This window comes from Bidens hawaiensis, unplaced genomic scaffold (assembly GCF_021521415.1).
Source record: "Bidens hawaiensis isolate Kalapana, Puna unplaced genomic scaffold, B.hawaiensis_p1.1 tig00022178_1, whole genome shotgun sequence".
Classification (NCBI taxonomy): Eukaryota; Viridiplantae; Streptophyta; class Magnoliopsida; order Asterales; family Asteraceae; genus Bidens; species Bidens hawaiensis.
The window spans coordinates 15,587-159,765 of NW_027493443.1; the positions used below are offsets into that span (position 1 = coordinate 15,587).

The 144,179-nt window shown below is 34.8% G+C and overlaps 10 protein-coding genes, 1 long non-coding RNA gene and 3 pseudogenes across 15 annotated transcripts; 7 read left to right on the forward strand and 7 right to left on the reverse strand.

The window, feature by feature from the left end:
- Positions 1-17,302: 17,302 nt before the first annotated feature.
- Positions 17,303-18,702, reverse strand: LOC143564917 (protein PHYTOCHROME KINASE SUBSTRATE 1-like). Its single transcript, XM_077052056.1, has one exon. The coding sequence runs from the start codon at positions 18,523-18,525 to the stop codon at positions 17,434-17,436; it is 1,092 nt and encodes a 363-aa protein (XP_076908171.1). The 5' UTR covers positions 18,526-18,702; the 3' UTR covers positions 17,303-17,433.
- A 7,358-nt stretch (positions 18,703-26,060) lies between these two features.
- On the forward strand, positions 26,061-27,034 carry LOC143564918 (protein PHYTOCHROME KINASE SUBSTRATE 1-like). The gene has a single exon (XM_077052057.1). It carries the CDS (start codon positions 26,112-26,114, stop codon positions 26,892-26,894), a length of 783 nt encoding a protein of 260 aa, XP_076908172.1. The 5' UTR covers positions 26,061-26,111; the 3' UTR covers positions 26,895-27,034.
- Positions 27,035-29,022: 1,988 nt separating this feature from the next.
- Positions 29,023-33,506, reverse strand: LOC143564932 (origin of replication complex subunit 6-like). Its single transcript, XM_077052071.1, has 10 exons — positions 33,387-33,506; positions 33,040-33,086; positions 31,436-31,540; positions 31,243-31,323; positions 31,031-31,142; positions 30,140-30,202; positions 29,965-30,052; positions 29,808-29,878; positions 29,604-29,700; positions 29,023-29,155 (listed from the first exon to the last, which is right to left on the reverse strand). Exons 1-10 carry the CDS (start codon positions 33,504-33,506, stop codon positions 29,082-29,084), a joined length of 858 nt encoding a protein of 285 aa, XP_076908186.1. The 3' UTR covers positions 29,023-29,081.
- Positions 33,507-35,781: 2,275 nt separating this feature from the next.
- On the reverse strand, positions 35,782-36,795 carry LOC143564919 (uncharacterized). Its single transcript, XR_013140962.1, has 3 exons — positions 36,534-36,795; positions 36,351-36,404; positions 35,782-35,863 (listed from the first exon to the last, which is right to left on the reverse strand). It is a non-coding gene; the product is annotated as an uncharacterized LOC143564919 (long non-coding RNA).
- Positions 36,796-41,372: 4,577 nt separating this feature from the next.
- On the forward strand, positions 41,373-45,624 carry LOC143564920 (naringenin,2-oxoglutarate 3-dioxygenase-like). Its single transcript, XM_077052058.1, has 3 exons — positions 41,373-41,770; positions 44,453-44,881; positions 45,195-45,624. The coding sequence occupies exons 1-3, from the start codon at positions 41,417-41,419 to the stop codon at positions 45,504-45,506; spliced, it is 1,095 nt and encodes a 364-aa protein (XP_076908173.1). The 5' UTR covers positions 41,373-41,416; the 3' UTR covers positions 45,507-45,624.
- A 1,735-nt stretch (positions 45,625-47,359) lies between these two features.
- On the forward strand, positions 47,360-52,454 carry LOC143564921 (uncharacterized; annotated as a pseudogene). The gene is made up of 9 exons (XR_013140963.1): positions 47,360-47,497; positions 47,636-47,746; positions 49,604-49,686; positions 49,761-49,844; positions 49,942-50,017; positions 50,766-50,838; positions 50,921-50,993; positions 51,079-51,172; positions 52,250-52,454. The product of XR_013140963.1 is annotated as an uncharacterized LOC143564921 (transcript).
- A 10,107-nt stretch (positions 52,455-62,561) lies between these two features.
- Positions 62,562-64,955, forward strand: LOC143564922 (uncharacterized). The gene is made up of 7 exons (XM_077052059.1): positions 62,562-62,638; positions 62,730-62,765; positions 63,310-63,447; positions 63,536-63,622; positions 63,695-63,742; positions 64,565-64,641; positions 64,754-64,955. The coding sequence occupies exons 1-7, from the start codon at positions 62,570-62,572 to the stop codon at positions 64,902-64,904; spliced, it is 606 nt and encodes a 201-aa protein (XP_076908174.1). The 5' UTR covers positions 62,562-62,569; the 3' UTR covers positions 64,905-64,955.
- A 3,557-nt stretch (positions 64,956-68,512) lies between these two features.
- LOC143564923 (small ribosomal subunit protein eS27y) lies at positions 68,513-70,429 on the reverse strand. Its single transcript, XM_077052060.1, has 4 exons — positions 70,338-70,429; positions 70,107-70,208; positions 69,152-69,180; positions 68,513-68,869 (listed from the first exon to the last, which is right to left on the reverse strand). The coding sequence occupies exons 1-4, from the start codon at positions 70,338-70,340 to the stop codon at positions 68,743-68,745; spliced, it is 261 nt and encodes an 86-aa protein (XP_076908175.1). The 5' UTR covers positions 70,341-70,429; the 3' UTR covers positions 68,513-68,742.
- A 3,109-nt stretch (positions 70,430-73,538) lies between these two features.
- LOC143564925 (uncharacterized protein At4g14100-like) lies at positions 73,539-76,218 on the forward strand. Its single transcript, XM_077052061.1, has 2 exons — positions 73,539-74,028; positions 75,926-76,218. The coding sequence occupies exons 1-2, from the start codon at positions 73,683-73,685 to the stop codon at positions 76,105-76,107; spliced, it is 528 nt and encodes a 175-aa protein (XP_076908176.1). The 5' UTR covers positions 73,539-73,682; the 3' UTR covers positions 76,108-76,218.
- Positions 76,219-78,735: 2,517 nt separating this feature from the next.
- Positions 78,736-83,700, forward strand: LOC143564940 (protein NEOXANTHIN-DEFICIENT 1-like; annotated as a pseudogene). Its single transcript, XR_013140966.1, has 9 exons — positions 78,736-79,002; positions 79,877-79,960; positions 80,593-80,656; positions 80,743-80,789; positions 81,146-81,200; positions 81,752-81,872; positions 81,951-82,020; positions 82,100-82,156; positions 82,979-83,700. The product of XR_013140966.1 is annotated as a protein NEOXANTHIN-DEFICIENT 1-like (transcript).
- A 6,153-nt stretch (positions 83,701-89,853) lies between these two features.
- LOC143564941 (protein NEOXANTHIN-DEFICIENT 1-like) lies at positions 89,854-92,103 on the forward strand (annotated as a pseudogene). The gene is made up of 9 exons (XR_013140967.1): positions 89,854-90,052; positions 90,360-90,443; positions 90,601-90,664; positions 90,747-90,799; positions 90,914-90,968; positions 91,061-91,178; positions 91,255-91,324; positions 91,562-91,618; positions 91,808-92,103. The product of XR_013140967.1 is annotated as a protein NEOXANTHIN-DEFICIENT 1-like (transcript).
- Positions 92,104-92,127: 24 nt separating this feature from the next.
- Positions 92,128-98,124, reverse strand: LOC143564939 (coiled-coil domain-containing protein SCD2-like). The gene is made up of 17 exons (XM_077052075.1): positions 97,734-98,124; positions 95,786-95,952; positions 95,625-95,697; positions 95,504-95,545; positions 95,357-95,419; positions 95,106-95,155; positions 94,991-95,018; positions 94,739-94,813; positions 94,259-94,369; positions 94,123-94,183; positions 93,923-94,039; positions 93,563-93,684; positions 93,389-93,458; positions 93,224-93,265; positions 93,092-93,132; positions 92,447-92,573; positions 92,128-92,351 (listed from the first exon to the last, which is right to left on the reverse strand). Exons 1-17 carry the CDS (start codon positions 98,070-98,072, stop codon positions 92,275-92,277), a joined length of 1,605 nt encoding a protein of 534 aa, XP_076908190.1. The 5' UTR covers positions 98,073-98,124; the 3' UTR covers positions 92,128-92,274.
- Positions 98,125-103,391: 5,267 nt separating this feature from the next.
- On the reverse strand, positions 103,392-109,897 carry LOC143564942 (uncharacterized). Of its 2 annotated transcripts, none has more exons than XM_077052077.1 (14): positions 109,667-109,897; positions 107,028-107,127; positions 106,418-106,537; positions 106,239-106,336; positions 106,077-106,160; positions 105,843-105,976; positions 105,692-105,764; positions 105,555-105,600; positions 105,366-105,475; positions 105,154-105,261; positions 104,987-105,046; positions 104,850-104,911; positions 104,171-104,486; positions 103,392-103,676 (listed from the first exon to the last, which is right to left on the reverse strand). In XM_077052077.1, the coding sequence occupies exons 1-14, from the start codon at positions 109,745-109,747 to the stop codon at positions 103,476-103,478; spliced, it is 1,593 nt and encodes a 530-aa protein (XP_076908192.1). In that variant the 5' UTR covers positions 109,748-109,897; the 3' UTR covers positions 103,392-103,475. The 2 variants fall into 2 exon arrangements, with proteins under 2 accessions (XP_076908192.1, XP_076908191.1); XM_077052076.1 differs by having other exon boundaries at positions 106,418-106,540.
- Positions 109,898-111,454: 1,557 nt separating this feature from the next.
- Positions 111,455-117,165, reverse strand: LOC143564926 (small RNA degrading nuclease 3-like). The gene is made up of 12 exons (XM_077052062.1): positions 117,057-117,165; positions 116,790-116,972; positions 115,962-116,039; positions 115,287-115,355; positions 114,528-114,668; positions 114,324-114,440; positions 114,179-114,248; positions 113,698-113,798; positions 112,999-113,101; positions 112,785-112,892; positions 112,597-112,698; positions 111,455-111,760 (listed from the first exon to the last, which is right to left on the reverse strand). The coding sequence occupies exons 1-10, from the start codon at positions 117,084-117,086 to the stop codon at positions 112,885-112,887; spliced, it is 900 nt and encodes a 299-aa protein (XP_076908177.1). The 5' UTR covers positions 117,087-117,165; the 3' UTR covers positions 111,455-111,760; positions 112,597-112,698; positions 112,785-112,884.
- Between the last annotated feature and the right edge of the window lie 27,014 nt (positions 117,166-144,179).

Here is a 144,179-nt window from a genome sequence, read left to right on the forward strand (position 1 = left end):
ACTTCTAACACACTCTACCTCTACTCATCTACAACACACTTCATATCATTACATCATTTACATAATAAACAAGTCACATCATAGCATTCATACACACTAAAAACCTCTTGGAAATCAATATCCTTGGCGATACGTGTAATATCCGAAGATCGTTCACGCACCGACAAGCATTATATAATAACTACCTCGTATGACTTCTATATCATACACTTACCACTTAAGGTAAGTGTATTCACACCTCACATCGAGTATGCGCACAGCCCCGAAAACATAACAAGGAAATGGGGCTAGAAACTCACCTGAAAGCGATTACTTCTTCTGTTAATGGTTATTCCTTCTTGAGCTGTGTGCGTCTAACTATTTAATAATTGAGATGTTAAACACTACTCTAGCCATTATCATTGCTACTTAATTACTCTTACACGTCTAAGCCGGTTGTACTTCATTGAATCATTACCGGTTAGTTAATCGTTACTTGCTAACCTTTATAGGTATCTTTCATCAATTATCAAAGTCCAAGGGCTAGTTTTCAATTATCTCAATCTTTCTAAGTCCAGGGACTAGTCCGTCATTTCGCTAACCTTCTAGTTCGTTACTTGATCCTTAACGAAATGGGATTCATTCGTTACTCCAGTCTCATGACGAATTGCTAGTTCGTTACTTCATAACGAATCGACCTTCATAACGAACTGAATCCTATAACGAGTTGAACCTTTCTAACGAGCTGGACCCTTAACGAACTCAACCCAAAACGAACTGGGGGTTAATTCGTCAGTTCTCCCTTAAGGAACTACTTAACGAATTGGGTTTAATTCGTTATCAATTTCCTTAATGAATCAGAGCTAGTTCGTCAAACCTCCGTTAACGAATTACCTTTAATTCGTTAATTCCACATAGCGAATTAGGGTTAGGTCAGAGTATCAAAACATTCTCTGACATCCTCGTACCCACAAATCCGGCGCCGCCATCACCGGAATAACGGGATCTCGCCGGAAAAGCGAGATCTCGCTTATTTCACCACCATTTTCACCGTTTTTCGTCCCGTTCGATCCAGATCTAAGCTAGGGTGATCCCTAAGCTCATCTTAGGTTCGGTTTATACCCGAACCCACCCGGATCTCGTGACTTTGACGGTTTAGGTGTCGGCTCGTCGTTTCTTGACTAATCTAACGGATTTGAGTAAAAACGACATAATATTATCATTACCTCGGGTCGGAAATCGGTTCTCCTTCTTCTTCTTCTTGGTTTCGGCTTAGATAGAGAAAGTAGGATGAGAGAGAGCTAAGTGTGTGTTTTGGTGGTGTATGGAATATGAGAAAATGAAGGATTAAATGGTGATTTAAGGTTTATATAATTATGGATCATGGGCTTAGGCCCATGGTCCTTCCATCTTTCCTTTATAACCTAAGTCCATAACCCATATCCATTACCCAACACTAGCCCAGGGCCGGCCCAGGGGTGTGGCCGGGTAGTCGACGGCCATAGGCCCGACACCCCGAAACCTAACTTATTCCTTGTATAAGGAACACTTCTTATATCCACACACTTTATTGAATCGCCTTCGCTTTCTGTGTTATCCTTCTTACTCCCGTCTTGCAGTCGTCGAGTGGTGTTCATGTGTTGTAGCTATTAAGGTAGCTTGTCCATGAGGCCCTCGATGTACCAAGTCTCGTCTCGTCCTTCCAAGGGCTTCCTCTGATGCTTTGGTGACAATTTAGCAACTCTCTTAGCGTATCTGACTAGAAGCTCCAAGCGTGATCCTTCTTCATTGCTTTCTACAGTTGGAGTCATGCTGTTTTCGTATATCGCTCTGCCACAAATTCTTCTCGTTCCCGCCTCTTTTGTAACAGTCATCTATCTTATCTCTAACGTAATACAAATGTACTCACTCTTGAAATTATTTAGCACATGATTCGTAAAGTAAGTAATTAATGACATTGATCAAGTGTAATTAACTATTTGCATTACTCCTCAGGTTCTACATACTTATCTTTATGATTTCACTTGCGCTGGTTTCTACTCTTAAACAGTTAAGCAATCAAAATCAATTAATCCTATCCCTACCCTGCATCTATTATTCAATTAGCAAATAAGCTAACATTAACATACATTATTTACTATACGCTTTACCTTTACTGAGCTTGCTTGATTGACACATGGCTATCTTGAACTGGCATCTTTTTTCTTTTCTTACTTAAATCCCAATCTCTTTTTGAGTCTAAACATGTAGGATGCTTAAATCTCTCGAACTTTGCTCTGATACCAACTTGTAAGGCCCCGTTCCCGGTAGCCCTACTTTAGCGTCGGATTTACTCATAAACACAGTTCTTACAACCAGAGTTACTTAAAACTTTCGCGGAACATAAAACTTTGACCGTTTATTACAAAACATTAAATCTTTTCTTTGATACCATAACACAAAACATTATATTTAAAACATCTTTACTTCTATCTTCATATGCCATCTGTTCAATCCATGCCATGTGTCGTCCTCATGCTAACTCTATAATCAGCTCACCTGCGTGCATACTAAAAATCAGCTACGCTGAATGAGTTCTAGTTAATCAAGTAACTTATCATACAACCACTACATGCAATATATATGTATCCGAAGACACGTAGTCCACTATCCGAACTGCTCACCTTACCACTTAACCTCTTAGTTATCCCTACCACTTAACCACTTTAATAACGAATTAACGTTATGCCACTTTGCCACTTTAATAACGTATATAATTATGGACCCAATTTGTACCCAGTAATACCCGAAAACCCGAACCCGGTTTCATACCCGAACCCGGTTTTTCAAATACCCATCTATACCTGATAGTATCTGTAAAATACCCAGAAAAATAATCCTAAAAGGTGCAGCCACTTAAAAAATCCAATATATATTCGGAAAAAAACAAAAAAAAAGCATAAAACCCCAAAAATATGGTTTTTTTAATACCCGAAAATAGGGTATTCGAATACCTGGTTTTAGAATACCCAGTTCTATACCCGACCCGAACCCAATACATAGGGTGTGATTTTTAGAGACAATACCCGGAACCCGAACCCGAACCCAGACAGCGTTAATTTTGCCAATATCCGGTCATACCCGAACCCATGTATTTGAAAAACCTGATTTGTGTGCCTCTAGTCACATGGGTATTCGGGTTACAATTGGTCTTATTCAATTTGGGCTCAATTTAGTTTTAGTAAAAATAAAGTCAGTTGGGCTTAGCATTTTCAAATGAAACAAGCCCCTATTTTTAGTTTTTGGCATTTTGGGTGTGATTTAATTTTGTAGGACTTAAAACATTTATTAACATAAAATAAAAAAATAAGAAAGAAAAGTTTGGTTAAGTCATAATTTTTTTTCATAAAATCATAGGAGTCGTCGATAATTAAAAAAAAACGCTAATGTGGGTTTTCGGTAATATATGCAAATACATGAGTTACTAGTATCACTAGGGGTAGGGGCATAAATCGAATAAACAAATGCATATAACACTAGCAATGCTATTAAATATTAATTATTTTCTATGTTAATATGTGATATTACAATAGCTTTAAATGTGAGCTTGAGCGCAATCAATAATAAAAACAAGGAGCTCAACTATTTATATTTAGGGCATTTATAGTGGCTTTACTAAAAATATAATGAAATATATTCAGTCACGTCACAACCATGTACATGAAAAATGTTCAATAAAAAATGTGTAATTACTTTACTAGACCACACTAAATTAAATAAAAAAAATATGTGTATGACGGTGATTGATGGAAAGTGGGATTCAAGATAGGACAACACCGTGCGTTGGTTACCGCTTAGAGGGGCAACACCCGTTTTCTTGGGATGTGTAGTGGTATTGGGGCGTTTTTGTGATGACACGTACAGGGCAAAAACCTCATTAGTTGTTGGGACAAAATTATCCGTTTCTAGTTTTTATTGTATTTTGGAGAATTCGTGCAAGAACAAAAAATAGGTTGTGAAAATCAGGGCCGGCACGGAGGGTGTGCGAGTCGCACCCTCGGCCGGGGCACGTTATTTTCAGGGGCTAAAATTTTTTTATGCGTATATATATTTATCAGTAAATGATCCTAAGTCAAAAGACGCTGTAAATTGATCGATTTGGCCTCTAATTTTAGTTGTAGAAAACTCGCCAGAAAACTCATGTGCGCCGGAATATTAAAGGCCCTGCCGGAATCGACGAGCACGTGAAGTTAAAACTTGTTGCAATTCAAGTTAGGAGAAATGGCAAAATTGGTCCCTGATTTATTTTGATATCAATATACTGTCATTGTTAATCTAGATATACAATAATTTTGTTTTATGTTTTTTTTTTACATGCAATAAATACTAGTCTATCTACACATACAATAAATATTAAGTAAACAAAAAAGGTGTTAACCTTCAAGTTCTACAATTTATTTTACCAACCCTTATACTTGATTTCTAAAGAAACAATATAATAGATTTGTAACAAGTATTTACTTATGAATCCATGCTAAAATAGATAACATTTGAAATCAATTGACGCGTAATTATTGTGTCTTTATAAATTAAGAGATGTTGATTCATATATATATTTTTTACTAACACTACTAGTTTGAAAGCATTAAAACGTGATAAAGTGTCATATTCCACCATTTGAGATGGCGAACTTAGTTCGTGGAAGCGCGTCGCGTACTCGCGCGCTTCGCCACTGTACTGCTTCAAGTTCCAAAATTCCTTCTCAAGGCGCTTTACTTCGTTGGGAGGGCAGAATTCTCTAGTCAAAAGTTCCTTGAATTCCTCCCAGAGCATGCTAGAAGCAGCCTCTGCGCCACGCGCGTGAGCTACTCCGTTCCACCAAGTAAGCGCCCTTGATTCCAGGACACTTGAGGCGTATAAGGTTCGTCGGTCTGGAGGGCATTGGGTATGGAGGAAGGTGTTCTCAATTTTCTCGAGCCATTGGAGCATTACGGTGGCTCCTTCAAGCCCTGTGAATTTCGGAGGGTTACCCGCATTAAAGGATTTAATATTGTATCCGGAGGGGTTGGTATTATTTCGGTTTAAGGCTTGGGCTATTGCGGCGGCCATTTCCTGGGAACGTTGCTGCCTACGTCTGCGCGAGACTTCTCTCCTCTGATGACGGCGAGATAGCGGAGGCATTCTATAAAAGTTTTAGTTTTTGTTAATATCTTGGTATGGGAAATCGTTTTAGCGCAAAGTATATCATTGTAAAGCTTGTTTCGCGGAGTTAAATGCTATCAAATTTTGAAGTAAAATATGAATTTAAATGCAAACTTAATACAGGTAATGAATTCGAATTGAAAATCGACAATTCATGTATCACCATGACTTTTCAAATCTTCAATTTAAAATATACGAGTAAACGAGCATTGAAGGTTGACAATTCATGTATCACCATGACTTTTCAAATCTTCAATTTAAAATATCGAGTAAATGAATATTGGAGATTGACAATTCATGTATCACCATGACTTTTCAAATCTTCCATTTAAAACATAAAGTTAATGGTAATTGAAAATCAACTATTCATGTACCACCACGACTTCTCGGATTTTCAATCCCCACAACAAACGAATATGCAAGTAAAGAAACGAATTGAAATTTTAACAATAAAAATCGAAAGATCGCGGGTAAAACACGAAATCATGCGCTGTGTATGCGCAAGCATATTTTATAAATATCGAGTAAATAACAATTAGCGCGCAAACATGAGATATTTTTCATGCGCGAGAAGGGACTCTTAGGTATTCTAGGTCGTTACGTCTAACCACCTATCCTAAAGTCACGGAGCTCTGATACCAATCTGTAACACCCCGACCGATGGCGGATTATACATCGGGGCGCCACGTATTTGTTTCATTACTCGCGACACTATTTGGGTGTCCATATTTAATAAATACATTATCATTGCGCACGCGCAGAACATGAAATCGTAAGGTAACATAAATCATATCATAACTTAAAATATTCAAATAACATAATTTGTCTTGTTACATTTTAATCTAGGTCCAAACAAAAAGAAAACATCCTACGTGTCCTTGAGATTTCCAAAAGCAGCTACAGCAAACCTGAACATGTGTTAAAATAAAACGTCAACACTTGCGTGTCGGTGAGAAATCAAGTTTAATAGATATAAATAGATAATAATAAACACTGCGCGCAACATGTGCTTAACTGGGGTTTAACATAGGGTGTAATCAGATTGTGATCAAGCCTTAGATCATAGCTCATAGTTCAATCCGTGCTCCCAATTGAGCACAAAAACAAGAAATCATACGTGCATGTGTAACAAAACAAGAAAACCGTAAACGATAGGTCTCCCGTGTTCATCTAATGGATCCATGAAAACTTCGGAATAGGCCGTCAAAGCGGTTAATGAGTCACACATACAAATAAACAGCCAAGTAAACGTCCATAACACATGGGGTTTTGCGCACATAAAGTTCATAAACAAGTTTAAGACTCAAGTTGTACGAACACATGAACATCCCAAAACGTTAAAAATAAAAGGGGATTAAGTACGAGATTACTCACTTGTTAGAGGTGTGTTGAAAGATAACGTAAGATCCAACTTTTAAACAAGCACAAGTTAACCTATAAATAAGAGGTTATTGGTTTAACGATTGGTTTTTATGTCTTGAATATAGGTAAGTTACTTAAACAAAAATTATATATATTATATATTTACCGAGATTTCTGGGCAGAACAGAAGAGAAGACGGGGGCAAAGAGAGGAGCTGAGGATCTTCGGCAGAGAGCAAAGGGAGAAAGGTTGGGGAGAGTTAAGTGTAGTGTGTGTAGTGTTAAGAAAGTAGCTTTATTTATAGGAAAACCCTAGGGAACACAATCCCTTAAAAGGGGAAAAGATCTTATCAAATCAAGCAAAAGATATCAAAAAGCACAAGAAAACAAAAGCAAAAGATATGGAAAGATATGCCGGCAGCTGCAGGGGATGGGGAAAAGCTGACAGGTTACAGGTCAAAGCATGGGAGGTGTCAGATAAAGCACTGTTCAAGGCATGCAAAAGAAGATTTCAAAAGATTATGTCAGTCACTTTTTCTGTCAACCAATAGGATTGGTGCGCATGCTGCGCCGAAAGTGGCTTTTCGGACAGATGTCAGAACTGACCTAAAGTGCTCGTACAAAAGATAAGATATTACAAAAGCATACAGGCTGACCTAAACTGAAGAAAAGACTTAAGGTCTAGCGCGAGAAGACTCGAGCGCGCGCGAGGGCGAAGGCAGACAGAACAAACCTTAGCGCGCCGCGGGAAGAACTTAAATCCTTAGCGCGTCGCGGGAAGAACTACAATCCTTAGCGCGTCGCGGGAAGAACTACCGTTCTTAGCGCGCTGCGAGAAGAACTACACTTCTTAGCGCGCTGCGAGAAGAACTACAATTCTTAGCGCGCTGCGAGAAGAATTCGTCTCGCGTATCGCAGGAACAGCCGGTCTTCACGCAGGCTTCCTTGCAAAGAGTCAGGCGCGTGGAGCTGCGCAGACATCCTTAAGCGGGAAGAACCAAAGGACAAGCAAAGAGTTAAGAGAAAAGGGGGGGTTCAAGGCTCAAGGGTTAAGCAGAGGGGCGGGATGGCGACAAGAGAGAAAAAGAGGCGGGACGGCGACAAGAGAGACAAAAGGGCGGGACGGCGACAAGAGAGAGAAAGGGGCGGAAAGGAATTATTATTACTATCATTATTATTATTAGTAATATAAATATATATATATATATATAATAAATTTATTTTATGTTAAATTTACAAAGATTAATAATCAAATTTTAAATCATAAAAAGAATCGGATTCGAAAACGGGTACCTGGGTCGGGTCGGATTGGGCAGTTGTCACAGTCTCCCCTACTTTAAGAAATTTCGTCCCGAAATTTATCTCAAGTAGGTTGCGCAGAGAAAAGGTGCGGGTACTTGATCTTCATTTGATCTTCCCTTTCCCAAGTGAACTCGGCTCCGCGCTTGGACTGCCAACGAACTTTAACAACAGGGATGCGACTGCGCTTGGTTTTCTTCACCTCGCGATCCATAATCTCAACAGGCTTCTCAACGAAATGCATAGACTCATCAACTTGAACTTCATCAAGTGGTATGTGGAGGTTCTCGTCAGCTAAACATTTCTTGAGATTGGATACATGGAACGTTGGATGCACATTGCTGAGCGCGGGCGGCAGGTCCAGTTTGTAAGCAACTTTTCCCACTCTCGCGAGAATCTTGAATGGACCAACATAACGAGGTGCAAGCTTACCTTTCTTCCCAAAGCGGACAACACCCTTCCAGGGCGACACTTTGAGGAGAACAAGATCACCAACTAGAAATTCGAGAGGCTTCCGCCTGCGATCTGCGTAACTCTTTTGTCGGCTTCTGGCAGTCAGCAGATGATCACGGATCTTGGCGATTTTATCGGTTGTCTCTTGAACTAGTTCTGGTCCTGTGATTTGAACTTCACCCACTTCGTTCCAACAAATCGGTGAACGGCACTTTCGACCGTAAAGTGCTTCAAATGGGGCCATACCGATGCTGGAATGATAGCTGTTATTATAAGAGAACTCGACCAGAGGTAGGTGTGAATCCCAATTACCTCCAAAATCAAGAACACAAGATCGAAGCATATCCTCAAGGGTTTGGATGGTTCGCTCAGACTGCCCGTCAGTCTGAGGATGATATGCAGTACTCATGTCCAAACGAGTTCCTAACGCAGATTGGAGAGATTTCCAAAAGCGAGATATAAAACGGCCATCGCGATCGGATATGATGCTCAAGGGAGTACCATGACGGCAGACAATTTCTTTGACGTAAAGATGCGCAAGTTGTTCAACACGGTAGGTTTCACGAATGGGCAGAAAGTGGGCAGACTTGGTCAATCGATCCGCTATTACCCAAATGCTATCATGTTTGCTTGCGGTCAAGGGTAACTTGGTGATAAAGTCCATTGCTATACCTTCCCATTTCCACGTAGGAATTTCAGGTTGTTCGAGCAAACCAGATGGGCGTTGATGTTCAGCTTTTACCTTAGAACAAGTTAGGCATTTAGATACGAACACAGCAATATCCTTTTTCATACCATGCCACCAAAAAGAAAGGCGCAAATCTTTGTACATTTTGTCAGCACCAGGATGAACGGAATAACGAGTTTTGTGCGCTTCACTCAGTATGACAGAGCGAAGATTCTCATCATTGGGGATCCAGATGCGATTGAGATAACAAAGAATTCCATTCAGGTTAGGGACTAGATGAGCTTCCGCGCCACACGCTAACTCGGCGCGTAGGTTTCCTTCGCTGATCGATGCGCGCTGCGCGTTGCGAATGCGCGATTCAAGATCGCTTTGGATCGGCGCGAAGTGAAGCTGCGTGTGCGGCAAAATACAGTTAAGTTGGCTGGGTTTTCGGCTGAGCGCATCAGCTACCACATTAGCCTTTCCAGGGTGATATCGGATCTCACAATCGTAATCGCTGATGAGTTCGTTCCATCGGCGTTGTCTCATGTTAAGTTCCTTTTGATCAAAAATGTGCTGAAGGCTTTTATGGTCGGTGTAAATGATGCACTTGGTCCCATAGAGGTAGTGTTTCCAGATTTTTAAGGCAAATACAACTGCACCAAGTTCGAGGTCGTGAGTCGTATAATTCTTTTCATGAATTTTGAGTTGCCTAGACGCGTAAGCGATAACCTTGCCTCGTTGCATAAGTACACAACCGAGACCTTGGTTGGAGGCATCACAATAAACGACAAAGTCGTCAGTACCCTCAGGTAACGCTAGAACAGGAGCTTCACACAACAATTGCTTGAGCGTTTGAAAGGCTTCTTCTTGCTTCGAGCCCCAAATATACGGTTTGCCTTTGCACGTTAATGCTGTTAAGGGCAAGGCGATTTTTGAGAAGTTCGAAATGAATTGCCGGTAGTAACCAGCTAAGCCCAAAAAGGAACGGATTTCGGTAGGAGTGGACGGTGCAATCCAGTTCTTGATTGCTTCAATTTTGGATGGATCGACATGAATACCCATCTTGTTTACAACATGACCAAGAAACTGTACTTCATCCGACCAAAACTCACACTTGGAGAGTTTGGCATAGAGTTGTTCGGTTCGAAGCTTTTGCAACACCAACAGAAGATGTTGTTCATGCTCGGCCTTGGTTTTGGAATACACCAGAACGTCATCGATAAACACGATCACGAATCGGTCCAAGAAAGGCCTACACACCCGGTTCATTAGATCCATGAAAACAGCGGGTGCGTTGGTTAAACCGAAGGGCATGACCAGGAATTCAAAATGACTGTAGCGGGTTCGAAAAGCAGTCATGGGAATATCCTCTTTGCGGATACGCAACTGGTGATAGCCCGAACGGAGATCGATTTTGGAGAAACAAGAGGCACCTTGGAGTTGGTCAAAGAGGTCGTCAATACGCGGTAAGGGATACCGGTTCTTAATGGTGAGCTTGTTCAGCTCGCGGTAATCGATACACATGCGAAACGAACCGTCTTTCTTTTTAACGAACAACACCGGAGCACCCCATGGCGAAGAGCTAGGGCGAATGAATCCTTTATCGGTCAACTCTTGAAGTTGACTTGCTAATTCTTGCATTTCAGCGGGTGCAAGACGATAAGGAGATTTGGCTACGGGGGATGCACCAGGGACAAGATCAACACGAAACTCGACTTCCCGAGCGGGAGGTAAACCAGAAAGATCATCGGGAAAGACTTCAGGAAAGTCGCGCACGATTGGGATTTCAGAAAGTTTCTTCTTTCCTTCATCGGGTTTGACCACATTAGCTAAGAACGCGACACAATTCTTCCGCAAAAGTCTCCGGGCTTCAGAGCACGACATAAGTTTAAGACCGTTAGATGGTTTCTCGCCATAGATATGAAGATTTTCACCATTTTCCCGAGGAATGCGAATCAACTTCTTGGCGCAGATTACTTCGGCGCGATTTTGCGAGAGCCAGTCCATTCCAATAATCACATCAAAACTTCCAAGAGGCATGGGAATGAGGTCGATTAGAAAATCATGTTCATTAAGGTTAAGCGTGCAATCTTTGATCACGGAGTTTATTAAAATAGTTTCACCATTAGCCAATTCAACTGAAAAGTTTTCGTTTAAGTTTACTCGCGGTCGCGCAAGTTTTTGTTCAAATGCGCGAGAAATAAAACTTCTATCGGCGCCAGTATCAAAAAGTATAGATGCATATTGTCCGTTAAGTAAAAATGTACCATTAACCACGTCATTATTCGCTTGCGCTTGGTGCGCGGTTATATTAAAAGCTCGGCCGCGCGTCACTTGGTTTGAGATTTGGTTAACCGGATTAGCTTGCGTAATTTGTACTTGCAGTCTCGGGCACGCGTTCCGGAAATGACTGGGGTCACCGCAGTTAAAGCACGACCAGGGTCGTGGATTAGGGTATGCTGGTTGTGGGTTTAGCGGGTAAGTTGGTGGTGTTTGCGCGATTGGGTTGGAGGGAAGGACTCTACAGTTCTCAGCAGTGTGACCAGTACGGCCACATCGGTTACATTGTCGGTACGGGACTTGAGTTGGATGGTGAAGTCTACAAGTTGGGCAAAAGGGTTGGTTTCCTGTGTAAGGTTTCTTAGTTGACGGGGCAGGGAGTGCGGGATTGGTTAAGGCATAGTTATGGACTACAGGGGGTGTTGGGTAGGTTGACAGTGGGTTAGGAGCGTATACTGGAGGTTGGTAGGCGGGTTGCTGGACAACGAGCGGGTTGGTAAGCGCGTAGGTTTGATGATTGGGTCTGCGCTTACGCTTGAGGTTGTTACGGTTTGAGGGTTCTGGCTTGGTTTCTGTTGGTTCTGGGACAGTCTTGGTGAGTTTGGTCTTCTCGGCTCCCCGCAGGAACAAGGTTCCTGCCCTGACATGGTTGTCGCTGAGCACAGCGGCCAACTCGATGGCGTCAGAGAGGGTTACTGGGTTCCTGGCCCATACAGAATCTTGAATTTCCATGGGGAGACCCCCAAGAAATTTCTCGATGGCTCGGCGGGAAGGGGTAACTAGGTGTGGGACAAGCAAACTTAGTTCGTGGAAGCACGTCGCGTACTCGCGCGCTTCGCCACTGTACTGCTTCAAGTTCCAAAATTCCTTCTCAAGGCGCTTTACTTCGTTGGGAGGGCAGAATTCTCTAGTCAAAAGTTCCTTGAATTCCTCCCAGAGCATGCTAGAAGCAGCCTCTGCGCCACGCGCGTGAGCTACTCCGTTCCACCAAGTAAGCGCCCTTGATTCCAGGACACTTGAGGCGTATAAGGTTCGTCGGTCTGGAGGGCATTGGGTATGGAGGAAGGTGTTCTCAATTTTCTCGAGCCATTGGAGCATTACGGTGGCTCCTTCAAGCCCTGTGAATTTCGGAGGGTTACCCGCATTAAAGGATTTAATATTGTATCCGGAGGGGTTGGTATTATTTCGGTTTAAGGCTTGGGCTATTGCGGCGGCCATTTCCTGGGAACGTTGCTGCCTACGTCTGCGCGAGACTTCTCTCCTCTGATGACGGCGAGATAGCGGAGGCATTCTATAAAAGTTTTAGTTTTTGTTAATATCTTGGTATGGGAAATCGTTTTAGCGCAAAGTATATCATTGTAAAGCTTGTTTCGCGGAGTTAAATGCTATCAAATTTTGAAGTAAAATATGAATTTAAATGCAAACTTAATACAGGTAATGAATTCGAATTGAAAATCGACAATTCATGTATCACCATGACTTTTCAAATCTTCAATTTAAAATATACGAGTAAACGAGCATTGAAGGTTGACAATTCATGTATCACCATGACTTTTCAAATCTTCAATTTAAAATATCGAGTAAATGAATATTGGAGATTGACAATTCATGTATCACCATGACTTTTCAAATCTTCCATTTAAAACATAAAGTTAATGGTAATTGAAAATCAACTATTCATGTACCACCACGACTTCTCGGATTTTCAATCCCCACAACAAACGAATATGCAAGTAAAGAAACGAATTGAAATTTTAACAATAAAAATCGAAAGATCGCGGGTAAAACACGAAATCATGCGCTGTGTATGCGCAAGCATATTTTATAAATATCGAGTAAATAACAATTAGCGCGCAAACATGAGATATTTTTCATGCGCGAGAAGGGACTCTTAGGTATTCTAGGTCGTTACGTCTAACCACCTATCCTAAAGTCACGGAGCTCTGATACCAATCTGTAACACCCCGACCGATGGCGGATTATACATCGGGGCGCCACGTATTTGTTTCATTACTCGCGACACTATTTGGGTGTCCATATTTAATAAATACATTATCATTGCGCACGCGCAGAACATGAAATCGTAAGGTAACATAAATCATATCATAACTTAAAATATTCAAATAACATAATTTGTCTTGTTACATTTTAATCTAGGTCCAAACAAAAAGAAAACATCCTACGTGTCCTTGAGATTTCCAAAAGCAGCTACAGCAAACCTGAACATGTGTTAAAATAAAACGTCAACACTTGCGTGTCGGTGAGAAATCAAGTTTAATAGATATAAATAGATAATAATAAACACTGCGCGCAACATGTGCTTAACTGGGGTTTAACATAGGGTGTAATCAGATTGTGATCAAGCCTTAGATCATAGCTCATAGTTCAATCCGTGCTCCCAATTGAGCACAAAAACAAGAAATCATACGTGCATGTGTAACAAAACAAGAAAACCGTAAACGATAGGTCTCCCGTGTTCATCTAATGGATCCATGAAAACTTCGGAATAGGCCGTCAAAGCGGTTAATGAGTCACACATACAAATAAACAGCCAAGTAAACGTCCATAACACATGGGGTTTTGCGCACATAAAGTTCATAAACAAGTTTAAGACTCAAGTTGTACGAACACATGAACATCCCAAAACGTTAAAAATAAAAGGGGATTAAGTACGAGATTACTCACTTGTTAGAGGTGTGTTGAAAGATAACGTAAGATCCAACTTTTAAACAAGCACAAGTTAACCTATAAATAAGAGGTTATTGGTTTAACGATTGGTTTTTATGTCTTGAATATAGGTAAGTTACTTAAACAAAAATTATATATATTATATATTTACCGAGATTTCTGGGCAGAACAGAAGAGAAGACGGGGGCAAAGAGAGGAGCTGAGGATCTTCGGCAGAGAGCAAAGGGAGAAAGGTTGGGGAGAGTTAAGTGTAGTGTGTGTAGTGTTAAGAAAGTAGCTTTATTTATAGGAAAACCCTAGGGAACACAATCCCTTAAAAGGGGAAAAGATCTTATCAAATCAAGCAAAAGATATCAAAAAGCACAAGAAAACAAAAGCAAAAGATATGGAAAGATATGCCGGCAGCTGCAGGGGATGGGGAAAAGCTGACAGGTTACAGGTCAAAGCATGGGAGGTGTCAGATAAAGCACTGTTCAAGGCATGCAAAAGAAGATTTCAAAAGATTATGTCAGTCACTTTTTCTGTCAACCAATAGGATTGGTGCGCATGCTGCGCCGAAAGTGGCTTTTCGGACAGATGTCAGAACTGACCTAAAGTGCTCGTACAAAAGATAAGATATTACAAAAGCATACAGGCTGACCTAAACTGAAGAAAAGACTTAAGGTCTAGCGCGAGAAGACTCGAGCGCGCGCGAGGGCGAAGGCAGACAGAACAAACCTTAGCGCGCCGCGGGAAGAACTTAAATCCTTAGCGCGTCGCGGGAAGAACTACAATCCTTAGCGCGTCGCGGGAAGAACTACCGTTCTTAGCGCGCTGCGAGAAGAATTCGTCTCGCGTATCGCAGGAACAGCCGGTCTTCACGCAGGCTTCCTTGCAAAGAGTCAGGCGCGTGGAGCTGCGCAGACATCCTTAAACGGGAAGAACCAAAGGACAAGCAAAGAGTTAAGAGAAAAGGGGGGGGGGGTTCAAGGCTCAAGGGTTAAGCAGAGGGGCGGGATGGCGACAAGAGAGAAAAAGAGGCGGGACGGCGACAAGAGAGACAAAAGGGCGGGACGGCGACAAGAGAGAGAAAGGGGCGGAAAGGAATTATTATTACTATCATTATTATTATTAGTAATATAAATATATATATATATATATATATATATATATATATATATATATAATAAATTTATTTTATGTTAAATTTACAAAGATTAATAATCAAATTTTAAATCATAAAAAGAATCGGATTCGAAAACGGGTACCTGGGTCGGGTCGGATTGGGCAGTTGTCACAAAAGGCTCCAATTTACCTTGTATTGTCAAGTACAAATTTAGCAACTGACACAAACTTGGATCTAAATACAAATTTAGCAAGTGACATGTTTTTGTCTTTACATTAGTGACACTTTTATCATTTGTATCCAACAGTATAGTATGTCTAAGGGGGTGTTTGTTTTTTCTTCAAACATCTTCAAGGGAGCTTATGTCTGCAGGCGCGCAGACGTCACCCTTGAAGACTGTTTGTTTTTTTTTTTAAACAGATCTGAACACATCTTATTTCCTCTTCAAAAATAAGACATGATCTCATTCTTATAACATCTTCACAAAACCCTACTCCCTCATATACGCACACAACATCAGACGGCGCTCCTCCTCCTCCTCCGATCATTTTTCCGGTGACCTCCCTCTTCTCCTCCGACCAGGTACCTCCCTCTTCTCCTCCGACCAGCCCCTCCCATGGTGTTGATTGAAAAACAAAACCCTAAACTGAGAGATAATCAGGGCTATGTATATGTATAGTGTGGTTTTGTGGCGCACAATTGAAAAACCCTAAACACACACGCAACACCATCAAAATCAAACAAGGGGGGGTCGGGTTTAGGTTCAAATACGAAACTAGCATCTGTTGATTCATATTTGTTTGTTGGATTTTTATTTATTCGATTGCTTTTGTTCAGGCAAGTTTGTTATGTTGTTTTTTGAGCTATTTTGTGCTGTTTATTAGATAAGTTTGACAGTTACATATTTTCAGTTTATGCAGACAGTATCAGTTTATAAAAACAAACAGTCTTATATTTTCAGCTTGCAGATCTTCAGACCACATCTTCAGTTGCAGACATGAAAACAGATGAAATCAGCTTGCAGACAGTTTATGTCTGCAAAAACAAACAGCACCTAATTGTCTCCAAGACTGCAATCATGCCCAACCTTTTACCATAGCCATCATGCATCTTCAAGTTTTCAATGATGCATTAGAAGTCGTACATCGCTCTAAATTGAGTCATTCGAGCTCTGGAAAAACGCCGACGAAGAGAATTCATAACATTTGGCCAAAAAGAATTGGGAAGTCGTTGAAAAACCACATTATTGGTGTCATTTAATGGTAGGGTCACTAGTTTGTGACATGATCCTATCGTAGATTAAACAGATGGCGTATTTAATAAAGTCGATATAGGTGATTTGAAGTCTCATTAATGTTGGATTGGGAGTTTTCAAACGTATTTAATATCAATGAACTAATAATTTGTCGAACGAATAATTGTTTTGTCATGAATTGTATTAGTGTTCATGTGTCGATGAATATTCGTTAAGGTTTTTAAAAACAAACCTTTCTCGTCAATGAAGCTAATAGATATTCGAGCCCGGCATGGCGCCCATGCACGTGTGTGCGGGTGGGTTGGGGATTTACCCGGTTTTCGAGTCACACATGTAGCGTCAAATAATTGAGAACGTTTGAAATATTGTCACAAATTGACTCTAAATAGCCCTGTTAAGAAAAATAGATGATACTAAAACGGCCTATGAATAAAAAAATAGGACATAAATATCTACCTAAGAGCACGTATCGGTTCAATTTTGGTGGCTAAAACATAACTTTCGGTTTTTAAATTTTTCAGTGTTTAGTTGGCTTTGTTTTGGTTTTGGTTTTTTTTATCGCTTTTGCCATTTGGGTTTGAAAACTTTGAGCCGAAATAAAAGGTGAGCCAAAAATAATAAATTCAGATTTAAATTTCTTAGTTAGTTAATAATTTATTTAAATGTTATATATTTGAGCTAAATTATCTAGGTTAAACTATATATCAATGTATCATAAATCACTTAGACTACAGAATGAAAATCGAAAGTGTAAAAGTTCGGTTTAGTGTTTACGGTTTTAATTACACGCAAAACCAAAACTGAACCCAAAGTTTTGTTTTTAGTAACACATACAACCAAAGCAAACCGGTTATATCGATTAGATTACTTTTGTTTTTCCGGTTTTAGATCAGTTTTCAATTTCATGCACACCCCTACCTTAAAGTGGTTCATGTGGCGCACACTTGACAGTGACATACTTAATGTGTAATGTATCTATATTTTCTTGGTGTAGTTTAAGACGATAAAGTAAATAGGTGTATGAGTCGTCATTGAAAACCCTAAATATTTGAATTAAATTCGCAAAGAAAACGAATGATACACAATATTATGTAAAATAACTATATACAAACGATACCGATTATTTTTTTTAACAGCTAATAATCTACTCCTAAATCCAAACCTAATACTCATCTCCGGCCACTCTCACCGCTTTATGACTCGTACAACCAGACAGAATACCCGAACGTTTCTTCAGCTCGTCTTTATTATCCTTAACCCGACTGTTCCTCCCGAAATTTCTCCGACCACCGCCACCCACTCGTAACTCCTCGTAATCCGAAACCACCGAGAAATCCGCGGCACTCGCCGTCACAACGCTCCATTCGATGCTAACCTCACTAGGCGCGTAACAATTTGACTCCGCCTTCCCATGACCAAAAACCGAACCGTTCCCAACCGGCGAAAAGCTCTCAATCTCAAACAAATCCGAACTCGAGTCACTATCCGCATCCGCATCGCTGTTGTACATTCTGCTTGACGAGATGTACATTCCATCTACTTCAACTTTACCCACCAAATTCCCAAATTTTGAATTCGAATTCGAATTCGAACTCAAACTCGAATTCCTGTCATTCGAATTCAATACTGGGAAGCTAAAGTAATCATTTCTCGTCTTCGTCTCCGTTAATTTACTCGATAACTGCTCGGTCTTCATTCGGGTATTCTCACTAACATTTGATCGAACACTTGGTGTGCGTATATTACTTCGACCCCCTTTCGAGTAAACGAGCATTTTCTCATCGATTCGAGTCGATTTCTTGTTCATACAATCACACCCAAATCTACCCAGAAACGTTCTAGCTACACTCCCGTTGCTCCCGAGCAACAAGCTGCGACTATCGCAGCTGGCATTTGATCGAACACTTGGCGCGTGCATGGTTTGCATGGTTTTTTGATCAAATTCATCAACTTTCACATCTTGTCGCAAATTCTTTGTTTTATTAATAATATCAATAGTATTTATACTATTAATACTATTAATGAACCTTAGATCATTCTTGTTACACTCATCTTCAATTTCGCCTTTAAAATACTTTTCGGCCCCGAAAACGCCAATTTCCTCGTCGTTTTCTTCGTTTTTCGTCGTAAAATTACGAACCATGTTTTCGTCGGCTTTGTTCAAGTACGACGAGAACGAGACGTCGCGAATGTTGTTTCGGGTTTGGATGGTAAGATTGGCTTCAAAAGATGAAGGATTACTATTAGCATACATTTTGATAGAGTAAACACAACAACAATAACAATAACAATATTATTATTAGTAATGAAACTTATAGATAAAGATGAATAGATTGATGAACAAAGTAGTTATTATGATGATATATGCAAGTTGGACAAATGACAAGCATTGGTGTTGCATGAAGGAGTTATTATGAGAAAAAGATTAGTATGGTCCACATGCATATGTTGTTTCTTGGTCAACTTATATTTGATGGTTGTTTTTGTTTTGAAGAAACTATCATCAAAAACTTCCCTTTCTAATGCTATTGTACCTATCATTCTATTCATGAGTTAACTAGCTTCTCACTACGGCGTGTTACGCTAGGGCAGCTGGCAAAACTCCAGCGTTGAAAGACCGACGTTGGCAAAACCCAAGCGTTACGACGATAAGTCGACACGAATTCAGTCAGTTTCGGTTGTGCTCGTTACGATATAGACACCAATGGTAAAATTTGAGCGGTTAAAACCTAAAAGACTAATTCGTCAAATTAAAATATAAAAACATTTAACATATAATAAAACAAAATATTTAAAACGATGTTTATTTGGTTAGCAAACCCGTAGCGGTGGTAAAACCCAAGCGTTGTGGTCTCGAGCATTATGGCGGTAACTTGACATGAATTCGGTCGGTTTTGATTACGTATGTTGCGGTACCGGAACTAAAAAACGGAAAAATAAATATAAAAATTGAGGTGGACCAAAGACCAATTGGGGGGTTCAGGTTTGTTATGGTACTGAAATTATAAAAAATAACGCTTGGTCGGTTTCCATTACGTCTATTATGGTAACTGAACTAAAAAAACAAAACTCATTAACTAATATGGTGCCGCCAAATAACCCCATGGGCCACTTGCAGCACCAAAGTTCTTATTTATATAGGCAATGGTTATTCACACACCTTTTTTTTAATATTCATTCACCCTTTTAACACACATTTATCTTCTATATACACTGTATAAAGGGTGTATGAATAACACATCCCTTTATATAATAGTAATAGTAATGATGACTTAAGACCATGTGTAGCGCCATCACCTTCTCCTTCATTTTTCGGAAAACACGTGGAACCACTTTCTTCTCTAATATGGCGCTTTGCACAAAACACCATAGACATTTTTGAATCCCAAAACGCTCAGGGGACGGTGTTTAAGGCTCTATAGGACGTTTCACCCTCCAAAGCTCCCATTGCATCTGGTCTAGCTGTCAAAAGGTGTGTATGTCAGCTTATGCCGGATTTTTGTACTTGTTACGACTCAGATTGTAACTCGGAAAAAGTTTGGAATCTGACCACGTGACTACATGGCCCAATCTTCATGGTGGGTTGTGGCATGGGTGGGTTTGTGTTAGGTCAGTTTGGGGGGGGGGGGGGGGTTGATTTGCCTTTAAATAGACCAAAGTTCTCACTAACAGAAGTACCCAAGGTCATTAGTTTCTTAGAGTTTGACTTCTTGAATTATCGATGACATAATAGTTAAAACTTAAAAGTGGATGTTAATAAAAACTAATTTTATATCTTGCAATTACGATCATTTTCTTTTAGAACTTTGAAAGAGAATTTATATTAGATAGAAAATATTAACCATACACGTCTTTAGGTTAAAACCATCAACCAACTTATATAATCAGGTATCACATTAGATTTCTACAAATTACTAAAGAATCAATCTTTCGGTTACGCTAAAATAACACTCCTACAAATCCTTGCAAATCCCACATGCTAGTTTTTACATATTTTTTATATAATTTAAACTTTTTTTTATACCAAATCAAATTATTTATTAAAATTTATATAGCTTAGATTAAAATGTTGTTTCGGATTGGGTAATTTGGTATTCAGTTTTCGGTTTCGCCAAGTTCGAATATGGTTCAAATTGAATAACCCATATAATTATATAAATCTGATAACAAATATTGGTTATTTGAATTTAGTTATTTAGCCCAAGCCCTAAATAGTAATAAGTTTCCTATTATTTAATTTATATTTAACTTAAATATTTACAAAACATGTGAAAAACAATAAAATATTAAATTTCAAGTGTTTTTAGAAAAACTTTTAACTGCTTAAAAAGAATTTAGTAACCTTATTTTATTATTCCACAATTATTAAATGTAACTAACGTTTATGTAATATGGGCCGTGTATTGAAGTATATTGACAAATATATTGTCCGAGACAAAATAGTGGGCGGTGACTCATTGAGCCCACTTAAACATGACCCACTAAATATCATTTTGTTTGAAAATAAAACATATATTTTATTCACGAACTTTTTATATTGATGCAAATCAAATATTTTTATTTCTTATATTGTTAGATATTTAATTGATAAGATCGATTTATTTTGTTAATCAACATTAGTTTTAAACGGGTACATTTATTTTTCATTCATTAAAACGTAGTGGTCACAACGAAACATAAGGCAAACGAACAACAAACTACGACGCTGGCCCTTTTTGGATAGCAAAATTAAGTCATGTAAAAATTACATCATATATATTGGGTTTATAGTATCACTATTTATGACCCGTTAGACACGACTAAGTAAAATCACAAATTTATCAAGATTCATCATGCACAAGGAAGCCAACAATATGTCTAGTAAAATCACAAATTTACAATCATATTTACACTTTCAGATAAGTACCATTTTTGTTCGATAATAGTATACAAACAGTAAGTTACACCAGTGTATCGTTTGTTATGAGCTAACAAGAAGGCATTATTTAAGTATAAGTGAGTGTAAAAAGTAGACATACGAATCTGATTTGTGTATTATTTATTATCACTCTTGATGAGAAAGTGTTTGCACGGTTAAAGTCGATATTCGAATCAGATTCACATATGGTTTATCATATGTAGAGGAAAATGTATCTTTGTAGCTTTAGGAAGATGTGAGCATAAAAAGTAGATACTTAAATATGTTTGGTGTATATTATATACTACTTTCTAGTATTAATAACTAATGAACTCTTATGTATTATTTATGTATAACATTCATCTACTGTACCTTCAACATGTAACAAAATATAATGTGCCAAGTTATGTTATGTAAGCACAATTTTATAAGATATAACTATAGACAAATGTTTAGTGACAAAATGTCCAATGATTGCTGACCACATGTTGTAACCAACCATAAACTTTTGGACAAACTTTTAACACAAAATTTGATGTTTAAATATCACATAAATTTTTAAGGCAAAATAAGTTAGATTGTTTTTGACATAGGATTGGGGGGACAAGGGCCATGTCATAGATTACAATATATCAGTCTTAAAGAATTATTTACATTTTAAGGTCCATAGGAAACAGAAATTTTAGTGGTCATGAAATGTTCGGTCCACCTAAGTCGACCCACTAATATTTATGACTACATATATAGTTTTTAGAAATAATAAAAGTCAAATTAACTTTTATTTGTTTTACTACAATTGTTACTAGGTTGTTCACGAGCCGAGCCGAACCGAGCGAAGGTTTGCTCGTTGCTTGGCTCGTTTACAACCGAACCGAACGGCTGAAATTTAAACCAAGCGAAAAATAAAACGAGCCAAAATCGAACAGAGCATTTTTCGATCGAAAATCAAGCGATTTCGAGCACTTTTAATTTTTTTTTTCACTTTAAAAATTTTAATAAGAAACAAATTTGAAGACTGTAAATAATATATTTTTTAAAAAAAATTAGTACTTTTAGACAAACGTATAATAGGTTGTAAATTAATAGGAGAAAAAACTTTGAAGTGGGATATAATGAACATTTAAACAAACTTTTAGTATTCTGAAAACTTGAATCAAACAAATAAACGATAAAATTGACGGAATAGGAAAAAATTAAAAAGAGTTTAAATAATTGTATACTTATATTTTATGTATGTTGTCTATATATTTATAAATTTGTTCATATATAATTATATATGAAATAAATTAAAAATATTCGAGCCGAACCGAACCGAGTAGACCTTTGCTCGTTGCTTGGCTCGTTTACAAACCGAACCGAGCAGAGCGGCTCGTTTACAATCGAGCAAAAAAACGAGCGAGCAGTTTGGACGGCCCTAATTGTTACTGTTGAGTTTGGATCCAACATTTTTATGCTACATGTTGTGTTATACTCATTTTAATCGTACTATACATATAATATAGTGTGTGATACTATGTTATATAAGAGAATGACATATGAGCTCATTAATTTTATATGTATGAGTAAAAATGTGAGGTTAGCACAAAGTCATATATATCTTTTTAGTTACTACTTGCTTAAGATCAATCCTTTTGTACTTATTAGAAGGTGAAAAATAAATGAAATGTCACATCATCCATGACAAACGAACATGGTAGTGCCCACGACAAATTTAAAAGGAGTGAATGTAGTATCGTAAATTGTTAATATAACGCTAAAAGAGAAGTTTGTTGTACGTAAAAGTAAGAAATAACGCGTTGCTACAAAGACAGGATAGGGTGTGGTTACGGAAAAATAATTTCATATAAGTTAAACGCAATTTAGTTTTTTTTCGATTATAGTTAAGAATTGTGTTTTAGTAATTGTATTAGTAAGCTAGCTAGGTTTAATTAAACTTTATGATTTCTTTTCTAGAAAATAAAGAGTTAATGTAGATGTAATTTAGGAAAGTTGCTCATGTGATTTCAACATACCAATAAATATCTAAATTACAATGAACTCAATTGTGCTTGAAAAAAATTAAAAAGAATGTAAAAAATAATTTATATCTTCTTACTTGTCATGGACAACTATTTAGACACTTGAAAATTGTCTAATTTATACTTTGTTTCAATCATTTAAATGATTTACAATTTTACACGTCTAAGTTAGAGGAAATATCGCTATACAAAACATAGCATAAGTTATAAGTTACTTGTAATGATCTTAAAAGGTGTGGACGTATCGAGCTATCATTATTCTAGAAATAAATAACGACACATATAGAAACAATAAGGAACTCGACAAATGTGAATTTGTTATTTGAAAATGAATTGATGATCATATCATTAAATATAAAGACATGTGTTGGACAAATTTGATGTAACACATCGTTATGAAAAGTATCCTAGCTATCGACATTTTAGGGATGGTATTGTTGGTAATTACTAGACAAGTAGGGATTATTGATGACTATACATACATGTACATGTGAGCTTATAGATGAGTGTTAGACCATGTGTAGTGGATGGAGTTTCATGAGGACATTTTGTGTCATGTGTCGTCATGAGGGCTTTTTGCCCATCTAATTATTACTTAGTTATTATCATTTAAATTAAATATAAATAAAATAAATGTATGATATTAGTTGGAATTTGTTGAAATAAATTTGATTGGTTGAATGAATTAATGGAGGCCGCTATCCACAAATTGTGGAGCCCCAATCAAAAAAAGCCCCTCAAAGAGCCCTTGGGGCAGTGTTTGAGGCGCATTAAGGCTCTTTCACCCCTTCGTAGCGCCCACAACATGGAAATATGATTAGTTATTAGGGATTGTATTGTTGGTGGTTAGTAGACAAAGTAAGATTATTGATCCAAAATACAAAACAAGCTAACCTTTGATCAAATTTTTATTACAAACTATTGATAATAAACAAAAACATATTCTAACACATGTTGATAATGTCCAAGTAACTTTTAACAAGCCAAAAACTTCATGCTTGGTAACATACAATTTTTGTGACAAAAGAAAGCAGGCAAAGCACATGGAGATGGGCTCTCACACTTTGTGTTTTAGCTCCCTAATTCCCTATTTCTACAACAGATGGCCCCCTCTTATCATCACTTTCAAATTTGCCAAATTAGTTTGTTCTAATTTCTCTATTTGTTCTAAGAAATGTATTGTTCCATTCAATAATACATTACAATAACATTTTGTACTTAAATATATTTTGAGACTTTGTTTTTAAGGAAAACTTTTGACATAAGAGTTAATATAGTAAAAGATGCTTATCTCCATATTTCATATAATTTATGGATTATAAATTCTCACTTCTCACCTATAATAGTTATGTGTAACACTAAATAGAGTTTTTCTTTTCTTTTTGTGGAATTGAAATGTAAAAGAAAGAGGGAAAGAGAGACTGGCATGTCTACAAGAGAGAAAAGAGAGAACAAAAGTGACACATGTAAGAGCATCTCCAATGAGTATGCATTCCTCGTCCATGAGGCCTACACGGTCATCTATGACAAGCATTTCCATTGTGGTATGTCGACCTTGGCTAAATGCGTGAACCACATTGGGCTATGTAGAAAGAGTGAGCAAATAGAGATATGGTCAAAAATATGGAGAGTAATAATGCGGTGATGATGAAGGTGGGAGGTTGCCAATGAGAACATTTAGAGAGAGGAGGTGTGTATTTTTGTTAATATGTATGTGAAGTTTTTGCAATGTTAGGTGGTTTGGCAAAGCCACCATGATTTGTAGATGGTTTTGTTAATCTGTTTTAGAAATAGGTAAGTCATAGGGGGTGCGATAAACTAACCTTCATGAAAGTCACAATAGGGGGCGACTTTATGAAAAACTTGCGAAAAGCTAAATCGCAATGGGGTGTGACTTTTCTCGTCTTTTTAGTCGTCACACATGTCATTTTCGTCGCCCGTCCTCCTTCTCTCTTAAACAACACAAAATACCTTTTATGGTCATAATCACTTTCTCAACCTAGCCCCATCCTCTTAAAAACACTCTACTTAATATCTACTTAATACCTTATGATCATAATCACTCTCTCATAAAAACTCTCTACTTATGTACTCAAAATATCTTTTTTTATGTTTTAAACCACATCCTATTAAAAACACTCTACTTAATATATGCTTGCAAACACTTCATGTCACTTGGTCTACTTTCTCAATGATCATAATATCATATCCACACTTTTCATTTACAAATCCATCAAAATATTTTAAACTTCTCATACATGCATAACCAGTACCGGCCCTACAGTATAATCAAGTGAAGCAAGGGTTTGAGGCCTCTAATTTGAGAAGGCATCCATATTTTTGAAAGCATGTAGAACCTAGTGTTTCCCATACGTAGGTGATGATAAAAAAGAGGTTGCAGGTTTTTTTATTGAAAGAGGAGATGGTTAATGGTTAAAGGAAACCACACAATTGAATTGAATGCCAGCCACTCATTGTTTTCTCTATTAATCTATGTGTTTTCAATTATTTTTATTAAAATCTCTTTACTCTTTTTTATTCTTTCTTTCTTTTTATTAATCTAATAGTCTATTGCACATATCCATTATTTACGCTGTTTATAATTATACTTTTTATTAATATTTAACCTTTTTTATGTATATCTTTTGATGTATAACATATGTCTATATGTAGATTGTATGTTTCAAAGGTTAAATGTTTTAATATTTACACGCGTAAATATTTATGCTATTAAACTTAGTATAATCTGTATTTGACAAAATAAAATAACATATTGATAACAAATAATTTGTGAAAGGGCCTCAAATTTTTTATTTGCTTTAAGCCTCTAAAAAGGTTGGGCCGGCCCTGTGCATAACCACTTCATTTCCTCATTTTCTCCACTTTCTCTCTTCTCTTTTTTTGGTTACTTATCATACAAGCAACATGATCGCCTCCAATGCCTCGTCATCCTACTCGAACAAGGACACTACAAAAGAACTGTCCATGCCTAAGCTCGCTAAAAAGAGCATAGAAGACGATGAACTCGGGGTTTTTGAAGCCGAGAAGTACTTCAAAGGAGTAATAGATGAAGATCACCTAAGAACAACCACTAAGAATGTTCATCATCATTCAAACCAACCACGCTCATCACCTAAATCGAAAACCATGTCAAGGGCATGTTCTGAATCGAGCTCGAATAGCATGAGAGGCTTATTGGTTAGCAATGTTGGCAATATTAAACCTAGCAAGAAACCCTATTTCAAAAACTTGTTAGCTAGCATTGGTTGCAATTGCAATAACAAAGATTCTGTAATAATTACAAAATTTAAGCACCCTTTAAAAGGTGAGAACAAGAAAGGGGAACATCTAGAACTTTCTAGAAAGGGGGTACAAGAAGCGAAAGGCGAAATTCTAGAACGTTCTAGAGACGAGGAACTAAACGACACGGGAAGTGATGCAAGTTCGGATTTATTTGAAATCGATAACTTCTTGACTAACGAAAATAACTTGTTTCTTGCTCGACAAGCAATCGATGATAAAGGGTATGCACCAACTGAGGCGAGTGTTGTTTGGAGTGTTGTTACTACCAGCGTGTCTAGTTTCCCGAATGTCAATGGTGGTAAGAAGGCAGCAGTTGTGACGCCCCCCCCCCCCCCGGGCGAGAATGGTGCCACCGGTTGGATTCAGTCACACCGGTGGCCAAAATTCAAGCCCACAATAAGTTGATTTGCAAAGGGCACAAATAGGTGTTGATTTTGCATGTTCCCATTTCTACAAATGTTTTAAATCACTTGTACATGCATTGAAAGTAGATTGTACGTGTGTTTGGGATTTAAAATTATATTATGCATTATTACCAATTAAATTGTATGTAACGTTTAAATATTTATAATAAAAAATTGAAAGACTTTGTAAGAAAAGAAGTCTTACAATATTTTCTTATACATGCCAAAGCGATAGAAAACAAAAACTATATTTTGCATGTTCTTCGAGTTTGTCAATTTTTGAGAAAATAGTAGCAAGAAATTGTTGTCTACAATAGAAAAAATCTCTTCTAATAAACTATACGTCGAGTGGCTTTATAATAAAGATAAAAATCACAACTTAAATAATCATGTCATTAATATGCTTTTTATTCTAGTTTAACCAGTAAACCAATAGTGTGACCGATTGTTCAAAAGTTTGCATGTATTGGTGACATAAGAACACCCATTCCTCTTCTTTTTTTTAACCCAATACAAGATTTAATCCTAATTTAATAAAACATATTTTTAATAACAATTTTGTTTGGTTATTTTATCAATTAATCAAACAAATAATTAAATTTGCTACACTTATAAATGTTTAAGCAATATGTAATTTTGTATTCAACAATCCATTGTATTAAAACTGATTACTTTAGTGTAGTTATTGATACCATATAGTTATGTCCAAAATATAATTCAAACACAAAACAAAGTGACACAAATGTCATTAGATTATTAGATATCTCCATTTGGAACAAGTGTGCTTTGCAGAGTGTGCATATTATGATAGAGAAGATACATGAGCACTAATAAGTAATAAGTAACATTTACCATCAAGCATCACAAGTCAAAATGTCATTGTTTTCTCTTATTTGTATTTTTGAATTATATTGTATAACTATGTTACATGGTACAATCCTATATGCTACATCACAAGTCGTGTCGTATTAACAGGTCTGTGTCATTAATTGACAGCCCTAAGTAAAATGAGTTGAAAATATCACAAAGTATACTTTTATGCATATAACATTATACCCTCATGTATATACATGTATGATGTTATTGAAACATCTAGATTAGTATTGTAATAAAGTTGTTTATGCAACTGTATCCAACTCAGTGAGTTATTAAAAGTTCAAAAAAAAGTTTGTTAAATTTTTTACCCGAAGTAATCTCGCTCGTACAAATTTGACCGAAATGCTAAATCTACCACGTTTTGGCATGCTAACCAACCTTACCCCACCCGTCCATCCTATCACTTCAACTCTAGACCGAAAAACTCAACGATCCAAGCACATGTGAGTGTCTAAGATCAACATGTCAAAACTTGAGCTATCCAATGCAAGAAAGAGAAAGAACAAAGATTTTTCTTTTCTTTTTTAAATGCAGTTAATATGTTGAAAACTTGAAATTGAATGTCTTGAATCACACCAGGAGCGTAGGGACTTCTATGTGTGTATGTATGGGGCACAATGACAAATTAATACACATGTTGTCACATTAAATTCAGCCACAAAAGCTAAGCCTTAAGAAGCATATCTTTAAGTTCATGTTAGATTTTTATAAATCATGTAATAGACATCAAGAAAATGATTTGAGGTATGTAAATGGTGTTTATGAATTTAATATTAAAGAATAATATGATAGTTACTTTATAGAGTAACCAGGCAGGGGCGGAGGGTCAAACGAACCCGTTTTTGTTTTTGTTTTATATGTTACGCATAGTACCAAAAATCAAAACAAACCCATAGACATTTTGAACCCAATAATAGATTACTAACGGAGAATATGAAACAAAGATGTTTTAAGGTAGAGTGGTAAGTTGCCTTTTTTGTTAGTCTAAAAAACCTACATTGGAGCGACAAATGGTACGCTAGTGCTGTCTATATTTACGGGCTTCGAGCATGTTATTTTCACCTAATGGTGGTAGACTTTTCATCGAATACAGTCCAAATACCTATGAATTCTATGAACCAAACTTACTGATAAAAGTCGATCATATGCCTAAAAGTCTTGCATTTCCAAAAACCCGAAAAGTCCTAATTTTGAAACTAAAAGTCTCAATTTTGAGGACAATAGAAACTTAGATACTGTACATTAAACTGTTATATTACATACCCACAAAACTTTGCTGCTAACATATTGATGCAACAACATGAACATAAGCTTACACTCCAACTTCAGTTCCAGGAACTCGCTTGAAAAAATTGAGTTGTGATTGCTTGGTCTTTTTAACAGCAACTACAGATAAAAAATGATAGATTTAGAACGTTTGATGGTTCAGTTGGATAACGAGTCAAAACATATGAACCTTACACGTTGAAAATGGGCCGGGCTTGTTTGACCCGCAAACACTTTAAAGGGTTAATTACATAAAATATGCAATGTACATTCACACTCTTATTAAGATTTTCAAAATATGTTGATGTTAAGAAAGAAATACATGTTGCTGTTTTTATAATTTTCGAAATATGTTGGCATTATAGTGTGAAGCATGTTGCCACTTTGGACAAGCATCTCTTTAATAGATCCTTATTTATTATAATAATAATCTAACTTTTTAAAAAAAGAGTTAAGTACACCAGTTTGACCCATATCAACTAACTTTTTTTGTTCTGTTTTACCCAACCTTTTATATATTAAACATAGATCAAATCAACTAAATTATTAATAAACAGGTTGAGATTACCTTTATCCTTGTTTTGCTTATTGGATTCTACTACAACAGATTTCCATTCTTCATATTTAGGGTCCTCTTGACGCTTACGTTTCTTGCAAGGTGAAAGCTGCAACACGTTACAAAAGGATATATATAGAAGTTAGTTCCAACATTTACGAAATTTGTTAATTTAAAACGGGCCCAAATGAGAAATAATGAGAAAAATGTTATTACATCTTTGCTTTCATCAGATGAATAACCACCATCCTCATCTTGTCGTTTCTCGGGTAAGACATCCAACAAATCTGCAAAAACATCATCTTGTTTATATTCCTTTTATAAAATTGTTAACTTGTGCACAACATGAAAATGGTAACACTATATTAATTACCTCGGTTCACTTTAACGGACTTTGGATCCTTCTTTTCCTTAGACACACCGAATACATCATGACAAAGGTCCTTCATGGAAGTAGATACCTGCATTGATTGATTCATAACAGTATCTCAATATATGTAAACTAATGTTTTAAGTGACATTAAAAATATTATTTTACTGATTCTTACACTTGAAAATTCATCTTCGGACGTGCCAGAAAGTTCAATCAACTTAGTCTTGTCCACCTTAAGCTATGCAAGTATACAAAACTACAAATCAGTGTCAAATAAACAAACTAAAACAGTTAAACAAGTAAACTTATATTATTATATATGTTAAAAAGGAGACTTAGTTCTCCTCACATAGTAACTATTCAATCCTGTAGCATATTAGTGCATGTGTGTTATTATTTTATTGTACAAGGCTACAACAATTAAAGCAAAGACTAATACATTTTATTGTTTTATTACTTAAGCTTTATTTTTATTATGTGTTATTCATATATGTTTTTTCCCATACTATCAAATGGTTTTTATTTCTTTTATTTTACTTTTCGTTTCAACTATTATAATATTTAAAAACTATATTTTTGAACATTTAATTTCAGCAAGTGTCGGTATTACATGTTTTATTTATCGGTTAAACGATTTTTTTAATGTTTGCTTCGGTATTTCTTAATTACTGAATTTTTTTCATGATTTAAAAATATCCCGTCATCACATGTGTTTTTATCTGCGTTTTGATGTACCACACATTTAAGGTATGTTTTTTTGCTTACTAATTTAAGTTTACGAGTTAATGTTGGTACCGTCGCTGCCAACTGAATTCGCATTGATTCGTAGTTGTAACGTACCATCTTTTTTTTGGTTCTACATATGATAATTTGTTGTATTTTATGATAGAAGGATTTTGTTCTGATTCCGTAAGCCAATACAGGTTGAATTCACGTCGACCTGCAACGCGTTTGTGGTTTAACGTGTTTACATATTTTTTATTGTTCTGTTGAACAGTCCCGTTGCAAAGCACGGGCCTAAATACTAGTTATTAAGTAATTACAAAGTTGTCATACACTCATATACCTTATGCTTTTTTGCACATAAGTAAAACCCTGTGGCTGTAAACACAGGTCTTGTGAAGTCAGCAGAAGCGCGACGGGAAGGAGGTAACGATGCAATAAACCGTTGTTTATATCTGTAATATTGAATCACTTTTAACAGTTTAAAATTCTCATATTACTTACATAATTACACCATCAAGTTAGATATTGAAAACTATAAAAAAGAAAACTTACAGTGATAAGCCTTTTTGAACAAGAGGAATGAGCCTAACACATCCAAACCGAATAGCTAATTCTCTAATGTCAAGTGTGTTCCTACAAATTATCATAAGATGAATTTAATGTATATTTCAATTTGATATGCAATTCATGATAAGAGATTTAGTTTTAATGTAACATAGAACATATAGAAAGAATATTAACATACTTGATACCAATTCCGTTTTGCATCACGTTGAAAGACCGAATGTATGCCTTTTCAGACATCCCGCTTAACCTAATTGCAGTCTGGCGATCAAATAGAACTTGCTTCCTGTAGTAATTAGGGGCAGATAATCACATTAATCGAATTGCAAATATGTAACTACACATACATGTTAAATTTTTTAAACAAGTACATAGAGGTGCAAACTGAGCCATTCGCAACCTACTTGAGGTCGAATCAATAAAATGCACAAAATGAGCCGTACTTTTTCGAAATCAGGCTGAGCCTCAAATAAAGCTCATTTAGTTATCAAGACCGAGCCTTGTGTGAGAAGCTCATTTAGGCTCGTCAACCCTTATGTATTTGTAACTTCTACCTCTTTTGGACTTCTATATGTTAATTTCAAACCACACAGCCAAACTTTGGCTTGTTTAAGGTACTACACAAGCTAAAACCAAGCTTGGGCCGTTTAAGGTTTTTCACAAAATATATAATAATCAAAAACTAGAGGTGTAAACAAGCTGAGCCGAGCCCGAGCTGTACGGCTTGAACTCGGCTCATTTCGAACTCTTTTTCTAAAGCTAGAGCTTGTCTCGCGAGTTAAGCTCAAACACGGCCCTTTTATTATCTATTAAATAATTTATATATGTTTAATTTTTATATATTTTGATAAAAACCTTATAGGAGCCTAAGCTCAGCTCAAGCTCGTGTAGTACCTTAAACGAACCAAAGCTCAGTTCAGCCTCACGTTGCCATGTGAAATTAGTACATAGAAGTTGAAAAGAGGTAAAACTTAATAATACAAAAGGCTCATTAAGACAAGACAAGCCTACACGAGCTTCCCATACAAGGCTCGAGCTCCAGCTCAATAACTAAGCAAGCTTTATTTGAGGCCTGGTCTCGAACAAACTCAGCTCGCTTCAAGCTAGCCCCCAGTAGCTCGCGAGCGGCTCTGCTCGTTTGCACCGGTGTATTATTTTTTTAACTGAAGAGTCGAGCTATTGCTCGTTTAAAGAACTACACGAGCTTGAGCCAAGCTTAGGCTCATTTACGGTTATTCTCAAAATATATAAATATAACTATAAGCTAATTAATAAACTATAAACAAACATAGCTCTCATAAGTCAAAACAAGTCAAGCTCGAGCTCTCATAAGTCAAAACAAGCTGAGCTCAAGCTCTCATAAGTCAAAACAAGCCGAGCTCGAGATCTCATAAGTCATAACAAGCTGAGCTCGAGCTCTCAAAACGGTAATAAAAAACAAAAAACTAATTAAATAAACTAATTAATAAACTATAAACAAACATAGCTCTCATAAGTCAAAACAAGCCAAGCTCGAGCTCTCATAAGCCAAAACGAGCCGAGCTGGAGCTCTCGTAAACCAAAAAAGCCGAGCTCGAGCTCTCATAAATCAAAAACGAGCCGAGCTCTCTCATAAGTCAAAACGAGCCAAGCTCGAGCTCAAATAAGTCAAAACAAGCCTAGCTCGAACTCACATAACTCAAATCGTGTGAAGCTCATGCTCGGCTCCATCAATTATCAATCACAGAACAGCTATAACTAACATTTAACAAACAAAAACCTAATTACATAATTATTAACACGTACATATTAGCAGCAATCTCCAAACAAATAACCGCTTTGCAAATCTCGCCCTGTAATCACCAAACCAAAAATCAATTTCAATAAACCAAAACTCTAAATAATAATACTAATAATAATAATACTAATAATAATAATAATAGTAGTAGTAGTAATAACAATAATAATAATGATGATGATGATAATAATAATAGTAATAACAATAATAATGATGATAATGATAATAATAACAATAACAATTATAATAATAATACTAATAATAATAATAATAATATTAGTAGTAGTAATAATAATAACAATAACAATGATGATGATAGTAATAATAATAATAATAACATCAGCAAATGACTTACAATTCCAGCACTGGACGAATCAAATTGAAGATCGGACATACGACGGAGCTCAGCAGCTTTACGGACGACTTGTTTGGGTTCGGATAAGTCTAACTTCCGTGCAATGTCCGTCAAATCCATTTGGAATAATAACAGACACAAAACGCACACAATCGGTGTTGTGTTTTGTGATTGATATTATTATTATTGTCATTGTTACCCTTCTTGCTGTTCAAACATATAATGTATATATGCGTGAAATTTTGGGTGGGCAAAAGTAAAATTACTCTAATTTTAATATTATTTTACTAATCTCGTGAAAATAACGTTAAAAGTGACGAGCAGTAGTCATGGCGGGAAGGTAGAATCTGGTGTGTGTTTCTAATTTTCATTTGGCGCCAGTTGTGGGTTATGTATTCTTTTGTGTGTGGGCTTGGGCTAGGCTGCCATCATGAATATGAATTATGAATGAGGTTCGAGTCTAGGCATTATCTTTAAAATTCATATTTTATTCATAGAATTTGGGTCGAGTATAAAACCATGTATTTTCGGGTATAAAAAAACCCTATTTTCGGTTTTTTTTGACTTTTTTCGAGTATAGACCGGGTATTTTGAGAGGCTGCAATTTTTTGGGGGTTATTTTTCAGGTAATTCCGGGTATAGATTGTATATTTGGAAAACCATGTTTCCGGTATTGGAAAAACTCAATTTCGGGTATGGAACCGATTCCAGTTTTTGGATATTAATTGGTACAAATCGAGTCTAATGTCGAGTACGGGTTTTGGTACTGAAATGATACCATATTGTACCCTACAGGTAGGGTCGGGTACGAGTTCGGATATTAAAATCTCGGGTATAAAAAAACCTGGTTATGAGTTTTTTCTAGGTCTGGGTTCGGGTTTTTTGTGCACCTCTACCCAGTTGCAATCGAATTCAAACTTGAGACTATCATATCTCCGCCCCAAAAATTTCAATAACATCCAATGTTGGTTGAGCTAAAGGTCATTGACGTGTTACTACTTACTTGTTTATTTTTGTTAAAAACATTTAATAAATGAAAATAATATATTTCTTCTAAGTAAATATGTGGTTAATTAAGTCCGGTTTTTATGGTTTATTTATTAAAGTCGAGTTTGCTAGATGTTCTGTAGTGTCTATCACTTGAGATGGAGTGGATTACTGGTGTGGTTTATTAAAGTCATTTTTTGGTCAAATACTAATTCGGTAGAATAAATAATAGAGTTGGAGTTTATGGGTAAAGTAAGAAAAACGGCTGGCTAACAGTTGTGTATAGCACGTGTTGGGCATTAAACAAAAACATACTATAACATACTATTTGTTGACTGGGCGTCACATAGCACGAATCGTCCCATTTTGTAGCTCATCCACTACACATAGCCTTATAAAAAATAAAAATAAGATGGCATTTTAGAGATTTAAATAACCGGGAGAAAAGATTGCTCGTGACATCGAGCGGGTCATGTTTAAGTTTAACTGGGCGAAAAGTCCCTCAAAGTGAAAGTAAGTGTCACAGGAGAAGTGGCGTGAAGAACCAAGAAGTTCAGAGTCGCTTTGGTTATTTTTTTACTCTTATTCAATGTCCGTTGCGTTTTTTATGTTTGGTTTGTATTTCTAGACATGCAACTTTGGTCCTTGTGGTTATTTACTTGTCAACATGTTGTGCACTTCTTAATTAAACTTTTCTTGCTATTGTTAAAAAAGAAAAATTCGAAGATAAATATATTTATTGATGAAATGAAATACGGAGTAGATATATATATATGAAATCTTCAAAAACGCCAAGCTATTTTCTTATTTTCTAAACTAGTTAATACTTTTATTTTAAAGTAACTATATACCTTTTCCCTTCTAAAGTAACTAGTTGTATTGTCGGTTTAGTAAGTTATCAATATAAATTAATCTTGTAAATTCTATTAAAGTTATGCATCAAAAATAGTTTAACACAACTAATACGAAGTTGAAGTGTAACCCATATATATCATTTTAGAATATCTAATAAGACTATAAGGCTATGTGTAGTGAACAACATTCATATATAGATCATCAAAGTATAGGCATCAAACATCATTTTGGATGAGGCGCCAAGGGCGTTAAGGTGTGGATCATAAGGGTAGTATCGAGTGTGAGTGTAGATTGTATGGATATTTATGTTGATTTAATGTTTTCACCAATTAAAATTCATATATAGTGTGTAACCCTATTTTGAAACGTCTTTTTATATTATTATTTTAATAATATATTTTAAACCGGTTCTAGATTGTTCAAACAACGGAAGCATTATAATGAAAAATTTGACAAAACAACTATATTAAAATTCACATTATATATAAAACCGATACGTTGAGTAAGTTACACCATCAAACTTATTTAACTAACCCATAATTTATACATCCAACCATGGGTTATAAACATAGTGTTCGATCTTTCAACATACTGAGGCTCGGCAAAACTTTTCTATTTGTGCACCGGTGATTTACCTGAAAAACATTATTTACGATAACATTAGCAAAGCTAAGTGAGTTCATTTATCGAAATACAATAATGTTTTTCTCTTCACAATTAGAACCATTAGTCCACCACCATATTCTCATCATGGCAATTTAGTATTTAAACCGTGAATTTACTCTTTGAACATAATTGTGATTATTCCCCACTACGTTACACTCGTAACAATAATTATCACACTATGGTGATTTTACTCCCACCACATTCCACCAATGGCAATCATTTATCACACTATCGTGATTTAACTCCCACCACGTTACACCCGTGGCAATAATTATCACACTATGGTGATTTAACTCCCACCACGTTACACTCGTGACAATAATTATACTCTCCAATATATTATATAAGATCACTTATCATTACTCATTCGAATAAATCATGTTTACACAAGTTCTATCATCCAAATAAACTTATAACCAAATTATATAAAATATATGGAGAGTCGTATGAACTCACCTGGACGTCTAGAGGATCTTGCCAACGAATCCTTTAATAGTTGCTCTCTACCTCCTATAATTAATCATATACATAAGGTTTCATAACTAATATAAATGGTTAATTAACTTAACCATATTAATATTGATATATTCCTGTATAATGAAAATCCTAATTATATTCTGGGTCAAGTATTTTTTTTACCTCTTGATGCCGGTGACTCGAATATATGATATTCTTGTTTACTACCCGAATATCTATAGACTATAGTCCACCACTATCCTACCACCGTCTTTACTATTGTAGATAACCGAACTCCACTGGATGTTAAACAGTCACAACCCACCAACTACCACCTTATAGCATGCCATAAACCACTTATAGTTCTCTCACCAAAGTTCACGCACCAACATGTTTTATTTCTGAAATTTTAAGAACCATGTGTATCTATATGAAATGGTGAGATATTAAAGTCTGACATATATTGTGATGATTGATGGTTAATGATCACATATAATTTAAAAGGGATAAGTCTTAAAAAGATAGGTATTACAGGTGAAGAGTAGTCATCACAGTGTTTGTGACGTGGCTTCCAAAATCTTCTATTATGTGTCAAGTAATATACTTAGTATTAGTATATTCTTTTCATATATATTATTATTAGTATTATGATTATGATTATTATTATTACTATTATTATTATTATCATTAATATTATTATTATTACTGTTAAACTTTGATTTCCTTTGTATTGCTTTATACATATTGACTTAGAGCTGAGGGTCTCTCTGGAAGCCACCGCTTTATCCCTTTGGATAGAGGTACGATATGCCTACATTCCACCCTCTCCAGACCCTACCTATAGCTTTGCTGTTGGTGGGACTTCACTCGGTATGATTGATTGATTGATGTGTCTAAGTAATATGCATGCATATATTAATAATAATATAAAACTAACAGTTTTACTTTTCTTTTTGTTTGAATACCGACATAGTATAATTACTATTATTTTCATTTATGAATTATTATCTTTATTTTATATTATTACTAGTATTATTAATATAAGGATACAAACTAATATTTTATTTATATCGCAAAAAAAATAAATAAATAAAATGGGATGTTACATAGTGGGGGACGGACTCATTCCACATGGGTCTAATATGGTTAAAATGTATTTAGAGTAAGAAGTTTAAAAACAAACTTGAGAAGTTTGATTCCTTATAGTTTTGCCACTAAAGTTTTAAACAATTATCTTTTGACCCACATAAATTTAGTTTAGTTGTTTAGAATATTGTTACATAAGTTTAATTGTCCTTTGATCTCTTAGAGTTTTGTCATATAAGTTACAAATGTTTACCTTTTGGCCAATAGAATTTTACTTTAGTTTCTTAAAGTCTTACCATCCAAGACCTATAGCAAGGACATAACACTAGTCATATTTGGTTTTCCCGATAAGCTGATATTGTTGGATTGGTGTGTTGTATCGATGGTTGCAAAGTGCAATATGAGGATAGTTGTTGATCACCAATCACTACGGAGGTCTGAACGAATTCGAACCATAAATTGAGCACAAAACTATACCATTTTCTCAGTCATGCTTGTACCTTTAGGCTTTAGCTATGTTGAGAACTTTGAACCACTCGGCCACTCCCATAACCACAAGACCGTTTTCTCACTTTCAAACTGTAGATTATTCTAATATAAAGGGCAATCGTCAAAACATGTTTAACTTTAGGCTCGGGAAATTCCTTATTAGAGAAACCATTAATATTTAAATTGAGAAAAAAGTATGTTAATCATATTAAAATGGAAACTTTCCAATTCTATAATTTATAAATTAGTCACATAAAATACAATGATATAACAAAGGGTCAAATATTCTACAAAGGGGAACAAAAGTGAAAAGATTGAAAAAAATTTGTAACCACACAAAAAAACTCCTAAAAAGTTTATAAAGAAATCATAACTCAAAATTTAAGAAAAAAACGAAAAAAAAAAGTAAAAACACAAAAATGTTTCCACAGTATTTCTCGTTCTCACTAAAAACAAGACACAATGGTGAATGAAAAAGATCATTGTGTCTTTTTGTTTATCATTGTATTTTATGTTTATTTCCGTTATTGAATTGTCCTTTTTCTTTGACATTGTGTCTTTTTTTATATTGTTACGTATTACTCAACATTGTATTATATTTTGTCCGGCATTATGTTATATTTTGCGATCTATTGTATCTTTTTTAGTTATAATTGTGTCTTTTGTTTATTTTCGTTATTGTGTGTTTTCGTCGATTTTTTTTTAATGGGAATGACGGGGGAAACATCTTAGTTTTAAAAAAAATTTCGTTTTTTATTTATATTTTAAGTTATGATTTTTTGATATTTTTTTGAATTTTGTTTTTAAAAGGATTTTTATATAATCATAAATCTTTCAAACGCTCCTCATTTTAATGTTCTTTTATATTTTAACTTTACCCATATAAGAAAATGACAATAATACGATTTTAATCTCCTTTTATTCATTTCTTAATGTTATATATCAAGACAAAAATACCAATTTGTAATCTTGTGTTCTAGAATAGTGCCCCTTAATACGTGGCGTCCTGAATCAAAACGTGGCGTCATAAATTTACAACTTTAATAATGTACACCGCAACTCTTTTTTCATCATATAAATATAAGGTTTTAAGTAGAGAAACGTATCTCACATTCTCACCTTAATTTTCTTTGCTTATTAAATAAAGAGTAAACTGCTGTTTTTGTTTTTGTGGTTTGTTCAAATATATGGTTTTAGTCTAATAGAATTAAATTTGCAATTTTTGTCTTTGTGGTTTCATTTCACTTGCAATTAAACCCGAATTTTCTAACCACGTTAAGTCTAGTCGTTAAACTCATCAACAATGCCGGCCATGACATATGGCAGGGTAGTCGACGGCCATAGGCCCGACTACCCGCAAGGCCCGTAATTTTTTCTTTTTTATATTATATATATTTTTATAAAAAAACTATATTTATACTTAATGTTTTAACAAAATTACATAACAACCAACTTGATCTAGTGGCAAATGGGTATAACTCCCAATCAAAAGGTTGTGGTTCTAGCCTCTTTTGAGACATCTTTTAGCCTATTTTTACACATTAGTTTTTAAACAACCCAAACCATAACCAAAGAAGCCAATTTAAAATTTAATTTGTTTAAACAAAAAAAAAACTCTTTTACTTTAGGCCCAAAATATTTTTCGCCTTCGGCCCAATTTTTTTTCCAGTTTACGGAGCCGCCTCTGCTCATCAACGTGCCCCTCACGTGAGGTGCAGTTTGTCCCTTTTCTCCCCAAATAAACATCAATCATAATTCGCAAACCCCCTCACGTGATGGGCATGAGTGTATTTGGTGGGGTGGGGGTGGGGGGGGGGGAACTGACCATAACGTGCAGAGCACGTTGATGGTTTTAACGACCAGTCTTAACGGGATTAGTGAATTCGGGTTTAATTGCAAATTAAATGAAACCACATGAACGAAAATCGTAAATTAAAACTATTGAAGTAAAACCGCAGATTCGGACAAACCACAAGAACGAAAAACGCATTACACTCTTAAACAAATCAGTACGCCAAATAATTGAAAAGAATTAATTAGACGTACCTAACGTCCTCGAAACCTTTTATATCGGACCCTTTCTTGAAAACGTTTGATCGATGTGACCCTCACACAATAAATATATATTATGCAGCTACATGAATACATCGTGTTTTTATAAGTTGAACAATTTTTAAAGTTGGTGTTCAAAATATAGAGAACCGTTTAAAAAGATAGTATACATTACATATAACAACAAAAAATTGTTAGGTGTAATAAAAAGAATGTAGTGATTACATCGAAACAGAAAACAAGTGATACCAAGCTGCTTCACTACCCCTTTTTAAACTGTAAAATTTAATCTTTTAACAGCTACATTAACTGATCTTGAAGTCGTAACATTAGTATGCATGACCTGTTGAATAGAAAACAACGAACTCGGTTGACCCCACACGTTTAACCTTCAATTAAAGTTCCCAACAAGACTGGTGGGTAGGGTATCATACAATATGGAAGATTATTCATCTGTGGTAGTTGAAACGTGTGGTAGCTGAAGTCTTGAAACTCTATCCTACCAAGTAGTCAAATACCTTCACTTTTTAAAATCCCGTTATTTTATTTGTATCGGATTTAATTTAAAAACGATATGATGGGTTAAACCAGATTATACAGGAAAGTTTAACTGGTTTTAATAACTTACCTTATAATTTCGTATAAATATAATTTCAACTTAAACAAATAACTCATAAGTACATTAATAAACATAACACTTAAACCAAATATCACACATGAACAATGGTCGAGACACAAATAAAGTTTGTGCTTTGTATACGTAACTAGTCAGGAGTTACAAAGGATGTAAATAAACCAACATTGGAATTGCATGATACAAAATTTGTTGATTAACAAATCGTCGTTTACCGTGTATACTCGTTTCAATTTTATATGTTATATTAAAAGTCATTTCTTAAAAAATAAGCAGCAAAAAATATCAAAAATCTCTTGGATTTAAAACCGGTACTTTTTGAAAACCGGCCAGTTCTAGCAAAACGCCCTAAAGTACCGGTTGCCTTAAGAAAATCAGGTGCAACCAGCTAGAGGTGGGCAAGTAAACCAGTTAACCGAACCTACCCGAAAATCGAACCGAAACCGAACCAGTTTGAAACCAATTATGTAAAATCAGGTTTGGAACCGATTGAAACCGTGGGTTTGGAACCTGTTTGTAATTTTCTGCACCAAAACCGCTTCTGAACCGAAACCAGGTAAAACCGGGCAAAAACCGGTCAAAACACGAACCGAAACCGATTGTAACATGGTAAGAAACCGGTTTTAACCTAAACCGAAACCGATTATAAACCGGTTTTGACTTTTGTTGACCAAACTGAACCGATTTTAAGTTTTAATCTGATTTATGCACCTCTCCAACCCGTTGGTACGTACCAGTATTTAAAACATTGCCTTCACAACTACAAATACCACCCCCCAAACACTCTCACTCCACACTCACACTAATGGCACCAATATCCTTGACATGGGATGAGACATCCATGCATGAAAACCGGTTCGTCCGAGACGAGGACGAACGTCCAAAGGTGCCATACAACAAGTTTAGCAACGAGATTCCGGTCATTTCCCTTGAAGGGATAGACTCGGAATCTCATAGGAAAGAAATTTGTGAAAAGATTGTCAATGCTTGTGAAGACTGGGGGATTTTTCAGGTGGTGGATCATGGTGTCGACACCAAACTGTTGTCGGATATGACGAGGCTAGCGAGAGAGTTTTTCGCTATGCCGCCACAAGAGAAGCTCCGGTTTGACATGACCGGTGGGAAGAAAGGCGGATTCATTGTCTCTAGTCACCTTCAGGTAACGACTTAAAAAATTTCTAACCCCTGTGAACAAAAAAAATCTGGGTATATAATAATCAAATATCAAAACTGTGATCATTTATTTATTTTTTGTCAATAATAATAATAATAATAATCGTTATCATTATTATTGTTATTATTACTGCTACTCGAATTATAATTACACACTGTTAATTATACAGTATTAGCATGGATCAGTTTTTTGTATAATCAAAATTATAACTTTTATGACAAGTGTAATAAAATAATAATAATATTTATTAATATACCAACTATAAAAAAAGATTTAGTTTTTCTTTTTTGTTTGTTTACTTAGTTAAAAACTAAACGTAATGTATAAGTAGGTAATATGCGCCGCGACGCAAACTCTGTCAGCGTCGGTTAAGTTCGTTACAACACCGACACTAAATTAACCAGATAAATCTGAACACGTCCAAAATGGTAACGACAATGTATAACTTATCAAAATGACATGAATTTGATCAGTATCGGTTAGGTTCGTTACACTACCGACACTAAACCTAAAAGTAAGTTAGTAGACCCTTTATAGTTGTAGCACTCATATAGCTAATAATACACAAAAATAACATATTTAAAATGATGTTTATTCGATAGATAAAACCAGGGTGTTGATAAAACTCGAGCGTTGCGACAGCGAGTCAATGTATATTCGACCGATATTGGAGATGTTCGTTATGGTTCAAGAAATAAACCCAAATAACAAATTCATCAAATTAAAATATTTAAAACAAAAATAAAACACACACAAAATAATCAAAAGTATAACACATAATAAAAGAAGCTAAAAAACTTGGGTTGCAAAGTGGGCTCAAGTCTAAACAGACAATATAACAACCAAGCACCACACAAATACAATTGATTAAAAGTCTCAAATAAAACCATAAAAAACTAATAAGAGAGCACATTAATGATCTGTGGCACCGACATGTGAATTATTATCTGTGGTACGAGTATAATATAATATGTTAAATATTTCATTTTTTAGCTGAAAGGGTTAAACACGTGAAATCACATATATCAAAAGCATGATTTTTTTATATAATTTTTTTTACTTTTATTATTATATTATGGTTTTATTGTTCACTCCGTTCGTACCTTACTATTGCGTGTTTGCGGTTATCATTCAAGATGAGTGAACAACAATAAGACATCAAATGTGTTTCGAGAATGGTCATTTTAAAACTTATGTGGTTATTGTGTTTTGTTTCTTATCCATAAATAATATATTGTGAAATATAGTACTCTTTTATTTTATGTTGAAATATGATTAAATACGCCATAATAATAATAATTTAATTTTACAATATAAATGTTGATTCTATTATGGACAACTATAAAAGTGAAAGTATTATAATAATAATAATAATAATAATAATAATAATAATAATAATAATAATTTAATTCTGAAATAAAACTGGTGTAAAGGTTGATTTCTATTATGGACAAACTATAAAAGTAAAAGTCAATTATAGGCAACTAATACAATAGACACATGGGTTGAAAGTTGAAAGTTGAAAGTTGAAAGTTGAAAGTTGAAAGTTGAAATAATAATAATTTAATTCTGCAATAAAACTGGTGTAAATGTTAATTTCTATTATGGACAACTATAAAAGTAAAAGTCAATTATTGGCAACTAATACAGTAGACACATGGGTTGAAAGTTGAAATAATAATAATAATAATAATAATAATAATAATTTAATTCGCAATAAAACTGGTGTAAATGTTAATTTCTATTAGGCTATGTAGAGTGGATGAACTACAAAATGAGATGTTTTGCGTCATGTGACGTCCAGTCAGTAAATGGTAGATTTTTGTTTTTGAGGTGTAATGGTGTTGTAGCCCTATACACACACACATATATATCTCACAAACACAATATAATAATAATAATAACAAAAGGATGCGAGGCGAGAAGAATCTGTCCCCCCCCCCCCCCCCAATTTCGCCCCTTTATTGTTGGGTGGGTGGGTGGTTGAAAATGAAAATCGCCCCATTTAACCCATTTTTCTCGCCCATGACGGGCAGCCTTGAGCCTTATGGACAACTATAAAAGTAAAAGTCAATTATATGCAACTAATACAATAGACACATGGGTTGAAAGTTGAAACTTAACCCTGCTTGCGGTGCGCATATATGATGTATATATGTGTGAACTCTCGGGTGGGCAAAAATGAAATTGCACTAATTTTGACGTTATTTTACTAATCTCGTGAAAATAACGTTAAAAGTGACGGACGGTTAATCAGGCATCATGTAGTGGCGTTGATAGCCGAAAGACAAGGGTACATGCACCGATCAGCCGATGTCCTGATGATTGAGTGGTATGTGCCTTATGTCCAAGGCTTGATGCAAAACTACTATCGAGCCGAGGGTCTCACCGGAAGCAGCCTCTCTATCCTTATGGGGTAGAGGTAATGCTGTCTACATCTTACCCTCCTCAGACCCTACCATAGCTTTGCTATTGGTGGGATATACTGAGTACGATGATGATGATGATGATGTTGAAAGTTGAAACTTCTTCAATAAATTAGTACGGTTGAATAAATAGAATTATAGAATACAATACAGTATTGGGCCTAAGCCCACCATTGTATTGGACTGGGCTAACTCAAATAACCGTATATAATTTACGGGTTAATGCATGCTATACCTATAGGGTGAAACGGTGCAAGATTGGAGGGAGATTGTAACCTACTTCTCGTACCCAATAAAAGCAAGAGACTACTCACGGTGGCCCGATAAGCCCGAAGAGTGGAGGGCTGTTACCGAAGAGTACAGCAAGAAGTTAATGGATCTGGCCTGCAGGCTCCTAGAGGTGTTGTCTGAGGCAATGGGCCTTGAAAAAGAGGCCCTCACAAAAGCTTGTGTTGATATGGACCAAAAAGTCGTGGTGAACTACTACCCGAAGTGTCCCCAACCTGACCTGACATTGGGCTTGAAACGACATACGGATCCAGGAACAATCACATTGTTGCTTCAGGACCAGGTCGGCGGGCTTCAAGCGACACGTGATGGTGGAAAGAGTTGGATCACGGTTGAGCCTGTTGAAGGTGCATTTATTGTTAATCTTGGCGATCATGGACATGTAAGTGTTATTATTTGTTTGGGTAATTATGCAATAATGTCACACATTTTATTATTATGGTAACATTGAAAATTAATTGAAACAATGTAATTTTATCTTTTTACCAATCACAAAACATATTTTTTGTTCATACTTTTCAAAATATACTAGTAATCACTAAGTTAAATTATTATTATTATTATTATTATTATTATTATTATTATTATTATTATTATTGTTGTTGTTGTTGTTTCTTTAATGATTAAGTACTTTAGCCATCATCATCATCATCATATTTGACTTGAAATATTAACAAAAATTGGTATTGAGATAGTATTTGAGCAACGGACGGTTCAAGAACGCAGACCATCAAGCCGTGGTCAACTCAAACACGAGTCGGCTATCCATAGCAACGTTTCAAAACCCTGCACCAGAAGCAATAGTGTATCCATTGAAGGTGAATGAAGGAGAGAAGCCAATAATGGAAATGCCCATAACATTCATGGAAATGTACAAGAAGAAGATGAGTACCGATCTAGAGTTGGCTCGGCTCAAGAAGCTAGCCAAGGAGACACAAGCCTTGGAGAAAGCGGACACACAACCAATCCTGGAGAAAGTGAAACCGATTGAAAATATATTTGCTTAAAAGCTTGTATATTTCCCTTTTCTTATTTGATGCTCTAGGGTTAAATAATAATGATGTGTTTTGAGTCCTTATGGTTTATTTGATATATTTGTGGTGTTGTTTGTAGTACGTGTTATAACTAAATTTATAACTATTAGATTATTTACATTAAATTTTCTTCTTTAATTGTAAAATAAATTAAGATGCTCTGTTAACGACATATTTCAGTGATTTTAATGATAAAATCACCAAAATATGTTTGATATCCAAAATGCGATTTATTTTAAAATCAAACACGTTATCCCTGAATTAATATCCTATTTACAACAAATGTTACAAACAAACAAGAAATTTGTCACATAGACAGGCGTGGACAAGGCTGATGGTCCATTTTGGTGTTTGTTTTGTACTTTTGGACATGCAACTTTGGTCTTTGTGGTTATTTACATGGCTGTTGTACACCTTTTAATTAAAATTTTCTTGCTACTGTTAAAAAATAAAATTTCTAAGACAATATTTTATTGATGAAATGAAATAGATATATATATGAAATCTTCAAAAACACCAAGCTATTTACTATTTGATAAAGCTTCATTTGGTTATACCTTTTTTTCTTATTTTCTAAAGTAACTAGTTATACTTTTAGTTTTTAAAGTAACTATACACTTTTTCCCTTCTAAGGTAATCTATATAAATGAATCTTCTACATGCTATTAAGTTATGCATCAAATATAGTTTAACACACAAAAATATCAATTAGCAATATCTTATACATGTGTAGTGAGCTAACGTCCAGATCCACATTATTAAAGTATGGGCACCAAACGCCATTCTGGAAGGGGCGCCAAGGACGTTAAGGTGCGGAGCGTTAAGAGTAGTAACAAGTGTGAGTGTAGATTGTATAGATATCTGTGTTGATTTACGAGTTGAACAATTAAAATTCTTATGTAGTGGGGTGTGAACCCATTATACATTATCTACTATGGTTAAAACATATTTACAACTTTAGTTAAATATTTTTAAAAACCAACTTGAGAAGTCTGATTCTTTATAGTTAAATATTTACCTTACGACTCCAAGAAATTTAGTTTAGTTCTTTAGAGTTTTACCACATAAGTTTCATGCATTTATCTTTTACCACTTAAGTTAAAAACACTTATATTTTTATCTTTCAATTTTGGTAATGTAACTTTTATTCTTTAAAACTTTTGCAACAATAATTTTAGTCTTACAACTTTTACACAAAAATCATACACTTTTACACTAAAACTTTTAGGCTTACAACTTTAGTCACAGAATTTTTACCATAACATATCGAACTGATATCGATCGACTTCCCATCACGTATCCACTGCAACACGCAGTAGCTTTCAAACATGTAACACATTTAACCCGCTCTATCACAACACACGGTGAAAACACTTATTTTAATAAAAAAGGTAACAAAAGATAATTTTTAATAATAATATTTTTACCATTAAAATGCTTTCAAAAGAAAAAAAACACAAACACAAGTTATTAACATTCTAAATAATAAAAGAATAAATTGCAAACATCATATAAAACAAGGGCCAAATTTTATTTAACACTTTACCCACCCGACATGAAAATTGAACCGAAACAGTTTAAAACCGATTATGTAGAAACCGGTTTGAAACCGATTAAAATCGTAGGTTCGGAATCGGTTTGTAATTTTTCCACTGAAACTGTATCCGAACCGATTAACCGAACCGAAACCGATTGTAACATGATAAGAAACCAGTTTTAACCCGAACCAAAACCGATTTTGACTTTTGTTGATTAAAGCGAACCGGTTTTGAGTTTTAAACCGGTTTGTGCATCTCAATTTTACAGAACCCAGATCACAACCGGCAGCAACAACCTAGTACTAACCGCCATGGACACCGGTTGTCTTCTCAGAGCACTAAAACCATCAAACACAATCCTTAAAAAAACAATCAGTCTCCGATGTTCGTCCTCGTATTCCAACTCACCCACCACGTTTCACACAGGTCAATTAATTAACCGATTAATAACTAATATTAATCACCAATTTCATTTCCAATTATTTATAATTTTATACCCACCACATTAATTTAATTAATTACAAACGAAACAATAATTTATTAATATGAATTTGTATAATTCAGGAACAGTGAAGAAGAGAGTGTACGATGGGTTATTGTTGGATGCAGGTGGAACACTTCTGCAGTTAACTAAGCCTGTGGAGGAAGCTTACGCGTCAATCGGTCGTAAATACGGTCAGTATACGAACCGCGGAAGTTCATTTATGTTCGTTTATTTAATAAGCGGAAGTTTGTTCGTTTATGTCAATTTAGTCTAGTTTTAATGTTTTATTAATTTGTATAGGCCTAACCCGTGTTGTAGAAATCGCTAGGTACTAGTCGGGTTGTGTGATCGGGACTAGCGATTAATTGGAATTAATATGGATTAATCGGGATTAGCCAGATAGGAATTTACTCGTAAATTTTCATATATGCTTATATATACCAAATATATATACTCACTCTGTCCCGGTCAAAGTGTCTTAGTTTGAAAAACACAAAGTTTAAGGTAAATTAAATTATTGTTTTCTTTACTCACCAAATGAAAATAATGCCCTTGGAAATTGGGTCCATAAATATTGTTTATTAATGTTAGTTGTGTGTGTTTAAGGGTAAACTTGGAAATTGGCTAATAAATTTTGAAAGTGGACATTTGTAATGGGACAAATAAAAAATGAAATGTGGACACTTTTAATGGGACGGAGAGAGTATAAGTTTTCCAGTTATGACCGATTTGACCAAATAGCGATTAATCGGGCGACTGGTCGGTGGGGTACCGACTAGTGGTTAATAAGAGATTAATCAGTGCCTAGGCGTGATTTTTACAACCAAGGGCCTAACAAATTGTTATTCACGTTTAATTTAACCTTTTAACTTTTTTGGACTTCGATGTATTGATTTCACACTACACAACCGAGCTCAAGACGAGTTTTGGCTCGTTTAAGGAATTGTGCACGAGCTCGAGCCAAGCTTAGGCTCGTTAAGGTTTTTACAAAGTATATAAAAATAATAAAATTGTATATAAATTAGTTAATATATAATTAATGAGCCAAAATTGAGCTTGAACAATCGACTTACGAGCCAAGCTCGGGTTTGAACAAACGAGTCACACGCCGAGCTCGAACTTTAGAAATAGAGCTCGAAACATGCCGAGTTCAAGCTCGGGCTCAGCTTGTTTACACCCCTAAACTCGAGTTCTAGGTTCGTTGATTCATTATACTCAGTTTCATCTATGAACTTTGTATTCATGAAAGTAGCTATTGTCTTGGGTGAAAAAATATTAAGCCATCGGATACGTGAAGCCATGGTAGCGCAACTACCTTCTCTCGCGTTGAATGCTTTATACTTAAGTTTTAGCATCTAGAAGCAGTGTTGTAAAACTCGTTAGGTGCTAGTTTAGTGGTGGGGGTAGCGACTAGTGATATTGGAAAATTATGGGTGTGTGTATATAATTTTGAAGAATTACATATAAAAATTCACTCAAGTACTTCAAACATAAACAATTAAACGTATACATAACAAATCAAGGAGAAAACCATTTTCTCAGTCATGCTCGCACCTTTCGCTAAGTTGAGAACATTGAACCACTCCTATAACCACAAATACCGATTAATACTCTGATTCTAAAGGCCTCTGATATATTTGGATCACTGTTATTTATAAAACCAACCACAGACATACAATGATTTCTATGCATTTGTGTTTAAATAAGTTATGAATTAGTAACACTTGTTGTCTAAACATAATGCCTTAAATATCAAACCCTGCACAAAGTAAAAGAAACCTATGTGTGAATCCAACTCATGTTTGTATTGAAATTTATCATCTGAAAAATGCATATGCGAGTTCTTCGCTTATGCCATGATTTTTAGCTCGATCGGACTTAAGTCTGCATTGCGAGAAAAGTAGATACATGACCATAGCTTAACATATCTCATGGCGGCTATAGGCGTGATTAATCTCTGACATGACTATATAGATTTAACACACCTTGCAAAATGGCTACTTTCTTGATTGTTTCTTATAATATTTAATCTAAATCTTTGCATATAGGTTTAACTGCAACTCCTGCTGATATAAAACAAGGGTTTAAAAGAGCTTTTTCTTCTCCATGGCCCGAAAAACTTCGTTACCAGGTACCATTGTTATTATTATTATTTACATGATTTATCAACATTTAATGAAATCTTATTGTTTTTCTTGTTTAAAGGGAGATGGAAGACCATTTTGGAAGCTTGTTGTTTCTGAAGCCACTGGTTGTTCTAATAACGATTACTTTGAAGAAGTGTATGAGGTTATTCACCTAATGACTAACAACTAATAATAATTTTGTTTTACTTAAAAGTTATTGATTAGCATATTTAACCGTTTTTCATTTGCGTTTTAACTAGTATTATGCCAATGGTGACGCGTGGCACCTACCAACCGGCGCACATAAAACACTAACGGATTTAAAAGAGTCTGGAGGTGATAACCATTTATTTTAGGGGTGTGCACGTCTCGGTTTGGGCTAAAACCGAACAAAACCCGAAACTTCAGTTACAATTTATTTCAGTTTTGCTATTTCAGCTTGAAAATTTTGGGTCGAAAAAAAAATTAATTAATATCCGATTGATTATTTTACATTTGTGCTAGAATATTTGAGTTACATATTTTGATTAAATTCTTATTAATTATATTAAATACAAAAACAAAATATCGAAATTTATAAATTCGGTTCGGTTTTTATGACATGCCACACCAAAACCGAACTGTAAGTTCGGATTTTACAAAAAAAAAAAACACAAAACCAAACTGTCGGTTTTGTTTTGGTTCGGTTTGTTCATTTTCATGCACACCCCTATTTTTGTTTATTTCGGTTTTGCTATTTCAGCTTGAAATTTTTGGGTTGAAAAAATTTAATTAATATCCGATTGATTATTTTACATTTGGGCTAGAATATTTTAATTACATATTTTGATTAAATTCTTATAAATTATTTAAATAAAAAAAAACAAAATATTAAAATCTATAGATTCGGTTTGGTTTTATTACATGCAAAACCAAAACCAACGTACCGAATTGTAAGTTTGGTTTTTACAAAAAAAACAAAAAACCAAACTGTTGGTTTTGTTTTGGTTCGGTTTGTTCATTTTCATGCACACCCTTATTTTTTTTTTTTTAAGTTTTCATATTTTGTAAGTAAATAGTTTTTATTTTTTTATTTTTCTTACAGTTAAACTAGCTGTCGTGTCCAACTTCGACACTCGCTTAAGGAAGTTGTTACAAGACCTCAACATTATAGACTTGTATCAACCACCAATATTATTAATCATATTAATTATTTACAAAAAATAAAATTATTTACTAAATATTTGTTTTTTTGGTTAGGTTTGATGCTGTGATAATATCTTCAGAAGTCGGGTACGAAAACCGGATGCAAAAATATTCGAAACGGCTTTAGGTTTGTAATGTAATGTAACAATCTTTATTTATTAATACATTTATTTTTTTCTAATTATATAGTTTTTTTACATGATAAATATTAGATCAGATTAATGTGGAAGCTGCAAAAGCTGTACATGTAGGAGATGATCATAAGGCTGATAAGTTAGGAGCTAATGCTGTTGGAATTAATTGTTGGTAAGCTTAATATAATATTCTAACTAGTTAAGAGCCGAGCCTGTGCTTGAGCTCGGCTCATTTCAAGCTCTTTTTCTAAAGCTCGAGCTTGGCCCGTGAGTCTTTTTTCAGGTGTGGGCTCGGCTCGTTTATTATTGATTTTAATTAATTTATATACGTTTTTAATTATTTTTATATATTTTGAGAAAATCTTAAACGAGCCCAAGCTCGTATAGTACCTTAAACTAGGGGTGTGCGTGGTGCGGTTCGGTGCTGTTATTGGTTAAAATCGAACGGAAAACCAAAACATCGGTTATTATAGTATTTGAAACCGTTCGGTTTCGGTTTTTTCAGTTTTGGTTTTTCGGTTTTCATTTTGGTTTCGGTTTTTTCGGTTTTTGATATTTGATCTTGAAAATTTTAGGTCAAAAGAAAGTTTTCAAAAAATAATTAATTTAGGCATAAATAATTTTGTTAATTGTAAATTAACAGACTATTAAACATTTTACCAAAAATATTTGAGTGACATGTTTATTAAATTCTTATAAATTACTTAATATACAATATAAAAAAACAGAATTTTGGAATTCGGCTTGGTTTTTTCGGTTTTTATTATATGCAAAACCAAAACCGAACTGTTAGTTCGGTTTTTACAAAAACATAAAACCAAATCGTCGGTTTTCGTTTCGGTTCGGTTCGGTTTCTTCGGTTTGGATTTTTCGGTTTTTTTGGTTCCGGATTGGTCTTTTCGATTTTTTGCATACCCCTACCTTAAACGATCCAAAGCTCGAATCGAACTCGGCTGTGCAATGTGAAATTAATACTTAGGATTCTAAAAGACGTAAAACTTAAAAATACACAAGGCTTGACGAGCATAAACGAGCTTCTCATACAAGGCTCGAGCTCGATAACTCAATGAGCTTTACTTGAGGCTTGGGCTCAGCTCGAGGTTGAAAAAGCTCTTGTTTTGAGCTTTTTATCGATCCGAGTTTGAGTAGCTTATGAGCAGCTCGGCTCGTTTGCGCCTCTGGTGTAAATATACATTATTTTAAATATATTTTTGTATAAAAGTATTACTAAGATTAATCTGATGAGCAGGTTATGGGGAACAGAAGTGAAGACATTTTCAGATATTCAGGACCGTATTCTTGTACCTGAGTCATAGCTTGTATAAGTTGTTTCCCCTCCTTAAAATGAATGTTATAGATATTTATGGTGATTATATATAAAACTACACAAATTGTTTGTTTGAATTTGTGGAAATAGTTTTTTTAGAAGAATTGGACTGATGTTATTAAGATTTATAGAATGAATAGTTGGTTAAATTCCATTTAGATATTACAAATATTTACATGATTCATTCTATTTCTACATGTTTTGCTTTATGGTCTTACATGTTTGACAATGGTTAGTTAGTAATTTATTGTGTTTTTGAGTGTATGTATAGGCTAGTGAGTTATGTATAGTTGATGGTTAGTAACTTATTATGTTAGGTGTATATGCTCTTTATTATATAGAAGTATCACTCCACTCACCGTGTGATAATATTTTGAAGCTAAAATGATGTTGAGGACAAGAATGATCATGAAGTGATACCGGCAAAATAAAAAGTATTATTATATTTTATAAATGAGATTAAGACATGTTTAGACTGGGTTATGTGAGAACTAAGATCCATAAGTTAAATATAGTATTTTATGCTAGGAATGACGGGGATATATATTTTTTAAAACATCAAAAAGGTTAGACGGAATAAAGAAATTTTGGTGATAAGTTAAGAAGAAATGAACGTTTTCGGTTGAGCGTGTGAATATTCAACCCGACATTTGATAAAATGACCATGGCTGAATCCATTTGAATATTGTTAAGGATTGAAAACCGAGAACGCTGGCAGAAACGTGACTCCATTCTGAGTTATAACGAAACGAGAAAATGCAAATTAGTATTTTCAAACACGTTCCTTAAAGCACATGTACTGTTGAGCTTGTAAAAGTTAATACCATCTCCGTATTTGAGGTTTATTATTTAGATAAAATAACTCAAATAGACATTATAAGTTTGGATGAGTTGTTTTTGGGAAAAACTACACTAGTTTTATTAAGTTCGGAGTAACACGGAACCGACACTGGGTAACGATCGTCAAAAATATAACGTCACTTAAAGTAGCGGGTTCGTTGGAGCGAGAGACCGAAACGCGATCGCAAAACGCGTTTAAAACCGCACTATATAAGGTGGGTCACCCCACTTTACATTCATTTTAACATCATATTACAGCATTTTAGAGAGAGAAAGGTAGAGAGAGGTTAAAAGATTCCGGCAAGGTAGCCGGCGTCCGACGGCAGTCCGGTGGTGGTGCACGGTGGTCGGTGGTGGTCCGACGCAGTGGTCTGGTGGCGGCCGAAGCCCGTCTTTTACTCAGAAGAAAGACTGGTTTCGATGTGACTTTTGGTTTTGTTCTAATAAGGACGATTAAATATTTTAACAACTTAATTTTGCTTTTAAATATTCTTACGACTGTAAGTCGTTAACGTTGTTTTTGTTATTCTAGCGAACGCTAACTTTGGGTCGTATGAGCAAAGTGGTATTTAAGTGTTTATATGGGCTAGGGAGTTGTGTATAGTTGATAATTAAAACAACTAATTAATTATGTGATAATCTTTTGAAGCTAAAATGATGTCGAGGACAAGATTTGCTGTGAACATGTTTATCAAAAGAACAATATCTACTTAATCAATGACAAAACACACGGTAGTGGTTGGTGACCATACCCTAAAATTCTCTTGGTTAACAGCCGAGGTTTTTGGGGGTGGAAACCTGACAGTCGCAAATACTCTCTCGTTGGCTGACCACCGGTCCGTATTCACCGGCAGTCACGGTGGTTACAGACGTGAAAAAGAATTGGGAGCAAACGTTTTCATGAACATGGAGGTTCAAAGATTATCGAGAGCTAGTCTAGGGGGGGGGGCCTTTCAACATATCATTTACATAAACCAAGATGCGTCAAACACTCTGTAAGTGAAAAAAATAATAATAACAACTTTTGATTTGCTTTTGGACTATTGAATTAATTGAATATGAATGTAATATTATAGGTTAAGGCAAGGACGATCAAAAAAGTTTTTGAAAAATCTCCTGAACTACTTACCAACATTGGAGATGAAGAGGTGGTGATAGGGGGGGGGGGGGGGGTTCAACTACCAAAATCCTGAAGAATGACATCTGAACACCATTTCCAAATCAGCTGGCTATGAATTTGATTACCATGAAAACTATGAGTTAGTGAAAGAGAAAAATGTTTGTAAGATTTAGGCAAATGTTTTCAAGAAAGTCTGATAAGGGATGATGATGATAAGGTTAGATATGCAATGGTAGAAAGATAAGTACTTTTTTTTATTTGGTTTAATCTCCTCGTTACTTGTGACTAGTTTTAGTTTTTTGATCATTAAAATAATCTTAATCTGTTAGGAGGTTTAAGGATGCATGCTATTTTCAATATCAAATAGTTTATATCTTAAACGGTCCAAAGCTCGAATAGAACACGGCTTTGCAATGTGAAATTAATGCTTATAATTTTAAACGAGGTCAAACTTAAAAATACACAATGATTGATGAGCCTAAACGAGCTTCTCATACAGGGTTCGAGCTCGATAACTAAATGAGCTTTACTTGAGGCTTGGGCTCAACTCAAGGTTGAAAAAGCTCTCGTTTTGAGTTTTTTATCGATCTGAGCTTGAGTAGCTTGTGAGCAGCTCGGCTCGTTTGCGCCCCTAGTGTAAATATACATTATTTTAAATAGATTTTTGTATAAAAGTATTACTAAGATTAATCTAATGAGCAGGTTATGGGGAACGGAAGTGAAGACATTTTCAGATATACAGGACTGTATTCTTGTATCTGAGTCGTAGCTTGTATAAGTTGTTTCCCCTCCTTAAAATGAATGTTATAGATATTTATGATGATTATATATAAAACTACACAAATTGTTTGTTTGAATTTGTGGAAATAGTTTTTTTAGAAGAATTGGACTGATGTTATTAAGATTTATAGATTGAAAAGTTGGTTAAAATGTAATTTTTATTTCGTTTCATTTAGATATTACAATTTCATTGGAAAAAATAAATATTTTACATGATCCATTATATTTCTATATGATATAATACACATTTATATTTGCACAAGCCCCTTCAAATTCTTAACCCCTTCAAATTCTTAAAAATTTTCAAAGACGACTCTTACGCCCTGTTCTTGAGTTTTTTTAAAAGAGAGAAAGGAAAAGAAAACTAAGGATACTTAAAAAATGAGTGTTCTTGAGTTTTTATTAGGATGGAAAGGAGAGGAGTAGGAGGAGGTATGAGGGATTAAATTAATATATTTTCCCAATAAGTTATCCTCCCAAAAATGGGATGATTACTAAGGATAACATAATTATCCTTTCATTTAATTTAATTTCCTTCCAACTCAAGAACACACTTAATTAAAAAAATATCTTTACCTTCCCTTCCCTTTCTTATCCTTCCCTCTCCTTTCCTTTTCTTTCCATGGTTAAAAAACTCAAGAACAAGACGTTATATAAATGCTAGAATAATCGAATACATATTCTTAAAGATTTTAAACTGCTCAATTAAGTAAAATAACGAGGCTTAGGTGTCAAGCTCATATTCAATTCTAACATAATTTCCCTCCTAATATATAATCTCTTGTCTTATTCACCTTAGTTATCCATGAGGCATTGATCAAAACCATTTCGACAATCGAGTTATACAATAGTCAATTTTCTTCATAATCTTCTAATCTTTCATCTCAATCATCATAGCTATTCATGGATCATTGATCAAAAATCATTTCGGCAATTGGATTATAAAATATTAGGGAATTAAAAAGTAAAATATTATTTGAAGATCAACTAAGTAGAAATATGAAATTAAAATATCATTCATTTTAGACTTTTTATTATTTATATTATATATTTCATTTCTTTTTTACCTTTAATTTTGTTTCTTTATTTTAAATAACGGACCTAATTTATTTTTATTATTTAATAAATCCTTTGTAATACACATGTTCAAAAACTAGTCTCCTCTAAAGTTAATTCACACAATACAACATAGTACAATGAAATAAATACATAAATAAAATTTGGAGCTCTTTCCAACTATTGCCCCTCAAATTCAATAGAAGCGTATTCAAAACATTTGAAATCAAAAGAGTCGGCTTTTTTTTTATACGTGTTACGAACATGAGATTTGATGGTCGTTTTATCCATTTTACTTTAGTTTTTTTTCCTTGCGTTACTGTTTTCCATAAGCTAGTTTAAAATTTTGGTATGTAGGAGCGTAAATGCTGATGCTTTTGGACATCTAACTGTTTTATATGCTCAAAATAATTTCATTAGCACCTTCGTTGTTAAATGGTTACATGACATTACCTTAATGATGCACACCTCACAATTGATAGCACATCTTTTATATGATGTTTAGTTAAGTTTATATACTCTTCATTACGCTATAAAATTGAATCGGAGATCACCAAGCAGGATTGTGTTCTTCTAGTAATCGTTTTGCTTCGTATATTGCCAGATCTCCAAGCAGGATTGTGTTCTTCTAGTAATCGTTTTGCTTCGTATATTGCCCCAACTTACTTGTAATGCCTTTAGAATATGTTAGTTAGAATAAACATGTTTAGTCTGTCGATTTCAAGTGTTTTGCTTTATGGTCTTACATGTTTTTGACATTGGTTAGTTAGTAATTTATTGTGTTTTTGAGTGTGTGTATAGGCTAGTGAGTTATGTATAGTTGATGGCTAGTAATTTATTCTGTGAGGTGTACATGCCTTTTATTTATTATATAGAAGTATCACTCCACTCACCATGTGATAATATTTTGAAGCTAAAATGATGTTGAGGACAAAAATTATCATGAACATGCTGCGAAACCCGGTAAAATAAAAAGTATTATTATATTTTATAAACGAGATTAAGATATGTTAAACTGGGTTATGTAAGAATTAATATCTATAAGTTAAATATAGTATTTTATGCTATGAATGAATGGACTATATATTTTTTAAAACACTAGAGAAGTTAGGGGCTGTTTGTTTACATCTGAATGGAACCATTCTGATGTAAACATTTGATTCATTCAGACTTTAAACTGTTTGGTTCCAAACAGAAAAACATCTAAATGGTTAAAATTAGGTCTGAATCATTCAGACTTGCAGTTGCATACTCATTCAGACCTGAATGAACCTAACAGCCCCTTAGACGGAATATAAAAATTTTGGTGACAAGTTAAGAAGAAACGAACGTTTTCGGTTGAACGTGTGAATATTCAACCCGACATTCGATAAAAAGACCATGGCTGAATCCATTTGAATATCGTTAAGGATTGAAAACTGAGAGCGCCAGCGGAAACGTGACTCAAATCTGAGTTATAACGAAACGAGAAAATGCAAATTAGTATTTTCAAACACGTTCCTTAAAACACATGTACCGATGAGCTTGTAAAAGTTAATACCATCTCCGTATTTAAGGTTGATCATTTAGATAAAACAAATCAAATAGACACAATAAGTTTGGATGAGTTTTTGAGAAAAACAACTACACTTGTTTTATTAAGTTTGGAGTAACATAGGGTAACGATCGTCAAAAATTTATTAGCGGAAATCATAAGCTAGCGAGACAATTTTAAGTCGAGATTGAAATAAATATTTTGACGAAATTATATTTGGAAAATATAACGTCACTTGAAGTAGCGGGTTCGTTGGAGCGAGAGACCGAAACGCGATCGCAAAACGCGTTTAAAACCGCACTATATAAGGTGGGTCACCCCACTTTACATCCATTTTAACATCATATTGCTCCATTTTAGAGAGAGAAAGGTAGAGAGAGGTTAGAGGATTCCGGCAAGGTGGCCGGCGTCCGATGGCAGTCTGGTGGTTGTGCACGGTGGTCGGTGGTGGTCCGACGCAGTGGTCCGGTGACAGCCGAAGCTCGTCTTCTACCCGGAAGAAAGACTGGTTTCGATGTGACTTTTGGTTTCATTCTAAGAAGGACGAATAAATATTTTAACAAATGAATTTTGCTTTTAAATATTCTTAGTACTAGTATGATATGGAATATACATGTTGTTTAGTTCTACCTGCATTTAGGAGAGGCATAATGAGACTTATAAGTTTAAATGGTTACATTACATGTCCTTAATGATGGTTAGGAATTTATTATGTTAAGTGTATATATGCTCACTCCACTCATTGTGTGTATTTTGAAAGTAAGATGATGTCGAATACGAGAATGATAACGAGCATGGTAACAAAAAGAGGATTATGTACATCAATAATAAAAGATACTATTGTGGTGGGTGACCACACATTGAAATACTCTTGGTTTAGAGCCGAGAATTTAGGGGGGTAAACACTTGATAGTTGTCAACACTCTCCCGTTGACCGAGCGGTCGGTATTTACGGGTAATCATGGAGGTTATAGACATATTTGAATATGGAGGTTAAAGGGGTTTCAAGAACTAAACTGGTGGCGGCATTTCAACAGGTTATCTACATCAATCATGATGTTTCTGATATTGTGTAAGTGAAAAAAACATTACTTTTATATTAGCTTTTGTACTTTTAATAAACTGAATTGAATGTATTACAGACTTAGGCAGGAGACCATCAAGAGGTTTTTGAGAAAGCTCCCGAGTTGCTTATCAGAACCGAGGAGGTGATGATAGGAGGATTCTCCCACCAAAATCCGGATGATTGGCACTTGGATACCATTTCAAAGGCTGCAGGATATGAGTTTGATTATGGGGAGAATTATAACTTGGAGGAAAAGATTGAGGTTAACCCCAAGACAACCAAGGAGAAAAATTGCAAGATATGGACAAAAGTTTTTAAAAAAGTTCGATAGGGAAGATGTGTGATATATGTATTAAATCATAGATATGATGGCTATGAGTTTAAACTTTAGTGTTTTGTAAAAACTAAGAACGGTTATGAAACTTATGAAAGAGAACATTTCTTTTTCTTTTATATTGATAAGCAGTATTTACTTTTCATAGTTTGAAATTTATTATATGAAAAAATAAGCCTTTTTCTTTCACTTTCACACGACTTTCAACACTTTATAAAAATAAAATAAATCTGAAATTTTGCTAAGAGGGCGATGTGAGAACATACTTTAGAAATTATTTTATGTATATAATTTTAAGAGATGTTTGGCTTTAAGGGTTGTACAACCTACACCAATATTCAAATCACATATCATCTACTGACTTTGATTTATTTGTTTTTCAACACAATTATTTAATATATATACACACACATAAGTTAATAACTAAAAAATATAGTTGGTGTAGTGATAAGGTTGTTGGGTTGTTAAACAAACCACCTAGTATAATTCTAGTATATATTTCAAAAGCCGCCGGTTACGAGTTTGATCATGGAGAGAACTACCCGTTGATGGAAGAGGTTGAGGTTAACCCCAGGAAAACAAAGAAGAAAGTTTGCAAGATTTGGACAAGAGTTTGATAGGGTTGAGGAGGTGAGAAATGTAATAAAACAAAGAAAATTCTACTCACACACCACCTAGGCCTATCAACTAGGCTTAATTACACACCATTCAACATGTACTTCGTATGCTCAGTATACGACCCGTATATTAAAATCTTGGATTTGACTTTTTCAATGTCATACGCTTTGTATGTAATGTTATACGATTCATATAGCTTAGCCCAATTCCACAATTGTAACTTTTGGTTAGGATATTATAGGAAATACAATTGATCACTTTGTATTATTAAGAATACATATAATGTTATAACGATATAAGTTTAGGAAACTAAGTAAACTAACAAAGTAAGAGATATAGGCAAGGAGATATACGATACAAATGCATTTAAAACACATCTTCAATATCTCATTTTTTTCCTTTATGTGGTGTAACGAATTCGACTATATCGGTTAGATTCGTTACACGCTAAACTCAATAAATTCATTGGTAGCCACCTAGAATGGTATTGATACGTATAACACTTATGATAAAAAAATCATATTTCAAACGACATGTATTCGGTTTGTAAAACCTACGCATTTACAAAACTCGAGTGTTGCGGCGGTGAAGCTATTTGACTTTTGTCGATACATACAATAAACTCAAAAAATTCATTAGTAACCACCTAGAATGGTATTGACATACGTATAACTTATGATAAAAAATCATATTTCAAATAACATGAATTCAATTGGTAAAACCTATGCATTTACAAAACTCGTGTCTTTCAGCAGTGAAGCTACGTGACTTCTGCCGATATTAGTTTTGTTTGATATGGCACATGCACTAAACCCTAAAAGTAAATTAATAAACACCCAAAAGTAGCATATTTATTTATAGAAAAAAGAAACACAATTTTAATCAGTATTTGTTAAATTTGTGACGGTACTGATACTCAAATACTCAATCGATCATTCCTAAAAGTAAATTAGTAAACGTCCAAAATAAAAAAAAAGAATTTTTTTTTAAATACCCGATGTGAAATCATCACATCACGCGAATTGGACCAATCAGATTTCTGCGCTTCAATCGCATACCTTTTAATCTTATAAAATAACAAAATATATAGATTGTAAAAAACACCAAAGCTAAGGGACTTGTGTTGCCAATTGGTGTTATTATTACGTTTTGATTTTTGAATTAGAAGTTGCTTAATATCAAAGCAGAGTAATATTAATAATATCACACCTATATATTATATACACATGACAATCGATAGGGTTTTAAAGTTTGGTTACATTGAAGCATAATAATAATCAATCTGAGGTAAAACAACTATTATATTAAGCTCTCACTTGTTTGTTTTGTTTTTTTTTGCTAGATAATTGATTTGTTAACAGTATTTAATTTGATAAGACTGGATTAATATTCTGCAATGCAGTGGGTCCGCTGATTGTACACTCTGAGAGCCTGTTGTGGTTCAGGCTAACAATGCTTTCTGTTTTTTTTTTTTATTTTGAAAATATGAAATAACAATATAATGCAGTGTACGTTGACTACTCAGAGAGCCTGTTGTGGTTTAGGCTAATAGTACATTTTTTTTTGGTCTTTTTATGAAAATATGAAATAACAATATAATGCACAGTACGTTTAGAGAGCCTGTTGTGGTTTAGGCTGACAGTGATTTCTGTTTTTTATTATTATTTTTTTTTGTCTTATCTTTCAAAAATAGAGAGCCTGTTGTGGTTCAGGCTAACAGTGCTTTCCGTTTATTTTTTGTCTTTTCTTTCGAAAATATGAAATAACAATACAATTCAGTGTACTCTGACTGTACACTCAGAGAGCCTGTTGTGGCTAAGGCTAGTTGTGGTTCAGGCTAACAGGGCTTTCTGTGTTTTTTGTCTTATGTTTTCATAAATATGAAATAACAATATAAATTAAAAAAATAAATTATATAATAAAAGATAATAATAATATTATATAAATAAATTTTATAAATATTTTGATTAGCGACATCGTTAAATCGTATAGTTGTTGATTACGTTACGAAATCGAGAAATATTAAACCGATTTAGAGCTTTTAGCAGAACCTCAAATAAAGCTTGTTTAGTTTAGTTATCGAGGCTCGTTTAGCCTTGACGAGCGTAGTTAATCTTTAAGTTTTAAGGCTTTTAAACTTTTATGCATCAATTTCACATTTTATGGCATAGCTCAAGCCAATCGCTTAAGGTACTGCAAACGAGCTCAAGCCGAGCTAAGGCTCATTTACGGTTTTTTCTCAAAGTATAAAAACAATTAAGAATGTGTGTAAATTAATAATTAAATAATAAATGAGCCGAGTTCACGGTTAACTAACCAAGCTCGAGTTTCAAAAAAACGGTTAACTAACTGAGCTCGAGCCTTAGAAAAAAAACTCGAAACTAGCCGAGTTCATGCTCTGATAAGTCTAAACAAGCTGATCCTGCATGGTTCCGTTTTGGGTTAAAACTTAAAACCGAACCAAAAACCAAAACTTCGTGTTTTGAACTTTTGAAAACTTTTCGGTTTCATTTTTTTTTTTGGTTTTCAGTTTGGTTTCAGTTTTTTCGGTTTTGTCATTTAAGTTTGAAAATTTGGTCAAAAAACTAGTTTGGCCCAAAACAATGAATTTGGGTCTAAGTCACTATGTTATAATTAATATCAAATTGATTATTATACATTTGAGCTAAAATATTTGAGTTACATATTTATAAAATTAATATAAATTGCTTAAAATTAAAAAAAAACAAAAATCTAGAAACTTGGTTCGGTTTTTCATTAATTGTAAAACCAAAACCGAACCGTAAGTTCGGTTTTTACGAAGACATAAACTCCATCAAATGAACAGAAATTTTAAATATTTATCAATCTGTGTTATACAAAGCCCTTGTTGGTATTTGCAGTTATTCATTAAAATGGAACAATTTCCACAAAGACAATTGTTTGGTGGAGCAATTTCCACTGCTTTCCCACTTAGGTTTGAGGTTAGTTTCCATTTTTTTTAATATATTTGTTTAGTGTATATGTTCATCATTTAAAGATTTTAATGCCAAATATAAAATTTTTAACTTTCAGGATGTGAGCAAAATTCGTGAAGTTCCCGATCATCAGGTTTGCTTATTTCATGTATTTTGTGTTCATATGTTACTCACTTATCATAATAAGTATTAGGCCTGTAAACAAACCCAACGTTCGATGAACTGATAATTTGTGTTCGTTTAATTAAATGAATGAACATGAACACATGTTTCGTTTGTTCATTTATGTTCGTGAACGTTCGTTTATTTATGTTCGTTTAAATGTTAATAGAAAAATAATTAAATATTATCTTCAAGAGTCATCTACTTAATGTTTTATATTCATTTAAGTGTGTTCATTTATGATCGTTTATCTTTGTTTGTGTTCACTTACATTTGTTCATATAGTTTGTTCAGTTATGGTTATTTATGTTCGTGAACTATGCGCTTAAAATTAAACAAACGAACATAAACGAACACGAACATGTTTACTTTTTAAATAAACGAACACGAACACAAAATATGTGTTCGATTAAGTGATCATGTTCGTGTTTGTTTACAAGCCTATATTAATTATGCTTCAAACTTTTTTTTTCCTTTTCATTATAGGTTTTTATTTTTTTTTATTTTGTGCACAGGAGGTGTTTGTGGACCCCGCACGCGACGAGAGTCTGATAATCGAGCTGTTGGAGATGAAGAATGAGTTAGCAGACAATGGAAGTGCCACTTGGTTTCTACAAGACCTTGCTACCGAACAAGGCGCTGAGGGCAACATCGTAAATTCACATTCACTTGTTGTATTTGTCTGTTTGACTATTTTGAAATATTTGGTATTAAAAAGTTTGTTTAATGTGTTTCGTTTAGGTGACTGAACAATCGGGCGTGTTCGAGGCTCAAGGATTAGCGTACAGAAACATGCCTTCTGTCATAACAACTGCTACCGCTCAAATGGTAAACAAGATTACAACTTTGACTTTTAGTCAAATGATATGGTTCTTGACTCGTTTTTGTAATTTTTTGTAGGCGATTTCTAAGGGACGTCAAGGAAGAGACGCACAAAATCTTGTAAAGGTATTATATCGTATATACCCTTACAAAGTAGTTAAAATAACAAATATACCCAATTTAATAAATGACCATTTTACCCTTATTATTCTATAACTTTAAAGTTTCACATATGCCCATCTTTGTTATTTTTACCCATAAAGAAAAGATTTCTCAAAATATTAGATTGCTTATCGTTTGATTATCATGCGATTATACCTAGTTCAACTACGTGATTTGAAACACACAAATTCGATTGGTTGGTTATTTACTTGCTTATCGTTGATGTCGATCAAATACAAATAAAATATAGAGTTTAAACAAATATAATGGAACGGGGTAGAATGGTCATAAAGTAAATAATTAAATATTCATTAAAGTTGCTTATCTATATCTATATCTATATCTATATCTATACTCTCTAATAAAAGCCTACATGTTTTGCCACTTGTCATCCCTACATTAAACATCACTTTTTTTAACATATTTATAATAGTAAAATAATAGTTACCATTCTTAAAATTTATGCTTCAAAATTTATTAATTTAATATTTACTTCCTATTTTTTTTCAAACATTTGATATTTATATTTATCTTTTACTTTAGAATTGTTTTAAAAACTATTGCACAACGACTGTATTAATAGTGTTTAACAGGTTTATTGTTTCTCGTGTACTGATTGTTTATTAAATATTGTATTTTCAAGAACTACCCGTGTAGTACACGGGCCTTAAACTAGTATATGATATATATAAGAACTTTAACAAGTTTGTAACGGTAAATATGAAATTATCGATTTTTAAATATTATGTTTTGATTAAGACTAAGTACTCGTGTGCATCGGTTCAGGTATATTTGGCGAATCTGCGACTCAAAGGAGTTGGAACCGATGTGCTCATTACTGCATACGAGCCTGTTTTCATACAGTACGTATAAACTAATATCTGTTCTTTTTCTTAATTATTGGAAGAAGGGGGGGGGGGGTATTGATTTTAAAATAAAATAATGGAATGTGGTTTGTTTGTGTCATGGTTGCAGCCCGTCTAGCGAGAGTGCAAGATCGGTTGGAGCTGGTTTAACTGTGCCTGCTGCAGAGTCGGGACGGACTCCTATGGCTGATGTTTTAAAACAAGTGGTGTCTGCATTTAGAGTCAATGATTGGAACCTGTTTGGTGCTTCTGCTATTTGAGAAACCAATTTTGTTGATTATCTTTTAATATTTTTCATGTTTTAAAACTGAAGTTGGGATATTTAAGTCCTTTTATATTTGGTTTATTTTGGTAAGGATTTATTAAGATTGATTTAGTTTATTTATTTATTTTAGTTAGGATTAAATTATATATGAAGCAAAAGTAAAAATACCAAATTATGTTTTGATTTCATTCTAAAGTTGGCATATAAAAGGAACAAGTGTGTTTTGATATCCAACTTGGACATAGATACAAATGGATTAAGCAAATATGTATATGCGAGTCAATTTGGTTTAGTTCGTTTACAACTATAAATCATACTTGAACTATACGTTCGGTAAAGAATCATAACCTAAACCATCGGTTTCTCAATTAAAAGTTCTCCGTTATTGAATTGAAATCAGAAAAACGCAAATGAAGGAGTACGGATGAGATTTTTTCCGAATACCCATACCTATGTTGTACGCATACCCGCAAAATCGGTACTAAGATTTCAAGAATTCGACACTTACCGGCACTGGTACTTCGGTATCTGTTAGGAATATCTATCTTCAAGCGGGTATTTCGGTACTTAGCACCCATTTGGATACGGGTATTTCGGTTATTCATTCCCGTTTGATATTATGGTTTAATTTGATATAGTGGGTTGTTTACTTAATTTTTGGTTTTAGTATATTATGTTTTGGTTGTGGTATTACGGTTTTTGTATTATAGTTCATTAAATGCCAATATTGTACTGGGACCCATACCAATTTAGCCAATTTGGTACCCGTCGAGTAACGGTACCCACACCAATTCAGCTTGTTTGTTACTCGTGCCGGTACCAATACCAAGTTAAGTGGATATTTGAAAAAAACAAAACAAAAAAGAATACAAAGTGGTACAAAAGCAGGTATTGTAACGGAATACCATGAATTTTGGTACGATACTTGGTCCCACTCTAACTGCATTTGGTACCGATCTCAACTCAATGACGGAGAACACTTTTTACATGATTTATTCTAATTCTACATGCAAACCTACATGATTATGAAACACATCATATTTATGAAGATGAGTCGTTCCAAAATGGTCTCTCATTGTTATGTATTATATACACTATTCTAGTATAAAGGCTCCAACAAGGCTTTGTTCACCATCAATAACACAGTTTTAAAGAGTTAATAAACTAAGAAGACTATTTAAAAGTTTGGTTTAACAAATCAATTAGCTAATTGTACCATTCTTGTGCAATATGTTAGCTTAGGGGTGTTAAAAAAATCCGAATATGAATTATCTGATGAATCTCGGATATCTGAACTTTCCGACTCGGGTTCTAAAATTAGTTTTGAATTTTTTCGGATATTTAGGATATTCGAATTATCCGAAATATTTTTTAATTTATTAAATGTTAATTAAAAATTTCAGATTTCGGATTTTTTTTTCCGGCGGCCTTGTACAGTTGCAATTAGAAGAAGAAGATAATATAAATAAGTTATTTACACTTTTGTCCTTTAATGTTCTTTCCTTCTTTAATATTTAATATTAATAATATTTAATATTTAATATTAATAATAGGAAACGTGAAGTTCAACACTTTATCTTTAATTTGGATTTCTAAATATTATTTATTTATATATTTGTTGGTATAGTTTATTTAGTTAAATGCATTTTGTTTAACTTTTTTACTTTATTGTTTTATTTATTGTTCAATAAATTTTTAATTCACATGTAAAAAATATAAATAAATATATATTATGTTTTTGTTTTAGCCACAGTTTAACATATTTTTTTATTGTTATTCTTGTATAACTTTAAAATATGGTGTTTTCTATCTTTGAAATAAGTTGTTACGAAGTGCTTATTTTTGTGTACGTTCCGAGATAAATAAACAGCCTACGTCTCGATGTAAATTTTTTTCAAAATGAGTCTGATCAATATGTTGTTACAAAAAATTAGAGTTAGAATATGAATCTATTAAAATTTGAAAACTAGGGGCCCATTTTTCCACTCGTACAGGGCGGGCCCCTGATGGCTCTTAAATTCTCGATGACGGCCTTGTATCATTTTATGATAAAAAAAATTGGGTTACCCCTCAAAATTTATCCTAGATCCGCCACTGACACCGATGTAGTTAAAAGGCACAAAGCTTGTTCTTGAACTAGCTAAAATTCGGTTTCAACCGACACATGCAAAAAACGAGTTGGGTTGTTGAGAATTCAAAAGCAAATCTTTTGATCAATTTTATTATGTTAGCATGTTTGTTAAATGTTAACAGTAGTTAGGATTTTTTCTACTTTGTATACTTTTAAACATTTAATTAATCTATGGAATAGCGTTTAGTTTACCGGTCTGATCGTTAACTAGTTGAGAAAATAAAGAACATAGTATTATGATTTTATAGGAAATGAAGAAAAAAAAGAATACATATCCTAGTAACGGTGTAAAGTAACAAATTTAAAGCGACATTTTTAGTACACTTAAAATTTTTAAACAACAAATTTTCATGGACTTTTTTAAATTTGCATTTAATTAATTACATTATTTGATTCTTAAATCATGTCTTAACATTAAATTAGTCAGGCGACCGGTTCACTGTACGGTCGGATTCTAAGAACATCAGGCATAACCGGATTGGCGAGGTACCTGATCTCCGGTCCTACAAGGTTTGGTTTTACGTAAACAAACAGAAATAAGTTTAGATCAAAACAAGCTGAGACCAAATTGGTTTTGGCTCATAACAAAATCTGACCAATATACTGTTAAACTAAGATCAGCCAATAACAATAGTAAATTTGCTTTTATAACATTCGGTGACCGCCATTGAGGCTAGACCACAAATGTCGGTGGGAGACTATAAGGTGCTAGTAAAATGCAGTAATAGACAAGGATGAGTTATGCACGTCTAGACATGCACAAAATCGGGTATTATTTAAACCCGGAACCGGGTAGGAACCGGTTCGGGTATAAAAGTCGAACCGGGTTCGGGTAGGAACAGGTTCCGGTTATAGTCGGGTATTTGACCGGATTTTGACAGGTTCTTCAATGTTTTTACCGGTTCCGGTTCCGGGTATGGTTTTGAAGGGAAATCCTATACCTGGTCCTACCCGCAGGTCGGGCACGGGTAGGAACCGGTTCCGGGTCGGGTACACCGAGTCGGATCCGCACCGGGTTTTTTGTGCACCTCTATGCACGTCCATATGGACAGTGACGAACCCAGGAAGGAAATTTTGCCAATAAGGTTCCATATTTTTGGTGTTCAAATTTTTAGGGTCTGTTGTTCGGTCGGGTCGATACGAGAAACCTAATAATAAACAATATCATAACAAAACTTTCTTTTCAAACATTACTACATCAACAAAAAAAAGTGGGGCGGGTTGACACGTATACTTTTTTTACCCAAACAAACCCGCCATATATTTTTCTGTAGCCCGTAATGAACACAAACCCATTTTAAATGCACGCTTCAAAATGTTCATCTACTTGAAGACAACTTGTCAGTTTTCATAGACAGACAACATCAAGCATTCAAAGGAATACAACCCTATCCACCAACACTAAAACCGCAATAAGAAAAAAAAAAATAATTTCTTTTTCCTTAAACTAACGGAAGCAACAGGTATTAATAAAAAAACAAGGCGGCAACACTGATATAGAGTAACAAAGATCCAGAATTTCAAGCAACGTTACATAGAACAAGAGTTTTTATAAAAACTAACGAAACTGGATAATAATAATAAACTTAAACAAAGTCAAAAAAACACATCAAAAACATATTACCCTTGTACGCAAGCAGCAGCCCGAGTGTTTTGAACTCGGACATAATGCCAGTGAAAGGGTAAAACCTCCATCGTCTCATCAATCACCCTTCCTCCTAAACGAGCAACCTTCGGTGAGCCTGGCCTTACCACCGGTGGGCTGGCATAACACCGTCTGGCAGTTTCCGCACACCACCACTGTCTGAGAATGACTGAACACGGTGGTTCTGTATATCCAAATAACATTTCAAAAAAACATATAGCATAAACGTAAACAAGACAAGTTGTAATCTTGACTTAAGCCTTGCACAAATAACATGCAATATGCTTGATGTTGTGATGTAAATGAGTTTTCGAGTATTTGAACAAATTGTGGAGCATCAAGTTTAAAATGCTAAAATATTATCAATCAATAAACGACTATTAATGTGCATTTTAAAACCAAGCTTGTGATTACAAATTTACAATACAACTTTAAAAAAAACAAAAATATAAAGATCAACACTTACATATTGAAGCAGCCTTGGCACTTGACATCCTGCACAAATCAAATTAATCAGAATATAAAAAATTACATCCTAAGAAACTTCAATTCAAATACGTGTTTAGTAAAGCTACTCAAGCTAGGATCGATAAAAAAGCTTTCAGTGAGCCGATCTTTTTCAAGCTCAAGCCAAGCCAAGCCCAAGTCTCAAATGAAGCTCATTTAGTTATCAAGCATTCAAGCCACATATAAGATACTTGTTTAGCCTCGTCAGGCTTTAACAAGCCTAAACAAGTTTCCCACATAAGGCTCGAGCCGTTTAAATCCAAGCCTTGTATGGAAAACTCGTTTGAAATTGAGCTGAATCCGAGACTCAAATAAAGCTTAATTGGTATTTTTTTAAGTTTTACTTATTTTAAACTTCTATATATTCATTTCGCATTGCACAGGCGAGCCCTGGCTCGTTTAAAGTACACAAGTTTGAGCCAAGCTTAGGCTAGATTAAAGTTTTTCTTAAGATATATAAACATAATTAAAACCATATACAAGACAATTAACTAATAAATAATAACACACGAACCAAGCTCAAGCCTCAGAAAAGAGCTCGAAACTAAACAAACCAAAGTCAAGTAAGCCAAAACAGGCCGAGCTCGGACCGTTTACACCACTAACTATTAGCAATTGTGATTCTATTATTTCCTAAAAAAATATATTGTTAAAAAAACTGCAACTTTAAACATCAATCAAACTTCAAACAACAATAAACAATTAACAAATAAGCTCAAGCTTCAGAAAAGAGCTTGAAATGTACCGAGCTCGAGTGCTCCAAAACAATTGTGATTCTATACTTTGCTAAAAATATATATTATAATAAACTGATTCTACAACGCAACTTTATAACATAAATCAAAGCTCATACATCATAAAATTACTCAAATTCAAACTCAATAATAATAATAATAATAATAAAAAGTAAGTACCATGAAGAAAGAATTAGGAGACTGGACAAGCCTCTTAAGCTTATGCTTCCTCTTCTCCAATTCAGCTGGCGGATTCAACAGATCAACATCATTCGGTAAAACCTAATAATAATATTAATATTCATTCATTCCATTAATCAATATAAATCAAACATATATATACAGTTGTACAAATACAAATCAATATATGATACTAAACATAATGATATTATTTTGATTAGAAGAACTCACCATCTTGTTGTTGTTTACAGATTTTGCAGCCGCCTCAGGAAAACCCTAGATTGGAAAGGAGTGTGTGAATTAGGTGTTGGTTTGATATATAGTCTATAGATATGTATAAGGAGATGTACAATTGGGTTTTGTTTATTATTAATGGGCCGGTTTTAGACCCAACGTCAAATAAGAGTTGATTTTTAATTTAGATACTTCATTTTTAATTGGTGGATATAGAGGTGGACAGGATACCCAGTTTCGGGCCCAACCCGGTGTATTTAACTCGGAATCGGTTTCCACCCGTATTTGGCCTGCGGGTATGTGTAGATATAGGATTTCTCTCCGAAGCCATACCCGGAACCAGAAATACTTGGTCAAAACCCAACCAAGCCATACTCCAGTCAAATGGTTCCTTTCCGACCAGATTTTGACTTTTTTTTTTTACCATACTCGAAACCAATTTCAACTTGGTTTCGACACTTGAAAATACCCGGTTTATGCATCTCTAGTTGGATATGTTATTTATATGTGAATCTCATCTTCAAAAAGTTGAAAATATAATGCCTTATGTTTTGGTATAAATATAATAATAAGATTGCATAATGATACATAACTTAGTTGTTTTTTAACGGCCAAGGGCGGTTGTGGAAGAATTTCGAAAGGCTTACCATATGCATATAACTCATCTTTTTCAAGTTGAATCTCTCTTACAGAGGTATTGCCCATATTTTGAAGCGTGCACCTAAATCAAAAATCAAACTTGAACACCATCCTAGAAGGAAATCCTAAGAAAACTTCATGACCAGTTCACCAAAGTAAAAGTGGCTTGTATGAAAGACGATGAATATGGGTACAAAGTAGCTTATATGGATTCAAATAATATAATATATGAAATAAAAGGAAAATTATCCTTTCATATGCAATATGTATTTTCCTCTTCTTGTTTTTATTAGTACACACTCTTCTACATTCTTTCAAAATGTAAATGGTTCGCTCTATAGAGTTTTTAGTTTATTTTGATCCTCAATAACGCTAGGTCACTAGCTGATTAGTTGCATAGATCTGATTGATTAGATTAAGTAAAAAGATGAAAACGTTAAAGAAATCGCTTCTTATTGGAATCTATTTGCAAGCTGTGAAAAGCTGAAAATGTGGTGTGAAGAAGATGATGTGTTTTAAAGCGTATTTTTGTAATTACCTTCTTTAAAAAAAGGTACATCTGGATCTAACGGTCCATGTCATTGGATATTATTGTTTTCACCTCCTTTTGACAACCACAATAATAATAATAATATTATTATATGATCGATGAAAGACTTTTAGTTTATTTTTTACATTTTTTTGTTTGTTTAATTCAGTTTAAAAAGTTTGGAATTTCTAAATTTATTATTCTTTTGATTTTCTATAAATTTTTACATCTTAAAAAATAATTCTTTTACATTAACACACACATATATATATATATTGACCCTCCGACTTAAAGTCTCTGGTTCCGTCACTGTTCGCTTGTGGTAAGGTGTCTCAATCTATTTCAATATCTAACATGAAACTTATGACCATGTCATTTTTATATAAAAAATGGTCTAACACATACTTTTTATCAACCGACAAAATTGCCAAATCATTTTAAAAACGATGTAGGTTTTTTTTAGTTACACTATCAATATTTTTATCAAATTATTCAATTTTCACAATTATTAATTAAAAACATAACTTTTTTGAAGTCTTTCAAAATAAAGGGTATTGAGTTATTGTTTCTTTACAATGCCAAAAGTAGATCATAGTTACAAAATCTCAAGCTTTATTTTTCTTGAAATGTTACACTTGAGATAGGATGTATGAGGTTATGGCCCACAATTGTGATTGGAAGACATAACTTGGGTTGATAACACGAATACATACAAAATCCGTACTGTAGTCAGTAATGTAATTCATACGTGTATTTTTAACTTATGGTTGACTTAAAAGAATGTTGATATTATTATCTTAAGTATTATAAATAGGGGTGTAAACGAGATGAGCCAAGCCCGACTTGACTAGGCTCGAGCTTGACTCGTTTTGACTCACGAGAATTTTAGCTCAAGTTAGCCTCGTTTGGACTTACGAGAGTTTGATATTGAGCTCGGCTCGTTTTATGCTATTTTTCTAAAGCTTGGATTCAGCTCGTTTATTTATTACTTGATCTTTTATATATGTTTTCATTTATTTACATATATTTTGAGAAAAACTTTAACGAAACCTAAACCCGGCTCGAGCTCGGTTATACTATGTGAAATTAACATGTATAAGTACAAAAGAGGTAAGCCTTAAAAAAATAGAGGGCTCGTTAAGACTTCACGAGCCTAAACGAGTTTTCTATACAAGGCTCGTTAACTAAACAAGTTAGGCTCGTTAACTAAACAACCATTATTTGAGGCACATGCTTGGCTCGAGCTTGGAAAACCTTGGCTCGTTTTGAGTTTTTTTATCGACCCAATCTTGAGCAGCTCATGAGCGGCTCGTCTCATTTGCATTAGGGGTGAGCAACAACCGAACCAAATCAATTGTATTTTAGTATATTTTTAGTTTTTATACATACATTTTATGTTTTATTCCATAATTTTGTGTATTTATACATCCATATGATGTATCTATATTTTCATTTGATGTATTTCTAACCAAATATTTTAGCCAACGTTTGGTTTGGTTAGAGGGGCAGACCTACTCTTGTAGTACGGGGCTGGTCATTATGTGTGAAATTTTTTAGTACTAGTATAAAAATCCCAATCGACTTTTGTAAGTGTATAGCAATAGTCAACTAAAACTTTCGAAGAAAATATTTTGGGTTTGTCACTGTTTGGTTACTAACCAAAATTAACCGAATGAACTGAAAATCGACAAACAAACTAATTAACCAAAAACCATTTGGTTAATAAAATCGACTAACCTAAGACTTCGGTAAGTGTTTAGGCTTATAATAAAAACAACCCGAACCATGCACAACTCTACTTTGCACCCTCAGTAAGCATGCATACGATTATATATTACCCATTTAGCTACCTCTTTATTGTAATTAGATAATTTGTAAAAGAAGATCGTGACAAACAATAGGCTTCCAACAAAATAGAATAATAAAATGGGGTTGCCTAAAGCCTAAAACCAGATAATATAGATCCAACACACCAGAAAAACATTTATCCATCTTCCTAAACAATGGTGACAAAGGCACCAATATCCACCTCAATACTCATACCCAGCAGCATCACAACAATAATAATCTTATTATTATTATTATTATCCACCATTGTATCCACAACCACCACCGATCCAACACCAACACCAACACCAACACCATGGCCACACCAATTCCACTCGCTCCTAATCATGAACTACACCGGGACACTCGAAACAATCGACCTGTGGTACGACTGGACCAACGGCCGCAATTTCAACATCATACAACACCAGCTCGGGAGCGTGTTGTATGACCTCGAGTGGAACAACGGCACTTCTTTTTTTTATACTCTTAGTAATAATTCCGACCTCCAGCAGTGCTCGTCAGCTCAGCTGGAGGTCGGAATACTCCGACCTAATTGGCTCGACGGAGCCAATTACGTCGGGCAACGTCACGTGGACGGGTTTTTGTGTCACGTGTGGGAGAAGGCGGACTTTATCACTTATTATGAGGATGTGGAAACTAAACGACCCGTGCATTGGGTGTTCTATACGGGTATATGCTGATTGTGTTTTATAAGTTATCAGTTGGTTTACAGTTGTAGTGTGTGATTTACAATTTGGGGAAATTTAGAAAAGTAGGGTTGGAGTTGGGGTCGGTTTTGGGCTAAAATCAAACTAAAAACTGAAATTTTGGTTTTTCGGTTTTAGGTATGGGTTTGGTTTTAGTTTTGTTATTTAGGGAAAAGATTTGATACGCTAATGCCTTAACGTACAATAGGTACGCGAATCCATTTTTTCACGAAATCGATCCATGAAATCACATCCAAACATCTCGGAATCGTCAATACATATTCAATTAATCATTGGTTCACCGAAAAAAACAGTTTTGGATGGTTAATCGATCAATTTTTCACTTTTTTTCACGAAAACCGTTTTTGAGCGAATTCTGAGCGTTTTAGGTTTTTGCCTTTGTTTTTTGCCCCGCCTCACGTACCTATCATACGTTAAGGCATTAGCGTACAATAACCGCGCCCTTGTCATTTAAGCATGAAAGTTTTTGGCTGAAAAAAAAATTAGGCAGAAATAATGAATTTAGGCCCAAGTGTTTTTGGTTGGTTAACAGTTAATTGATTACTATGTAGTTAAATCAGTTTGGTTTCTTTGGTTTTAATTACACGCAAAACCGAACCGAAAGTTCGGTTTATAGAAAAACATGAAACCAAACTGTCGGTTTTTGTTTCGGTTCCAAGGCCGGCTCAACGTGTTTAGAAGGCCTAAATCGAAATGAGATTTTGTGGCTCTTTCATAATAATTTGTGAAAAAAAAATGCTTACAACACTAGTCTTGAACTCATGAGTGCCAATTTAGCAACACACAGGTTTACCAGCAGACCAACACATATTTTTTGCTTTTACTCCGCCCATTACAATAAATGTATATATAAGTTTTTTTTTTCTTTGGAGGCCTTAATTAAGTGTGGGTCTAAAGCCTTTGCTTGGTTTCGTTGATCCATGGGCCGGCCCTGTTCGATTCAGTCTTTTCGGTTTCATGCACTCCCCTAGCTAAAACCAAACAAAAAGCAGAAACTTCGGTCTTTGGAATCTTGAGAATCTTTTGTTTTTTTTCGGTTTTGTTTTAGTTTCAGTTGTATTTTACCATTTTAGCTTGAAAAGTTTCGGGCCTAAAATAATGAATTTAGGGCTAAATCATTTTGTTAATTGAATAACCAATTGATTATTATACATTTGGGTTCAAATACTTGAGTTACGTATTTATTAAATTCTTATAAATTACTTAAAGTTAAATATAAAAAATGAAAATCTAGAAATTTAGTACGGATTTCTTGGTTTATATTTCAATACAAAACTAAACACAGAACCGTAAGTTCGGTTTTATCAAAATCATAATACCAAACGGTCAATCTTATTATTTTCTTTTTGTTGGTTTGGTTTCTTCAGTTTACGCCCTGCTTGAGGTGCGCGCATATTATGTATATATGTGTAAACCCTCGGGTGGGCAAAAGTGAAATTGCACTAATTTTGACGTTATTTTACTAATCTCGTGAAAATAACGTTAAAAGTGGCGGAAGGTTAATCAGGCATCATGTGGTGGCGTTGATAGCCGAAAGACGAGGGTACATGCACCAATCAGCCGGTATCCCGATGATTGAGTGCTATGTGCTTTATGTCCAAGGCTTGATGCAAAACCACTATCGAGCCGGGGGTCTCACCGGAAGCAGCCTCTCTATCCCTATGGGGTAGAGGTAAGGCTGTCTACATCTTACCCTCCTCAGACCCTAACATAGCTTTGCTATTGGTGGGATATACTGAGTACGATGATGATGATGATGATGATGATGGTTTCTTCAGTTTCGGATCGGTTTTTTTCGTTTCATGCACACATCTAGTGTGAGGTATTGATGATTTGTGGGTGTGAAACTGTGAATGCAGGAAGAGAAGCACATGTGATGACATTTGAAGTAGGTGCAGCTCTTGAGGATGCAAAGTGGCAGGTTCCATGGTATTGTTTCGACAAGAGTACTCCGGCTGCCACAATGGCGGACGTTAATAGCAGCAGCATCACGCATCGAGGCTTGGTCGGTTTTGCCTCTCACAGATTCACAAGTGTGTAACAGTAATTCACGCAATGTGATCCTATTAGTTTTTGTTCCGTCGGCTTAATAATATTTAACATTGTGTTCAAGAATGTATGTGTGATTGTAAAGATCAGTTTGGTTTGTTATTATTCGGTTGGGTCAGGTTTTATGATTCGGGTTAGTTGATGGCTAAACATATTACTCAATGGTCAAGATAGTAAACTTTGAGTTAATTAAACTTGAACTACATGAGATAACCTGAGGTCCCAAGACTATGAACCATGGTCTCGGGGACTTTATTTGACGGTCAAGTCAGTATTATATTACATGATTTATGTTTGCATTTATATAGTCTCGAGAGACGTTTATAGAGAGATAGGGATATGGGCTGAATTAGAGGTGCACTGAATACCTGGTTTCGGGTCGGTCCGAAACCGGTTCCTACCCGTATCCGACCTGCTGTATGACCTAGTATTGGATTTCTCTCCCGAGCCATACCCGGAACCGGAAAAACCTGATCAAAACCCGACCTGACCTGAACCCGAAAAAAAAACGGAAAACCTGGTCAAAATCCGATCAAATACCCGACTATACCTGGAACATGTTCCTACCATACCCGGTTTTGACTTTTATTGACCATACTCGGAACAAGTTCCTACCCAATTCCGGTTACTAAAAATACCTAATTTGTGCACCTCTAGCCTGAATTGGGTTTGATGAGCTGGATCTCACATAGGCCTAGATCCGACCAGTGTTGTTGAGACCGGACCGGCCGGTCGATCCGGTCCGACCGGGATTCGGTCCACCGACTGGTCCGGTTCTACATAGTTCGCTTGGCTCCCATGGAACCGGCCCGTCCGAACCGGAAAACCGGACCGGTTGAACCGGTTTTCTTAGAAAAAAATAATTTTTTTTTGAAAAATAATTTGTTTCAGCAAGACCCGTCATTTTTTGACCAAAGTTGTTCGGCCGGTCCGACTGGTAGGCCGTCCGGTTCGGTGTCCGGTATGGTTATTAAAACATTGGGTCCGACACTTAGTTCAACCAGAAATACCCGTCATTAATCGGTGAATATATATATATATATATATATATATATATATATATATATATATATATATGAACAGTAAATTCACACGCTTTAAATCTACTCTTAAGTCTATACCACTTTTATGACGGGACTAGAACCCGTGACTTATTAAAAAGAATGGGATACCTTACATCACATCTAAATATGATTGTGCCAAAAGACCTTTTTATAATCGGTAAATATTTGATTCCTGATATCAAATGCTTCACTACAAAAAGTGTTATCATAATGAGGTTGAATAAGTGATAAATAAACAAAGTGTGTGTTTCTACTTACTGGTTAGTACTTACTAATTGGTATATGTAATGTACTAATGTGTAGTTTACAAATTAACAAGAGACTTACATCTACATGAAATACTTTCTCAGTTATATAATATCTTGATACCGCTAAGTCATAATTAAAAAGTCAAAACCTTATGTAATATATTGGTATCGCTAAGCCATAAAAATACGTAAATGGTTAGACCAGACGTAGACGTTTCATTATAATGATCCACAAAACAGAAATAATCTTCGATTTTCTTTAGTTGCGTCTTTCGCTCAATACTAACTATCATTAGACGTGAGTTATAGTAGTTAAATGATGATTTTATTTTATTTATTTAAAAATATACAATAAACTTATCTACAAAATCTATAGTTAAAATTACTATAAAAAAAACTGAATAAACATTTACTAATTGATCAAATGGTAAAGCTATTTTTTTCATAAAATAAAAGCTTTTAAGTTAAAAATATTTATTTTTTTAAATGAATAAATATGAAAGTGAAAGTTGGATATGATAATCCCAACGTCCAACATGCACCACAATTTTACATCAACCTATATTCCTTCCACATCTTCTTTCTTCTCTTATATTTATTAAAAACAAAAGCACTATTTCCTATGTCTAACTAACCAATATCAAATAGGTATTATATATGTAACATCTCTTTACCAATCAAGTTATTTGATTCATTTAAATTATACCTCGTTTGATAATCTACTATTTGAATTATTAAAAGACTTAACCGATTAAAAGACTGTCTCTTAATTATTCAAAATGTTTCTAAATCATTAAAAGACCTAACTAACATACTCTAGGTTATATACCTGAAAACTAGAGTTATTTAAGAACTATATATGTTTATACACTAGATATATATGCTCGTATATCATATGAAATGACTGATTTAACAAGCATGAGATGGACATATGTTAAAAAAACGCTTTTATTTCATACTATATTTTTATATAAAAAAATTAATAACAAAGGAGAAATCCCTTAATCACCCTTGCACCAACATTCACATTACCTTCAACTAGATGTTGTCATGGTATGTCATGAGGCAGATGTTCAATTTATAAAGACCACATCACATGTGGTGTGTCATAAAAAGAACTCTCATTTGGTACACATCACATTTTAAGTCCTTATAAACATGACATGCATACACCCCTATGAAATTACATAAATAACCTCCTTCTTGCCTCTTCTCATCCACTCTAGAGTTTCTTCTTCTTCTGAATTTGCAGGTGTTGCTTCTTGTTACAAAAAATAATATTTTTAGGTAATTAAACAAAACCCTTCATTCTTATTGTGTTAATTACAATTTTTATGATATTAATTACTCCTTGTGTCATATTTTCTTGAATTTGCTTCTTCTATTTCTGTTTTCTTGCTCTTACCTTATAATATATAGTTAATATAGTTATTTCATATATGTACATATGTATTTTATTTGGCAGATTTTGTGGGGATCCATAGGTGATAATTGGTGAAACAAGAAAGGTATGGAGATTAAGGAAAACAAATGTAGTTCAAGATATGGTAAACCTCCTTGGATTTTTAAAGGCAGGCAAGTCATATATCCTAATATAGTAATATTCAATTACTCTTTTAGATTAAACATGTATATATATATTTTTTTATGGAAAAATATGCACATATTTTCCATAGGAAAATTTTAACGTACAAATTAAATTAACGTGCTAACTGTAATTACATCGTAGTGTAATTACATTACACTATAATTACTCTATGTTGTATATATAATTATCTACTTGATTCTCCCGGCTAAAATGTTAATTTAATTTGTACTTGATCCAAACCTGTTATTCATGTGTACATTAATCTTGCTAGTTGCCACTAATATGATATTATTTTAATAACAAACAATGCAACTTACAATCTATGGGTTTTATGCAATTAGTAACTATGGGCTTGTAGAGTAGTAATCGAATATAATATAAAAATGACTTTCTATTGTAATCTATATTCAAACAATGCAATTAGGAACCACGGGCTGTAGAGTAGTTGAAGTGAATATAAAAATGAATTTCTATCGTGATCTGCCAGTTGAAAAGTTTTCATTCGAAATTGTAAGTATGTTGCATTTTTTTTCATTGTAAGTGTGTATGGCGGAATGGGAATACATTTATAAACCTACACGCTTCGTGGTTTAATTATATGTTAATTAATTTCTAGCTCTGATACTATGTAAAAGTGAAGGAAATTTTTTGATGGATTCAAGTAAATGAATTAGAAGTTTACAACTAATGTGAAACTTTCAAACCAATAATAAAGTATTAATATTTAATAACTATAATTAAAGAGTACCAATAATAAAGTACAGATGACTCTAACTATAATTAAAGACTACCTTTACTATCTTTGCATTTTGCTATTTATTTAAACAATATTAATTCTAAAATGTCTTTATTACCCTTCAGTGCCCTGTACCAGTTTCATCTTGTGAAAGCAGAAATTGCTAAAGCTATTATTCCTAAAGAGTTCAGATTAGTTGAAGCTTTTGGGTATTATTATTATTACTAATTATTTATTTTCAAATTAAAAATGTATTTAAAATAAGGAAAATTGGAATTCAATAATCCCAACTTAATGCAGTTGGCCAATAATAATCTCAACTTTGAAAATAGCCGTCACTGGTCCCAACTTTCATACTATTTGTTTTCATTGAACCTTCGTTAAAAAAAACTTAACGGCGTTAAGTTTTTTTCAAATTTCAAGGCTTTTGATCAGAATGAGGATACGAGTCGATTGATGTAAAACTTAACTTGAAACGACGCTTTAAACAGCTTGAATTTTGTTAATTAATAGTTTAAACACCGGAATTGAAGCATCATTTAGTTGTTTGGACCACTATTTGGATGTATGTTTTACATCAATCGACTCGTATCCTCATTCCGATCAAAAGCACTAAAATATCAGTTTGAAATTTGAAAAAAACTTAACGCCGTTAAGTTTTTTTTAATGAAGGTTCAATGAAAATAAATAGTGTGAAAGTTGGGACCAGTGACAGCTATTTTTAAAGTTGGAATTATTATTAGCCAACTGCATTAAGTTAGGATTATTAAAATCCAATTTTCCTTAAAATAATAAAAATGGTTTTTGTGTTTTAATATGAATACATGTACATACATTGCAGGTACACTTTAGGTGGTTTTTTTCTAGCAAATTACAATGAAAGCCCATTTGGACCCTTTGATGAGGTTAAAATTTTCATTCAACTATTAAATTATTTAACATATTAAATTAATGTATAATTACTTAAACAAGTTAACAATGGTTTATTCAGCTCGTGGCGATCGCTGGAATCGTTTGGAACCCGCCAACGTCCCACGCGTGAGTTTAATCTTGACATATTTACAATTTCCACAAAGAACAAAACTATAAAAAAAGTTATATAGGTGAATCAGAATCACTTACATAACAATGACGTGGCAACTGATGTATACGTCACTTTGATTATGTGACACTGGTGTGACACCTGAAAGTTTGTTAACTTAAATGTCTCGCTAAATGAAACTGTTTTAAAGTTGAACCAACTTTATAAGACGGAAAGCATTATATTTTCCAACCCGTTTTGATCACACTAGTAACTAATTAATTAAGTTGACTGAATCCCGTTTTGACCTGTTACCCAACCCTCGTGACTCAAACTTGCATCATACATTATTTATATATCTTTTGAGTTTTAGGTGGGCAGCGAGAGTTTATGTGAACAGCGATAACGCATGCGCACATGGAAGAAAGGTATTTAAACATAGGATCAAGTCATCAAACTGAAATGAAGATAAAAGATTTTGTTTTTCTTCTAAGTTATAGATTTAAGAGTAAACTGCGGTTTTCGTCCCTATGGTTTGTCCGAATCTGTGGTTTTAGTCCAATAGTTTTAAATCTGCGATTTTTGTCCCTGGGGTTTCATTTCACTTGCAATTAAACCCGACCCCACTAACCCCGCTAAGTCTGATCATTAAACCCATCAGCGTGCCCCTCACGTGAGGGGCAATTTTGTCCTTTTTTCACCAAATGCACCTCAGCCCCTCACGCGAAGGGGCTTGCGAATTAGGATTGGAGAAAAAGGACAAAACTACCCTTCACGTGAGGGGCACGCTGATGGGTTTAACGATCAAACTTAACGGGGTTAGTGGGGTCAGGTTTAATTGCAAGTGAAATGAAACCACATGGACTAAAATTGCAGATTTAAAACTACTGGATTAAAACCGTAGATTCTGACAAACCACAGAGACGGAAACCGCAGTTTACTCTAGATTAAATACTCCAAACTAACAATATATTCTCAGGAATTCGGTCTTCCGAGTCAAGTTGCCACATTTTCAAAAGCCGCCCCCCAAACAATTCATGTAGCTGAAACCGATGGTCATGTAACAACGGACCTATATGACATTCGACTGCATTCTCCTAGTATGTGGATTAACATCTTACTCAAGTAGTTCACTCTAGGAAAATCGAAAGTAATATGATCATATGCTAATATTATAGTTTTGAAGATGAACCCGTTGAAGTGGATGGCTTTATGACCGACGATCAAGATGTCACTTCCGAGCTTTAGGTGCGCTTGTTATCTTTGTTCGGTTTTCGCAAGTCTTTGTAACTTAAGGGCTTTTTTTTTTTTTTTTTTTTTTGTATAGTGGTCACACAGAACATATACCTCAGCTTCTTAAGTACAGTTGCCAGATCGAATGCAGGTTCATTTTCAAGTTAAATTTAATTTATGGGAAAATTCCCAAAATAATATTTTTTTCAAGATTCGATAAAAGTCTCTCCAAAACCCCCTCGGCGGAGACAAGTTTTGAACCAAATCTATCTTCGCCGACGAGTTCTGATTCAGCCAAGCAGAATCTGCCACGTGTTCCAAATCCGTCGGCTCAGACGACTTTTACGAAACCCGTCGTTTTTATCAAGTTTTAACTTTTTGTTTTATTTTTTAATTTTTAATTATTATAATTAATTTCATTTATTTTTTTTTAATAACTTTGAAATATAAAGTTCTATAATTTTGAATATACCGTTGAGATGAGCTCATTTTTATCTACGTGTCGACATAAATTTTATTCAAAACCGAGTCGGGTCAAGTTTTTATTGAGTGTTTCGACATAAATTTGACCTGACTCGATTTTGAGTGAAATTTTATCGGCACGTAGATAAAAATAAGCTAGTCTCAACGGTATATTCAAAATTTTATAAAACTTTATATTTCAAAAGTTATAAAAGAAACAAAATATAAATGAAAATAATTATAATAATTAAATATTTAAAAATAAAAACAAAATTTCAAAACTTGGTAAAAACCGACGGTTTTCAAAAACTCGAATTTCAAAAACGACGGGTTTCGTAAAAGTCGTCTAAGTCACGGATTTGGAGGGACTTTTATAGAATCTTGAAAAAAAGGGTTATTTTGGGATACTTTCTTTCTTTGGGGGCATTTTGGTCATTTTGGGAATTTTCCCCTGACTTACTTAAATGAAAACTTATTAACTTATTTAAATCACTTGTTTCACAATGGGCAGGGTGAAACCAACATCACCAGCAAGAGTTTTAGGGTCATTGGACCGGAACAACACCGAAAATGTGGAGTCGAACGAATGTTTAAAGAAGCGAGAAATGAGCATATTAGTGATGCTTTCAAAACCGATACTAGCACTCGAGTTTAACTGCTTGAAAATGGAGGTTCAACTTCCTGTTGTAGTCTCAAGAGGCTCACATCAACCCTTAAAACATGGGCTTTCATCTTATCCATCTTAGTAATAGTAACCATTGTATTTAAAAACAAGAGTCACACCAAATGGAATACATAGGATTGAATAATTAATTAACCTTTTGTATTCTTTCTTTCACTTGAGAAATTTTTGGAAAAATAGTGTATTTTTGTATACCTTATGGACTTTTAATGTTTAAAGTTTAAACCTTAACTTGAATTCTATTGAATCTTGCTCATACCATGATGGTCGTTCCCGAGAATCCCTAAAAGTTCTAGGCATGAGGCGAGTAAAACAAATGGGCCTTGAAATTGAAAAAAAAAAAGTCGTTTCTAGTCTAGGATTTGAACTCAATACCTTAGTTTTATTAGACCATCACGCTTTTCCTTGCACCAAAACAACTTTGTAATGTTTTAAAATAAATAAATTTATATGTAAAATATATATAATTTTTATCTGACTACCATGAACCCCCGGCGAGTGTGGGCCTTAGGTAGTCACCCACTCCGCCCTTTCTCCAGATAAACCTTACAACTTACCGAACCTATGAATCTATTCACTATTTTTTATTTATGATTTCGTGGTTAGGCCTTAAATCTAGAAGAAAAGACAGAAATAGACGAAAAATTCGAATGAATAATAATAAAGAATAAAAAGTATTGTTTCTCTATAGTAAAATTCGAAGCACGTATCTCCATTCGATGAGTGCCCCGAAAATTCTATCTAATATTCAATATTCAATTTCAATATTCAATAACGAATATAAATATTTTTAAGATTTTGATACAAAAGAACTCATATCGTCCATCTTTATGAAAACCAACCATCAAATCTAAAACCTTATTGAATAGTTCAAGAATAAAACATATGTTATTAAGCCAAATATTAAAAGGGTCCAGCATTACTAAAATACATGCGAAAAAACTGATTAGCTTATACTAGCGAGTTCTAATGTTTATCATTTCAAAGTACTTTTATTTATAAATAACATGTCAAGTCAAATGCCAGTGTTAAATCTTAACACATACATGGCATGGCGGGCGAGTCACATAAATTTAGTTAATTTCTGCGTGTATATAGAGATGTATGTATGGTTTTTTCATGTCTCCTTTGTTTTCTAATTTGAACGGTGTCTCTTTTTTTGAGTATAGGAGAGAGAGACGGAGAAAGAAATGGTATACTTTGTAGAAGAAAAATGTGAAAAAGGATGTTATTAGGGATATTGAATTTTAGTAATTCAAACTTTAAGCTATTGGTTGGCGTTAATATCACGAGGACAACCTCGACTTTTAGCCTATTTTCTTTCATTTTTATTAGGGTTAGACTAAACATATATATTTTTCTTACTTGTCGTACCCCATCCTGGAAAAATCATATAAAAAGTTGTCATATTAGACACTGAAAAATTCATTATTTTTAAGAAATAGTTTTATAAAATATAATAACTAATTTTTTTGTCCCCTCAAAAACTAGGTATGTATCATGTATGTATGTGTAATGTATTATCCTTCATTGACTTTGTTGATGTAACATGTTATAACAATGTCATATTAATATCATGTTTTAAAACGTTATTACATAGAACTTCGGACTTAACTAACATGTTTGCTCCACGTCTTGTATGGTTGGCTGTTCATTTTGTCTCCTTATTTATTAAGAAAATATTTTAATTCAATTAAAAAACACAAAATAAGAAATTACAAAGAGTTATTGAATTTTAATAATATCTAACTTTAAGTAATTACAGGATTTATCTCAACAGAAGAAATGTTTTCTGACATCTCAAATTTCAACTAGGGGGTGTTTGAGATTTACTTATTTTAGCCTACTTGTTACTTATAATTTATTGGAAAGTTAAAAAAGGTATTTGTGATTACTTGTTATGTAAGAGGAAAAGTTGTTTAGTCACAAACTTGTGTCTTATAAGTCATAACTTAGTGGGAGAACCAGTTCTTATTTCCTTGGGGGACGACATCGGGACTTAACACAATTTTAAGGGGAGTGATCAGGATTTTCACATACAAATAACACTAAAAAAATTTTAAGTTACGCCCTCCCCCCCCCCCCCAACACACACACACACACAACCACCTATATCACAGCGAACCTTTTGAAATTATATATATTTTTAATGAAATTATATCTATATATTTTTAAAAAAATATGTATTCTTAATGTTTAAACCCAATTACTCAACTAATTTAAGGCCCAAAGTTTTTTTCGTTTTCGACCCAAGAAAAAATTCACGATTTTCAGCGACGGCCCTAAGGGACAACTTTGTTGATTAGTGGCAAATGGTCATCATATCAAGTAAGTACTAATTGGTAGCAACTTTGTTGTCTATAGTAGCAAGTCATTGCTTATTGGCAACAACTTTGTCGCCATTCTTTGAACTAATTTTGGTACAAATTCTTTTCATAAATGCATATTTTTTAAATGCATATTTTTTCATGTTTTCTGGATTAATATTTCAAGAGTATCATCGAAATATTTCAACATGAATATGATCTCATCACGATTCATAAGAAATATATAGTTCCCACAAATTCTAAACTCATATATAAGAACGTACAATATTGAATAATAATAATAATAATAACAAGGAAAATTGGTTTTCATTGGTCCCAACTATTTTATTTTTGCCGACGGTGGTCCCAACTATCATTTTGGCTGGCAACGGTCCCAACTTTCACATACGTTGAATCCACCAGTCCGCGACTAACGGAGTACTAACTCCGTTATGTCAATGCTGACGTGTCCATCCAACTTTTCAAAAAAATATTACGTGACAGCCAACGTTGATATTATGTCTGTTCATGTAGATTATACTTAAGCCCTAATCTCTCTCCCAACTTTCATTCACTCTCAAGCCCTAATTCTCAAAATCCCCAAATTGATCACACCTCAATAAGCATTCTCTTAGATTATACGAGCTTCATCCGCCGGGTACTCCTAAACCCATTCTCCATCAGCTCAGCCTCTGTCATCGCATCCACCTCAATTGAACCCAAATCAGTGATAATTGTGATCGGTTTGGTTCAGTTGTTGATTATGGATCCGTGGTTAAGCACGAGGCTCCGGGGTTGTTGTCGGATGCTGCAGAGACTAGAAGGAGTGGTTTTGATGGGCGTTTGGTGATGAGGAAGATGCGAAGAGGGATTTGGGATGTGGGTTTGGTGTATTGGTAGTGTGTGAGGTCAGGTGAGTGGGGGGTTGTTGATATGGTGAAGTTCAGAGAGTAAGCCATTGATGGTGGTTCGTGGAAGAACAGTAGAGAGTTGAAGAAGACAATGAGGAGGTTGAGTACTGCTTGTTGTTGGAGAGGTTGAGTTTGACAAGTAGGCAGCCATGTCTATTGTTTTTGACAAGTTGGATGGACACGTCAGCATTGACATAACGGAGTTAGTACTCCGTTAGTCTCGGACTGGTGGATTCAACGTATGTGAAAGTTGGGACCGTTGCCAGCCAAAATGATAGTTGGGACCATCGCCGGCAAAAATAAAATAGTTGGGACCAATAAAAACCAATTTTCCTAATAACAATAATAACCTATAAAACATAATTTAAGTGTACGTATAACACGCTTTCAAGACGGAGTAGTGGGACAAAAAAGAGAGAGAAAGTCGACACACAAATATAACTATAAAGGAAATAATTTAACTATAGATAAGTGTTTGGATCAAATACAAATGACTTTTATCATAAGAAGTGTACAAATAATTATAATAATTATGTTAACACCAGAGTAATTATTAAACTATGACTTTTGAACTAGAGTAATTATTATTACACTATATTATTTTTCATAACATAATTACTCTAGTTCAAAACTGTGATTACTCTAGTTAGAGCATTATCATCCCATTCCACATCCTTATCTCTATAATTACACTAAAAAACACTGCATTTCTCTCTCCTGTTCAATTAAATAATATTTTTTATACCTTTATCATTACAGTTTTCTCTCTCCTCTACTCACAACCAATCCAACAAATATTAAAAAATAAATAGGGGCAAACAATGTTCCCCAAATTTACAAAAAATCACTAAATTTTTCTCTCCACCCTGTAATTTACACTCACAATGTAACATCCTACTTTCAGTTATTATAATAAAAAAATAAATTTCATTATTTCATAGTGGGTCGTTATCGGTTTAGATAAATAGAATACGAGTTGGGCCAGTGCTGGGTAAATGAATATGGGTTATGGACTTGGGTTAGGAAAGAAAGAAGGAAAGACCATGGGCTTAAGCCCATGATCCATAAATATATAAACCCTTAATATCCATTTAATCCTCATTCACACATATTTCATACACCACCCAAAACACACACTTAAGATTTCTCTCTAGTTCTTCCTTATCTCTATCCGAAATCAAGAAGGAAACCGAGCACCGATCCGAGGTAACGATAGTTTAATATTGTATGAGCTTAACCCGTTAGATAAAGTTGCGAAACAACGAGCCGACACCGTTAAACCGTTTAAATCACGAGATCCGGGTGGAATCGGGTATAAACCGAACCTATGATGAGCTTAGGGATCACCCTAGCTCAGATCTGGATCGAACGGGGCGAAAAACGGTGAAAAACGAGTTAAGAATCGTTTTTCCGGTGAGTTCGCGTTTTTCCGGCGGCTTTCCGGCAATGACGGCGCCGGAAAGGCGGCGCCGGAAAAGTAATACGAGGTTAAGGGTATGTCAGAGAATGTTCTGACATTCCCTGACCTAACCCTAGTTCGCTAACGGGAATTTAGCGAATTAAGGGTGATTCGTTAAGTAGATTCGTTGAGGAAAGATAATGAACTAGCCTTAGTTCGTGTCCTGATTCGTTAAGGAAAAGATAACGAACTAGCCTTAGTTCGTGTCCTGATTCGTTAAGTAGATTCGCTGAGGAAAGATAACGAACTAGCCTTAGTTCGTGTCCTGGTTCGTTAAGGAAAAGATAACGAATTAACCCCCCCCCCCCAATTTCGTTATAGCCATTCGTTAAAGGAGATAACGAATTAGAAGGTCCAATTCGTTACTTGAACTGATTCGCTATGTGGACTGGTTCGTACAAGGACGGATTCGTCAGAGGTCCAGTTCGTTAGAGGGTTCAGTTCGTTACAAATGACCAGTTCGCTAAGATAAGTCAATTCGTTAAAGACTGAATAACGAACTAGAAAGTTTAATAAAATGACAGAACAGTCCCTGGACTTAGAAAAAGAATGAATTAATTACAATTCATCCCTTGAACTTTTAAGTAACATATTATTCAATGATTCAAAATGCTAATGGAAAATGTGTTAAGACAGTTAATGGAAATAAAATTTTTCCAGCTCGACCCCAGCCAGGGGCTCTGCCCCTTGGACCCTGCTAGGGGCTGCCGCCCCTAGACCCCGCTGCCAGGGGCGTTGCCCCCGGACCCCCGTTCGTTGTGGGTTATATAAAGATAGATATACAACATGAGTAGTAGTAGTTAATTGATACATGTAAATATTATACAGTTAGCCGTGCACAGCTCAAGAAGGGAATAACGATTAACGGAGAGCGTAACAGGATTCAGGTGAGTTTCTAGCCCCATTTATGTGTTATGTTTTCGGGGCTGTGTGCATACTCAATATGTTTGTTAATACGCTTATCCTAAGAGGTAAGTGTATGTCTTATGTGAATAATGTGAAATGTATGAATGATTGCTTGATGGTACGTGAACGATCTTCGGATATTGCACGTACTGTCGGGTTGTAACGCTATGTATGAGGTAAGTATGATATGTATGCTTATATGTATGAACGTGATAAAGTTAATAAAAGAAGGAAATGACGGCTGTATGGTTGTATGGTTACGAAAAGGGTACCGAGCCCTAATAATGCTCGAGGTATGATGTATGGTTGTATGGTAACGAAGAGGGAATCGAACCCTACTAATATTCGAGAACTAGGGAACCGAACCCTACTAATATTCGAGGAAAGAGGGTACCGAGCCCTAATAATACTCGAGGAAGGAGGGTACCGAGCCCTAATAATACTCGAGGAAGGAGGGTACCGAGCCCTAATAATACTCGAGGAATGTAGGGCGTAATGCTCTTTATAACGTAAGATATGAAAGTAAGTTAATACAAAAGAAAGTATGAATGAAAGAATATAAGTTTATGTGTATTGTATAATGTATGATTAACTAGAACTCACTCAGCGTAGCTGACTTTTAGTATGCACGCAGGTGAGTAGGATGAGGCAGCTCGCTTGAGGAGACACGTGGCATTGAATAAGAGGCTGGCATCGGAAGACTCAAGACGTTTAAGTTTAATGTTTTGTTTATTTTGAAAGACAATATGACGTTTTAAGACAAGATGTGTTTTGTTATGAAATGTTTTATGAAAGCTTTTATATTCCGCGAATTTTTTTAATTAACTCTGATATTTAGAACTGCGTTTATGAGTAAATCCAACAGGAAAGTAGGGCTACCGGTAACGGGGCCTTACACACAACCACTCAAAATCTCACCCTATAATTTACATACTCTCCTCACATAACTTTAGGGAATGTGATGTGAATGCTCTTATTTGTATGTTTAGTATGTTAATTTTATTTGTACCGTATCTCACCCCATATAGATAATTACAATAATCAAACTAATATATATATATATATATATATATATATATATATATATAGGGATATATATTAATTACTTCTAACATCATACTTTCTTGCATTTTGCTTCTTCCTTTGATTTTCTTGTTCTAACATCTCACCTTCTGTCTCTATATATATGCATGTGTGTGTACATATAATGGATATATGTATACTTTACTAAAACTTGGTAAAACAATATAGCAATGGAGATTATGCAAACCACATGTAGTTCTGGTTTTGCTGGTAAACCGCCTTGGGTTTTTAAGGGCAGGCAAGTCTAATACTAATATTCATTATGTTCTTTTAAAAAAAAATTTGAACAATTAATATGCATTAATATTTCTACCAATATATAGTTACTTTCCTATAATAAATAATATATAACTTGTGGGTTTGATTCCCAATTTTAATAACTTCTACTATCCTTGCACTATAAGTCCTAACGAGTAACAAAATATATAAGTTTAATTTTTAAACGATATTAACGTTATAACAATAATATTAAAAAAATATAGTAATAAAATCTAATACAAAAATAGCTATCGACTAACTGATGATTCGTGAAACTCTCCTTGCAGTGCCCTGTACCAGTTTCATCTAGTGAAGGCAGATATTGCTAGAGCTATCATTCCTAAAGAGTTCAGATTAGTTGAAACTTTTGGGTATTATTTTATTTATTTATTTTTTCCAAATTAAAAATCATTTTAAATACAAAAATGCAATTAAAATGATTTTTGTATTAAAAATGCATTTAAAATGATTTTTGTATTTTAATATTGTTTTAATATGAATACACGCGCGCGTACACACAAATTGCAGGTATACTCTAGGAGGGTTTTTTCTTGCAAACTATAATGAGAGCCCATTTGGACCCTTCGATGAGGTTAACCAATTTCTTCTTTTAACTGTCAAATTATCCAACTTAATCTATAACTAATTAAAAAGGTCTATCATGTTTTATTCAGCTTGTGACGATTGCAGGATTCGTTCGTAACCCGCCTATGCCAACGTCTCATGCGTAAGTTAATCTTCACTTAATCACCAATAATCAATGTGTTTTAACCACTTGACTCAAACTTAAATAATTGGTTATGTATACATCATTAAGTTATGTTGTTTGCATGTGTTTTAGATGGGCAGCAAGTGTTTATGTCAACAATGATAATGCGTGCACGCATGGAAGAAAGGTACTTAAACGTGTGATCAACCCGAATTCTTTATATTTTAAACGACTGTTAGCATTCCAACGATTGATTTAAACACATGTAAATATTCTCAGGAATTCGGTCTTCCAAGTCAAGTTGCCACCTTTTCAAAGGCGGACCAGATGATTCACATAGCTGAAGTTGACGGTCCTATGACAACGAGCCTCTATGATAATCGACATGGATCTCCTAGTACGTTGATTGACATCTTACTTAAGTTGATTTTTACTAGTATTGTTTATGTAATATGATCATGCTAATATTATAGTTTTGAAGATGAATCCATTGAAGTGGATGGCTTTGGGCCCGACGATTAAGATGTCACTTCCGAGCTATAGGTAAACTTCTTGTTTTTCTTCGGTTTCTTACCTTCTGCACGTCTTAATAGCCGATCAGTTATATAATTATCATATCTAGAAGGTATTCAAGTGTAATATTATTCTGTTTATTTTTTATAGGAGTTTATTGAATATAATACTACACTTGAATACCTTCTCGATATGATAGTTATATAACTAGTCAAGTACTTGGCAAACAAGAAGACTTAGTGTTTTTTTGTTGCTTCGAAATTGTAGTGGCCGCACAGAGCATAGACCTCAGCTTCTAAAGTACAGTTGCCAGATTGAGTGCAGGTTTGTATTATACTGCAACGGGTACATATAAGTGTAGTCAACCCAAAACTCATGTTACTAGACTACAGGCTCGAAAAGTATTCAAAATCAACTTGTATTATTTTACGAATTAGCCTTTGTACATATTTTGACCAGACATTCGACTGACTCGTTTTTGAGAACCCTAAACATTTGTCTTACAATGTGCAGGGTGAAACCTACATCGCCGGCAAGAGTCTCAGGGCCACTCGGCCAGATTAATGCCGAAACTGAGTCGAATGGAAAGAAACGAGAAATGAGCATGTCGGTGATGCTTTCAAAACCGATATTTGCACTCGAGTTATCTGCTTAAAAATGGAGGTTCAACCTCCTGTTGTAGTTTCACATAACTCCTTGGAATTAAAACAGGATTAAATAATTAACTTTTTACATTTTGTATTTTTTTTCCACTTACTGTTTCAAAAAATAAAAGTATAATTAAACATGGTTGTAGTAGCATCAATCATTGTATGAAGTTTATGAACATATATATCAACTCAAATACATAACCCTCTTCTTACTATTTTATGACATATATAAAATTGTCAAATTTAAGAACATAACATACATATTAAACTGCGGTGTTAAACGACTGAAAACCGTGCAGTCAACTCATAAAGTGGAAAACGTGTCGGGGATCAACTTACTTGTCTTGATGCTTCCCAAAGGCGCTGCTCGATGCCCATTTTTCTTAGCTCCATTAACCCTTGCTCAACTGCAAAGTCATTTAGTCACGCGTCATCATTTTTTCATTAAAATTTCTATAATTAATTAATAAAATGTTAATGGTAAATGCTTATCGGGAAATACCATCAACAGCATCATGTGAATTTGGTGAATGTGCGCTTCGGCTAATCCAAAATACAAGTCGTTCCTTTGCGGTTTCTTCCTCAATACCAAGTCTTTTTGCTCTACTCCAAAAATAAGTAAGCCATGCCTGTGATAACATTCAAATCAATAATTAAAAAAGAAAATAAAATGAAAAAAGAAAACAAAACGAGACAGAGAAAAGGTCTGGATATGCCTGTAAGCGAACCGAACAATCTGCAAACAGTTCAGTTTTTGAACCGTTACGTTCATTTTTGTCCGTTAGTTTACGTTTGTTTTAAGTTGATTAATATATTCATTTAAAACTTTAGGCCAACACATTGTTCTTCATGTTACTTTCAACTGGTTATAGCTGTTCGTTTGTCTATGGTCGGTTATGTTTGTTGTGAATCGTGCATTTATACCATCAGCGAACGAACATAAACGAACACAAACATGTTCATTTTTTAACAAACGAACATAAACAAGAAAACACCATTCGTTTAGTTGTCTGTGTTCGATCGTTTGTTCATTTAAAGTTAAACGAACAAACACGAACATGCTCAGTTCGAGTTCGTTCGGCTCGTTTACAGGCCTAGGTGTGGAGTTAAAAACCAGAACTCATATCCCTACTGGCAATAATAATACCTCTTTGAAAAGAACATCTTCAGACTCCTCTGGGCTCAATTCTGCAACAAATACATATATCATAAATTTCTACATATATGTAAATGTGTATATGTATTTAACGTGAACAGTATCAAAATAAATGCAACTTACCGAATGCTTCCATAAACTTCGGGTCACCTGAAAACTTAACATCTGCATATACCAAAATTCATTAGATATTGATAAGAATCAATACACATATAGAGTAAAAACTTCACAATCATAAATGTAAATGTGTATATGTATTTAACTTGCATTTGTGTTATAACAATTTACCTGACAAACTATGTCGGGCCAGGTTCGTACGCCTCAATTGGGCCAGTGCCTGCACGATCCCTTCTTCAACCTGTAAAAAAACATTAAGAAATTTACATGGATGGTCCCTGTGGTTGGTCCAATGTTGGATTTAGTCCCTGAAGTTTAAAAGTTATGAGAATAGTCCCCACTCACCTTTAAGCATGCAAGTTCTTTTAAACCCATTTCAACTGTAAGCATGCTCTCGATATTCCCTTCGCTTGTTAAATCATTCAAGTCCTGCACAAGCTTGCTCCTCTTTTCCTGATTCTGATCACCTGTTCAATTATTGGCCGTTATGAATCAAACGATTTGCGTTGCGTTTTTATCTAAAATGAGTTAAATGGTCAAAATAAAGAGTTAGCTTAAAGGGAACGAGTCAAATGAGTTGAAACTTGAAAGTCAACCAAAGTCCAATTCTAATGTACTAAAAAGTGTGTGCGGGCCAACCTATCCTGACCCGGCCCTTTTTGACCCGTTACCCAACCTGCCCATTATTTAAAAGAATTTACTAGCCTTGTTTCCAGCATTCTTCTTTTGCCTTCTGCCCAGATGAAACCACAACTTCGAAGGGAAGAGGTGCTAAAGATGACCAATATTCATGTTTAGACACGGCCACATCAGCACAAATACCTAGAAAACAAATTGCAAATCAACGTCAAAACAAAACGGAAAGGAAAATGTTAATACAAAACAATTGTGTTGTATTGACCTACCATGGCGTACAGCAAGACCCCAGTAGCGTGCAAGCCAACACCGTTTAAGTACTACTTCCTCCTACAATATTGGAATATATATGTATAATGGTAAACAAAAATAACGGAAAGATAGGATGACTTTAAAATTGCATACCATTTCACTTTGAGTTAAAACCATTCTCTGTGTCATCGAGTGAAAAGCTTTAACTTCAGACTCGATTCCTTGAAGTTGGTCAACAACAGATGCAGCCTCTTCTTTTGCTTTCTGTTTAGTATAAAAAGTGGTAATCAAACTACATATATAAACAGCATAGATGAACTCTAGCGGTGAAAAATGAGTTGGTTGAGTAGTGGTTGTTGTACTGAAAGAGACAAACATATAAAGGATAGTCTATCATAGTATCATGTACAAGTATATACTATTAAACATGTGTACTTTGTACACAATTATTTTTATTATAAATAAAAACCTACTTTCCAGTGATGGTTTTTTTGTCTATGAAGTCCACATTTAAACTCACACAATGACACACGTAGATTGTTTAGTTGTATGTTGATAATATATGTTTAAATGTCATGCATATACTACTATACCACAATTCACAAGATCAGAATAGTGGCAAGAATGATTCACCTTGACTTCTGCCCGGAGTGAGGAAACTTCTTCGTTTACTCCATCTTTGGCTTTTTTGGCCTCTTTAAGTGCAGCCTATCACAAAGTAGAAGTATTTATGTCTTCTAGATAAATCAATAACAAGAAGCAAATATATTTGACTGTTGGAAGCCAATGGCTTTTAACTAAAAAGGCATGAAGACTCAACTCTTCTGGAACAAAGAATGAGGAAACAAAGTACCAAAATAATAGTCATTTAATAATTTAAGCAACCTCTCTTTGGCGCAATGCAGCTTCCTTCCTGCAACACATTAGAAATTCAAAAGTTAGGCATGAAATATATTTTGAAAAAGGCAACAAGAAATGAAATTAAAATAAAAAAATTAACCTGCTTAACAATTTTGCTTCCAAAGATATTCCTTCGCCAAGAGAAGCGACCTAAATGATAATAAACTTTAATGAGTACTTATGTTAACACGATAAACATATACACCTACACACGTACACATGTTGAACATACAAAAGCAATTATAGAATATGATTGTCAGGAAATAAGGTGTCTTTTTATACTGCCACTCCTTTTTCAGTTTTGTACAATTTTAGACACCAATGTACAAGAGATGATAAAAAGTATATGACCTGCTTCTCAAGCTCCTTAACCCTTTTCTCTGCATCTTGACAACTTTCTTCAGCAGACCTAAGCTGCAGCAGTAGATTGATTAATGAAGATTATATAAACCAAGGATACCACAATTATGAAAGTATATGCATAGATTACAAATTCACCTTCTCAAGGGCATTCTCATTCTCTTCTTGTAGCATATCAAGCTGAATGAAATTGCAAAAGTTAAAAACACATCATATTTTTACATCTCTAACATGTAACACTCGAGACATTTTTACATACTTCATCACGAAGCGCAGAAGCCCCTTTCCCATCTGCAAGTTTCAAGTTATTTTCTCCCAGTTCCATCGGAAATCTGCAATTTATGCCAAAATACAAACAGGTCACATGATTTATACTGAAAGACAAAAGCCATGAAGATCCTAATTTTTAACTGATACAACCTTTTGGTTGGCTGTTTCTTGGTTGGAGGGTCAATTGGAGGAACAGCCATTGTGGTTCTCAAAGATGTTTTGCTTGGTGGCAACATGCTATTTGATTTAGATGGCACTCCAGATAATGCAGATGTAATACGGGATGGCTGAGTTTCTTCTGATCTGGTCCTAGCTAGCTAACCAAAACAAAACATGCAGTATTCAGTTTGTTATGCTTATTAATCAAGCAGTATAACATTCCAAATTCCAACTGGCTGACCTATAATATTAACTTGAAGATCACATTATTTGTAGCATAGGCTGTTAGATTCATCTAACAGATTCCAATTCAGCACTAATTACACAACAATTGCAGCATATTATTCACTAATATTAACTTACAGGTCACATTATTTGTAGCATAGACTGTTATATTCATCTCATAGATTCCAATTTATCACTAATTACAGTACAATCACTCACAAATATTAACTTACAGGTCACATTATTTGTAGCATAGACTTTTAGATTCATCTAATTGATTCCAATTCAACACTAATAAAAAAATAAAATCTCATCATATTATATTATGATATTTTATTATTCACTAATTATTTAACAAATGAATGCAGCTGATAGTTCTAGTGCAACAAACACTAAATCAGTCAACTAGAAGCTAAAATCAACATGAAAATTTAAGTATCATCACCATAGGTAAAGAGATCCAACGATCTTATCATCTATTAGTAACAGATGGAACAGAAGGCCTAGCTAGCTAACCAGACCAAAACACAGTATTGCTTGTTACTCAAGCATGATAACATTCCAATTTCCACCAGGCTAAAAATTGACTTAATATTAACTTAAACATCACACTATGTGTAGCATACTAATATTAACTTAAACATCACATTATCTGTAGGCTACAGATAGTGTGATGTTTAAGTTAATATATATTCCAATTCAACACTAATTAAACAACAATCACATCACATTATTCACTGGTTGTATAAGAAATGAATACAGCTGATAACTCTAGGGCAGCAAACACTAAATCAGTCCACTAAAACCAAAAATCAACATAAAAAATCAAATAAAGCGACCATAGGTAAAGGAATTCAACACTAATTAAACAACAATCACATCATAATATTCACTAATTATGTAACAATCGAATGCAGCTGATAACTCCAGGGAAGCAATCACTAAATCAGTCAACTAGAAGCTAAAATCAACATAAAAAATCAAGTAACTTAAACATCACACTATCTGGCTAAAATGTGACCTAATATTAACTTAAACATCACACTATCTGTAGCATACACTGTCAATTTCATCTAACAGATTCCAATTCAACACTAATTAAACAATCACATCATATTATAACATTATTCACTAATATTCACTAATTCTGTAACAAATGCAGAGTAGATCCAGCAATCTTCTTACTATTACTATTATTATTATTATTATCATTATTATTATAATTAACAGACGTAACCAACGGCCTAGTAACCGCTGCCACACCGACACCGGCACTGGCGGCATTGGCAGTTGCAGTTCTGTTAGCATTAATCGAATCAAAAATCCAGATCATCGTCATCACAGCATATTATTAACTAATTACATAACAAACGCACACAGCTAATAATAACTCTATGTCAACAATCACTAAATCAGTCAGTCAACTACAACCTAAATTCAACACATATAACAACTTAAACTTACTGTAGGCAAAGTAGATCCAGCAATCTTATTACTATTACATTACTATTATCATTATTATTACTATAATTAACATACATAACCGACAGCCTAGTAACCACCGCCGCACCGGCACCGGCAGCATTGGCAGTTGTAGTTCTATTAGCATTAATCGGAGGCCTAAATCGGTCAATATTATTCACTAATTATATAACAAAACTAATACAGCTAATAATACACTAAATCAGTCAACTATTCATAAAATTAAGCTTACCGTAGGCAAAGTAGATCCAGTAATCTTATTATTATTATTATTATTATTATTATTAACCGGCGGTCTCCGGTGACTCGCCGGTGGCGCAAACCGAAACTCCAAATCCTCATCCTCCTCATCATCGTCGTTGTCAATGTGAGTCGGCTTAGCCGCCATGACCTGAGCGAGCCGCTGAGCCGCGGCTTTCGCGGCTACATTTTGATTCCGCTTGATGTTTGAGATGCCGGAGTTTGAAGACGAGCGGTTGTGGTGATACCCTGCCGGAGAGGTGGTGGTGGTTGGTTCGGTGGTCCATTTGCGAGTGTAGATTGGACTTGATGTACGGTTGTTGGTGTCCATTGGGCGTAAGGTAGTGGAGAGTAGTGTGTGAGTGCTAACTAGATCTACGGTGGGGTGTAGTGTGGTGAAACTGTGAAAGAGACATGAGATAGGGGCAGGAAGTAATTATCATACCATATCTGATTTGCATTTGAAAAAAAATGTCCAAAACTGTCCGCTGCTAACTGTTTGCGTGGTGCTGTTCGGTGCAGTTTTCCTCTAAAATCAAACTGAAAACCAAAATTTCGGTTTTTGGAGTTTTTGAAACCGTTCGGTTTCGGTTTTTCGATTTTCGTTTTGGTTTTTTTATTTTTTTGTCATTTTAGCTTGAAAATTTTAGGGTGAAAAAAAGTTTGACAAAATATATTGGAGTTACATATTTATTAAATTCTTATAAATTACTTAATATAAAATATTAAAAAAACAAAAATTTAGGAATTCGGTTCGGTTTTTATGGTTTTTATTATGCAAAACCAAAAACCGAACCGTTAGTGCGGTTTTTACAAAAACATAAAACCAAACCACCGGGTTTTTTTTGTTCGGTTTTTTCGGTTTGGATTTTTCGGTTTTTTCGGTTTCGGATCGGGTTTTTTGGTTTATTGCACACCCCTACTGTCTGCGATACCCGAGTAAGTATAGGTGTACAAAACGGTTTATGGTCGGTTTCGGTTCAGGTTGAAACCAGTTTCTTGATCAGGTTACAATTGGTTTTGGTTCGGGTTTCAATCGGTTTCGGTTCGGGTTTTGACCGTTTGTTGCCCAGTTTTGGTCGGTTTCGGTTTGGTTAACCGGTTTTTGTGGAGAAAATTACAAATCGGTTCCGAATATATGGTGTTAAACCGGTTAAATTTTGGTTCGATTAACCGGTTTTTTTACCCATCTCTACGAGTAAGCCTCCTTGAGACGGAATGTTAACTATTCATAATGATTTTTACGCTCATATCACCCTCATCTAATAACACCATCAAGAAGGAAATTCACCACTATGCGAAAACCCTCTCAAGTCAAGTTTCGGATATGAGCCCATAAGATTTAAAACTTGACTATCGCTCCTGCTATTGGACCAGAAGACGATTTCATTAGCAAGAAGCTTGAGGTAAAACAAACGAAGACAAAAGGAAATAACTTCAAATTTGCTCTATGTTTGACCCAAAAAAAAAGATGCTTTTTTATATTCTTCGTCATGTATTGAAATGCATTTCGAATAGTTGTCCCGAACAGTCTGTGATACCCGAGTAAGCCTTCTTGAGGCGTAATGTCAATCATTCCTAATGATTTTGACGATGCGGGTCTGACTCACTCGGAATCCCATAAATAAGAAAATCGGAAACCACGTTGAGTCAGGTTTCGAACCTGAGACCGTAAGATTAACATGAAGCGAGAAGCTTGAGGTCAAGCAAGCAAAGACGAATGGAAATAACGAATAATAACAAATGTTACATCAAAATGAAACAGAATTAACTAAACATCTGTTATTTCTTTAATTATGTTTGATTAAAAAAAATAAAGAGGTTGCTTTTATATTTTATTTTCCACCAAATTACCCAGCATGTTGTTGCTTTTGTATTCACTTTTGTTGTTATAAGTTAATATTACAATGAATTTACGTTAGTATCAAGAGCCATTAGCTAAAAAATAATTCATGTCCATAATTTAATCGAGACACTACAAAAATATGTCATTCTCGTGATCATTATAGATTTGCACTTTATTTTGCTTACAAAAAGTGTACGTTTTCTCATATCACTCATGCTTATTCTTTAAAATAGACCCGGTAAAATGTAAATCTATAAATATTATGCATAATTATTACGCGAGAGGTTTTTTTATTGCAATAAAAAGTGAATGTTATTGGTTATATTATTGCATTTCTTAGAGGTGACTTGTATTATATATACTAGATAAAGAGCAAATGGCGGTGCCGTAGAACTTTTCGTTGTTTATTTATGTTACTTTTAAATACAGCTACTTTGCAATATGTTAACAAAAATTAATCTATCATAGTGGCTCTTCTATGTTATGCATTGATTCTTTCACATGCACATGTTGCATGCTCGAATCCTGCTGCTTCAATGTTTTCTTTCTTTTTTATTCATATGTTGCCTAAATTTTTTTATTTTTTTTTAGTTTTTCATTTTGCAAATAAAAATTCTTGTAATTACTTTGCATGTACTTTATTTACTTTCATAACTTTTGCAATATAATGTTTCAAATTTCAAAGTTATCATTATGACAAGCTTATATTTACGGTATTATAAGCCATACGAGTGTAGTTATCTTATCGATATTGTGACGAACCAAACTGATTCCGACCTTTTAACATCGATTCGACACCGTTTATCGAAACTGATAACGGTATTCGTTTTTATAGTTTTTTATCAATGTAAAATACATGTCAATATCGTTTTGGGCGTATCACAAATTTAGCTATGGGTTCTCTCTTTTGGTTGGTATAATGAGTACGATAACTAAATTACAGTTGTAGCTCCGCACAACGCGCGGGTTTCGTCAGCCAGTATAGATAATTATTGATTTGTCGGTGCCACATATTTAGTATGTAAACATTAGTTTGACTTTAAATACAGATATTTCAATCCAACGAACAAACTTGATAAGTGGTGTGATGGCAAACTTATAATTGGTGTGTTAGTGTGGTGTCTAACATCACAGGTTCGAATCACAATTCAGGATAGATGCTTGCTTTTTTTACTTTTATATAAGTTTTAATTTTGTTTTCTCAGTTTTTTTTTAAATTTCGGTACCGTAATTAACGTAGCCGAAACCGACCAAATTCTCTTGCTACTTTTATATCAGTTTTATTTTTGTTTTGTCAAAGTTTTTTTTTAAATTTTGGTACCGTAATTTGCGTAACCGAAACCGACCAAATACGCGTCGATTCAGTGCCGCAACCCTTGGACCGACAACACTCGGGTTTTATTTTACCAAACAAATGTTTTTTTGTTTTATTTTTTGTTTGAATTTTGGTCAGAAACCGTCTGAATTCGTGTCGACAACCTGGACTGACAACACTCTTTTCTAATGTTCGGGTTTTGCCGATCGAATAAAGAGCGTTTTAACAATTGTATTTTTTTTATGTTAACATGCCACTTGCGGCACCTCAATGGTCCGCCCTTTTTTTCTTTTTTATTAAATCATATATTTTCTTTTTTTCTTTTAACATGCCAATTGCGGTTTTTTTATGTGTTTTTAATGCCATCACCATTGATACTGACCGAATATGCGTCGGTTCGCAACCCCATCCTAGATTTTTTTTGTTCGCAATGGGTTTTGATGATTAATTTATTTTTTTGTTTAGTGTCGCTACCGTAAACTAAGATCGGCCAAATTCTTGTCGTGTACCACCGTAACGCACCGTTTTTTATCAGCCCGGCGCAGCGCGCCGGTGTAGTATCTAGTTAGCTTTAATATATTTTTGTTGGTTGTTTGGAAAAAAATATGTCGTATAATAATCACAGCTGGAATTATTAATGTGCAAGTTGCTCTATTATATTATTAATTTATAATTGAAAAAAAATATTAATTAACTCATAGCTCATTAATAGTAATCAAGTTTTGGTAAATTACCTAAAAAAATAGTTTTTGATATATAAACTAATTGAGTTTCTATGTTATGGAACATTTTGTTAATAGTTAAAACCAAGTAATTTTATAGGAACCGAAACTTAGTTGCTATTTGTGAATAAATGTTTTTTTATTCGTTAAAAAAAAGCAATAAATGTGAAAAAGTTATCCCATAGTAAACGAGTTTAATTTTTTTTTCTCTAATCGTTATGTTTTTCAGTAGCTCTTGTCTTTTAAACGGAAAGCTCGAGTTTTAATGAAGTAGATTAATCTCTTTGAAATAGTTTAAAAGTAGAATATTGGCAAGTGATGGCCGCCCTCCACACAAAAAGGGTTACTTGATCACAAGTTTTTTTAACGTCTTATTGCATGTTCACTCGGTCTGGTTGCTCGATCCAGTTATGACCCGAAGCACACCTCTAATTTATTAATTTTAATAAATAGTTCGGATATATAAAATATTATTAATGCCAATTTGCCAAATCAAGTGTCCATTTCACTTATAAGTTGTTTAATGGTTTGTTGCATGTTCACTTGGTTCGAGACTCTGGTTAGTTGATCACACCTCTAGTTTGTTAAATAGTTTAGATATATAAAATATTGTTAATGCCAAATCACGTGTCCTCACGATTTCCTTTTATAAATAAGGCAAATCCAAAAAGGGAACAATAAGACACAAAAGGTGGAGTACAAGTGAAGCATTGACATAAAGTTTTTTGTAACTTGAGGATGATTGAGTTCATGTTGGCTTTTGATAGCCTATAGTCACTAAAGTAGATATAATTTATTGCATTACATAATACTTTATATATAAAGTTTGAGTGAATTGCGATTTTGTCTTTATGGTTTGTCTAAATTTGTGGTTTTAGTATAATATTTTCAAATTTGCGATTTTCATTCATGTGGTTTCATTTCACTTGCAACTTAACTTGGCCTCACTAACTCTGTTAAGCTTGGTTAAACTCATCAGCGTGCCTCTCACATGAGGGGCAATTTTATCCCTTTTTTCTTCCCAAATACACATCGGCTCCTCACGTGAAGGGCTTCGAATTAGGGACAAGTTTATTTGGTGAGAAAAAGAACAAAACTGCACCTCACGTGAGGGCACGCTAATGGGTTTAACAGTCAGACTTAACAAGGTTAGTGGGATCGGATTTAATTGCAAGTGAAATGAAACCACAAGAACGAAAATCGCAAATTTGAAACTATTGGACTAAAATCGCAAATTTGGCCAACCACATGGACAAAAATCGCAGTTTACTCTTAAAGTTTATTAAACATTTTTGGCGTATTTAATTACTTATTGATTTAATTTAATTTGTGTCCCGATTCAAACTAGAGGTGCCCCAGGTATTTTCATAAACCGGCACCAGGTAAGAACCGGTTCCGGTACGGCCAACAAAAGTCAAAACCGGATCGGTAGGAACCGGTTCCGTGTATAGTCAAGTATTTAACCAGGTTTTGTGGGTATGGTCGGGTTTTGACCTGTAATTCCAGTTCCGAGTACAGTTCCATTCCAGGGAGAAACCCAAAGCCCAGTCCGTACCCGCGAGTAGGGTAAGTTTGGGTCCGGTTCCGGGTAGGAACCGTGCGATCAGGTCCGGAACGGGTTTTTTGTGCCCCTCTAAGTCAAACCAGTCAACATGCCTTCAACTAAACATCTACAATTTCACATGTGAAAACATAACAATCAAAATCATACAACATTTTGTTACGTGATTGTGAGTATGTCATGTATACAGTTTCTGAATGCTTTCGTTTTAGCAGCGTTTAAGTTATAACCCTGATTCTAAAAAAATAAACGAACGTTTTATGGTTCTAACAAATAAAAATGTTTTCAAATTATGAAGCCAAATTTATAGGGTAAACCGTGTCGAAAACAACTCTACCAAAAATGTCTCTCACTTCATCCAATCTACCCAATGCCAACGCATCATAATCGATTTCACCTCCTTTGTTTGGTACAAACCTCCGATTTCTGCCCCTTTTAACGCAATCAAACATAGACATTACCTTTAACGAGAGAGCCCACGATATGAAAACCTGAGAATAATAAAAAGTGACCACCTTTTATTCTTGTGAACCGAAATAACTGACCCAACCCAAAAACCGACGGTTTGGTTTTATGTATTTTTCAATAACCGAAATTTCGTTTCGGTTTTGCATGTACTGGAAACAAAAAAGCCCGAACCAAACCGACTTTGTTACTAGATTAATGGATTACAAATTTTATTTTAGAATGTTAGGTAATTTAAAAAAAAAGTAATATATAGCGTAGCCCAAATGTGTAATAACTAATTAATCATTAATCAATACAAGCTTTCCCACTTTTTTGGCCCAAAAACTTCAAGCCCGAATGACAAAACCGAAAAAAACCCGAACCAAACACGTTAAAACCAAAAAATCCAAACAAAATGGTTTTCAAAAACACAAACCAAATTTTTAGTATTTGGCTCGGTTAGAGCCAAGAACCGACTCGGACCATGCACATCCATATATAATAATCAGATAATCAGTTTCAAAAGACGAGTCCTCACCATATCAGATTGTGGAGCTTGGGGGTACTCTATCAGGGCCTGGGAAACTAAATTTTCATCTGTTAGTCTTCTCAATGCAGTTTTAACGGAATCTGCAAGTCTTACAACTTCATCCATTAATTCATCTTTTGAATATAAATGACTAGATTCTGATATTTCATGGAAGCTTGTTTCATGAGGCTGTGAGATTTCTTTTGCAATATCTACTGCTTCTGATAACGATCCGCCCCTATGCACTGCAATGCTAAACGCAGCAATCACCAATGCGTCCCGAGGTTGGTCTACTAATGCTTCATGAAATGCCAGAATGCTGACCCTGTAAAAGTCAACTTCTTGTTAAGTCTCTTCAGTGAATTCGTTATGTTGGTTTGTTCGCACTCATTTATGTTCATTAATATACTCATTCAAACTTCTAGGCGCAACACATTACTTGTAATTGGTTTTTGTTCAGTTATGTTCGCTCGTTTACATTCGTGAACCGTTTGTTTATATTGTTAATGAACGAACATAAACAAACACAGACATGATCATTTTCGTAATGAACGAACACGAACATAAAAACCCTGCTCGTTTAGTTGTTCGTGTTTAACCATTCGTCCGGTTAAAGTTAAAGTGTTAAACGAACAAACATGAATATGCTCCGCTCGTGTTCTTCGTTACAAGTCTATATGATTCTTACCACAGGCAAGAGTGGCACGGTCGATCAGGTGCTAGAAGTTTATCCAAACTAGCAAACAAAGACTGCAAAACACAATCATATTATTAAAATGTCACACGATACAAAATAGATAACAGAAAACATATTGTTAAACACACCAGAAGCATGTTAGATCTCTTGTCACGCCTGCGAAATCCATGTGAAACAAAATAAGCCGCCTGCATGAACCCACATATCATATTATTATAACAAGTCACCTAACACCTTATTAACCAATAACCGAAATTTCTGAAATGTAGAGTGTAATTTGTAATAAGGCCCATACTTGAAGGGGTAGAACAATCTCAAGGAGTCCAAATTTCCAAAGCAACCTTAATGAAGCCTCTGCAGATCCATATGCCAACATGTAATTCATTTCCATGTGTATTCGACCCTATATTAACCATTAAACGGGTCAAATGAAAAATAATAGCTAGCTAAATATGAAACGGTCAAATACACTGAAAGTTGCTAAATTGATTAACTCTAAAAATATACCTTATCAAGCCTTAACAAAGAATCTGAGAACTCTTTTAAAAAATGAGACGTTTCTCGCGAAAACCGAAACCCTAAACGAGCAGCGATTCGAATCCCACGTAGAATCCGAGCTGTATAACATGTACAGTAATCAAATGCCAAAATTAATATAAAAAAGCAACATTTATATTTCAGTTATTATGAACATACCGCAATCTTCTGCAAAAGAAGCGTTTGCAGGCGTTATGCAACGAACCTACATACAACCGAACAGAACAAATAAATAAATAACTGTAATAAACATGCTCCTGGTAATTGTTTAATGTAAACTGAAAAACAATACTTACTTTAGCTCTTTGAATGTCATTCATGCCACCAATATAATCATATACGATCCGTGCAAATGGATCAAACATTAACCTGTATGTATAAAAATATCAGTTATCACATTTTAAGTTTTAACTTTTAAACAACTTATGTTATATGAAAATTAAGTACCCGTTGATTGTAAAATCCCTTTGCATACAATTACTCCATCTAATATAATCACACTCATCACAACCCGAAGGCTTTCTAATTGGAGACTTTGACTTTCTACCAAACTTTCTTCCACTTGTGCTGAAACTTGACACCTGGCCCATATTAGATATTCATAACCAAGTTATAGATATTTTTATTTAATGCACATTATTATTATTATTATTATCTGGTGTATGAAAATATTTGACCAACCTCCACAATGGCATCATCAACATGCACGTGACATATAGGAAACCGTCTTCCAACTATTTCACAACGGGGAAATGCTCTCATTACCTGCAAATTAACAGCCCATATTATATATTGACATTTTTGAGGTTTCAATTTTCAAATGATTTGAAAATGAAAGCAAACCTCTTTAAGTTCAGCAGATGTCAAGATATCAAAATCTTTAGGGGTTCGTTTTAATACAAGATCGCGTACACATCCTCCAACAAGGTATACCTCATATCCTACATTAATAAAGATCAAATAATAGGTACATTGGTACAAACAGTTTACTAGATAACTGATTTTTAAAGAAAATAATATACCTTTTTTTCTAAGTACATTTAAAACAACTTTTGCAGGCTTTGTAATTCTTGAAGTCCTGATTCCAAGTTCTTTAGAACACAATTTTTTCCATTCATGTGGCTTGCAATCATCATTTCCGGCTACTACCATTAAACAAATGCAACCTCAGTAGGCCTGTAAACGAACCAAACGAACACGAGCAGGACATGTCGTGTTTCATTTATTTAACTTTAATCAATCAAATGATGAAACACGAACAATAAAACGTATGAGGTTTTCTTGTTCGTGTTCATTAATGTCTGTTCAGTGTTCACTAATAAAAATGAACAAACGGCTCCGAGCGTAGCCGAACATTAACAAACAAGCATAAAAAAGCACACACCAATCAAAATTAAACATGAATATAACACAAATAAATGAAATGAGACATGTGTTCATGTTCATTCATTTAACTAAATGAACAAAAAGTTTTGTTCATGAGCATTTGTTTAATAAATAAACGAACATCCTAATAAACTGTTAACCAAACGTTTGGTTCATTTACAGGCCTAAACCTCATAAACAAAAAAACTAAGATACATAACTTTGTAAATTCCTATAAAGTAACGAAAAGTAAAGATAAGCATTCACCTTTTACATCTCTAGCAGGTGAAATCCGAAAATCTTCTTTATGTATATTCACTGATTCAGCCAGAGATTCAATGGCTGCCACGGAAAAGCTATGTCTCGCCTGTGATTAAAGCAATTAGAGGTGCAAACAAGCCAACCCGCTCGTGAGCTACAAAACCATATCGATAAAAAGCTCAAAACGAATTGATCCTTATCAAGCTCGAGCCTTGTATGGGAAAATCATTTTGTGTACTCTTTTAGATCTCTATGTATTAATTTCGCACTTCATAGTCGAGCTCGCGCATGCCTTTGGCACATTTAAGGTTATTTTCAAATATAAAAATATACGAAAAAATGTATATATTGATGTGGTGTAAAACACACATGTTTTCCTAATAGTTTTTATGTTATTTTGTGCTTAAACGTTAACGATTATTTTGTTATTCTTGCATTAAATTACATGTTTGTGTATATGATAGGTTCCATGTTGAAGAGATCGAGAAAACGAGTCAAATGGAAAAAGAATCAGCTAAAACGGAACTCGGATGAAGCCGGTACGCAAAAACGAAGATAAACGAGCTGAAAGTCGAAAAACGTCAGAAAATGTCATGTTCGAGCTACGCGACCTGGTCATACCATTCAAGAAGCATGTGGTAGATTCCAACATGTCCCAAGGCTACCAAGAATGTTCAAGAATCAGCTACCACGTCTATTTTGTCTTCTAGTGGGCCTAGTGAGCTTGTTTTAACCTATTTTATATTAGGAATGAGGTGATTAAACATATATATAAACCCTAAAAACCTATGAACGATTTTATTCAAGTTTCCAGCCATCTCACACCTGCTCTAGAGGAGAAACCAAGGAGGACAAGCTTACGGTTACATCTTTTATCCTTCGGTTGTCGGTTTTGACTATTTTAACGTTTGTGAGTTCGTTTTTGGTTTTTAAGCATTCAAACCTTTTGTAATCAGATTTATATGAACATGTTTATCATTTATATCTATTTCATCTATTGTTCATTGATTATGATTGGCTAAACGTGTTAGTTCTACCTAGGTTAGATGAATATTGTTAGGTTTTAATGAGTTTTATGGATTGTTGATCATCATGGCTTGAATTGTTAATGAAAAGTTTGGTTTAACATTGAATTAGGTTGTGTTTAGTGGCTGTGAATTTATTAGTTATACTCATATACCTCTTGCTTTGATTAATTGAATAGGTTTTGATTGATTTTAGCTTGTTTGAACTCTTTACTTTGTGTCTAGAGATTGTTTGCGGGGTGATCAACCGTAGGGATAAGTGGGTAAATTAATTAGATAAAATCAGTTGTGAAACACCTTCTTAGAGACCGAGAGGTGATAAGAAGTAAACTCGTCTCATTACTTTTACTTGTTAGAATTATGATCGCGCGAGAGCGGGTTTTGTTCTTGTCGGGTTTGGGTTTTTGAGCGATTAGTTGATCTAGTTTAAGTTAAGCTGAATTGTTCCTCTATCCTTGGTTGCGTAGTATTCGTCTCCATTAGGGTATTGTGTCGGTGAGACCGAGAGGAGAGTCGACATTAGAGCACTTTAACAATTCGTTTCCCGGTTTGTTCTTAAAATCAACTAAGTGTAAGTTAGAGTTTGTTAGTGAGACTGAGAGGTGATCTAGCCTTCTTGAGCGAACCTTAGTTGTGTCATCCTTTAGAACCGGTGTCGTGAGAGTCTTCAATCCATTAGCTTATTATACCTTCAATATGATTCTTACCTAGGTAGACGTTTTCTCCGATTGCAGTTAAGTTTCCAAGTTTTGTTAAGTGTTTAGTTAAGTTAAGTAAAGTAAGTTAGGTTAAGTAGTTAATTATTAAAAATCATTTAAATATTCTTAGGTGAGTCTTAGTTAGGGTTAGGTATCATATACGTTTTCAAGTGTCCTTGTGTTCGATACTCGGACTTCCTTAGTGCTATACTATTAGTGATCGGTACACTTGCCGGTTTTGTGTGGCTTCTTTAGGAATTTCGTTTAATAAATTTAAAGCTTAGTTATGAGAGCATCGTTAGACACACATCATATATAAATTAAACAATTTAAGTTTATACTCTTTTAGATTTCTATGTATTAACTTTGCAATGCATAATTGCATAGTTGAGCTCGAGCCGAGCTTAAGCTCGTTTAAGGTTACTTTCAAATATATGAAAAATGTATATAAATTAGATAATTTAAGTTTATACTCTTTTAAATTTCTATGTATTAATTTTGCATTGTACAGTCAAGCTCGAGCCGAGCTTAAGCTCGTTTAAGTTTAGTATTAAATATATAAATTTTAAAATATACAAAAAAAATGTATATAATTAAATAACTTATTATACTATTTAAGATTTCTATGTATTAAAATTTTGCATTGTATAGTCAAGCTTGAGCCGAGCTTAAGCTCGTTTAAGTTTATTATTAAATATATAAAGACACGAAAAACGTATACAAATTAATTAAATAATAAATAATAAACTAGCCGAGCTCAAGCTTCATAAAACGAGCTATAACTCTCGTAAGTCAAAACGAGCCGAGCTCGAGCCTAGTCAAAACCGAATTAATATAATTAAAGCACTAAATGTAATAAACTAATAATATCACAATATCATTCCAATTCGGATTCAAATTCGAAATGATGACGTAATCATACCTTTTGCACGCGGCTAAAAAGAGGTAGATTGAACGATAATTGAGTTCTGCAAGCAAAGCCTTGTGATATAGCGATTGTCATTTGGATGATTATAACGTTTGATCATGCCAATTTGGCGATTGTGTAATGAATTGGTGGTAATTTGAAATATTAGGGTTTTTTTGTTTATTTGTTTACAAATTGGGGGAAAATATCTGGAGAAGATGAAGGTTGAAGATAAAACTGTTTATGGGCCAATGTTATTATTATTATTGGGCTTGTTTAAAGAATATATCATATGGGCTTTAGTTTACAAATTACTAGACTCAGGAAGTCGGAACCGGTTACTACCCGTACCTGACACGCGGGTACGACCTGGTATTGAATTTCTCCTCGGACCTATACCAGAACTGGACCCGCTAGAATTGGTTCCACCTTTACCTGATCAAAACCAGGCCCTATCGAAACCCGAAAAAAAACCTGGAAAACCTGGTCAAATACCCACCTATACCCGGAACCGGTTGCGAACCAACCCAGTTTTGACTTTTGCTGACCATACCCGAAACTTGTTCCTGCAAAATACTTGGTTTGTGCATCTATACTAAGAGATGGGCAAACAAAGCCCCGTTCTGGACGCGACTCGTAGGTACATATCGGGTTTCGGTTCCTCTTTAAATCATGCCTGGACTCGCTGGAACCGATTCCACCTCTACCCGATAAAAGTAAAACATATGAACTCGGCAAACTCGATCAAATACCCAAACTATACCCGGAACTGGTTCCTACTAGGCCCGGTTTTTTACTTTTGTAAACTATACTCGGAGACGGTTCCTACCCAATTTTGGTTCTTGAAAATACTCGTTTTGCCCATATCTGGTTCATATTAGACCATGGTGTTTCTGACCAATCACAAGGTGCCATAAGAAAATATATGGTCGATTCGATTAGTATCTTAAAAACATGAAGAAGCTTTTGTTGAGTCTTGGCCAATTTTAATGTGATCTGACCAAATTATTTGTGAGTTCCAAGTAAATTTATGCGATGATCGACGGCATTTTCGATGAGGACGGACAATATTTTTTACGCGTCTCAACCAAATTTTACTGTGATACGACCAAACTTTACAAAAATTTCAAAATAATTAGTTGAAACAAGCATAAATGAACGAACGAGACATACGTTCAAGTATGTTCAGTTAGCTAAATGGACAAAAACTTTTGCTCGTGTTCATTAGTTTATTAAATAAACGAACATAAACAAACTACATGCGATCAGCTATATACGTTTTTGTCCATTTTGAAAAGGCTTTAAATTGTTAATAACAATAACTATAATATTACGATAATAATCTAAATATTTCAATAAAGTCATTTCGAAGACAGTATGCACTAAAAGGATCGCCTTCGGGTGACTTTCAACCTGTTTGACCCGAGTCGTTGATCTTTTAATGGTTAATATTATTAGGTTATTAACAATACCAGATAACAGTCATTTTAGAGAAAGAAAACTACGCGTTCCCGGACTCAAAAGTTAAAAAATAGCGACGTTCGGTTATAATGGCACGACTCCCAACGACCGACAAAACAATCAAGAAAACGACAATGTGTATCATGAATTTATGACAGTGACGACAAAGATAACAAACAGGTCGAGAAATCGATTCAAAATTGAAAAATTATAATAAATTAGTTTCGCAAATGTTACAATCACTAACAGGATATTAAAATCTAAAACAAAGGAAATTACGATCTCGACCGAAAGTCTTCAAAACCCGAATTCTTTTTTCGCGTTAAAAACAACGACCGCTCGTAACCTTGATACTTCTTGATCGCGTTCACTTAACTGTTTCTTCAACGTTTCAATCTCGTTTAAATAACCGTCACACGTATCACACGCCACCTTCTCTTTTGGTTCCGGTTTCTTCTCATTTGTCTTTAACTTCTTGAGCGGAGTTGTATTCACGTCTTCGAACGGCCTCTTTTTCGATACCACCCGAACATTATTATTATTATTATTATTATTATTATTATTGACAGCATCGCTATCAGGGGCCATCTTCCGAACATACATAGTACCAAATGCACCAATACGCTTCTGCGGTCGGCCCGATGAATCCTGTTCACAAACGTGATCTAAGCGTTAAAAAATGGTAATAACTTAGTTTTAAGTGAAGTGACATGTTTACGTTAAAAACGGGTTTTGGATTGGAACGGGTTTGGTTCAGATTTTCGCAAAAATTAGGTTTCAAGCCGACACGAGTTTTCGCACAGGATGGGTTCGGTTTTGGTGATTTGTTTCGTTTTCGATGATTTTTTCAGTTTCAGTTCATTTCTCGATTTTTTTAAGAAGGATAACGGATTAAACATTTTAGTTTTTTTCTATTTGATTATATTATGATTTTTTTATTAATTTTTTTTGAACTTTTTACAGAAAAAAATCAAAAATAATAATAAAAAATAAAAGTCAAAATAAAAATAAAAAACAAAAATGTAAAAAAACTAAAATGCTTTCTCTGTTTTCGTTAAAAAAAACAAATCGAAACCTTTCTGATCCGTTCCGACCCGAACCCAAAAACCCTTTTTTCATTGACCCATTCCGACCCAACCCTTTTTCAGTTCTTTTCTCGTTTTATTAACAAGGATAATGGATGAAACATTCAGTTTTTTTGTGTTTGATTATATTATGATTTTTTTATTTTTTAAAATTTTTTAAAGAAAAAATTCAAAAATAATAATAAAACAATCATAACTCAAAATATAAATAAAAAACAAAAAAAGTAAAAGAACTAAAATATTTCCTCTGTTATCATTAAAAAAAACAAATCAAAACCTTTCTGATTAGTTCCGACCCGAACCAAAAAAACCCTTTTTTAATTGACCCATTCCGACCCACGGCTCACTTCGACCCAACCCATTTGCCACGCCTAAGTAAGTGAAGTGACATATGCTTACTTTATCTTGGTCACCAACAACCCTCTCATAAGCTTCATCAGCCTCTTTTTTACTCTTAAAAACTAAGAAAGCCGCATACTTGTCTCCACCTTTAATATTTGCCTGCAAGCAAGTTGTCCACGCCATCAAATAATCGTTCGATAATCATGAAATTTTAAAACAAACGAGAATTAAATAAACCAACTAACCCTTAAATCAATGGTGTATTCACCGAGAATGATTTCAAATAATTTCTCTTTAGAGACGTTTACTGGTATGCAATGACAATATAACTTCATTGCATTGGCGTTATGCACCTGAAATAACATATCCGAATTTTGGTCAACGAGATAGAATACAGATTTGACCAAACATCGCAAAAACAATTTAAAAAACTCGCCTCGTTTATATTAACGTTTTCACCTTTCCCGTTTAGTTTGGCAACAACAAGCTTCATTGTGTATATTGTATCATCCAAACAATCATGTACATCGCCATCCTTTCGAACTTGAGACCCTAAAACCGCCTGCCAAATAAAAAAATAATATTGTCAAACAGTTAATATAATAAAATGTTATATCACTAATGTTTCTTTCTTGTTCTAATCCTATATATTTTACCTGGATAGCAGATTTTATAGGTTTTTTTATTTTTAAACAGTTTGGCATTACATTACAAAATATTTTTTTAAAAGTGACAAAATTAGTAAAAATTGAGAAAAAAAAAATTAATTGTGAAAAAATGCAAAAAAACACTAAAAAATGAAAAAAAAAAGATTTTCTTTTTGTTGCAATTTTCCAGTTTTTTTGTTGCAATTTTTTCAAATTATTATTTTTTGCAATTTTTCGCCAAAAAAACAAAAAATGAAAAATTGCGAAAGAAAAAAAAATTAAGATTTTTTTTTGCACTATTCCGGTTTTTTTTTCTTTTGCAATGTTCCAGATTATTATTATTATTATTTGCAATTTTCCGCAATTTAAAATTTATTTTTCTCAATTTTAAAAATATTTTGCAATATCTAACAATTTAAAAATAAAAAAAACCTACATGACCTGCTATCCAGGTAAAAGATATAGAATTAGAACAAAAAAAAGCTTACAAGTTTAAAGATATCAAACTTACCTTGCACAAATTATTTAAAGATGCTCTCCGGAAAATGGGACCGCTCGAATAGTTGAAAATAAAAGATGTATCGATCACTCTTGTGTAGTCTATCTTGAGTGCTGCAGCAAGGGCAAAATGGTAATTTTTTACACCGTTTGTCATATAATTTATAGTTAGGCTTGTAAGTTGATATACGAACCGAACGTTTGGTGAACTGTTCGTGAACCGTTCAGTGCAAAGTTCGTTTATTTAATAAAAGAAAGAACATGAACAAAAAAATTATGTTTGTTTAAATAGACGAACGAACACATGTTTTGTTCATTCATTTGTGTTCGTGAACGTTCGTTTATGTTCGTTAATTTATGTTCATTTATTTATGTTCATTTATGTATTAATAGAATATATTTAAATATTGTCTGAATGAGCGCTGCAGCAAGGGCAAAATGGTAATTTTCTGCAAACAATTAACGAATGAATTTTCAAAACAAAACCTAGTTACCTCTTAGATCACTATCGAGACTGTGACCAGCCAATATAGCCCCTTCCGATAGCAATTTCAACATAAACGCCTATTAAAAAAACCGACAATTTAAAAAACATAACGTAGACGGTGCGGGGTGAACAAGTTCAACAAAGATTTTCACCTGTACGCCTCGTAAATTCATAGTAACCTTTTCCAAGTCTCTAGCGCGAATCCCGGTTATACGAGTTCTATAATCAACGATTCTTTTATCAGGTTTAACAAGTTCATCAAGTTTGACCTACAAAAAGTCAACACATTCGTTAACTTACAAGAAGAATTTAAATATTTAAATAATACTTTATAAACTTGTGACGTGAGACAATACCTTTAAATCACGATCCACGACACAAACCCTAACCAACGCATCGGTACCGTCATCACAAAGTACCATCTCACAATCAACCGCGTATATTGTGTTACATTCCGGTTCTTTCAACTTTTTGCTATTCTTTATAACCACCCAACCCTACATCAGTTCAAAGTTTATATTTATTTCCATGCATTATAACTTTTATTAACAAAAAGTAACACAAAGTTTAGAGCTCAAGATGATATATATATATATATATATATAGGATTAGGATCATGTGAGAACTTTGAGAACCATTTTGGACCACAAAAAAACTCTTTTTAAAAAAATATTATAAAACAAAAACAAAGCAAAAATAAAAAAAGTAAAAAAACAAAAAAAAATAGTTTTCATCCTGGTTTCATAAAAACAATTAAAAAAATATTAGTTTAGCAAAATTATACACATATGTATAATACGTATTTTTAATTTTTTACAAGTTATGCTTTATACATAAATGTATATTTAAGGTTTAGCAAAATTATACATATATGTATAATTAAGGGTTTTTTTTTGTTTTTTTTATGAAACCGGGATGAAAAATAATTTTTTTGGGTTTTTTTACTTTTTGAAAATTTTCGTTTTCTTTTGTTTTATAATTTTTTTTTTAAATTTTTTTAAAGGGTTTTTTAGTGGCTCAAAATGGTTCTCGATTTCCAAAGGGCTCTCTTAGGATCCTCACCCTATATATATAAACACACACATAAATATGCACGCAAACACACACACGCAAACCTCTTTATGTGATGGAAGTACATAACTTGTTGCATAATGTGGATGAGTAACTGTCTTGTGAAACAGCTCCTGCAAGTGCATACAAAATTGCTAGTTTAATACAACTATATATATATATAACAAAAGACTACTACTATAAAAATAATTAAAAGCAAATAGTATATTAAGAATATAAAATTATAGAATTAAGTTAATCATCATGTAAAATCTACATAAGTGCATAGTTACCAACAGAAATACAAACGAGCCGAGCTACTCAAGCTCCGATTGATAAAAAGGTCGAAACAAAATGGGCTGTTTAGAGCTCGGGCTTATATAGCTCGTTTAGTTATTAAGCCCGAGGTCAGGCCTTGTATGGGAAGCTCGTTTAGGCTCGTCGAGCTTTAACGAGCCCAGTGTATTATTAACTTTTACCTCTTTTGGACTTCTATGTATAAAGTTTACACTTCACAATCGAGCTCAAGCTGAACTTTGGTTGTTTAAGGTACTATACAAGCTCTAGCCCAGCTTAGGCTCGTTTAAGGTTTTTCTCAAAATATATAATAAAATAAAATAAATGTACATATAAATTAAATAATAATTAATAAACAAGCCGAGCCCGAGCTTAAGCCCTTTACGTTTACACCCCTAGTTTATTCTACTTACAAAAATACAACACGAATAAATCGAACAAACCTGTTCGGGGGATAATTTATCGGTACTCTTCTTGAAAGCTTCCACAATCTCATGCCTTTCAACCACTTTAGCAAAATACTAAAACAACAAAATTGGCATTACAATTGAAACTAGGCCTGACAGTTGTGACCCATACAACTTATTTTGGGTCATAAAAATAACCGTTTGGGTTTATGAAAATTGCTTAATGGGTAAAAATGGGTCATACTAGATAAAAATAAAATTTTGGAACGGGTCCAAATGGGTCAAGAGAAAAAGTTGGAATGGGTCGAAACAGGTTAGCGTTGGAATGGGTCATTTAAAAAAAGGGTTATTTTGGTTCGGGTCGGAACGGGTCAGGGTCAGCAGATTCTGGTCGGAACGGGTTTTAAATCTGAATTTTTTTTAACGGGGACAACAGTGATAATATTTTAGTTTTTTTGTTTTTGATTTATATTTTGAGTTATAATTTTTTATTAATTTTTTAAATTTTTTTAGGTATTTTTTATCTTAATAAAAACCAACATCGGCCCATTTCTTTAAACTTGTCGACCCATTTTGACCCGAAAATTTTAAGATGGAATTTCAAGTGACCCATATCTGACCCAAACCAAGCCATATAATTTTCAAATCAACCCAAACCGACCCGTTTCGGGACCCGATCCAACCCAAACCAAAACAACCCTTTTCTAAGGGGGTGTTTGGGATTCCTTAGTTTACCTCCTTATGACTTAATTAAGTAACTTATGACTTATACACTCACAAAATCTAACTTTCCGACCTTAACTGACCCATAATTACAACATAATAATAACTTAAAACACAAAATAATATTCAACTTAAACTCACATTCAAATAACTAGCATTATTAAATGTTTTCAAGAACTCAATCAGTGCATCAGGTAACCACTTAGCTGGATCATACAACCTATTGTCAAGTTGCTTGTTAGACACGTTAACAAACTCCTTCCAGCTGCCATTAACGCCTCTCATACCTTGTTTCTGTGACCTCTTAACTATGTCAACAAGAACCTGAAACAAATAAATAAATAAACATACAAATTATTCAAATTTGAAATTAAATAAATGGGTATTGAAATACACAAGAAAGTTTACATTTTTTGGGGCGGTTTCTATCTTCTCCATTGAGAATGAGTTGAGGGTTTGTTTGGTGAGGTGAGAATTAGGGTTTTTATTATATGTTTTGGATTGTGAGATGATTACAGGTTTTTTTTTAAAAGGTTGGTTTTTTTTTGTTGGGTCCATATTAATGGGCCTGGTCCAAAATAGAGGTTGGGGAAAAATCATGTTTCGGGCCCGATTCGATGTACCTGATCTAGAATTGGACCCGGTATGGTCCAAAATAGAGGTGGGGTAAAAACTAGGGATGCAAACGAGCTTCTTTCGAGCTTTATTTTTAAAACTCGAGTTTGAGCTCGGCTCGTTTAATTTACACAGAGCTCGAGCTCGGCTTCTTTCAAGCTTTATTTTCAAAGCTCGAGCTTGAGCTCGGCTCGTGAGTAGATATTCAAGCTTGAGCTCGACCCGTTTACAATTTATCAATTATTTTTTATATGATAATTATTATATATAAATTAATATCTATTAAAAATATTTTTTTGAAAATTATATAAATAACATGCTTGAGAGCTTGCTCGACCTTGATAAGTGAAGCTCGGGCTCAGGCTTGTCTAAGCTTGGCTCGATCAAGCTTTTTAAAGAGTCGATCTCGAGCAGCTCGTTTCGTTTGCACCTGTAGTAAAAACCCGAGTCTAGACATGACCTGATGTAGAACTAGACCTGGTCAAAACCCGGACCCGACCCGGCTAAAACCGAGTATGTGAGTCAAGCCCGGTCCAAAGGAAGGGGGCTATGGCTCCGGGCCGGTCCCTCCGAAGGGACCAAATATTTTTTTTAATTATTTAATTTAAAGTAATATATTTAGATTATACATCCAATTGGTGTACATCAAAGTTTTCTTAATTCAGTTGAAAAACCAGAAGATGCAGAGGTCACAAGCTCAAGTCTTATTTTTTATGTGTCTAATTCTTCTTTTCTCTCTTTAAAAGATTGTCCTACAAAGCCAATAATTATTTAAACTATTAAATCAAATCTAAAAAAGGCACATAAATCTATATCACTTGTCCCGCACTTTACCGGGCTCAAACGTATGAGGATTCTTGTGAGTGTTGTAATTTTAGGGTTTGTTTGATGAGAGAATTAGTGTCTCTCTCTTTTACACACGTTTTTCTTGGGTTTGTATTAATGGGCCTGGTGTCCAACTGTAAGTCTCTAATTATAAGCCTGCTTCACTTCACTGCTCCAATAAGCCCATCAACATAACATCCGCAGGCCCATTTTCAGTCTAACACTCCACAATACTCCACGCAACTTATTTAAACAACCAAATTAAAAAAAAAAAAACAAAACAAATAAACAAACAAGCAAACACCTTAGTCATCCCACTAATATTTTTTTAATATTAAATTGCTATTGAATTGAAATATCCATATATTTCAACAGAGTTGTCATCTCATCCATTGCTGGTATGTCCAAGATACGTTGATTGTATTTGAAACGATACATTTCTTATAACCAATGTGAGACTTGCGAGTGGATAAGTTGAGAACTATCTGTCTTTGCATGGTTACATTTTAGTAACTAAAGATGAAAGTGTGTTATGATTTTGTTCACTCTTAGACCATATGTAGTGGGCGACGGATTGGGGCAGAAAAGGGGCGACAGGGGTTACAACACCGCCCCCGTGGGCGATTTGGACGGGGGCGGATTGTTCTTATCGGCTGGAGAAAGGGGCGATGTATATGTGATGTGTGTGTGTTGTATGTATGTATATATATTTATATTATTATTATATCTGTTTGTGTGTGGTATATATATATGTATATATATATATATTAGCCTACAACCCTATTACACCCTAAAAACAAATTTCTACCCCTTGCTGACTGGGCGCCACACGGCGTAATTCGCCAACAAGTATAGCCTTATACTCCATGTTAATTGAAGGTTGTCATGATTGTCTTATACTTTGTTTCTATTGTCTGTCCCTACCAACCTCCATACACACATAGCCGTCATTAATCCAACCTCCATCGGTTGATCAATGTAGTTTCACACTTTTATGTGTGAGACATGATAAATTCATTATTACATTATTTATAAGGTAGGTTTTTTTTTCTTTTTGACATGTTATAATATATTAGTGTTTTCTCTAGTCAAACTAATTCACATGCCTTATAAAATTAATCTTAAATCTACAACAATATTTTTCATGAAATCAAAACCTCACTTGAGAAAACACCAAAATTGGGATGGTAAGAATGTCAGAGAATGTTCCTGTTCCTGACACTCTCTGACCTAACCCTAATTCGTTAACGGGGAGTTAACGAACTAGGGGTGATTCGCCAAGTAATTCGTTAAAGAAAGCATAGCGAACTAGCTTCGGTTCATGTTCAATTCGTTAAGGGAAAAGATAACGAATCACCCTTGATTCGTTATAGTCATTCGTTAAAGGAAATAGCAAATTGGAAGGTCCAATTCGTTACATGAACTGATTTGTCAAAGGACCAGTTCGTTATAAGGTCCAATTCGTTTAATAACCAGTTCGTTAAGATAAGCCAATTCATTAAGAGCAATGTAATGAACTAAAAGCTTAACAAAAGGACAGAATGGTCTCTGAACTTAGAAAAAGAATGATTTAATTACAAAGAAGCCCTGAACTTTTAAGTAGTAAATTAATTAATAATTCAAAATGCTAATGGAAAATGTGATGAGACAGTTATTACCCTGCTAGGGGCTGCCGCCCCTAGACCCCGCTGCCAGGGGCGCTGCCCCCGGACCCCCGTTCGTTGGGGGTTATAATTGGACTAGGAATACGATATGATTAGTGATAGTAATCAATATGCGTAACTGTTATACAGTTAGTCGTGCACAGCTAAAGAGGGGAATAACCGTAAACGGTGAACGCAACCACATTCAGGTGAGTTTCTATGTCACACCCTCAAAATCCACTAACGGAGTTTTACCGTCAGAGGGTGTGAACTAACAGGATCAGAATCATCAGTTATAATCAAACCATAAAAACGTTTAAATGAAAATAAGTGCGGAAGCGTAAAACCATAGAAACAATGTTACGTCACGCAGGACGATTTAAAACCAATGATAACAGTTAAAAGTAAGTTTGCATAGTTAAAAGTTTTTCAAGCAATGCATGTTCCTAAACCGCGCGCCCGCCTCGGCTACCTGAGAATAACATACTAAAAGTGTCAACACAAGGTTGGTGAGTTCACAAGTTATATAAAAATAAATCGTTTAGCGTTTGCGTTCAGCGTTTTGCGTTACAGCGTTACAGCGTTACAGCGTTTTGCGTTACAGCGTTTTGCGTTGTGGAGTATGTTATCTCCCCCAAGTGAAAAGCGTTTGAAAACAGTTTAAAGAGGGGAAAGTGAAACTCACTGTTTGCGAAGAATTTCCCAAATTAAATCACCAAGATGCGCGTCACCGAAAATGTGACATCTGACCCGATCCGACCCGACCCAGGTACCCGTTTCTCTGACCCGATCTCTTTCTTTTATGATTTAGTATTTATTTATACTTATACTTTATTTTTAATAATAATATATATACTTTCCTTCCCGCCTCTTTCTCTCTCTTTCTTTCCGCCATCCCGTCCCTCTCCTTCTCTCTTTCCGCCTTCTTTTCCCTCTTGTCGCCGTCCCGCCCTTACGCCTTGTTTCCCTCTTTTTCTTCTAACTCTTTGCTTGTCCTTTGTTCCTTCCCGCCTAAGGTTGTCTGCGCAGCTCCACGCGCCAGACCCCTTACAAGGAATCCTGCGTGAAGACCACCTGTACAGCGATTCGCGAGACGAACTCTTCTCGCAGCGCGCTAAGAATTGTAATTCTTCTCGCAGCGCGCTAAGAACGGTAGTTCTTCCCGCGACGCGCTAAGGATTTGCAGTTCTTCTCGCAGCACGCTAAGAATCGTAGTTCATCCCTCGACGCGCGAAGAACTATAGTTCTTCCCGCGGCGCGCTAGGAATTTTAGTTCCTCCCGCGGCGCGCTAAGAAATGTGATTCTTCCCGCGACGCGTTAAGGTTGGTTCTGTCCGCCTTCGCGCTCGCGCACTTTTGCCTTAGCGCCTTAGCCTTCTCGCGCTAAACCTTTTGAGTTTTCTTCTGTTTAATCTAGCCGTTGCTTTTGAGTTGTCTTATCTTTTGAGCTGTTGACCTAATCTGCTTTATGTCTGAAAAGTTACTTTCAGCGCAGCATGCGCACCAACCCCATTGGTTGGCAGATAAAGTGACTGACATAATCTTTTGAGATCTGCTTTTGCCATGCTTGACCAGTAACTTTATCTGTCCTCTCCCATGCCTTTTTCTGGATCCTGTCAACCTTTTTCCTCTTTTTCCCTGCTACCATATCTTTTGATATCTTTACTTTTCAGAACTTTTTACTGTTGATATCTTTTCTTTTACTTTTGGAGATCTTTTCTAGGGTTTGTGTCCCCTAGGGTTTGCCTATATATAGTACTATCTTCTTAACACTTCACACACTACACTTATTCTCTTCCTCCCTTTTTGCTCTCTGCCGTTGTTCTTCAGCCGCCTCCCTCCTCTCTTGCCTCCGTCTTCCTCCCTGTTCTGCCCTGCTTTTCCGGTAATATATATATATATAATAATTTACTTATTAATTATGCTAACTTATAATCAAGACTTAAAACCGATCGTTAAAACAATAATCTTTACTTATAGGTTAACTTGCTTGTTTGGTTCTTGCTTTATCTATCATCGCATCTTTATCAAGTGAGTAATCTCGTACCTAATCCCTTTTTGCTTTTAATGTTTTGGGATGTTCATGTGTTCATACAAACTTAGAGTCTTAAACTTGTTTATGAACTTTAGTCGCGCAGTATCCCATGTGTTGAGGACGTAGACTTGGCTGTTATTTGTATGTGTGGATCATTAACCGTCTTGTCGGTCTATTCCGCAGTTTTCATGGTACCATTAGATGAACACGGGAGAACTATCGTTTATGATTTTCTCTTTTGTTACACTTGCACAGTTAGTCTTGTTTGTGAGCTCAATTGTGAGCACTGGCAGTCTTGTCTCTTAGAGTTGGTCCCGATCTGATTACACCCTTGTCGAAACCCAGATATACACATGTTGCGCGCAGATTTATGGTTATCTATGTATTGTATTAAACTTGATTTCTCACCAACACGCAAGTGTTTGACGTTTATTTTAACACATGTTCAGGTTTGCAGTAGCTGTTTTGGAGCTTGTGGACACGTAGGAAGTTTTCTTTACTTTTGACCTAGATTAAAATGTATCAAGACAAGTTATTGCTGTTCGGATATTATGATTTATAATATATTGATTTATGTTGATTTATATTTGTGTTTGCTTTGCGCGTGTGCGAATGAATGTATTTATTAAATATTGACACCCAATAGTGTCACGAGTGATGAAACAATATGTGGCGCCCCGATGTATAATCCGCCTTTGGTCGGGGTGTTACAGATTGGTATCAGAGCTCGTTGACTTTAGGATAGGTGGTTAGACGTAACGGCCTAGAATACCTAAGAGTCCCTTCTCGCGCATGAGAGAAATCTCATGTTTGCGCGCTTATTGTTAATTACTCGTTATTTATGAATATGCTCGCGCTTGCGCAGTATATGATTTTATGTTTTATTTCGCGATATTTCGATTTTTGTTGAATTTCGATTTTTATTGATTTTACTTACATATTCGTTTGTTGGATTTGAAAATCCGAAAAGTCATGGTGATACATGAATAGTTGATTTTCAATTTCCATTTACGATTATGTTCTGAGGTTGGAGACTTGAAAAGTCATGGTGATACATGAATTGTCAACCTCCAATACTCATTTTCTTGTATATTTTATATTGAGGATTGAAAAGTCATGGTGATACATGAATCGTCAATCTCCAATACTCGTTTGCTCGTATATTTTAAATTGGGAATTCGGAAAGTCATGGTGATACATGAATTGTCGATTCTTGATTCGAATTTGTTACCTTTATTAAGTCTGCATTTAGGGTCATTTATTCTACTTTAACTTTTGATAGTATCTAACCCTGCGAAACCAAGCTTTATGAGATTATACTTTGCGCTAAGACATTAACCAAAATTAAAACTTTTATAGAATGCCTCCGCTATCTCGCCGATTTCAAAGAAGAGAAGCCTCGCGCATGCGTAGACAGCAACGTTCCCAGGAAATGGCCGCCGCAATAGCCCAAGCCTTGAGCCAAAACAATACCTCGAGTTATAACATTAAGTTCTTTAACGCGGGTAACCCTCCAAAGTTCACAGGTCTTGAAGGAGCCACCGTGATGCTCCAGTGGCTTGAGAAAATAGAAAACACTTTCCTCCATACCCAATGCCCCTCAGACAGACGAACCCTGTATGCTTCCAGTGTCCTGGAATCTAGAGCGCTTACATGGTGGAATGGAGTAGCTCATGCGCGTGGCGCAGAGGCTGCTTCCAGCATGACATGGGAGGAATTCAAGGAAGTTCTTACGCGAGAATTCTGCCCTCCCAACGAAGTTAAGCGCCTGGAGGAGGAATTTTGGAACCTTAAGCAATACAGTGGCGAAGCGCGCGAGTACGCGACGCGCTTCCATGAACTAAGCCTGCTTGTCCCTCACCTTGTTACCCCTTCCCGCCGAGCCATCGAAAAATTCCTTGGGGGTCTCCCCATGGAAATTCAAGATTCTGTATGGGCCAGAAACCCAGTAACCCTCTCTGACGCCATTGAGTTGGCCGCTGTGCTCAGCGACAACCATGTCAGAGCAGGAACCCTGTTCCTGCGGGGAACTGAGAAGACCAAACTCACCAAGACTGTCCCTGAACCAACAGAAACCAAACCTGAACCCTCAAACCGTAACAACCTCAAGCGCAGGCGCAAGGCCTATGCGCTTACCAACCCGCCCATTGTCCAGCAACCCATCTACCAACCTCCAGTTTACGCGCCTAACCCACTGTCAGCCTACCCAACTCCCCCTGTAGTTCACAACTATGCCCTAACCAATCCAGCACTCCCTGCCCCACCAACTAAGAAACCTTACACAGGAAACCATCCCTTCTGCCCAACCTGTAGATTTCACCACCCAACCCAAACCCCGTGTCGACTTTGTAACCGATGTGGCCGTACTGGTCACACTGCTGAGAACTGTAGAGTCCTTCCCACCAATCCAATTGCGCCAACACCACCAGTCTACCCGCAGAACCCACAATCAATCTACCAAAACCCACGACCCAGATCGTGCTTTAACTGCGGTGATCCCAGTCATTTCCGGAACGCGTGCCCGAGACTACAAGTGCAAATCACACAAGCGAATCCGGTGAACCAGATTTCGAACCAAGTGACGCGTGGACGAGCTTTTAATATAACCGCGCACCAAGCGCAAGCGAATAATGACGTAGTTAATGGTACATTTTTGCTTAACGGATTTTATGCTTCTATACTTTTTGATACTGGCGCCGATCGAAGTTTTATCTCTCGCGCCTTCGAGCAGAAGCTTGCGCGACCGCGCAACGATTTAAAAGAAAATTTTTCAGTTGAATTGGCTAATGGTGAAACTGTTTTAATAAACTCAGTGATTAAAGATTGCACGCTTAACCTTAACGAAAACGATTTTCTGATTGACCTCATCCCCATGCCTCTTGGAAGCTTTGATGTTATCATTGGTATGGACTGGCTCTCGAAGAATCGCGCCGAAGTTATTTGCGCCAAGAAATTGATTCGCATACCTCGAGAAAATGGTGATCTTCATATTTACGGCGAAAAACCCTCCAGTGGTCTTAAACTTATGTCTTGCGCCGAAGCCCAAAGACTCATGCGGAAGAAGTATGTTGCATTCTTAGCCCATGTGGTCAAACCTGCTGAAGAGAAGAAGCTTCGCGATATCCCTGTTGTGCGTGATTTCCCTGAAGTTTTTCCTGATGATCTTCCTGGTATCCCTCCCGCTCGTGAAGTCGAGTTTCGTATTGATCTTGTCCCTGGTGCTTCCCCCGTAGCTAAATCTCCTTACCGTCTTGCGCCCGCTGAGATGCAAGAATTGGCAAGCCAACTTCAAGAGTTGACTGCTAAAGGATTCATTCGCCCTAGCTCTTCGCCCTGGGGTGCTCCGGTGTTGTTCGTTAAAAAGAAAGATGGATCGTTTCGCATGTGTATTGATTACCGCGAGTTGAACAAACTCACCATTAAGAACCGGTATCCCTTACCACGTATTGACGACCTCTTTGATCAACTCCAAGGTGCCTCTTGTTTCTCGAAGATTGATCTCCGCTCTGGCTATCACCAGTTGCGCATCCGCGATGAAGATGTTCCGAAGACTGCTTTTCGAACTCGTTATGGCCATTTTGAATTCTTGGTCATGTCCTTCGGTTTAACCAACGCACCCGCCGTTTTCATGGATCTAATGAATCGGGTGTGTAGGCCTTTCTTGGATAAATTCGTGATTGTGTTTATCGATGATGTTCTGGTGTATTCTAAGACCAAGGCCGAGCACGAGCAACATCTTCGGTTGGTGTTGCAAAAGCTTAGAGCTGAGCAACTCTATGCTAAGCTTTCCAAGTGTGAATTCTGGTCTGATGAAGTACAGTTTCTTGGTCATGTTGTAAACAAGATGGGTATTCATGTCGACCCATCCAAGATTGAAGCAATCAAGAACTGGATTACGCCATCCACTCCTTCTGAGATCCGTTCCTTTCTGGGCTTAGCTGGTTACTACCGGCGATTTATTTCGAACTTCTCAAAGATCGCTTTGCCTTTAACAGCTCTAACGCACAAAGGTAAACCATATATTTGGGGCTCGAAGCAAGAAGAAGCCTTTCTAACGCTCAAGCGTTTGTTGTGTGAAGCTCCTGTTCTTGCGCTACCTGAGGGTAATGATGATTTTGTCGTGTATTGCGATGCATCCAACCAAGGTCTCGGTTGTGTTCTTATGCAACGAGGCAAGGTTATCGCTTACGCATCAAGGCAACTCAAGGTTCATGAAAAGAATTATACAACTCACGACCTCGAACTTGGTGCAGTTGTTTTTGCCTTAAAGATCTGGAGACACTACCTTTATGGTACTAAGTGTATCCTTTACACTGACCATAAAAGCCTTCAGCATATCTTTGATCAAAAGGAACTCAACATGAGGCAACGCCGATGGAACGAACTCATCAGCGATTACGATTGTGAGATCCGGTATCATCCTGGTAAGGCTAATGTGGTAGCCGATGCGCTCAGCCGAAAACCCTGCCAGCTTAACTGTATTTTGCCGCGCACGCAGCTTCACTTCGCGCCGATTCAAAGCAACCTTGAATCGCGTATTCGTGACGCGCAGCGCGCATCCATCAGTAATGGTAACCTTCGCGCCGAGTTAGCGTGTGGCGCGGAAGCGCATTTTGTGCCCAATCTGAGTGGAATTCTCTGTTATCTTAATCGCATCTGGATTCCCTTTGATGACAATCTTCGCGCTGATATCCTGAGTGAAGCGCACAAATCTCGGTATTCTATTCATCCTGGCGCTGATAAGATGTACAAGGATTTGCGCATAACTTATTGGTGGCCCGGTATGAAAAAGGATATTGCTGTGTTCGTAGCTAAATGCCTGACTTGTTCTAAAGTGAAAGCTGAACACCAACGCCCATCTGGTTTGCTCGAACAACCAGAAATTCCTACGTGGAAATGGGAATGTGTAGCGATGGACTTTATTACCAAGTTACCTTTGACAGCAAGCAAACATGATAGCATTTGGGTAATGGTGGATCGTTTGACTAAGTCTGCTCACTTCCTGCCCATTCGTGAAAACTACCGTGTTGAGCATCTCGCGCAGCTTTATGTCAAGGAAATTGTCTGTCGCCATGGTACTCCTTTGAGCATCATATCCGATCGCGATGGCCGTTTTATATCTCGCTTTTGGAAATCTCTCCAATCTGCGCTAGGAACTCGCTTGGACATGAGTACGGCATATCATCCTCAGACTGACGGTCAGTCTGAGCGAACTATTCAGACTCTTGAGGATATGCTCCGATCTTGTGTTCTTGATTTTGGAGGTAATTGGGATTCACACCTGCCTTTGATCGAGTTCTCTTATAATAACAGCTATCATTCCAGTATTGGTATGGCCCCATTTGAAGCACTTTACGGTCGTAAGTGCCGCTCCCCGATTTGTTGGAGCGAAGTGGGTGAAACTCAAATCACAGGACCCGAACTTGTTCAAGAGACAACCGATAAAATCGCCAAGATCCGTGATCATCTGCTGACTGCCAGAAGCCGACAGAAGAGTTACGCAGATCGTAGGCGGAAGCCTCTCGAATTTCAAGTTGGTGATCTTGTTCTCCTCAAAGTGTCGCCCTGGAAAGGTGTTGTCCGCTTTGGGAAGAAAGGTAAGCTTGCTCCTCGATATGTTGGTCCATTCAAGATTCTCGCGCGTGTGGGAAAAGTTGCCTACAGACTTGACCTGCCGCCCGCGCTCAGTAATGTGCATCCAACGTTCCATGTATCCAATCTCAAGAAGTGTTTAGCTGACGAGAACCTTCACATTCCACTTGATGAAGTTCAAGTTGATGAAACTATGCATTTCGTTGAGAAGCCTGTTGAGATTATGGATCGCGAGGTTAAGCAAACCAAGCGCAGTCGTATCCCTATCGTGAAAGTTCGCTGGGAGTCCAAGCGCGGAGCCGAGTTTACATGGGAAAGGGAAGATCAAATGAAGATCAAGTACCCGCACCTGTTCTCTGCGCAACCTACTTCGAGATAAATTTCGGGACGAAATTTCTTAAAGTAGGGGAGACTGTGACATCTGACCCGATCCGACCCGACCCAGGTACCCGTTTCTCTGACCCGATCTCTTTCTTTTATGATTTAGTATTTATTTATACTTATACTTTATTTTTAATAATAATATATATACTTTCCTTCCCGCCTCTTTCTCTCTCTTTCTTTCCGCCATCCCGTCCCTCTCCTTCTCTCTTTCCGCCTTCTTTTCCCTCTTGTCGCCGTCCCGCCCTTACGCCTTGTTTCCCTCTTTTTCTTCTAACTCTTTGCTTGTCCTTTGTTCCTTCCCGCCTAAGGTTGTCTGCGCAGCTCCACGCGCCAGACCCCTTACAAGGAATCCTGCGTGAAGACCACCTGTACAGCGATTCGCGAGACGAACTCTTCTCGCAGCGCGCTAAGAATTGTAATTCTTCTCGCAGCGCGCTAAGAACGGTAGTTCTTCCCGCGACGCGCTAAGGATTTGCAGTTCTTCTCGCAGCACGCTAAGAATCGTAGTTCATCCCTCGACGCGCGAAGAACTATAGTTCTTCCCGCGGCGCGCTAGGAATTTTAGTTCCTCCCGCGGCGCGCTAAGAAATGTGATTCTTCCCGCGACGCGTTAAGGTTGGTTCTGTCCGCCTTCGCGCTCGCGCACTTTTGCCTTAGCGCCTTAGCCTTCTCGCGCTAAACCTTTTGAGTTTTCTTCTGTTTAATCTAGCCGTTGCTTTTGAGTTGTCTTATCTTTTGAGCTGTTGACCTAATCTGCTTTATGTCTGAAAAGTTACTTTCAGCGCAGCATGCGCACCAACCCCATTGGTTGGCAGATAAAGTGACTGACATAATCTTTTGAGATCTGCTTTTGCCATGCTTGACCAGTAACTTTATCTGTCCTCTCCCATGCCTTTTTCTGGATCCTGTCAACCTTTTTCCTCTTTTTCCCTGCTACCATATCTTTTGATATCTTTACTTTTCAGAACTTTTTACTGTTGATATCTTTTCTTTTACTTTTGGAGATCTTTTCTAGGGTTTGTGTCCCCTAGGGTTTGCCTATATATAGTACTATCTTCTTAACACTTCACACACTACACTTATTCTCTTCCTCCCTTTTTGCTCTCTGCCGTTGTTCTTCAGCCGCCTCCCTCCTCTCTTGCCTCCGTCTTCCTCCCTGTTCTGCCCTGCTTTTCCGGTAATATATATATATATAATAATTTACTTATTAATTATGCTAACTTATAATCAAGACTTAAAACCGATCGTTAAAACAATAATCTTTACTTATAGGTTAACTTGCTTGTTTGGTTCTTGCTTTATCTATCATCGCATCTTTATCAAGTGAGTAATCTCGTACCTAATCCCTTTTTGCTTTTAATGTTTTGGGATGTTCATGTGTTCATACAAACTTAGAGTCTTAAACTTGTTTATGAACTTTAGTCGCGCAGTATCCCATGTGTTGAGGACGTAGACTTGGCTGTTATTTGTATGTGTGGATCATTAACCGTCTTGTCGGTCTATTCCGCAGTTTTCATGGTACCATTAGATGAACACGGGAGAACTATCGTTTATGATTTTCTCTTTTGTTACACTTGCACAGTTAGTCTTGTTTGTGAGCTCAATTGTGAGCACTGGCAGTCTTGTCTCTTAGAGTTGGTCCCGATCTGATTACACCCTTGTCGAAACCCAGACATACACATGTTGCGCGCAGATTTATGGTTATCTATGTATTGTATTAAACTTGATTTCTCACCAACACGCAAGTGTTTGACGTTTATTTTAACACATGTTCAGGTTTGCAGTAGCTGTTTTGGAGCTTGTGGACACGTAGGAAGTTTTCTTTACTTTTGACCTAGATTAAAATGTATCAAGACAAGTTATTGCTGTTCGGATATTATGATTTATAATATATTGATTTATGTTGATTTATATTTGTGTTTGCTTTGCGCGTGTGCGAATGAATGTATTTATTAAATATTGACACCCAATAGTGTCACGAGTGATGAAACAATATGTGGCGCCCCGATGTATAATCCGCCTTTGGTCGGGGTGTTACAGAAAAACTCTCTCTAGCGTTCTAAAACAATAAATAGATTTTTCTAAGTGTCGGAATATTATCGAGTCTCTAGACCCGGCACATAATACCTATGCACATAACATGTTTCGTGTTTCGTTTGTGAATCGTGTGTGACTTTAACCAGCGTATTTGTGACACATTACATGTGTAAGCAATCATATACGTGTCATATATTCATAAAGTACCTCACTATCAATTATTCCCCGTAAGGGCATTTTGGTCAAAACATAACAATTATATAGCAAGTATCATGTTTCATGCATTTTTACACAACTCAGTAGCTAGTTTCACCGAGACAGAAATCCTACTAGAAAGATTGTACTATTTCACCGATCATAGCATTTCAATTAATTTACCAAAAATCATCACAGAAGCACATATGTCTTAGGTTTCCAGAACATATTTTATTATATTTTTATTCCACATAGTTTTCTCACAATCATCAAATCATTACAGCAAACTCATAACAGTCAAATTCATGCGCAACAGAATGTTATTTGCAATTTCCGTTAAACGAAAAATCCAATAAATGCAAGACCACTTGGGTTAGGTTCCTAACTCAATAAGTCAACTTCCAGAAGTGGAACCAACCCAATTGGTCTCGTAGTTCATGAGATATAACATTTACAACACAACCTAACAGCAGGTCTAACAGGTCAGCTTTGCACAACGTTTTTGTAAAATCATAAAAGTTAACTTCTACTTGTCCAAAAATTACAAGTTTATACTTTATAGAAACTAGACTCAACCTAGTTTACTGTAGTACCAATAATCTCAACCAATTTTCACGTTTACACTTCGTTACAGTCACTTAAACATCATATACACATTCTGTCCAGAAACTGTTTGCATCCAAACTCAATATATTAACAACCTATGAACTATCATGCATTCATATAACACTCTAGACTCCATAAACACCATCCATGCACATCAATTACCCATTACATACATGATTAGGGTTTTTGTTTGAACTCAAACCATAGACACAACAATTAACATGCAACAACATTCAATCTAGTTATCAAATCATTATCCAATCAACAACAAATCATATTAACTATACATACATGAAATCGGTCAAGCTAGGGTTTTCAATTAACCCATTAAACATCAAAATCAAATAACAAGGATGTAAAGGATGATCAATTATACCTTCCTAGCACCTAGTTCTTCAATCAAAAGCTTGAATTGAGGGTTGTAGGTGTGTGTATAGTGGACGGCAGCCAAGGAGCAAGGGGAGGGGGTTTGCGATCGGAAGTAGGAAGAAAGAATAATAATAGTTAGGGTTAATTGTTAAGGATATATTTATAGAAAACTATGTTACACTTTGGCCCCTCCACTTCCAAGTATTACTTTTTCCTAGCTTAAACTAACTTAGTTCTTGTTTCTTGTCTAGCATTACATGCAATATAAGCAAGTAACACATATGTTAACACCTAATTATCACATAATTATTATGTTGACGTTTTTCGTTTATTCATCAACCGTTTGCGTCAACTCGTTTGCGTTTCGGTGCAAATCCCGAAAGACTACACATGTAGTAAGTGTTAAGCGTCATTTAAACCCTAGTTTAAATGTAATGAAGTGTGCGTTATAGATTCAATGATCTTAAGTTTGAATTGACGAAGTTGAGTTAACGGAGTTAACCTGAAATTGACGATTGTCACATTCTAGCCCCACTTCCTTGTTATGTTTTCGGGGCTGTGTGCATACTCGATGTGATAGTTAATACACTTACCTTAAGTGGTAAGTGTATGCCTGATACGATTTATGTATGATGATTGATGTATATATGTGATATGTGAAAGATGTATGTATGTTAAGATGTTAGCACATGAACGATCTTCGGATAGTGCATGTACTAATAAAAAAGGTACTTAAAGGCAGGTAGGGTACAATATACTAAACATAGGGAACCGACCCTAATAATGTCGGCGAACGTAGGGAACCGACCCTAATAATGTCGGCGAACGTAGGAAACCGACCCTAATAATATCGGCGAAGGTTATAGGGCGGAAGGCTCTTTAAAATGTATGTGTATCAATGAAAGTATGTATGTTAATATGAAAGAAAGAATGAAAGTACGTAAGTATGTAAGTATGTAAGATAATAGGAAGGTATGTACTTTCGGGTGCATATGTAAATATGTGAATGTATTGTACGTTGCCTGATTAACTAGAACTCACTCAGCGTAGTTGACTTTTAGTATGCACGCAGACTAATCGGCTGAGACGGCTGGCTTGAGGGAGACACATGGCAATACTGAAGAGGCTGGCATCTGAAGATTTGTCGTGATGTTTTGATATTATGTTTTATGTTATGTTTTAAAAGACAAGTTATGGATGTTTGTAGTGGATGGTTGACAGTTTATATTATTCCGCGAAAGGTTTTAATTAACTCTGATATTTAGAACTGTGTTTATGAGTAAATCCAACATCAAAAGTGAGGCACCGGTAACGGGGCCTTACAACGCCTCGTGGGCCTTTGTTTTCACTGAACGGGGATATTATGGTCTCAAAACTTCCGTGTCAGCGTTAACTTTTTCTTCAATGGTGACCAGAACGGTGTATTGGAAGCATGTGATGCAAAACTATCCCAAGTGAAGCAAAATATTCACAAAATTGAGAGAGTTAACATGCTATTTTTTATTTTTATCATTTTGGCAAAGTGTAGAAGCATCTTGAAACATATCAAAATCTATTTCATGACGTGGCTCATAAAAACATAGTTTTTAATGAACATCCGTTATTACAATTTAATATTCTCTTTTCCTTTATGGGTGGTAAATTGATAAATATATCAATAAAGGTAACTACTATATATGAGAAGTTTTCTTCCCGAAATTGGTTCATAACCAAAATTCTTTCAATTATACATATATGATATTGGGAATGGAATTTTCGATAGAAGGAGAGTTCTCGGGTCCGGAGCGTTCTCGGTTACGTTTTTGCACGTGCATTTTTTTTATTAAGTTCATTTAAAAAAATCATTTTGTGATATAAATAAAGTCAATTTATGTAAACATAATATAGATGCAAATATAGATGTAATACATTGTTCTATATACGTTATGTAATTTTATAATTTGGATCATTCCGTGTGTTACACGGGCTCTAAAACTAGTTCCTTATAAATAACCAAATTAAATCAACCTTTACCAACAATCAATTATAGAGTGTCACCTCATCCCAATCTGTGTGAATCCAGATGAATTCATGCCACTTGCGACATTGTTCTAGCTCCATCATTTGAACCCCTATACTTTCCATGAAAATCAACACCCGCTTTCTTCTCCCTTTACTCTCTTCGAGCGATGGCTCACGAACCTAGAAATAATCACATATAACCAGATGAAGGTAGTTGCGGCGATGTTCCCCTGCCCAACCCCTTCAACTCGAATCCTCATCAAGTGAACACCCGAATTCCCTAAAGACATAATCATATATTTATTAACAAATATCAACTTTATCCAATAATTTGGAAAGCCAAACTATTAACCAAATTATTGTTAACACAATTTTTGTTTAGCTCGAGTAAGAGGCCCAACTCAAGAATTAAAAGAGGTTGTTAAATAGTTGATACCGACTTAAAGTATTATTCACTATGTAATAATATTAAGAGTTATTCAATATTCGTTTTCTTTTTGTGTGTTTTTCGTTTCGTGTCTATCAACTCGCTCTTGATTATCAAATAACTGAATTAACTTAATAATTTGTAAACCTACTAGTTATTATGAAAGTATAAAAAATATTCATATTTGTTCTAAGTTTAATAAAGAAAAAAAAACAAATTTGAAGGACATAAATCACATAATGGTAGACCGGATACTTGGGGAGACTAGAAGAGAACATCCTGTCTGACAAAACTCCATATACATGTACACGCCATGCATCAACAACAACATCAGATTGATGGTAATTATTAATTTAATTTTTGTGACTGACATGCCATATGTATACTCATTATTCCACTCACATGCCATGCATTTTTATTTTTATTTATTCTTCTTTTACTAATTTTAGTTTCACTCCAAATTAATGTAATTATTTTATTAATTAACTCTAATTACACATCTAATAATTATCTTGAGATTAATTATCATTCTGGATTGAGTGAACTTGCTATATATGTTGTGCACTAGCTCATCTTGGTCATCATGTATGTTACCATGGCCTTCAACCAACATCAACTAATTGATTCTGTTATGTTAAATATTAGAATATAATCTAGACTTGTTTTATCTACCAGTTAAATTGGTGTCACCAAGTCGTTTTTGAAGGTCGCAACTTAATCAGACTTGCCTTAAATACTTATTATGTTTGGGTATTATTGAGAATATATAGTAATCATATAGCAAAATATAACATAATGTGAAACAAAATATAACTCAAGGTTGAGGAAAAAAGACACAACGGCGAAAATAAACAAAAATCACAAAGATAAATAAAAAACACAATGACATAAACAAAAAATCTAGAATTTACAGGCTAGAAATCGAAACTCAAAAACCTAAATTTAATATCGTAGAGTTCAATGAGATGGTTCCAATGCCGCTAGTTTGAGTTCAATTAAAGTCCGTTTGATACCCTTTTTTTGACTTTTTATTTTTAGAAAACTATGTATTTTTAAGTTTTTAACCCAACCCATAGTTAAGAAGAAGTTTAATAAATGAAGGCAAACTATGAGCTATTAAGAGCATCCACAACAGACACTATTTTCCGAGATCCGGATGAGATAACATTGTAGCAGACAACATCACAAACCTCATTGTTGTGGAGCCAAGTCTGCCTTGAGAAGTTTGTTGTTGCAAATTTACAACAAACGGATGATGTGTCAACCTCCCTCACATACACACATACATAATATTATATATATATATATATATACACGTTTAATATTTTTAATGAGGTTTGTAGAGAATTATTGTTGTGGAAAGAAAATTGAGTTTATAAGAAACATTGGGAATATGATGTGACTGTTTGTGTTAGTTTGATGTTGTAGCTGCTCTAAAAATAAGTATTTTAATCTTACGTGCCAAAAGTTGCTTTAGATGTCTTAAATGAAGAGTAAAATACAAGTCTCTCATATAAGCCTATATGCTTTATATAGTAGTATAGAGTATATATTGTGTAGTTAGATTAAGTTAAATAATTAATTAGGATATGAGTCACTAAGTCACCGGTTACTCATAACCATCGCACCCTTGAATGACATACACACCCGTATATGTAAACTTATTGTATTCCTAGATGATTCATTAAAATTCTTTTATTTCTAATTAAATCCCAACATATGATCATGTAAAGATGTTCTTGACTCTTTGATTGATTGCTCTTGATAACGTTTTTATGGTTGTACAACCTCTCCCTATGCACACTACACACATGCATAGAGAGAGGTTGATGAATTGATGATAGTGGTGACCACAATTGAAGAAATGCATATAACTTTACTGTGACGGAAAGACATGCACCATTCTTAACGTTATTATTAACATTATTAGGTGGGCCACACTCTACACTATATAGTTCATCTTATTAACAAATGATTAATTAATTTTTACTATCAAAACCACACCTTTTGTTACCTTTTTTTGAACCGCAAAATATTTTATAAAACATATTATACATTTTGTTAAGAAGTGATAATTAATAACTGCTGAAAATGTTGTAGAAACATTTGTATGAATTGTTTTATATTCAATAAATTAATTAAATGAGTAAATTCGATATCATGATTATTACAAAATAAAATATATATACATGTGTTTTAAAGTTAAAATGAGATATTTGAAAATATTTCAGAAGGTTTAGATGAGATATTTGAAATTGTAAGAGATACATTAATTATGTGGCTGGCTATATATTTATTGATATACTTTATAATCATTTTCATTTTGTTTTGATTTTTATATTTGATATTTATCAATGAATTATTTACTAGCTTTTTTATTTGCATGCATGTAACTTCTTAATCAAAAGTAAAAATCAAGAACTTATTATAAAAGCATTATTACAAATTTACAATGTCACAAAAGTTAATACACCTTTTACTAAAAAAAATCTCCACATAAATTCGACATATACTAATGTCCCTAAATATGTAAAAACTAAAAGAAATGAAAAAAATTACTTGATAAATTCCGTTTTGTTATAAGAAAATCCCTACACTTATCTAGAATGAATATGCTTATAACAAGTATTTAAACTAATGACCTAGGACACTCAAGTTGATCAAAATAATATTATAAAATGTTGTGTAAAAATTAAGTTTCTTTCATCATTTTTTGATCAATTTAAAAGATAACAAAATATTTTTTTACAAGTACATGTATTGATAACAAGTACCAAGATTTTAGCGTAACAAGTTTGATTGAGTTCGTCTTTCTTGTTCTTTATCATGTTTAGAGATTTAGAGATGTTCAGAGTACCAAAATGTGGTCTATGAAGGATTAATGATATTTTTTTGAAAGGCAGTATCGTATTAAACATAGTCACATAGACAACAAGCAAAAGCTAGTTACCAAAAACAAAAGAAAGTATTTCCATATTTGATATATCAAACCTATGCCAATTTGGATTTATGATATATAATAACCTTTATAATTTTCAAAAAACATATACAATGCAATGACAAATAGCAAGTAACATACATGCATGTTGAATAAGAAAGATGGTGGCTTTTATACCAGAAGTCAAATAAAACTGATTGGAAAATGCCCATGCAGTTGCACTGTCACCAATGCCCACGCCTCTATAAACTCATCATTATTATTTTTGTCACATCTTAAATTAATCCTACATATTCTCATCTGTCACAAGAATAAATATTATAAAAACCAAGAGTTTGAAGTTGAGTCAGTGAAGCAGGCCAAGCATGGTCTGACTGGTCTCCACTGTTATACAACATGGTTTAAGGTTGGTTTAACCATGAGCCAGGTAGGTAACCACCCACCAACATGTCATGTGCCGTCATGAACTCTTGCCTAGTAAATATATATGTGTGTTTGGAAACATAGAATTGATATTCCCACCTTGTTTTAATTACATGGATATTGAGTCCTAAAACTAGTTGAGAATAATATACAGAATTTATCTTCTCAAACCAAACATATCATGGAGTTTGTCTTGTTTTGTGAATCATTGTTCAGTACAAAATAAAATAACGCGTGTTGGAAGATGGACGTGTTTTTTTAGAAAGAATTAGAAAGACGAGTTTTTTTACTGATGGCTAATAAAAAGAAAGTTAATTACACGGTTAGTCACTCTAGTTTCTCAAAGCTAAGGTAACATGTTTTGGTAGTAAGGGTTTCAAGTCACAAGTTGGGATTTAATACTTTCAATTTTGTAGCAAGTTGGGGTACTAACACGAATGGATGTTAAATTTTCTGTTACATTTAGGTAAAAAGACTAATTTACCATCTAATAACAACATGGACCATTTATATAATGAAATACGGAGTAAATTATTTTTGACGATGGGTTTTATGGGGTCAATCACTAAATAAGTTTACGATCAAGATGGTTATTTATAGTGCGGCATTAATCTAAGGAAGTTGGAAACTGTAGGCAAGATGCATACAAGAAATGAAAAGAGAAAAATGGTGAGAAAGTAATAAACAAAATGTGTTATTACATGATGTTAATCTTTGGATTTCACACATATAGGCTAAATGTTATGGATTAACTATATGAAGATCGGGTTTAGAACTAGCAATATCGCTAGAGAGGGTAATGGAGCAACCCAAGTGAAGGATCAAGATTCATGAAGATCTGGGTGAAGATGTTCGTTGCACATGGGGATCACATTTCTTAAGACCGTCTCTTTAGCCCCAACCAAAGTAAAAAAGCCATACCAATGTGGGTTGTCAGAGTTGTTTATTGGTGTGCGGACGTGGATGCAAGGCACGTGCACAATGAAATGCATGGTTATGGTAGTGGGAGAATGCCGCAAACCAAATGTTTGAAGATCATGATGCTAAACTTGTACTTGAATGCTTGAGTGACTGGTTAGTCCAACGAATAAAAAGGTGTATATGTTAGGGTGTGCTTTCACACTTAACGCATCACCGGTTGCAAGTTGTGTCACCTAATGAATCAAAAACGAAACGAAACCATTGGCTCTAACTGTATCCAGAACGAAGTATTCCCGGACAACCAGGGGTGCGAAACAAGGGATGAACCCTTGACATAAGGGTAAGTGTGGTGCTACATATATAAGTTGTGAGCTAAAAATACTAAATATATAAAGGGAAATATAATTTTCCAATTTCCTATAACTTGTACACCCTTGAATTGATTTTTTTAGTATTCAAAAGTTGATTTCTATTATATTTTTAGAATATTAAAGATATATTTATTTAAAGGTTGTTATATCCTCAAAACTTTCTTACTTTAATTAATTTCAAATATTGGAATGGATGATGAGTTCCCATGATTGTGGTGACGACCTTGCATGGTTCATGACAAAATTTTTTATAAAAAAGTCAACTACAATATACGATAAGATCGAGTTTTGAAGGATGATATATGTTGGCCAGAACATGTCAAAAGATGAATCGAACTAATTCAGAGTCTCACACTGTATTTTAATCTATGTCAAACACGAGCTAAGAAAAAAAATAGTATTGGGAGTCTGCTATGAATTAAAGTTGTGGATTAAGTGACATGAAAACGTGGAGTCGATGCATATGTAAACAAAGGAGATATAATAAGTTGACGGCCTCATTTAATTTTATTGTTAAATGTTAATGACGTGACAGAAATTTAGGATAATAAAAGTATTAATGGATTACAAAATTTGATTTTTCTCGTTCAAAATAATTATGTTCACATCATATAATTTTACACATCATTTACGGATTTTCTACCTTTAAACATTCGACCTCTTTAGAAGTGTTACATGAACACTAACAAATATGTTTTTTTGTTTAAGATTCGTTAATAAGTTTTTATATTATTTCATTTTTAGGAGTTTTAAAGTTTTTTAATTTTCTTTTTAAAATTTTATCGTTTCATCACTTTTTCGTCAAATCTTGGGTGGTCTCTTTCACGTCATCTACCTTACGTGTGTGATAATTTTCTTCTCTCTTCGTCATTCCTCTTATCTTGCTTAGTTGAAAATGCATATAAATTAACTTTCATTTATTTTCCTTCTCAGCACCATTATAGTTACTTTCATCACAATCATAGCTTTTGTCACTAGAACCCTATTGTTGTGCCTTTTGTCGTGGTCGCCATGGCCTTTAATCCGTTTTGCCACTTGAAGCCACTAAACTATTTTTTCCATCTAAGTTAAATTTAATGTAGTTTTTTTTTTGGATTATATTTTTCTTTACATTGTAACATATTTAATTTATTTAGTTTTAGTCTAAACGTCTTATTTCTTCTCGTTCCAACTATAGGATGGTATTGAATATAAAATATTAGTAGATTAATTGTAACTATCTATACCATTGTTGAAAGGATATGATTTATTACATTTCTTTATAATCGTAATTGTTGTATATAACTCAGTAAAATAATATACCTACTTTCATGATAACTTATAGTTATATCTGATTTTAGCTTATAATACCTTTCCATTATTGCAAACGAATGATAGGGTCTCTCCTTCATATCAACCCGACTCTCATTCTCTCTCACATACCTCGTTCTTACCTGGCCCGTATAAAAGTTCTCTCTTCCTTTTTATCTTTCTTCACCCCCTCTCTTCAACCTCTATTCAACGTATGTGAATACAAATTATCTCTCTCAGCTAATTATGTGTGTAACGTACACCGTCACTACCGAACATATATACCCTCATATGAGAGGGATACCATTGTTTTAATGGGGATGAAACTACCAAGTTTGTGAAGTACACTCTTAATTTACCTTTCAATAAAAAACATTCAGTTTTATATAATTATACTAGGTTATTAACCCGTGTATGACACGAGTGGAAATATTGAAATTTTCGAACAAACACTTGTCATTTGAAAGGACAGCATAAGTTTTTATATGTTATTCAGGACAACAACATACTTTAAGTTGTAAATAATATTTGTACGAAAACAAATGATTGTGAAATACAAAGATAAACCCAAATAACATTCAAATTGCAGTTTTTGAAAACATAATCAAAAGTTAAAAATGTAAAATTCATAAGCTATTAAAAAGACTTCCTCATAAACCATATTGATTCTTTATTCGTAACTTTATCTTCCCTTTTAATAAGAATTTTAACACCACTCTTCTCTTTTGATAAAGCTACATAAAGTTGTCCATGTGTAAACACCGGGTCTCTGAGATATATATATATCAACTTTTGCTAGAGATTAACCTTGACTTTTATTAATGGTCATTGCAACTTATTAAAAGCCTAATTAAAACATATAACACATTAAATTATCTATAGTAAGATTTCATAAATTCCATTAATGTGTTATAGATAATTTTAATAAGGTTACATATTATAGATAATTTTTGTTGATTATCTTACTATAGATAATTTAATGTGTTATAGACCCAATGCAACCTTTACACATGGGTTGAAAACATATAAACAACCATATACATATAGACAACCATAAAATTTCATAACTGACATATTAAACCAACAAAAATATTTAACATAAGTTTGTAACCAAAATATTAAATATTTAGACTGTATACATAAAAAGTTAATACTTACACAAACTTACTATACACCTAAATTAAAAAACCAAATGAAGATACGAACATGTTATGTAAGGCCCCGAACCCGGTAGCCCTACTTTCGCGTCGGATTTACTCATAAACACAGTTCTTACAAATCAGAATTCATTAAAACTTTCACGGAATATAAAAACTTTCTTAAAACATTTCATATCAAAACACGTCTTGCCTTAAAACATCATTTTGTCTTTCAAAATAAACGAAACATTAAACTTATACGTCTTGAGTCTTCCGATGCCAGCCTCTTATTCAGTGCCACGTGTCTGCTCAAGCGAGCTGCCTCATCCTACCCACCTGCGTGCATACTAAAAGTCAGCTACGCTGAGTGAGTTCTAGTTAATCATACACTATACAATACACATAAACTTATATTCTTTCATTCATACTTTCATTCATACTTTCATATTTTCATACTTTCATTCATACTTTCTTTACATACATAATCATACGTTTTAAAGAGCCTTTCGCCCTATAACCTCACAGATATTATAAGGGTCTGGTCCCTAACATCACAGATATTATAAGGGTCTGGTCCCTAACATCACAAATATTATAAGGGTCTGGTCCATAACATCACAGATATTATAAGGGTCTGGTCCCTCTTTCCTCGAATATTAGTAGGGTTCGGTTCCCTAGTTCTCGAATATTAGTAGGGTTCGGTTCCCTAGTTCTCGAATATTAGTAGGGTTTGATTCCCTCTTCGTTACCATACAACCATCATTTCATTCTTTTATTAACTTTATCACATTCATACACATAAGCATACATATCATACTTACCTTATACTTAGCGTTACAACCTGACAGTACGTGCAATATCCGAAGATCGTTCACGTACCATCAAGCAATCATTCATACATATCACATCATTCACATAAGGCATACACTTATCTCTTAGGATAAGCGTATTAACAAACATATCGAGTATGCACACAGCCCCGAAAACATAACACATAAATGGGGCTAGAAACTCACCTGAATCCTGTTACGCTCTCCGTTAATCGTTATTCCCTTCTTGAGCTGTGCACGGCTAACTGTATAATATTTACATGTATCAATTAACTACTACTACTTATGTTGCATTTCTATCTTTATACAACCCACAACGAACGGGGGTCCGGGGGCAGCGCCCCTGGCAGCGGGGTCTAGGGGCGGCAGCCCCTAGCAGGGTCCAAGGGGCAGAGCCCCTGGCTGGGGTCGAGCTGCCAGGTCAGCTTGGAAAAATTTTATTTACATTAACTGTCTTAACACATTTTCCATTAGGTTTTTTAATTTATTTTTCTAATCGAACTTGACTTTAGGTGAAGTTAAACCTCAGGCGAACTTAGCTTTAGGCGAAGTTAAACCTTAGGCGAACTTAGCTTTAGGCGAAGTTGTCATCAGGCGAACTTAGCTTTTAGGCGAAGTTGTCATCAGGCGAACTTAGCTTTGCAGGCGAAGTTCATCAGGCGAACTTAGCTTGCAGGCGAAGTTGTCGGCTGCAGCTACTGTTCGTCCTTAATCATCTTCGTTTCTTAACCAAATAACTCGATTTAGATATCCACGGAATCGTCTGACCAGCGCCTACAAACCCCAACTATCAAATCGGCCTAACATCGATGTTTAAGGGGTGCGATTTAGGCATATAGGTTACGGGTTCTTTTATCAATCGATTAACCCATCAAATCTTAACCATTTTCAGTAAGTTTAGCTTTGTAGGATTCGTTTTTACCATACAAACACCGATCTATCATTTCTATACTAATCCAAACCTAAACGAACATGTTCTCGATATAAACGTACCGTAAATGAGTCGAACTACGAACACGAGCTGGTCTTGTTGCTTTGGTTCGTCACGACGATCTAGCACCAACGAGCTCGGGTCCTCGCCTTTGGATCTAGGTTCGGGTTGTGTGTGTTTTGGAGTGTGTAGAGATTAGGATGGATAAATGGATGGAATGGAAAGGATTGGGGTTTAAGGGGGTATTTATACTCCCTTAAGCCCATGGACCGAAGGCCCATATTTCCTTTTGGTCCATATCTAATCCCATCTAATTATCCTACTAAGTCTTCATATTTTGCTATTATTATTATCGTTCCACTAACTCGTTTATTTCACCCGACAAAATAATATAATAAATATTACTTTAGAAATTTCGGGATGTTACATGTTATAATCATATTAGCCTACCTTTAATTTCTTCGATATTTTACAAAAAAATTCGTTTTGCTTCACAATCTAAAAACCAAAATAAACCATAACAGCCTGATTAAATATACAACTAAAGTTTTTAAGATATTATGAGTTTCATTTCAATATTAAAAAATAAATAAAGGTATATTTTATTATAAATTATTTTATAATTAAACTTTTGTTTTATTTCAATTCAAATACCATTTAGTTAAATGTATTAAGTTAAATTGAAGTAATAAAGTTTTATTCTACTAATTTCACTAATTAAGTCTAATTAAAATAATATGAGATAATTAAAATTAAACCGGTTAATTTTAATTTTATTACATAAAAGTCATTCCCTAATTAAAATTTTGTTAAATTGACTGCAATCTAAAGTAAATTACGTTTCAAACTATTTAACATCATTACTTTATTTAAAATCAATTTCATTATATAATTCTTTTTTCAGTTGTATAAATTAATCTGGACATTTACGCCTAATTAAAATTGTTCAAATATAAAAGATAGAAACTTTGTTGAGATTGGAGACTATTAAAAACTACAAAAGAGTTGTCAAATTCGTTTATTAAAAACATAAATAAATAAATGTGTAAATGATTGGAATGTATAATTAAAATTAAAGATGATGATTATTTAGCATAATAAGCAATTATAGTGAATATCAGATTTTTTAAATATAAATTTGAAATAAGTAACTAACAACATATTAAATTGGTCAAAATTATGTGTATTTAATATAACACATATTAACTTTTCAGTATAATCAAAAGTAAATTATTTAAATTTCCTGTATTCATTAAATTTGTAATTTATACTAATTAAAAATTGGTCAAATATAAAAGATGGAAAATCTTTTGACATTGAAAACAATTAAAAACTTCAAAAGATTGTTGCAAGAGTGGTTAATTTCGGTTTTGAAAAACAAAAATAAATAAATATAAATATTATTATAAAAAACTTTCTATTTTTTTGTAAGTTTACTAACTAAACAATATACTATTAACTTTTTTTAATTATCACGAAATTACTGTTAAGACTCTGGCATCATTAACTTATTTAACAATAAATTCATTAGATAATTCTTTTTTCAATTGTATACATTAATCTTGACATTTATGCCTAATGAAAAATTAGTCAAATATAAAAGATGGAAAGTTTTTATTTTCTATTTAGTTTATTAGTTTACTTTTTAATTTCACGAGATTAATTTAGACGAATCAGTAATTCTTGACATTTATGCCTAATTAAAAATTGGTCAAACATAAAAGATGTAAAGTTTATTGAGATTGGAGAATATTAAAACTAAAAAAGAGTGGTCAAATTTGGTTCTTAAAAATAGAAATAATTAATGTATAAATGATTAGAATGTATCATTAAATTAAAGATGATGAATATTTTTAAAATAAAAAAACAATTATAGTAAATATCTAAGATTTTCTAAATATACATTTGAAATAAGTAATACACCACATATTAATTTGGTCAAATATATTAATGTGTATT

What these genes read in the sequence shown, in the direction of transcription:
- LOC143564917 (XM_077052056.1), bottom strand. Translation starts at nt 18,525, where the DNA reads ATGTATGCTAATAGTAATCCTTCATCTTTTGAAGCCAATCTTACCATC.
- LOC143564918 (XM_077052057.1), top strand. Translation starts at nt 26,112, where the DNA reads ATGATCGCCTCCAATGCCTCGTCATCCTACTCGAACAAGGACACTACA.
- LOC143564932 (XM_077052071.1), bottom strand. Translation starts at nt 33,506, where the DNA reads ATGGATTTGACGGACATTGCACGGAAGTTAGACTTATCCGAACCCAAA. An exon ending in ATTCGTCCAGTGCTGGAATT is followed by an intron (nt 33,087 to 33,386) that starts GTAAGTCATTTG and finishes TGGTGATTACAG; the next exon opens with GGCGAGATTTGCAAAGCGGT. An exon ending in TAAGCAAAACAAGGATAAAG is followed by an intron (nt 29,156 to 29,603) that starts GTAATCTCAACC and finishes TTTTATCTGTAG; the next exon opens with TTGCTGTTAAAAAGACCAAG.
- LOC143564920 (XM_077052058.1), top strand. Translation starts at nt 41,417, where the DNA reads ATGGCACCAATATCCTTGACATGGGATGAGACATCCATGCATGAAAAC. An exon ending in TTGTCTCTAGTCACCTTCAG is followed by an intron (nt 41,771 to 44,452) that starts GTAACGACTTAA and finishes CTATACCTATAG; the next exon opens with GGTGAAACGGTGCAAGATTG. An exon ending in ATCTTGGCGATCATGGACAT is followed by an intron (nt 44,882 to 45,194) that starts GTAAGTGTTATT and finishes GTATTGAGATAG; the next exon opens with TATTTGAGCAACGGACGGTT.
- LOC143564922 (XM_077052059.1), top strand. Translation starts at nt 62,570, where the DNA reads ATGGAACAATTTCCACAAAGACAATTGTTTGGTGGAGCAATTTCCACT. An exon ending in ACGCACAAAATCTTGTAAAG is followed by an intron (nt 63,743 to 64,564) that starts GTATTATATCGT and finishes GCATCGGTTCAG; the next exon opens with GTATATTTGGCGAATCTGCG. An exon ending in TACGAGCCTGTTTTCATACA is followed by an intron (nt 64,642 to 64,753) that starts GTACGTATAAAC and finishes TCATGGTTGCAG; the next exon opens with CCCGTCTAGCGAGAGTGCAA.
- LOC143564923 (XM_077052060.1), bottom strand. An exon ending in CTCCTAATTCTTTCTTCATG is followed by an intron (nt 69,181 to 70,106) that starts GTACTTACTTTT and finishes TGATTTGTGCAG; the next exon opens with GATGTCAAGTGCCAAGGCTG. An exon ending in TGCCAAGGCTGCTTCAATAT is followed by an intron (nt 68,870 to 69,151) that starts GTAAGTGTTGAT and finishes TTGGATATACAG; the next exon opens with AACCACCGTGTTCAGTCATT.
- LOC143564925 (XM_077052061.1), top strand. Translation starts at nt 73,683, where the DNA reads ATGAACTACACCGGGACACTCGAAACAATCGACCTGTGGTACGACTGG. An exon ending in GCATTGGGTGTTCTATACGG is followed by an intron (nt 74,029 to 75,925) that starts GTATATGCTGAT and finishes CTGTGAATGCAG; the next exon opens with GAAGAGAAGCACATGTGATG.
- LOC143564939 (XM_077052075.1), bottom strand. Translation starts at nt 98,072, where the DNA reads ATGGACACCAACAACCGTACATCAAGTCCAATCTACACTCGCAAATGG. An exon ending in AAGATGTTCTTTTCAAAGAG is followed by an intron (nt 92,574 to 93,091) that starts GTATTATTATTG and finishes ATGTTATCACAG; the next exon opens with GCATGGCTTACTTATTTTTG. An exon ending in TTCACATGATGCTGTTGATG is followed by an intron (nt 92,352 to 92,446) that starts GTATTTCCCGAT and finishes ATGACTTTGCAG; the next exon opens with TTGAGCAAGGGTTAATGGAG.
- LOC143564942 (XM_077052076.1), bottom strand. Translation starts at nt 109,747, where the DNA reads ATGACAATCGCTATATCACAAGGCTTTGCTTGCAGAACTCAATTATCG. An exon ending in ACCTGCTAGAGATGTAAAAG is followed by an intron (nt 106,541 to 107,027) that starts GTGAATGCTTAT and finishes GTTTAATGGTAG; the next exon opens with TAGCCGGAAATGATGATTGC. An exon ending in AAGCTCCACAATCTGATATG is followed by an intron (nt 103,677 to 104,170) that starts GTGAGGACTCGT and finishes TATTATTCTCAG; the next exon opens with GTTTTCATATCGTGGGCTCT.
- LOC143564926 (XM_077052062.1), bottom strand. Translation starts at nt 117,086, where the DNA reads ATGGAGAAGATAGAAACCGCCCCAAAAAAT. An exon ending in TACTTCCATCACATAAAGAG is followed by an intron (nt 114,669 to 115,286) that starts GTTTGCGTGTGT and finishes GAACTGATGTAG; the next exon opens with GGTTGGGTGGTTATAAAGAA. An exon ending in TCGTGGATCGTGATTTAAAG is followed by an intron (nt 114,441 to 114,527) that starts GTATTGTCTCAC and finishes GACTTTTTGTAG; the next exon opens with GTCAAACTTGATGAACTTGT.